This window comes from Scyliorhinus canicula, chromosome 3, assembly GCF_902713615.1.
Source record: "Scyliorhinus canicula chromosome 3, sScyCan1.1, whole genome shotgun sequence".
NCBI classification, from domain to species: domain Eukaryota; kingdom Metazoa; phylum Chordata; class Chondrichthyes; order Carcharhiniformes; family Scyliorhinidae; genus Scyliorhinus; species Scyliorhinus canicula.
Genome location: NC_052148.1, coordinates 17300556 through 17444734, shown reverse-complemented (window position 1 = coordinate 17444734; position 144179 = coordinate 17300556). Strand labels below are relative to the sequence as shown.

General features: G+C 47.2%; 2 protein-coding genes across 4 annotated transcripts; both read left to right on the top strand.

Annotated features, from left to right (window-relative positions):
- Positions 1–60704: 60704 nt before the first annotated feature.
- Positions 60705–76135, top strand: mrps26 (mitochondrial ribosomal protein S26). Its single transcript, XM_038793183.1, has 4 exons — positions 60705–60950; positions 63947–64093; positions 68772–68895; positions 75457–76135. Exons 1-4 carry the CDS (start codon positions 60748–60750, stop codon positions 75634–75636), a joined length of 654 nt encoding a protein of 217 aa, XP_038649111.1. The 5' UTR covers positions 60705–60747; the 3' UTR covers positions 75637–76135.
- A 7490-nt stretch (positions 76136–83625) lies between these two features.
- aup1 (AUP1 lipid droplet regulating VLDL assembly factor) lies at positions 83626–129996 on the top strand. 3 transcript variants are annotated; one of them, XM_038793180.1, is made up of 12 exons: positions 83626–83869; positions 93182–93319; positions 100960–101110; positions 102910–103097; positions 105126–105198; positions 107267–107340; positions 110106–110172; positions 115090–115195; positions 120855–121010; positions 127326–127504; positions 128715–128806; positions 129730–129996. In XM_038793180.1, the coding sequence occupies exons 1-12, from the start codon at positions 83829–83831 to the stop codon at positions 129791–129793; spliced, it is 1329 nt and encodes a 442-aa protein (XP_038649108.1). In that variant the 5' UTR covers positions 83626–83828; the 3' UTR covers positions 129794–129996. The 3 variants fall into 3 exon arrangements, with proteins under 3 accessions (XP_038649108.1, XP_038649109.1, XP_038649110.1); XM_038793182.1 differs by lacking the exon at positions 83626–83869 and adding an exon at positions 98486–98622; XM_038793181.1 differs by lacking the exon at positions 105126–105198 and having other exon boundaries at positions 107267–107335.
- The last annotated feature ends 14183 nt before the right edge of the window (positions 129997–144179 follow it).

The following is a 144179-nucleotide window of genomic DNA, read 5'->3' as shown; positions in this document are numbered from 1 at the left end:
TGCACATTCTCTCCGTGTCTGTGGGGGTTTCCTCCGGGTGCTCCGGTTTCCTCCCAACATGTCCCGAAAGACATGCTGTTAGGTGAATTGGACACGCTGAATTTTCCCTCAGTGTACCCGAAGTGCCGGAGTGTGGCGACTAGGGTATTTTCACAGTAACTTCATTACAGTATTAAAGTCAGCCGACTTGTAACAATAATGATAATAAAGATTATTATGAGAAAATTTTTCAGTCTGAGCCAGGACACCCAAGGGAATGGAGAGGGAGGAAAAGCTAATGCTTGGGGCTGTAACTTTTTTAAAAAGTTCTTTTCTGGGTGTGGGCATTGCTGGTGTAGCCAGCATTTGTTGTCCACCCCTAATTGAACTGAGCGGTTTGCTGGGCCAATGGGCAATTCAGACACAGCCACATTGCTGCAGTCACATGTAGGCCAGACCAGGTAAGGATGGCAGATCTCCTTCCCTGAAGGACCATCAGTGAACCAGATGGGTTTTTACAACAATGAATAACAGTTGACAAGCTTTAAATTGAATTTTAATTAATTAATTAATTGAATTTAAATTCCACTAACTGCCATGGGGGGATTTGAACCCATGTTTCCAGAATATGAACCCAGGCCTCTGGATTATGAGTCCAGTGTTATAACCACAATGCCACCAACACGTGGGCAGCACGGTAGCATTGTGGATAGCATAATTGCTTCACAGCTCCAGGGCCCCAGGTTCGATTCCGGCTTTGGTCACTGTCTGTGCGGAGTCTGCACATCCTCCCCGTGTGTGCGTGGGTTTCCACCGGGTGCTCCGGTTTCCTCCCACAGTCCAAAGATGTGCAGGTTAGGTGGATTGGCCATGCTAAATTGCCCTTAGTGTCCAAAATTGCCCTTAATGTTAGGTGGGGTTACTGGGTTATGGGGATAGGGTGGAGGTGTTGACCTTGGGTAGGGTGCTCTTTCCAAGAGCCGGTGTAGACTCGATGGGCCGAATGGCCTCCTTCTGCACTGTAAATCTATGTATGTAACACCCATCAAGTGTGGGCAAAGGGAAAAGCATTATGTCACTCTTAGTGCAACAGACTGCTACAAGTTGAACAACTTCATTCTAAAGTTGTCCAACATCAAACTGTATGGGCCAGAACCAGATTTTACTTCACCAACATTGAACATCCGCCAAAGCAGAGGTAACAGTTGCCAATTCTCTTCACCATCTTTCCTAATTGTTGACACGCCAGATGCAGTCGAACAGCAGCTCGTACCAGGGCCAGAATCCAATGCAATCAAAGACCCTTTAGATTCACCGGCAGTGCGAGTAATCTAAAGGATCAAAGTCTTCCCTCATCCGACTCCCATTCCGATTTCCAAGGGACAAAACTTCTTCCCATTCGCTCCCGTGGTACAAGCTTCAAAGGGACGATTCAGGACAGCAAGTTGTGGGGAGGATACAAAGAGTCTGCAAAGGGTAGGTTAAGTGAGTGGGCTACAAAAATTGGCAGATGCAGTATAATGTGGAAAAATGCAAACTCGTCCACTTGAGCAGGAAGGAGAGAAATGTCCAGGCAGGACATTATTTAAATGGGAAGAGAATGTTGCAGAACAGATGAGACCTGAATATCCTTGTGTATGAATCACAAAATGTTTGATTCAGCAAGTAATTCGAAGGCAAATGGGATGGTGCCCTTAATTGCAAGGGGGTTGAAGTATTAATTTAGGGAATTTGTGCTGCAACTATACAGAGACATGACATTGGTGAGACTGCACCTGGGATACTGTACACAGTTTTGGCCTCCTTATTTAGGAGGGATATACTTGCATTGGAAGCAGTTCAGAAAAAGTTCACTAGGCTAATTTCTGTGATAAAGGGGCTGTCTTAAGAGGAAAAGTTGTACTCATTAGGCCCGTATCCATTGGAGTTTGAAGAATGAGAGATATGAAATTCTGAGGGGCTCAACAGTGTAGATGCTGAGCACATGTTTCTTCTCGAGAGGAAATCAAGAATTAGGGGACACAGTTTGAAGATTCGGGGTCCCCCATTTAAGATGGAGACGAGGAGGAAATTCCTCTCTCAGAGGGGCATTAATCTTTGGAATACTCTACCCCAGTGAGCAGTGGAGGCTGGGTCACTGAACTTATTCAAAGGACAAATGAGACAGATTTTCTGATTAGCAAGGGGGTCAAGAGTTATGAGGGGTGTTACCACCCCTTTGGGGGCCAAGGACTGTGCCGTATACGATTCCCCCCATACATCGCTGAGTATGAACTCCCCCAGTAATTCAGGGCAGGGTTTCCACTTAAGGGGGAAACCACTCAGTATAAAAACCCTTCGGGGAGAGAAGTTGTAGTTTCACTGTTTGTGTGTACCGTAATAAACCATTTGTGCATTTCTACTCTACCGTGCATTCCTGTTGTCTCTCCCTTCGGCTTCTACACTGGCAACGAGGATGAAGTGAAACTGTCGACTCACTTCATCCAGGCTCACAGTTGCCTCCACTCCGAACGGTGAGATGCGTACATCGGGAAACAGTTCGATGCTGGTACCAATGACTAGAACCAGTATGTACAGCGGGTGCAGCATTTTTATCGGTCAAACGCAATCATCGGGGTTGAACAACAGGCCGTTATTCTGCTGGCTGGATTTGGGGTACCCACCTATGTGCTCATTAAGAGCCTCACACACCCGGACAGGCTGGAATCCGAGTCTTTTGCCGCATTGGCAGCCCTGGTCAAGGCATATCTTAACCCGCAGCTCCCAGTAATGGTCCGCCGGTTCCGTTTTCACACGGCCTCGCAGGACCAAGGCGAATTTTCCCTGTGGGCTTTTGAACCTCACCATCAAACTGGAATATGGGTCAGAACCCAGTGTGGGGCAAGTCACTCATTGTGATTTTCCCCAAGCAGCCAATTACTTCCCCTTAGTCAAAGGTGGTTAGGCCCCTCTGTCAAATAAAGGATGCTTGAAAGCAGCAGCAAGCTACCATGGCAGGTAAGCAAGAGAGGGGCGCTTCAAAATGGAGGTGTCCTCTCTCCAACCACTCGAAATTTCAATTACAAAGGACTCTCACAGCCAGGCGACTATTGTGGAGAGATTGGGGGTGGGAGTGAGGAGGATTGGGAGGTGGGGGCCCTCTCTACAAGATCTCCTGTAGCTTCTACTGTCTTCGGTCAGTCAGGCGGGCACTGGCGGGCACTGGCCTTCTGGTCTGCCACCAGGCGGCTACCCCAGTAGGCAGCTAAAATGGATCCCACTGCCATTTTAACACCCTGACACCCACGCCGTCCTGCCTCTGGGGGTGCAATAGAGTCAGGAAACCGGAGCATGCAGCCGGAGGAGCTCCTTTCAGTCCCTGCACCCCCCCCCCCCTCCCTCCACCTCCCAACCCAGCACTGATGGGGATTAAGAATAAAGCTCCAACATCATTGCATATGATCCCTCCCAGCCAAACATAATAATCTTTATTATTGCCACCAGTAGGCTTATATTAATACTGCAATGTAGTTACTGTGAAAATAATAATAACAATCGCTTATTGTCACAAGTCGGCTTCAATGAAGTTACTGTGAAAAGCCCCTGGTCGCCACATTCCGGCGTCGCCTGTTCGGGGAGGCCGGCACGGGAATTGAACCGTGCTGCTGCCGTTGTTCTGCATTACAAGCCAGCTATTTAGCCCACTTTCCTTCGGGGACTTGTGGGAGGAAACCTGAGCACCCGGCACGGTGGCACCGTGGTTGGCACTGTCACTTCATAACTCCAGGGTGCCAGGTTCGATTACCAGCTTGGATCACTGTCTGTGCAGAGTCTGCACGTCCTCTATCCTCTGAAGATGTGGTGCTGAGACCTGCTCAGCGTACTCCAGGTGTGGTCTAAACAGAACTTTGCACATATTGAAGCACAACCTCTACACACTCTGTACTCTAGTTCTTGAGATATAAAGGACAGCGTTCCATTAGCCTTTATGATTATTTCCTCTACCCGTTCAGAGCATGTTAATGATCTGTGTACTCCCAAGTGTCTTTGGGCCACCAATGTTTCGACATTGAAATCCATTTGTCACAGTTTTGCTCATTTGCTTCATCTATTAATAACCCGTTGCAATTTTACGCTTCCATCTGCACTGCTTACAATGTCGCCTACCTTTATGCCATCAGTAAATTTGGACGTGTAGGTTCTGCTCCATCATCTAAGTTGTTAATGAATACAGTGAATACTGAGGCACCTACGCAGATCCATGCGGGACCACTAGTCACATCTTGCCAATTAGAGTACATGGCAATTATCTATACTCTGGCTCGCCTGCTGTTCAGGCAATTTCCAAAGCAGGTCAATAATTTTACATTAATGGCTCGGTTGAAAGAAATATGTGTGTTGCAGCCAGATTTGCTGACGGTACAAAGCGAGCTGGCAACACAAATTGGGAGGAGAAAACAAAGAGTTTGCAAAAGCATATGGATAGGTTAACTGAGCTGATTGCCTGGCTGATGGAGCATAATGTAAGAAAATGTGGGGTAGGAAATATGGAAAAGCAAATGATTATCTAATTGGAGAAAATGCTGTGATACAGAGTAATTTGGGTGTCTTTGTAGAATCACAAAAATAAACAGTATGCCACTACAGCAGGTAATAAGGAAGGCAAATGAAATGTTGGCCTTAATTGCAAAGGGGAAAAGAATATAAAAGGAGGGACGTTTTGCTACAACTCTGCAGGGCATGGGTGCACACATACAATCTTTGCCTCCTTGTGTCAGGAGGTATAGACCTTTATTAGAGGCAATTCAGGGAATGTTCATTACGTTGATTCCTGGGATAAAAGGAATTTCCCATGAGGAAAGCTTTAGTAGGTGGAGCCTAGTGGTTAGCACTGCTGCTTCACAGCACCAGGGACCTGGGTTCGATTCCCGACTTGGGTCACTGTCTGTGCGCAGTCTGCGTGTTCTCCCCGTGTCTGCGTGGGTTTCCTCCGGGAGCTCCGGATTCCTCCCACAAGTCTCGAAAGACACTGTGTAGCCAAACAGGTGACTAGGGGATTTTCCCAGTAACCATTGCAGTGTTAATGTAAGCCCATTTGTGACACTAATAAAGATTATTATTTACTCATTGGAATTCAGAGATGGTAGAATTATCTATCCCTTGGTGTTATTGGCGCTCAGTCAATGAATATACCCAAGACTCAGGTAGAATTTTGAACTATAGGAGAATCAAGGGAAGAGAGTGGAGTTGAGGCCAAGGTCAGATCAGCGGTGATTTTATTAAATAGCAGAGTTAGTTCAAGGGGCCTGGGTGGCACACATGGTCGGCACCACCTCCTGCTCCTGCACATGGTTGGACTCCTCCAACTGCACCTGCAGGTGCTGGATGCTCGCTAACAACCCCTCGCGCAGTCGCTGGCTCTGTGGCTGCATCTCGACAATTGATGGGATCATTCATTCCAGCAACCCGAAACCCATCTGGGCAGCCGCTAGTTCCTGGGGTCGGCCCGCACTCCAACCATACACCCCTCGGGGGTTCCTACCTCCAACTGTTGTACCGCAGGACATGTGTGGTGCACATTGGCCAACTGAGGTGAGTGTCTCTGGGATGGTGGAGGGTGTTGCAGTCAGCTCTGACGGAATGTCGGTGTCTTCTCTGGACTCGAGCTCTGGGGTGTCACAGGACGAGGGCTCCTGTCCGTATCCTTGTCACTGCTGCTCGTCACTTGTGGCTCTGGTTGTGGCGGTAGATGCAAAGAATTCATTGCAGATGGTTGGGGGCTATAGTTCCTATCAATTAGTGTTTGGTAGAAATCCTAAAATTCCATCCATTTTGGATGACCAGCCTCCAGCTTGGGAAGGGACTAGAATCATAGAATTTGCAGTGCAGAAGGAGGCCATTCAGCCCATCAAGTCTGCACCGGCTCTTGGAAAGAGCACCCTACCCAAGCCCACACCTCCGTCCTATCCCCATAACCCAGTAACCCCAACCAACAATGAGGGAAATTTTGGACACTAAGGGCAATGGCCAATCCACCTAACCTGCACATCTTATGGATTGGGGAGGAAACTGGAGCACGCAGAGGATACCCATGTACACACGGGGAGATAATGCAGACTCCACACAGACAGTGACCCAACCCAGGAATCGAACCTGGGACCCTGGAGCTGTGAAGCAATTGTGCTAACCACTATGCTACCGTGCTGCCCAATTAGCTCTGCCTTTGATGAGCATTTACATAGTAGTAGAAAAGCCTTTTTGGGAGAAGACGTGTCTGAAAGAATTATCAGAGCTTTAAGGCCTAATGTATGGCCATCAAATACCGTTTTTCAGCACGGAGACATAGGAGACTATAAGAGAGACAATTTTAATGAGTGGAAAGGCGAGGGAAGATCATAGGCATAGATGGCAAAACAATTATTTTGCAACATGGCAATCAAACTGTTAGGGTACATTCATCAAGGATAATGGATGCAGACGACAAATTTTCAAATTTTGACAGAGCAGACAGACATGACGAGGAACGGGGTCATCTGGTACGCAAGTGTTACAGAACTATGAGGACCAGTTAACTGATATAAACAGAGTTTCTGTAGAGGAACACAACACTTGTTGTGAATGAATTAGAACAGGCCATTTTTCCAAAAGGACAACTGCCAAAAGTTGGTACAAAAGTGACATACTTGCCTGAAGGGTCTAGTCAATGGAAGGTGCAACTGTTATTATTAGAGCAGGGAAGGCCACTATAAAGTATAAACATTGGTTGAATGTACAACATTCATGGGAAGGAGTCAAGACAATCGATTGGGAACGCGAAGGTCAAAAATGGAGGGCACAGAAACGCAGTGCCAGTTCAGATAGTACATTGGACAGTGAACAGGTCTGCATGATGAGGTCGAGAACTATTCAAAGGACATCCCACAGCAGAAGGGAAAGATCAAGCAGTAGCAGTACAGAACAGGATACCAGGCGGGTTAGGGGACATAGTTTATCAAGGTCTCGGAACATGAGAACTGAGGAACTGAACGGTCGGTCTTCACAGTGGAATACACAAATAACATGCCAGTGACTGATATAAATGAGGCTATGACAGGTGAGGACCTTGAGAGGATTGTTATCACTAAGGAGGTAGTGATGGGAAAGCTAATGGGGCTAAAGGTAGACAAGTCTCCTGGCCCTGATGGAATGCATCCCAGAGTGCTAAAAGAGATGGCTAGGGAAATTGCAGATGCACTAGTGATGATTTACCAAAATTCACTAGACTCTGGGGTGGTCCCGGTGGATTGGAAATTAGCAAACGTGACACCACTGTTTTAAAAAGGAGGTAGGCAGAGAGCAGGAAATTATAGGCCAGTGAGCTTAACTTAACTAGGGAAGATGCTGGAATCTATCATCAAGGAAGAAATAGCTAGGCATCTGGATAGAAATTGTCCCATTGGGCAGACGCAGCATGGGTTCATAAAGGGAAGGTCGTGCCTAACTAATTTAGTGGAATTTTGTGAGGACATTACCAGTGCAGTAGATAACGGGGAGCCAGATTTCCAGAAAGCCTTTGACAAGGTGCCACACAAAAGGTTGCTGAATAAGATAAAGATGCATGGCATTAAGGGTAAAGTAGTATGGATAGAGGATTGGTTAATTAATAGAAAGCAAAGAGTGGGGATTAATGGGTGTTTCTCTGGTTGGCAATCAGTAGCTAGTGGTGTCCCTCAGGGATCTGTGTTGGGCCCACAATTGTTCACAATTTACATAGATGATTTGGAGTTGGGGACCAAGGGCAATGTGTCCAAGTTTGCAGATGACACTAAGATGAGTGGTAAAGCGAAAAGTGCAGAGGGATTTGGATAGGTTAAGTGAATGGGCTATGGTCTGGCAGATGGAATACAATGCTGACAAATGTGAGGTTATCCATTTTGGTAGGAATAACAGCAAACGGGATTATTATTTAAACGATAAAATATTAAAGCATGCTGCTGTGCTGAGAGACCTGGGTGTGCTAGTGCATGAGTCACAGAAAGTTGGTTTACTGGTGCAACAGGTGATTAAGAAGGCAAATGGAATTTTGTCCTTCATTGCTAAAGGGATGGAGTTTAAGACTAGGGAGGTTATGCTGCAATTGTATAAAGTGTTAGTGAGGCCACACCTGGAGTATTGTGTTCAGTTTTGGTCTCCTTACCTGAGAAAGGACGTACTGGCACTGGAGGGTGTGCAGAGGAGATTCACTAGGTTAATCCCAGAGCTGAAGGGGTTGGATTACAAGGAGAGGTTGAATAGACTGGGACTGTACTCGTTGGAATTTAGGATGAGGGGGGGATCTTATAGAAACATTAAAAATTATGAAGGGAATAGATAGGATAGATGCGGGCAGGTTGTTTCCACTGGCGGGTGAAAGCAAAACTAGCCTCAAAATAAGGGGAAGTAGATTTAGGACTGAGTTTAGGAGGAACTTCTTCACCCAAAGGGTTGTGAATCTATGGAATTCCTTGCCCAGTGAAGCAGTTGAGGCTCCTTCATTACATGTTTTTAAGGTAAAGATAGATAGTGAAGAATAAAGGGATTAAGGGTTATGGTGTTCGGGCCGGAGAGTGGAGCTGAGTCCACAAAAGATCAGCCATGATCTAATTGAATGGCGGAGCAGGCTCGAGGGGCCAGATGGCCTACTCCTGCTCCTAGTTCTTATGTTCTTATGTTCTTACGAGTAAGACTACGAATACTAATAGGAGTAGAAGCCCACATTCACATGAGATTTTGGTGGCTTCCAATAAATTAGATGAAAAAATTATCAAAGGTGTCAAACAGCAAGAACTGCATAGTTGGAGTGAATTTGGGGTATACACGGAAGTACTGGATAGGGGACATATTGCCAAACTGGCAGTGCCACCCAGTGTCAACGGTACAATGCCTGGGGCAACGCCTAATGTGAGCCCCATGGTGGGGGGCAGAGGGGGCAATAATGTGTCATGCAGGAAGAGCGTCAGCTGTTCTTCCCTGATATTGGGTTCAAAAGGTGGATGTGGACAGGCTTGGTGGAGCGGAATGCATTCTAGGATTGTCGGTGTATTAGTTATGGGCGAGGACAGCGAAAAACGCTGTTGCAAATTATCGATGGGGGGAGCCTCCACGACATCCTTGATGGAATGATGGAGGTTGGTGGCCATTTAGCTGCAGGGCTGATTGAGATGCCTTTTCAAGATGGCGCCCCAATCTTTTTGGGACCGGCTGCTGGCTCTACGATGCCCTGCCCTGCCGGAGTGACGGCGTAAACCACGCCCACTCATTTCTTTTGATCAAAGAGGCTCAGGATTTGGCAAGAATACTGGTCTGTGCAAATGGAGAGTAATACTTTGGTTTTCAGCGTGAGCCTGGCACTTTGCCAAATTCTGCTAAGACTCCACCTTTTTTGTGTTGTAAAATTCGATGACTATGAGCTGAGACAGGGGTAAAGTCGAGTGATGCCACAGAAGTGGAGACAGGTGGTCTTAGTGATTGTGGGAATATGTGGCCAGTTGCTCAGCTCAGAATCAAAGGTGATGCCAAGGTTGTGAACAGACTGGATTAATCTCTCATTGTTGCCAGGAAGTGGGATGGAGTCAATAGCTAGGGAATGGAGTTTGGAGTGGGGATCAAAAACAATGACTTCAATGTTCCCGATATTTAATTGGAGGAAATTTCTGCTCAGCCAGCACGAGATGTCGGACCACTACTCAGATAAATTAGCAACAATGGAGGAGACGAGAGAGAGGTGTCGGCGAGGTAGAGCTGGGTATCATCAGTGTACATGTGAGAAGTAACGCTGTGTCTTTGGATGATGTCACCGCAGGGCAGCATGTCGATGAGAAATAGCTTTGACAAAGTGTCATCTGGCCTCGAAACGTTTGCTCTTTTCTCTCCTTACAGATGCTGCCAGAGCTGCTGAGGTTTTCAACCAGTTTCTCTTTTGATGAGAAAAAGGAGGGTTCAATGAACGATTTCAAATGAGAACTAGCTGGGTTCATGAGAGATAAAGGAATATAAAGATCTATGGAATGACTGTGATGAGTTAAATGGAAGAGGAGACTCAGGTTGACTCTCGAGCTGCCCAGTTTGATCAAACATTCAGTTTCTGTGCTGTAGATTCTCTGTAAAATTCTCTACGTTTATCTTTTCAAACCAATCTGTCATTTTAAAGATCTCCATTAGGCCACCTCTCTACCAACTCTGTTCTCGAGAAAAGATCAGCAGCCTGTTCAATCTTTTTCGATAGGGAGAACCTCTCAATTCTGGTATCATCCCTGTAAACATAATTCATCCATTGGGATTCACACAAATCACCACTGGCATCTACAGAATGCTTCATTCCAAAGCATCATGAAAGTCAGAGGCATCGCGATCCCACACTTATTGTTGTTTCAGTCTTTAGATCAGACAAGCTTTATTCACGATGATGTTAACATGTAAAGCACGTACTGGACAGTACTTCCAATGACTGCACTAAACGACTGAGCTTTTGGAAGCTGTGCTTTGCTACGTCAGCAATGATTACATCATCTCTTTCGCTTACTCCAGCACAACTTTCATTACCACATCCTGTACTCAGTCTCCTCCTCTTTCATAAAATCATAGACCATAAAATTCAAAGGTTTGCCACCTTTGGCAAGCACGGTAGCATAGTGGTTAGCATAAATGCTTCACAGCTCCAGGGTCCCAGGTTCGATTCCTGGCTGGGTCACTGTCTGTGCGGAGTCTGCACGTCCTCCCCGTGTGTGCGTGGGTTTCCTCTGGGTGCTCCGGTTTCCTCCCACAGTCCAAAGATGTGCGGGTTAGGTGGATTGGCCATGCTAAATTGCCCGTAGTGTCCTAAAAAGTAAGGTTAAGGGGAGGGTTGTTGGGTTACGGGTATAGGGTGGATACGTGGGTTTGAGTAGGGTGATCATTGCTCGGCACAACATGAAGGGCCTGTTCTGTGCTGTACTGTTCTATGAACCTGTATGTTTGGCGATTTATATGCCCCACCTGGTTCAAAATAGCATCAGTGATGCACTCACATAATTCTGGTGCAAGTCACATCTAATCCCATTTTGAGTGCATGTTTTATATATCTCTGAGCAAAGCACTATTTTCTAAGTTTTCAACACATTTATTTACAAGAGTTTTAAAATATTTCTAAAATCACAAGATGTCTGCATCATTCATACGAAGCACGGCTCTAGCTTTTAGCAGCTTATGTGATATCTGTTTACTTTGCTTTGAGTCAACACAGACTTAACCAATAAGCACACTGAACATAGATCAGTGACCAGATTCACATAATCAAACATAGTGCAATTGAACTCTTGAACATTAACAGTTGGCTGAATATGTCATAAATATCCAGAGTAGTCACATCATGACATCAATCAACATGAATCGCTGATTTAACACCAATGGTGCCAGTTTTGGCCTCAATGCTCCAGTCAATGTTCTCTGAGCCTTAAACAGCTGAACCTGCATTCAGTCGCATTAAGTGCCCTCCTATCAGTGTTATTCAAAGGGATCATTAATCGCTTTCAGATTCGTTGCTGATTAACTGATTAGACTTCTCCTCAATCCCCTTCCAAATCGTGGTGACTGCACTGATTTCTCCCAGAATGCTCTGTGTTACCAGCTTTTTTGTGCTGTCATACCCTATGACTCTATGACTATGAGCTGAGACAGGGGTAAAGTCGAGTGATGCCACAGAAGTGGAGACAGGTGGTCTTAGTGATTGTGGGAATATGTGGCCAGTTGCTCAGCTCAGAATCAAAGGTGACGCCAAGGTTGTGAACAGACTGGATTAATCTCTCGTTGTTGCCAGGAAGTGGGATGGAGTCAATAGCTAGGGAATGGAGTTTGGAGTGGGGATCAAAAGCAATGGCTTCAATGTTCCCGATATTTAATTGGAGGAAATTTCTGCTCAGCCAGCACGAGATGTCGGACCAGTAATCTGATAAATTAGCAACAATGGAGGAGACGAGAGAGAGGTGTCGGAGAGGTAGAGCTGGGTATCGTCAGTGTACAGGTGAAAAGTAACGCTGTGTCTTTGGATGATGTCACCGCAGGGCAGCATGTCGATGAGAAATAGCTTTGACAAAGCGTCATCTGGCCTCGAAACGTTAGCTCTTTTCTCTCCTTACAGAGGCTGCCAGAGCTGCTGAGATTTTCAAGCAGTTTCTCTTTTGATGAGGGTTCAAGGATCGATTTCAAAAGAGAACTAGCTGGGTTCATGAGAGATAAAGGAATTGAAAGATCTATGGAATGACTATGAGTTAAATAGAAGAGGAGACTCAGGTTGACTCTAGAGCAGCCCACTTTGATCAAACAGTCGGTTTCTGTGCTGTAGATTCTCTGTAAAATTCTCTACGTTTATCTTTTCAAACCGATCTGTCATTTTAAAGACCTCCATTAGGCCACCACTCTGCCAACTCTGTTCTCGAGAAAAGATCAGCAGCAGCCTGTTCAATCTCTTTAGATAGGGAGAACCTCTCAATTCTGGTATCATCCTTGTAAACATAATTCATCCATTGGGATTCACACAAATCACCACTGGCATCTACAGATTGCTTCATTCCAAAGCATCATGAAAGTCAGAGGCATCACGATCCCACACTTATTGTTGTTTCAGTCTTTAGATCAGGTGACAAGCTTGATTCACGATGATGTTAACATGTAAAGCACGTACTGGACAGTACGACACTTCCAATGACTGCACTAAACGACTGAGCTTTTGGAAGCTGTACTTTGCTACATCAGCAATGATTACATCATCTCTCTCTCTTGCTCCAACACAACTTTCATTATCACATCCTGTACTCAGTCCCCCACCTCTTTCATAAAATCATAGGCCGCAAAATGCAACGGTTTACCACCCGTATAATTGGTGATTTGCATGCCCCGCCTGGTTCAAAATAGCGTCAGTGATGCACCCACATATTTCTGGTGAAGGTCACATCTAACCCCATTTTCAGTGCATGTTTTATATATCTCTGAGCAAAGCACTATTTTCTAAGTGTGCAACATGTTTATTTACAAGAGTTTTTAAATATTTCTACAATCACAAGATGTCTGCATCATGCTAAGCCTAGCTCTAGCTTTTAGCAGCTTTACTGATATCTGTTTATTTTGCTCTAAGTTGACACCCAGGCTTAACCAATAAGCACAGTGAACATAGATCAGTCACCAGACTCAGATAATCAATCACCGCGCAAGTGAACTATTGAACATTAGAAGCAGGTTGTTAACAGCTGTTTGGATATGTCATAAATATCCAGAGTAGTCAGATCATGACATAGAAGGAGGCCATTCAGCTCATCGAGTCTGCACTGGCTCCAGGAAGGAGCACCCTACCCAAGCCCACACCTCTACCCTATCCCCATAACCCAGTAACCTCACCCAACACTAAGGGAAAATTTGGACACTAAGGGCAATTTAGCATGGCCAATCCACGTAACCTGCACATCATTGGACTGTGGGAGTAAACCGGAGCATCCGGAGAAAACCGACGCACACACGGGGAGAACATGCAGACTCCACACAGATAGTGACCCAAGTCGGGAATCAAACCTGGGACCCTGGAGCTTTGAAGCAATTGTGCTAACCACTATGCCACTTTGCTGCCCAATGTGAATCACTGATTTGACACCAGCGAGCCAGTTTTGGCCTCAATGCTCCAATCAATGCTCTCTTAGCCTTAAACGGCTGGACATGCATTCAGTGGCATGATGTACCCTCCTATCAGTGTTATTTAAAGGGATCATTAATCCCATTCATATTCATTGCTGATTAACATAGACTGCTTGTGGCTGAATTGATAGAAGTATTTGAAGGTTTGTACTTTGAAGTTGGTGATGATTAAAGGGGCAGTGTGGCACATGATGAAGATCTTGGTTCGCACTTCAAGGGTTCTCCGAGCACCACTTCCTCCCAGGCATGGTTCTTTGTAGTTACCTTCCTGTAGCATCACAGGGAGAATGAGCAGAGGTGATACAGTGTTGGACAAGCTGCTCAAAGAGGGAGGCGGAATGAGATAGGGAGAAGCATCTTCAGCAGAGGACCATATCCATCCAGGGTTTTAAGGGAACAATGCTTCCAGCTCAGCTTCAGGGCAGTGTAGTGTGATATCTCTATTTCTCGAAAGAGATCCTCACAGAAATCTACCCTCTGTGTTGGACAGATCTACAACCTCAGAGCAGGGAGAGGTCGGCATTGCCAATGGTTGTGACTGTGATTATTTCCTTCAGCTTCTTTGTGCCATGCTCCTTCCGGACTGAAGCCTGTGGCATTTCTAACATCTTGCATTGTACGAGGTAGGCCACTGAGTCCATGTGCAAGGAGAGTTTAATAAATCTTATACTCTTTTCCCAGACAGAAGGATGCAGAGTGAGCACACAGCTTCCGCAGCTTCCCGTGGTGTCGGGTGCCATAGTCTCTGCACACATCGCTCTGCATAACCCAAGGGGACTCCACCCCCTCAATGTCTAGTCAGCCATACTCAGTGTATCCTGGAAGCAGTCATGATGCCTTCATTATGCAGCAAACCACTTTACCATCAATACCAGGACAAACCCGAGGGTGGCTACATTTAAGGACAGGATCTGTATGATCAACAATGGCCATCTCTATTTTGTAAAAATAAGAGGTTATTTATCAACACACACTTGTCCCCGAGCTTTGAACGCGATGTCTCAATCACCCGTCTCACCCGCACTATCACACAGGCAAAGATCATATGCAGACACAATTAATTATAGGAATGGAATTTCTAACTCAGTTTTGATATCGATGCTGGCCTGTTGCCTTCTTGTTTCAATTGATACTTAATTGGAGTGGGGGTGTTTTAGAAACAAAGGATCCTCATGAAGCTGCAAAGCCTCTTTAAGCCAGATAGCCAAGAGGTTGGTTTAGGTTGAGTTGGAAGCTGGGACAAGGGCAGCACTTTAGCTGCATTAGGAGGTTTCAGTTATGATGGTTCAGCTGTTTCAGGTGTTTCCTGGTACTTCAGATGTTTCTCACACATATAGATTTTCTTGTGTTGTATTAAACTGCTATCCTTGAAAGTTAGTTTCAGTCACATGACTGCAGGGTCAACATTTTTGGAGTCCAGACCACCATACAATAACAGTTGACAATGGTCACTCCAAACCTAATTTATCCAGAAAACCATCCAATCCATCCAAAAGTTAACAAATCACTCTTGTGCATTCCCTGAGTGGGTGCTGTGTGGGTGACTTTGCCTGTCCGTGAGCTCCTACAACGTGCTGCTAACTTTCTTTGTGGGAGACGGCAGGTGGTCTTGCAGGATGACCCGGAGCACCTCTGACCCTAGAAGACCCGGCTTCGGACTGGAACATCTTGGTGTGGATGGCAGCAGGCTGGGATGGATGTGTCGGAGAGGCGACAAAGAACAAAGAACAGTAAAGACAGGAACAGGCCCTTCGGCCCTCCAACGCTGCGCCAATCACGTCCTATCTTGACCAACCGCCTGTGTCCTTCCATACCCCGTCTGTTCATGTGTCTATCTAGATAAGTCTTAAACATATCTGCCTTAACCACCTCACTTGGCAGTGCATTCCAGGCCACCACACCCTCTATGTAAAAAAACTACCCCCGCACATCTCCACTGAACCTTCCCCCCTCACCTTGAACTTGTGCCCCTTTGTGTAATTGTCATTTCCGCCCTGGGAAAAAGCCTTCAATAGTTCACCCTATCTGTACCCCTCATAATTATATAAACTTTTATCAGGTCGCCCCTCAACCTCCATCTCTCGAGGGAGAACTAACCCAGTTTATTCAATTTCTCCTCATAGCTAATACCTGCCATACCAGGCAGCACCCTGGTAAACCTTTTCTGTACACATTCCAAGGCTCCATATCCTTCCGGTAGTGTGGTGACCAGAATTGGACACAGTATTCTAAATGTGGCCGAACCAACCTTTCATATAACTGTAACATAACTTGCAAACTTTTATACTCGATGCCTCGTCCAATGAAGGCAAGCATGCCATATGCTTTCTTTACCATCATTTCCACCTGTGCGACCACTTTGAAGGATCTGTGGACCTGCATGCCCAGATCTCTCTGTGTCTCTATGCTCCTGATGGCTCTGCCATTTATTTTATAGCTCCCACCTGAATTGGATCTACCAAAGTGCATCACCTCACATTTGTCCGGGTTAAATTCCATCTGCCATTTCTTCGCCCAATTTTGCAACCTATCAATATCCTGCTGTATTATCAATATCCATCTCAGATTGGTACTGTGTAATGAGAAGGGAATCATTACCAATCTGGCGGTGCGAGACCCCTTGGGGATGAGTGACCATAACATGATAGAATGTTTTATCAAGATGCAGAATGAAGTAGTTGATTCGGAGACTCGGGTGCTGGGAACTATGAAGATATGAGGCGTAAGGGTTATGGTGTTCTGGCCGGAAAGTGGAGCTGAGTCCACAAAAGATCAGCCATGATCTAATTGAATGGGGGAGCAGGCTCGAGGGGCCAGATGGCCTACTCCTGCTCCTAGTTCTTATGTTCTTATGTAAGTTGGCCTTGATAGATTGGGGAGAGTTACTTAAAGGGATGACAGTGGATAGGCAATAGCAAACGTTCAAGGAACTCATGGGGGAACTACAGCAACTGTTCATTCCTGTCTGGCACAAAAGCAAGATGGGCAAGAGGGTCATTCCATGGCTTACTAAGGAAATTAGAAGTAGTATCCGATCCAAGGAAGAAGCATACAGATTGGCCAAGAAAAATAATAGTTCTGAGGATTGGGAGCAGTTTAGAATTCAGCAAAGAAGGACAAAGGGATTTATTAAGAAGGGGAAAGTACAGTACGAAAGTAAGCTTGCAGGGAACATAAAGACTGACACGAAGATTTTCTGTAGATATCTGATGAGAGAGATTGGCAAAGTGAAATGTAGGCCCCCTACAGACAGAAACAGGGGAATGCATAATAAGCGACAAAGAAGTGGTTGAGCAATTGAAAACATACTTTTGTTCTGTCTTCACAAAAGAGGACACAAATCAGATACCAGAAATGTTGGAAAATGAAAGGTTTAATGTGAAGGAAGAACTGAGGGAGATTAATATTAGTAGAGAAATGGTGCTGGGAAAATTGATTGAGAATCTGCATCCCTGAGTGCTTAAGGAGGTGGCTCTGGAAATAGTGGACGCATTGGTGGTCATCTTCCGGGATTCAATCGACTCTGGAACAGTCCCTGCAGATTGGAGGGTAGCTAATGTCACTCCGATATTCAAAAAGGGAGGTAGAGAGAAAGCAGGGAATTATAGACCAGTAAGCCTAACATCGGGAGTGGGGAAAATTCTTGAATCCATTATCAAGGGCTTTATAGCGGAACATTTAGAAAGCAGTGGCAGGATCAGTCAGAGTCAGCATGGATTTCTGAAGGGCAAATCATGCTTGACAAATCTGTTGAAATTCTTTGAAGATGTAACCAGTACAGTTGACAAGGGGGAGCCAGTTGATGTGGTATGTTTGGACTTTCAGAAGGCGTTTGACAAAGTCCCGCAAAAGAGATTATTGTGCAAACTTAAAGCACATGGGATTGGGGGAAAGGTATTGAGGTGGCTAGATATTCCAGGTATTCCAGAGATTATCCCTTCTTTCGGTACATTTAAAGATGTTTCTAACGTAAGGATGTTTAGAGATCGTCCCCACATCAGTACATTTAAGATGGTCCACACATCAGTATTGTCAGTGATGGTTCCTACTCAGCAAATATAGAGTTCCTCATTTTCTGAAAATAGTTCAGAGATGGCCGGGGTCTCATAACGAACTCCCAGGCCAGGTACAGCGCAGGGTTAGATACAGAGTAAAGCTCCCTCTACACTGTCCCCATCAAACACTCCCAGGCCAGGTACAGCGCAGGGTTAGATACAGAGTAAAGCTCCCTCTACACTGTCCCCATCAAACACTCCCAGGACAGGTACAGCACAGGGTTAGCTACAGAGTAAATCTCCCTCTACACTGTCCCCATCAAACACTCCCAGGACTGGTACATCATGGGGTTAGATACAGAGTAAAGCTCCCTCTATACTGTTCAATCAAACACTCCCAGGACAGGTACAGCACGGGGTTAGATACAGAGTAAAGCTCCCTCTACACTGTCCCCATCAAACACTTCCAGGACAGGTACAGCACAGGGTTAGATGCAGAGTAAAGCTCCGTCTACACTGTCCCCATCAAACACTCCCAGGACAGGTACAGCATGGGGTTAGATACAGAGTAAAGCTCCCTCTACACTGTCCCCATCAAACACTCACAGGACAGGTACAGCATGGGGTTAGATACAGAGTAAAGCTCCCTTGACACTGTCCCATCAAACACTCCCAGGACAGGTACAGCACGGGGTTAGATACAGAGTAAAGCTCCCTTGACTCTGTCCCATCAAACACTCCCAGGACAGGTACAGCACAGGGTTAGATACAGAGTAAAGCTCCCTCTATACTGTTCAATCAAACACTCCCAGGACTCCCCTACTGGATCGTTCTAGTTCAAGGACAGGCAGGAGGCCAGCGGCGGCCGAGGCATTGAGGGGGTTTATGGACCAGATGGGAGGAGTGGATCCCTGGAGGTTCGTGAGGCCAAGGGCTCGGGCGTACTCCTTTTTCTCCTATGTTTATTCCCGCATTGATTTCTTTGTTTTGAGCAGGGGACTGGTCCCGAGGGTGGAGGAGGCCGAATATTCGGCTATCGCGATTTCGGACCATGCTCCTCATTGGGTGGATCTGGAGATGGGGGAGGGGCGGGACCAGCGCCCGCTTTGCCGTCTGGACGTGGGGTTGTTGGCTGATGAGGGGGTGTGTAGGAGGGTTCGGGGATGTATCGAGAGGTACCTCGAGGTCAATGATACTGGGGAGCTCCAGGTGGGGATGGTGTGGGAGGCTCTGAAGGCAGTGATTAGGTGGGAGCTGATCTCCATCCGAGCCCATGGGGAGAGGGGGGAGAGGAGGGTGAGGGAGAGACTGGTGGAGGAGCTGTTGAGTGTGGATAGGAGGTACGCGGAGGCCCCGGAGAAGGGATTGCTGGGGGAACGACGTAGCTTCAGGCCAAGTCTGATTTTTTGACCACCAGAAAGGCGGAGACACAGTGGAGGAAGGCGCAGGGAGCGGTCTATGAGTATGGAGAGAAGGCGAGCAGGATGCTGGCGCACCAGCTGCGTAAGCGGGACACGGCTAGAGAGATTGGTGGAGTGAAGGATAGAGATGGGAATGTGGTGCGGCAGGGGGCAGAGGTCAATGAGGTCTTTAGGGACTTCTATAGGGAACTGTACTGGCCGGAGCCACCGGCGGTGGGAGGGGGAATGGAGAATTTTTTGGACAGACTCCGATTTCCAAGGGTGCAGGAGGAGCAGGTGGAGGGACTGGGGGCGCCGATCGAGTTGGAGGAGCTGGTCAGTGGGATTGGCCACATGCAGTCGGGGAAGGTGCCGGGACCGGATGGGTTCCCGGTTGAATTTTATAAGAAATATGCGGACCTGCTGGGCCCCCTGTTGGTCAGGACCTTTAACGAGGCATGGGAGGGGGGTGTTCTGCCCCCGACGATGTCTCGGGCGCTAATCTCCCTGATCCTGAAGCGTGATAAGGGCCCCTTGCAGTGCGGTTCATACAGGCCGATTTCACTACTGAATGTAGACGCCAAGTTGCTGGCGAAGATCTTGGCCACTAGAATAGAGGACTGTGTGCTGGGGGTGATACATGAAGATCAGATGGGTTTTGTGAAGGGGAGGCAGCTGAGCACTAATGTGCGAAGGCTGCTAAATGTGATAATGATGCCGGCAGCAGAAGGAGAGGCGGAGATTGTGGTGGCATTGAATGCAGAGAAGGCCTTTGACAGGGTTGAGTGGGGGTACTTGTGGGAGGTGTTGGAGAGGTTCGGGATTGGGGTGGGGTTTATTAAATGGGTGAGGTTGCTGTACGAGGCCCCAATGGCGAGTGTAGCGACAAATGGGAGGAGGTCCGAGTACTTCAGGCTCCACCGTGGGTCGAGGCAGGGGTACCCCCTGTCCCCCATGCTTTTTGCGCTGGCAATAGAGCCTCTTGCCATGGCTCTCAGGGAGTCGAGGGGGTGGAGGGGTTTGGTGCGAGGTGGGGAGGAGCACCGAGTGTCGCTGTATGCGGACGACTTGCTGTTGTATGTAGCAGACCCAGTGGGGGGAATGCCGGAGGTGATGGAGATTCTTGCTGAGTTCGGGAGTTTCTCGGGATATAAATTGAACCTAGGCAAGAGTGAGCTGTTTGTCGTACACCCGGGAGATCAGGAGGAGGGGATTGATAGGCTCCCGCTAAAGAGAGCAGTGAGGAGCTTTAGGTACCTGGGGGTTCAGGTGGCTAGGAGCTGGGGGACTCTCCACAAGCTCAATTTTACTAGGTTGGTGGAGCAGATGGAGGAGGAATTTAAAAGGTGGGACATGCCGCCGTTGTCGTTGGCGGGTAGAGTACAGTCCGTTAAAATGACGGTGCTCCCGAGGTTTTTGTTTTTGTTTCAGTGCCTGGTTCAGTTCAGAAAACTGGTGAGGCAGAGAGAAAACAAAGAGTAGGGATTAATGGGTCCTTTTCAACTTGGCAGCCAGTAACTAGTGGGGTGCCTCAGGTATCAGGTTTCGGACAATGCTCGGCACAACATCGCGGGCCGAAGGGCCTGTTCTGTGCTGTATTAGACCATAAGACCATAAGACATAGGAGCGGAAGTAAGGCCATTCGGCCCATCGAGTCCACTCCACCATTCAATCATGGTTGATTTCAACTCCATTTACCCGCTCTCTCCCCATAGCCCTTAATTCCTCGAGAAATCAAGAATTTATCAATTTCTGTCTTAAAGACACTCAATGTCCCGGCCTCCACCGCCCTCTGTGGCAATGAATTCCACAGACCTACCACTCTCTGGCTGAAGAAATTTCTCCTCATCTCTGTTCTAAAGTGACTCCCTTTTATTCTAAGGCTGTGCCCCCGCGTCCTCGTCTCCCCTGCTAATGGAAACAACTTCCCTACATCCATCCTATCCAAGCCATTCATTATCTTGTAAGTTTCTATTAGATCTCCCCTCAACCTCCTAAACTCCAATGAATATAATCCCACGATCCTCAGACGTTCATCGTATGTTAGGCCTACCATTCCTGGGATCATCCGTGTGAATCTCCGCTGGACCCGCTCCAGTGCCAGTATGTCCTTCCTGAGGTGTGGGGCCCAAAATTGCTCACAGTATTCTAAATGGGGCCTAACTAGTGCTTTATAAAGCCTCAGAAGTACATCCCTGCTTTTATATTGTTCTATGTTCACTGCTACCCTTTGTCTTCTATGGCCAAGCCAGTTTTGAATCCATCTAGCTAGTTCACTCCTGACCCTGGGCGACCGGAGAATCGCCGCCATCGTGCCCACGAGGTCACCCGGTCGGGGGCCGCTGAAATAGGCCGCCATGGCGATTCTCCGCAGGCGACTGGCTGAACTCTCGCCGAGTTCCGCCGAACCCTGCTGGCGTGGTTCAAACCTGGTGCCACCCGGCGGGAGCCCGGACCCATGGCCGATGTGGATGTCGTTGTGGGGGCGGGGGGATCTGACTCCCGGTTAATCTCACTTTTCTAAAAAACTTCCAGCAGCTACTCCAGTTTCCTGAGGGCCACAAAGGATCCAGCACGAGTTGAAGGATAGAAAGAAATAACATTTATTTACAATAACATATATATATACAAACAACAGCAGCAGCAACTTCCCTTGCTGCTCACTCTCCTCTAGCTGGTTCCAAACTGGCCAGCTTTATTGATGCAGGGAATCTGCTAATGATTTCTCCGCCCCCCTCATTGGGGAAGTTCATACTCCCAAAGGATTGTAGGATTGCCATTAGTCCCCAGCCAGTGGTAAGCAAGCAGGTTATAACATCCCTCCCCCCAAAGTCCAAGGAATCCACCGAAGATTCTGGCGAAGGAGAGCGTCGGACTCGTTTTACCGCAGGCCGGACACCATTTGCACGAGGCGCTGGATAAGGCGGCGTGTAGCGAGATGGACAACTGCGCTTCCGTGATGAACGGCGTAACGATCGTACATCCACGGCCCGTGGGCCCAAGGACTCCCCCTCTGAGGCGTCCTGTGTCTCCATCTCGGAATCGGAGTCTGCTGCCTCGGACATCTCGGCATCTCTATCTCCACGCGGTTCTGCAATGACCTGCGCAGGCTTTGAGAGTGGCACCAGAGGAAGAGTGTGAGGAATATTTTCCACAGTGTTTGGTCTCTGTGGCTACTGAAATGAGCTCTGGGGGCGGGGAATCTTTGGAAGGGATAGTCTTCTGGACTGAACGTAGTCTACATGCTTGCGCTGGAGATGACCCTGGGCTTGCACCTGGTAAGAGATTGGGCCCGTTTGATGAAGGATTACGCCAGGGACCCACTGGGCACCACCAGCAAAATTCCGAATGAACACTGCGTCACCAGTTGCAAACTGCCGAATCGGCTGATGCCGAGAAAAACCATGCCCCTGCCGTTCTTGTTTGCGGTGTACATTTGTGCCAATGTCCGGGAAAACCATGCTAAGGCGGGTGCGAAGTCTGCGGCCCATTAGGAGTTCTGCGGGAGCTACCCCTGTCACCGCATGGGGGGTGGTCCTATATGAAAATAAAAAATAAGCCAGTTTTGTGTCCATCGACCCAGAAGACTGCTTCTTTAGGCTTCGTTTGAATGTCTGCACTGCGCGCTCCGCCAACCCATTTGAAGCCTGGTGGTATGGGGCGGTGCGGATATAGCGTATGCCGTTCCTCTTCATGAATCTCGCAAACTCCTCACTTATGAACGGAGTGCCGTTGTCCATGACCAGCACCTCGGGGAGGCCATGCGTAATGAAAGACAAAAACATCATCTTGATTGTTGCGCAGGACGTTGTGCCTACCATCTTATGCACCTCTAGCCATTTAGACTGGGCGTCGATTAATAGAAGGAACATGGATCCTTGAAAAGGGCCGACGAAATCCGCATGCAAGCACGCCCAAGGCTGCCCTGTCCATTCCCAGTGATATAGGGGCGCGGCCGGCTGAAGCTTCTGATGCTCTTGGCAAATGGAGCAGTTTTGGGCCACCTTCTCAATGTCGGTGTCGAGGCATGGCCACCAGACATAACTCCGGGCCAACATTTTCATTTTGGTCACGCCTGGTTGCCCATTGTGCAGCTCCTGTCGTTTTTCCGGGACAACCACACGTGTCCCCCACAAGAGGATGCCGTCTTCCACGCTGAATTTGGACAGCTTGGAGAAAAATGCCCGCAACTCGCCTGGGAGCTGTCTATGCTGCTCACCATACAGGACTATGTGCCGACCCTTTTACAGGACTGGATCTGTCTGGGTCCACTCATGAATCTGTGATGCCGTGACAGGCAAGGTGTCCATAAAATTTAGGGTTGCAACCACCTCATCAGTCGTGGGGGTCGACATGGGGCCGGTCGATAAAGGCAATCGGCTCAGTGCGTCGGCATTCGCTATCTGGGTTCCTGGTTTGTGCTCTAGAGAATACCCGTAGGCAGCGAGCAACAAAGCCCAGCGCTGGATCAATGCGTAAGCAATGGGCGGTATTGGCTTATCCTCTCGGAAAAGTCCCAGCAGAGGCTTATGATCAGTCACGATAGTGAAATGGCGGCCATACACGTACTGGTGGAAGCTTTTCACCGCAATGACCACGGCCAGGCCCTCCTTCTCGATCTGCGCATACTATTTTTCCACTGCAGTCAATGTGCGGGAGGCGAAAGCTATCGGCCGCTCAGCCCCGTCCTCCATCTTGTGGGATAGGACGGCCCCAATACCATACGGGGATGCATCACATGTGATGAGCAAAGGCTTTCCAGGATCACAGTGGGTTAGTAACCCAGACGACGACAATTGTTGTTTTACCCACCAGAAAGCGGTTTCTTGGGGCTGACCCCAAACCCAGGTGTGATTCTACTTCAACAGTAGGTGCAACGGGGCCAGCGTAGTTGCCAGATTGGGGAGGAACTTTCCGGAATAGTTTATGAAGCCGAGAAAAGAACAAAGATGTGAAGTGTCAGTCGGGACGGGGCCTGTTGAATTTGCGCACCTTCTCTGCGACGGGGTGCAAACCTTTGCGGTCCACCCGATAACCCAGGTAGACTACTTCCTTCGCCTGAAAGATGCACTTTGTGCGACGTAAACGGACCCCAGCCTCCGAAAAGCGTCGAAGGACAGCCTCCAAATTTTCCAAATGTTCCTGCTCCGACGTCCCTGTAATCAAAACGTCGTTTAACTAGACAGCGACACGTGGTAAACCTCTCAAAATACCCTCTATGACACGTTGAAAAATAGCGCAGGCAGAGGATACTCCAAAGAGCAACCATGTATATTCATACAGGCCCCGGTGTGTATTAATCATTACATATGGCCGGGAGGCAGGGTCCAGCTCCAACCGTAGGTAAGCGTGACTCATATCTAATTTTGTGAACGAGAGTCCGCCTGCAAGCTTCGCGTAGAGATCCTCTGTGCGAGGCATTGGGTATCGGTCGAGTCGGGAAGCCGTATGCACTGTAAGTTTATAGTCGCTGCACAAGCGAACTGTGGTATCTGGCTTCATTACAGGTACAATTGGTGCTGCCCAGTCAGCAAAACAGACGAGCCTGATGATACCCAAAGTTTCCAAACGAGTGAGCTCCTCTTCTACCTTCTCAAGCAAGGCGTAAGGCACCAGGCGCGCCCGGAAATAGCGCGGCGTGGCTCCTGGTTCGACTTGGATACGGGCTATGGCCCATTTTATTTTCCCCAAACCGGATGGAATACATCTGGGTCCTAGCACCTCAGTCGACCCTCCTGAAACTGTTTGGAGGATGTGCTGCCACTGCAGCCGCAAATGGCGCAACCATGTCCTGACCCAACAGGCTGGGCCCGTGGCCGCGCACCACGATAAGTGGGAAACGCACCTCCTTGCGTCCATAAACACCAAAAATCATCGTAGTTCCTGCAATGTCCAATGGTTTCCCCGTGTAGGTGGCCAACCTGCCCTGTCTGTCGGTTAATGTAAGGGTCTGTATACCCTGCTTGATGCGGTCGAATGTCCTCTGGGCGATCACGGAGACTGCTGCACCAGTGTCCAACTCCATCTCAAGCGGGTGACCATTAACCCGTACCGTCACCTTAATGGGGGCCACAAGGGGAGCTGCCACACAATGCAGCTGCAGGCAGTCATCCTCCGTCTCCACGTCCTCGGGAGTAGTCGCCGCAGGTTCATCCAAATGGAAGGTACGTCCCCTGGGCTGGTCCCAGTTTCTGTCGGAATGACGGCACCGTTGGCACCCCCGCGACGGGGTCGGCGCCCACAAGTCTGACACGGACATGGCTCCTCATCCATTGGTTCTGGAGAAGGCTCCCTTCGGGGAGGAATGTCTGATGGCCACTGGCGTCGATCCGGACGTCGACTCGTCCAAGGTACCGCAGGGGTGCGCGGGGATGCTTTCGGACGGAAGGGGTTGCGCCCGAAGACATGCACCTCCATTCCCTATAGCTTCTGCACTCCCCGTTCTGCACTCTCTCGGGACAATACTATTTGAATGGCCTGTTGAAAAGTCAATGTTGGCTCAACTAACAATTTCTCTGGGTGGCCGTATTGTTAATACCGCAAACCAAACGGTCACATAACATTTCTGACAAGGTCTCACCATAGTCTCAGTACTCCGCAATCCTGCGTAGCCTTGATACAAACTCGGCAAGGGATTCTCCTGGGGTCCTCTCAGCGGTATTAAACCGGTAACGCTGGACTATTGTGGACGGGGTTGGGTTAAAATGTTGCCCCACTAAGTTCACAAGTTCATCAAACGTTTTGGTGTCCGGCGCAGCTGGGTACGTAAGGCTCCTAATCACCCCAAACATATATGGGCCGCAGGTGGTGAGCAATATGACCACCTGGCGCTTGTTTTCGGTGATGTTATTTGCCGGAAATAGTAACGCATCCGTTGTGCGTACTGGTTCCAGCTTTCCAGCGCAGCATCAAAAACATCCAAACGTCCATACAGAGGAATGGTGTAATAGAAAACAACTTCCAACCTGTATCCAACAAAAGTCCAGGGTGGCTTCAGTAGCGTAGACAGCTATTCACTTTAACTCTCGTCGCCAGTTTTGTGAGGGCCACGTAGAATCCAGCACGAGTTGAAGGATAGAAAGAAATAACATTTATTTACAATAACATATATACACAACAGCAGCAACTTTCCTTGCTGCTCACTCTCCTCCAGCCGGTTCCAAACTGGCCAGCTTTATTTATGCAGGGAATCGGCTCATGATTTCTCCGCTCCCCTCACTGGGGAAGCTCATACTCTCAAAGGATTGTAGGATTGCCATTAGTCCCCAGCCAGTGGCAAGTAGGCAGGTTATAACATCCAGTCAATTGTGGGCAGCACGGTAGCACAGTGGTTATCACTATTGGTTCACAGCGCCAGGGTCCCAGGTTCGATGCCCGGCTTGGGTCACTGCCTGTGCGAAGTCGGCACGTTCTCCCTGTGTTTCCGTGTGTTTCCTCCGAGTGCACCGGTTTCCTCCAAAAAGTCCTGAAAGATGAAAGAATTGGACATTCTGAATTCTCCCTCTGTGTACCCGAACAGGAGCTGGAATGTGGCGACTAGGGGATTTTCACAATAACTTCATTACAGTGTGGGTGGGGGCCTACTTGTGACACCAATAAAGATTATATTATAAAATGCTTCAGACCTTTGAGAGCCAAAAGCAAGCTTTACGTAATGCAGGCCAGCTTGAACTCAAGGTAACCTCTCAGGAACATGCACCCCCTGCTCAGTTGTGCAGTCATTCAGCTGTGTGTTGATGGCTGGCTGCATGCTGTAATTATGTAAATAAGCAGGTGGCACAAAGTTTGACTGTCGCCTGCATCAGAGACAACCACACATGATGAACCCCAGAGCCAGAGGTTTATGCTCGCCTGAGGCAGGTTCTGGGGCAGAGAGGGCACGTCCATCGGAAGGCCGCTCCTCTCACTGATTGCAGACCTGCGACCCTCCCCCTCTTCCCCCCCTCCCCACCCACCTCACTCCGGCCACCCCCCGCAAGTGAGACTACCCCTCCCCCTTGTGATCCACCTGGGCACCCCCAATGCTCCTGTGATAGCTCGCGAGGTATCAACGAAGAAGCTTCTTAAATAACAAAGTGATTTACTGGAACAAACATTGAGGTTCAACTATGTAAAGCAAAAGCATTTGGAATACAGGTCTTTACTCCTTGATTCCCGGCTCCACAAGGGTTCCTCCTTTCCGCGTCCTGCGCTTTCTTCCCATTGTCCTGGATTGGCGCACTCCAGAACGACCCAGGTTGGTCACGTGGCAGCCCATGAAGTGGCCGTGGTCCCACACCTCCCCTCCCTGGGACACCTGGTACTGACCAGCACTGTGGTTCCCAGGGCTTTGTCCCAGACAAGTCACTGCAATGCTTCTTCCGGCCACTGCAGCGCTGTGCCTGGATGGATTGGAGAGCCAATCTGATTGGCCCACAGCTCTCCACGATGGGACTTCCTGCTGACAATCAATGGTCATCAGAGCGTGAAATGGTGGTGTGCCTGTGGGTGTCAGCAGGGATGTGTTCCTCGCTGACTCTCCGGGTGACAGGCGCCACACGCCCACCATCCTGAAACTTCAGACTCAGGTGTCTTTGCGAGTTCTTGAATTTTGTGACCACCAAATCTACAAATTTCTCACTTTCTAAGTTTCCTTTAGAAACTTACTCCTGCTCCCCTTTCACTCCAGACCATAATCTATTTGCTTTGTGTGAAAATTCTCCTCATTTCCCCTGTGGCTCTTTTGAAAATTACCTCAGTGTTGTGCCCTCTGGTTAACCTTTAACCTTCTCTGCTCCAAGGAGGTCAACTCCATCTTTCTTCAGCCTCCTCAACTAATTGAAGTTTCTTCATCTGCTCTCATTTAAGGAAATCTTCACTGCGCCTTCTCCAAGGCTTTGACATCATTTGCTCTGCTATATTTCACCCACCATTGGTGATTTTGTCATGTGAGTCTCCCTTTAAGAAAGGTACAAAGAACAAAGAAAATTACAGCACAGGAACAGGCCCTTCGGCCCTCCCAGCCTGCGCCGATCCAGACCATTGATCTAAACCTGTCGCCTATTTTCCAAGGATCTACTTCCCTCTGTTCCCCGCCCGTTCATATATCTGTCTAGATGCATCTTAAATGATGCTATCGTGCCCGCCTCTACCACCTCCGCTGGCAAAGCATTCCAGGCACCCACCACCCTCTGCGTAAAAAACTTTCCGCGCACATCTCCCTTAAACTTTCCCCCTCTCACCTTGAAATCGTGACCCCTTGTAATTGACACCCCCACTCTTGGGAAAATCTTGCTGCTATCCACCCTGTCCATACCTCTCATAATTTTGTAGACCTCAATCAGGGCCCCCCTCAACCTTCGTCTTTCCAACGAAAACAATCCTAATCTACTCAACCTTTCTTTATAGCTAGCACCCTCCATACCAGGCAACATCCTGGTGATCCTCCTCTGCACCCTCTCTAAAAGCATCCACATCCTTCTGGTAATGTGGTGAACAGAACTGCACGCAACTATACAACTGTAACATGACCTGCCAACTCTTGTACTCAATGAAGGCAAGCATGCTGTGTGCCTTCTTGGCCACTCTATCGACCTGCATTGCCACCTTCAGGGTACAATGGACCTGAACTCCCAGATCTCTCTGTACATCAATTTTCCCCAGGACTCTTCCATTGACCGTATAGTCCGCTCTTGAATTAAATCTTCCATTATGCATCATCTCGCATTTGCCTGGATTGACCTCCATCTGCCATTTCTCTGCCCAACTCTCCAATCTATCTATATTTTGCTGTATTCTCTGACAGTCCTCCTCGCTATCTGCAACTCCACCAATCTTAGTACCATCTGCAAACTTGCTAATCAGACCACCTATACCTTCCTCCAGATAATTTATGTATATCACAAACAACAGTGGTCCGAGCACGGATCCCTGTGGAACATCACTAGTCACCTTTCTCCATTTTGAGACACTCCCTTCCACCACTACTCTCTGTCTCCTGTTGCCCAGCCAGTTCTTTATCCATCTAGCTAGTACACCCTAAACCCCATACGACTTCACTTTTTCCATCAACCGCCTTATCAAACTTCACTTTATCAAACGCCTTACTGAAGTCCATGTATATGACATCTACAGCCCTTCCCTCATCAATTAACTTTGTCACTTCCTCAAAGAATTCTATTAGGTTTGTAAGACATGACCTTCCCTGCACAAAACCATGCTGCCTATCACTGATAAGTCTATTTTCTTCCAAATGTAAATAGATCCTATCCCTCAGTATCTTCTCCAACAGTTTGCCTACCACTGACGTCAAGCTTACAGGTCGAGGTAGTGGGTGGTATTCTCGCCGGGGCACCGCACGATCACACCATGCCGCCCCGACCCCTGCACGCGATTCTCCCACCCCCCGAAACCAGCGGCGTGCGAATCGCGCTGGGCCGCTCGGAGAATCGCCGCAAACGGCAGTGCCGATTCACCAGCCCGGATGGGCAGAGCGACCTCTCCGACATGACAGGGTCCCGCCGGCGCCGTTCGCCCCTGGTCTCTGCCGGCAGGAACTCTGCGGGTACGCTTGCAGGGCGGCCTGTGCCGGGGGGGGGGGGGGGGGGACGCCTTCACCGGCGGGGGCCTCCAAAGGGGTCTCGCCCGTGATCAGGTCCCACCGCTTGGCGGGCCGGCCTCTCACCCCCGGGCCTACATTCCGACGTGGTCAGCCCCTGAACACCCACACCATATTTCGTCGGGGCGCGGCCCAACTGCGACAACTACGCAGGCGCAGGATTGAGCTGCCCCAACTGCGCATGCGCAGGTTGGCGCGGTGCCCATTTGGCACCATATAAGGACGCTGGAGTGGCGTGAACCGCTCCAGCGCAGTGCTGGCCCCCTGTGAGGGCCAGAATAGGTCATGCCCGGGCCCTGTTCATGCCGTCGTGAAACGCGATGCCATTCACAACGGCGCGTGCACTTGGTCCATAGAGTGGAGAATCGCCCCCTTTGTTTTACCACATGGCTTGTAGCACGGCTGTAGTGATGTCATTTGTGGGTGGAGCTGGGCTGTAGCTGTCAGGTGAGAGGGGGTTTAGTGTTTTGGTTTCAGTTTCGGTTGATTCGTTTGGACTGCAGAAGAAGAAGTAGTTGATCATAGATCATAGAATTTACAGTGCAGAAGGAGGCCATTTGGCCCATCGAGTCTGCACTGGCCCTTGGAAAGAGCACACTACCCAAGCCCACACCCCCACACTATCCCCATAACCCAGTATCCCGACCCAACACTAAGTGCAATTTTGGACACTCAGGGCAATTTAGAATGGCCAATCCACCTAACCTGCACATCTTTGGACTGTGAGAAGAAACCGGAGCACCCGGAGAAAACCCACGCACACACGGGGAGAACGTGCAGACTCTGCACAGACAGCGACCTAAGCCGGGAATCGAACCTGGAACCCTGGAGCTGTGAAGCAATTGTGCTAACCACTATGCAACCGTGTTGGAAAGCACTGTGTTGAGATGCAGGACATTGTCCCTGTGTCATTTTCATTTTTTCTTTTTTTTTCCCTGTTTTATTTTAAAGCTGGTCCAGTGAACTGAAAGCACATTGGGTGTGGCAAATTGCCTTGGAAACCTTAAAGCTCGAGTTGCTTTCCGGAATAGTTTTTAATCTGCTGGTTGGAAACTGGGCCAGAATCTCAGGGAAAGGACCAGTCCCATTCAAGTGAGATTACAGTGAGATGAGCCACACCCTTGAAAGGGGTTTTGGTTTATTGGATTTTGTATTGAATTGGAACAGCTAAGGGGGATTCATTCAGAGTTACAGAACATAGAAAATACAGCACAGAACTTCAGAACTTCAGCCCACGATGTTGTGCCGTACTTTTGTCCTAGATTAAGAACAAATTAATCTACACCCCATCATTCTACCGTAATCCATGTACCTATCCAATAGCCGCTTGAAGGTCCCTAATGTTTCCAACTCAACTACTTCCACAGGCAGTGCATTCCATGCCCCCACTACTTTCTGTGTAAAGAACCTACCTCTGACATCCCCCCTATATCTTCCACCAGTCACCTTAAATTTATGTCCCCTTGTAACGGTTTGTTCTACCTGGGGAAAAAGTATCTGAATGTCTACTCTGTCCATTCCCCTAATCATCTTATAAACCTCTATCAAGTCTCCTCTCACCCTTCTCCATTCTAATGAGAAAAGGCCCAGCACCCTCAACCTTTCCACGTAAGACCTACTCTCCATTCCAGAAGGTGCCAACATCACTGGCCACTCCCAATCGCGAGGGCTGCTAGCTCACAAGGCTGTTTCGGAGGTTTGGCCGGGTGGCAACAGTTCCTTCCACGCTCCCCAAGACCGTTAAGAGCGACCCAGGGACTGACCAGCGGACATGGGAGGCCAGTTGCGGCGGAGAGGGCAAGGAAGAGTCCTGCGGGATTCAGCGGTACGTACCAGGGCAGTGGAGATACTCAGGACAGATAACAGCAACCTGGCAGAGGTAAAGGTCATATCCTTATTGACTCGCGACTCCTTCCTCATTTTGAGGTACGTGGCGGTGATGTAATTGGCCAGCGTCTCCGGGATCATGGGCTGCTTCCTTTTACACAGGGTAATGTACCGCCTCAAGTCTTTATTTATATACATGGATTACTGGAGTTGTTGTGTTGTTATCATGTTTGTAATTGATAACAAATTCTTGCCAAGTGTTTTAGATATTAGCTACATTCTTATAATAAACTGTGTTTTGATTAAAGTGCCTAGGAAATCCGATGAATCACACCTGAAGTGAAAGCTCTTATGCTCACCCTAGCCAAATTCAACATGAAGGTTATAGGTCAGGTGAGCTTCATAATACACCTTGGAGTTTCTAAGTCCTGGCCCATAACAACTTTATCACTAATGTACCTGAAATTTATTGAAAAATTAATGCAATCTAAAAGTCAGACATGTCTTGCTCCTTTCTGATGATCTAATTGCTTTCTTCATGCATTCAAGATTGATTTGAAGATCTGTCTTTCTGACTCACTGAGCCCTGTACACCAGCCTGAATATGAAGAACAGTGAAGCTACGAGGAGGAGGGACACAAGACTTGGAGGAAGCCATCCAGTCCCTCAAGCCTAGTCCACACCATTCCACAGGATCATGGCTGATCTGAATCCATCCACTCATCTTGGCTCCTTACCTTGGCTAGCAAAAATCTATTAATCAGGGGTTTCGCCTTGTTAATTGAGCTAACATCTACCACTTTTTGTGGGAAGGAGTTTTACACCTGGTCTATCCTATGTGTGAGGCGGTGTTCCCTAAATCCTCTCCAGAATGGCCAGGCTCTGTATGTAACGTTTTGCTGTCTTGTCTTGATTGTTGGCCTTACTAGTCACACCAACATCCCGAGGTGTGGGACTAACTGCATGTAAGAGCCTGAGGGGACTTGACAGGGTGGTTGCTGAGAGGATGTTTCCCCTTCTCAGCCCTCAAGTGGCCTACTCAGTGCTACTAATTGTTATGTGATGCGAGTAGATGTAAACTGTGGCTTTAATCGACTAGAACAGTGCCTGCCTGCGACTGCTCTGCTACTGAGAGCCGCCTACAGGGCTACTGCTTTTAAACATCCCCTCAGGGGGCGGAGCCAGGGGCGGAGCCCACAAGGGCACCAACATGATACAAGCCGTGTAATACAGTACAATGGTCCATAGGTGGAGCCCATATGGGCAACAGCATAGTACAATGTAATATAGTGGTGAACACCATAATACGTTCACCACATTATGTTCATGTGTAACCAATCGGTAAAATCCTCTGGCGGAATTCTCCATTTCAGAAACTAAGTGTTGACACCTGGACTGAATCGGGGATGTTCTACGACACCAAAGTTGCCGTTGTTCCCAGAGCAATTCAGCAACTGTTAATGGACTAGTACCAGCGCCACATGGAACACGACCGATTCCAATGAAAAATGGTGTCCGATTCGCCTGTCGGAATTGACACTCGGGAGGCTGACAAGCTGCAGCCTCATATAAGTACTCCACTCCCCACACACTCATTCCTGCCAACAAGTTTGCAGCACAGAGAGCGACACCGCGGTTTACCGATGCTGAACTCGAGACCCTACTTGCTGCATTGGAGGAGAGGCAGGCCACTTTGTACCCCGGGGTGAGGAGGCGGTTGCCACCTGCTACTGTGCATCGGGCCCAGGCGCAGGTGCGAGAGGCCGTGAGCGCAGTGGGCAACACCGCCAGGACCAGCCAGCAGTGCTGTAAAAAAACTGCACCGCCTACTCAGGGTGGCCAGGATGAGTAGGCAGCACTGTGCCCCTGTAACCCAGTCCTGACTCACACACCTGTAACCCCACCTCACCTGGAGGGTGACCGAAACCCCCACTGGCTGCCATGGCCGGATGCCCTAGCCATAAAGGCCACCAGCTACCAAACCACCGTCCAAGATTCTAACACGGTGCGTTTCGGTCTCCCCCCCGCCAGGAGAACCCGGCTCACAACCGTCAGGAGTGGGAACAAAATGGCGGGGGACCGTTGGACCTTCGGCTTCTCACCGCAGCTGATAAGCGGGCGCTGAACCTGGTCGGTGGGCCCGGGGAGAGGGCGGTCACCGAAGTGGAGGTCGGCATTGGGTGAACAAGTGAGACTCCACTGAGCTGCGGTTCCCCATGGCACGTGTGCCACCCCCACTCCCACACGCCCCCCCCCTCACTGACACCTCCACCGCCACGCGGTACTGCCCCTCCACCACCCCCACAACCCCCCAACACTGCCCCCTCCACCACCACCCCACACGACCCCTCCACACTGCCCCTCCACCACCACCACTCCCCCTCCACACTACCCCCTCCACCACCATTCCCACCACCCCCAGACAACTCCCAACACTGCCCCTCCACCACCCCCACAACCCCCCAACACTGCCCCCTCCACCACCACCCCACACGACCCTTCCACACTGCCCCTCCACCACCACCACTCCCCCTCCACACTACCCCCTCCACCACCATTCCCACCACCCCCAGACAACTCCCAACACTGCCCCTCCACCACCCCACACAACCCCCCAACACTGCCCCCTCCACCACCACCCCACACGACCCTTCCACACTGCCCCTCCACCACCACCACTCCCCCTCCACACTACCCCCTCCACCACCATTCCCACCACCCCCAGACAACTCCCAACACTGCCCCTCCACCACCCCACACAACCCCCCAACACTGCCCCCTCCACCACCACCCCACACAACCCCCCAACACTTTCCCCTCCACCACCACCCCCATACCTACCCCTCCACACTGCCCCTCCACCACCACCACCCCCCCTCCACACTACCCCCTCCACCACCAATCCCACCACCCCCAGACAACTCCCAACACTGCCCCTCCACACAACCCCCAACACTGCCCCCTCCACCATGCTCACATCCCGCCCTCCCTCCACGCCCCCCGCATTTGGGGCAGCACGGTAGCATGGTGGTTAGCATAAATGCTTCACAGCTCCAGGGTCCCAGGTTCGATTCCCGGCTGGGTCACTGTCTGTGTGGAGTCTGCACGTCCTCCCCGTGTGTGCGTGGGTTTCCTCCGGGTGCTCCGGTTTCCTCCCACAGTTCAAAGATGTGCGGGTTAGGTGGATTGGCCATGCTAAATTGCCCGTTGTGTCCTAAAAAGTAAGGTTAAGGGGGAGGGGTTGTTGGGTTACGGGTATAGGGTGGATACGTGGGTTTGAGTAGGGTGATCATTGCTCGGCACAACATCGAGGGCCGAAGGGCCTGTTCTGTGCTGTACTGTTCTATACCACCCCCTTCACCACTGCCAGTCATCCCAAACTGTGGTCCAATCATGTCTTGTGTCGTGCAGGATCTCCTGATGATGAGGTGCTCCCCCCCCCCCCCCCCCCCCCGGTATCCCCTGTCCACAACCCCAGCCCCAAGTAGAGAGCAACGAGGAAGAGGATACGGACAGCGTCTGGAGCCCTCGCTCCGCAGCCTGTGACCCCTGAGAGCGCCAGCCCAACAACATTGACTTTCCGTCACAGCCTGTGACTAATGGTGCGCCTCAGGGGTCGATGTTGGGACCACAATATACATTAACAATCTGGAAGGAGGAACTGAGGGCACTATTTGCAGATGATACAAAGATCTGTGGAGGGACAGGTAGTATTGAGGAAGCAGGAGGGCTGCAGAAGGACTTGGACAGGCTGGGAGAGTGGGCAAAAAAGGGGCAGATGGAATATAATGTGGAAAAGTCTGAAGTTATGCACTTTGGGAGGAAGAATTGAGGCATGGACTCTTTTATAAATGGGAAAAAGTTCAGGAAATCAGAAGCACAAAGTGACTGAGGAGTCCGAGGTCAACATTTTTTATTCAATCTTCATTGTCACAAGTAGGCTTACATTAACACTGCAGTGAAGTTACTTCGAAAATCCCCTCGTCGCCACATTCCAGCTCCCACAGAGAGAGAATTCAGAATGTCCAAATTACCTAACAGCACGTCTTTCGGGACGTGTGGGAGGAAACCGGAGCACCCGGAGGAAACACACGCAGACACAGGGATAAAGTGCAGACTCTACACAGACAGTGACCGAAGTGGAAGTCGGACCTGGGACCCTGGAGCTGTGAAGCTACAGTGCTAATCATTGTTCTCTTAAGGCTTACGTGCAGGTTCAGTCGGCAGTTAGGAAGGCAAATACAATGTTAGCATTCATGTCAACATGGCTAGAACATCGGAGCAGGAATGTATAAGGCTTTGGTCAGATTCTATTTGGAGTGTTGTGAGCAGTTTTGGGCCCCGTATCTAAGGAAGGAAGTGCTGGCCTTGGAAAGGGTCCAGAGGAGGTTCACAAGAATGATCCCTGGAATGAAGAGCTTGTCATATGGGGAATGATTGAGGACTCTGGATCTGTATTTGGAGTTTAGAAGAATGAGGGAGAATCTTATTGAAACTTACAGGATACTGCAAGGCCTGGATAGAGTGGACGTGGAGAGGATGTTTCCACTTGTAGGAAAAACTAGCACCAGAGGACACAATCTCAGATTAAAGGGACGATCCTCTAAAACAGAGATGAGGAGGAATTTCTTCAGCCAGAAGGTGGTGAATCTGTGGAACTCTTTGCCGCAGAAGGCTGTGGTGGCCAAATCACAGAGTGTCTTTAAGACAGAGTTAGATAGGTTCTTGATTAATAAGGGGATCAGGGGTTATGGGGAGAAGGCAGGAAAATGGGGCTGAGAGAAATGTCAGCCATGATTGAATGGCGGAGCAGACTCGATGGGCCAAATGGCCTAATTCTGCTCCTATGTCTCATGGTCTTATGATAGAGGTCTACAAAATTATGAGAGGCACAGACAGGATGGATAGTCAGAGGGGGCGAGATTCTCCACAAATGCAGAGAATTGTAAAGGCTGCCTTGGGACAGGCCGTGACCCACGGCAGACTTCACGGCCACTTCCGGGGCCAATTCTCCCCCCCGGGTGGGGCTAGGAGCGCGGCCCCGTACGTCATGGCGGCGTGGCCTTGACGACGGTGCATGGGCACCGATCGCGGGCCTATGTCCCCCTTGGAACGGCCGTGGTACTGCCGTGCCAATCGGGCCCCCAGATGCCCCAAACGGGCATCTGGCGCCCGTTTCACAATGGCAGCGAGCAGGTGTGTTTCCTGCTGTGTTGAAACGGGCGTGAAGGCCCGGCCGCACGGCCCATCAGCCTCGGAGAATTGCCGCTCGCCGTAAAAAACGGCGAGCGGCGATTCGTGGCGTGGGTCGGGCGTGGGGGGGGGGGAGAATAGCGGGAGGGCGTGAAAAATGTTGGGAGGCCCTCCTGCTATTCTCCCACCCGGCGTGGGGGGCGGAGAATCGCGCCCAGGGATTTTCCAAGGGTGGAAGTGTCAATTCCAAGGCGGCATAGGTTCAAGGTGAGAGGGGAAAGGTGAATTGGACATTCTGAATTTTCTCTACTTGTGATACTAATAAAGATCATTATTATTACTTTATCAACCTCTTTTACTATTTTATATACCTCAATCAGATCTTCTCTCATCCTTCTAAACTCCAGCAAGTATAAAACGTGAACTGTTCAATCTCTCCTCATAAGTTAACCCTTTCATCCCCGGAATCAATCTGGTGAACCTCCTCTGAACTGCCTCCAATGCCCCCACATCCTTCCTCAAATACGGAGACCGAAACTGGACACAAAAATCCAGATGTGGTCTCACCAACACCCTATACAATTGCAACAACACTTATCGACTTTTATACTCCAGTCCTTTTGCAATAAACGCTAACATTGCACGGTAGCATGGTGGTTAACATAAATGCTTCACAGCTCCAGGGTCCCAGGTTCGATTCCCGGCTGGGTCACTGTCTGTGCGGAGTCTGCCCGTCCTCCCCGTGTGTGCGTGGGTTTCCTCCGGGTGCTCCGGTTTCCTCCCACAGTCCAAAGATGTGCGGGTTAGGTGGATTGGCCATGCTAAATTGCCCGTAGTGTCCTAAAATGTAAGGTTAACGGGGGGTTGTTGGGTTACGGGTATAGGGTGGATACGTGGGTTTGAGTAGGGTGATCATTGCTCGGCACAACATCGAGGGCCGAAGGGCCTGTTCTGTGCTGTACTGTTCTATATCTATTGTAATTGCTTTTTTTATTCCACGCTGTACCTGCATCCCGTCTTTCTGCGATTCATGAACAAAGACACCCAGATATCTCTGCACAGATACATTTTGAATCTGCTTTCCATTTAGATAATAATTTACATTTTTATTTTTTCAGCCAAATGGATAATCTCACACTTACCCACATTAAACTCCATCTGCCAAATTGTGGCCCAATCTCCGAGCCTATCTATATCCGCCAGTAATATCTTTAACTCCTCTTCACCGCCTGCTTTCCCACCTAGTTTAGTATCATCAACAAATTTTGCTATGTTACACTCTGTCCCTTGTTACAGATCACAAACAATTGAGGTCCGAGGACTGACCCCTGCGGCACTCCGCTAGGTACAGTTTGACAAGCCAGAGAAGGACCCATTTATCCCAACCCTCTGTATTTTGTCAGTCAGCCAATCCTCAATCCAATCTAGTACTCGACAGGAGTGTCCACCCCCCCCGCAGTCAGCCCTGCCAGTGGCCAGTCCGGCAACCCACGGTCGCGCCTCTAAATGTTCAACGTCCTCTCTCTCCCTCATCCGCCATGACGCCTGTTTCCCTATTTTTACAACCACAAGTGAAACTCGCCGTCGGTAATTCCTCTCAGTGGAGGCGGAGCATCGCGGAAACCCCGGAGAATACCAGGGCAACCTCGCTAATGATATGCCAAAGGCGTTTACTGTACGTGCAGAGCAGAATGCATTAGCGCCGCTGTTGAAGCACCGGAGTATGGTATTCTGGTGTGTGCCCAGCGCCCGCCACGAATTTGGCTTCACGCCCGATTCTCCGCCCAATCGCAATTCACGATTCCGCCGTCGGCCACAGAGAATCCAGTCCCTCATTTTTATTTCTATTCTTTTGTGTGTGTCAATGGCCGGGCCAGCATTTATCACCCCTCCCCAACTGATAATCAAGTGACAAAACTGCTCTGTCACCTTGAGATGATGGCGGGGTGAACCACTTTCTAGAACCGCAGCAGCCCATGTGGTGTAGATACACCTGTTACAAAGGAAGTTCCTGGATTTTGATCCACTGACAGTGAAGGAAGAGCAACATAGTTCCATGTCAGGACAGTGAGTGGCTTGGAGGGGAACTTGCAGGGGTTGGTGTTCTCAGCTGGCTGTTGCCCTTGTCCGTGTAGGTGGTAAAGGTCATGAGTTTGGAAGGCGTTGTTGAAAGAGCCTTGGTGAGTTGGTGCAGTACATCTGATAGATGGTACACACTGTTGCCACTGTGTGTTGCTGGTGGAGGGAATGCATGTTTAAGGTATTGGAAGGGGTGCCAATCAAACGGGCTGTGGTGTCTCGGTTGGTGTTGAGCTTCTTGACTGTTGTTGGAGCTGCGCTCATCCAGGCAAGTGGAGAGGCAGAGAGAAGTGGCAACATGGTGGTATTAACACAGGGACAGGACTTTTAATTCAGAGACCCAAGGTAATGCTCTGGGACTGGGTTTGAATCTCACCAGGGCAGATGGTGGAATCTGAAAACAATAAAAACCTGGAATTAAAAGTCGAATTAATCCATTGCCGATAGTCGTAAAAACCTATCTAATTTTGTTTAAGGAAGGAAATCTGCTGCCCTCATCTGATCTGACCTACGTGTGACTGCACCCCCACAGCAGTCACTGTGGTTGACTCTTAAATGCCCTCTGAAATGGCCTCTCAAGCCATTCAGTTGTATCAAAGCAATAAAAAATAAATGAAAAGGAATGGCTCTGGATAGACCAGCCCAGGCAACGTAAAAAACAACGGCAAAGTCAACCCTGCAAAGTCCTCCTTGCTAACATCAGGGGGCTTGTGCCAAAGTTGGGAGAGGTGTCACACAGACTAGTCACGCAACAGCCTGACATAGTCATACTCTTAGAATCAGACCTTACAGATAATGACCTGGTCACCATTATCACTATTCCTGGATATGTTCTGTCCTACCGACAGGACAGACCCAGCAGAGGTGGTGGGAGGGAGTTGTCCCGAGAGTCCTCAACAGCGATTGTGAACCTCTTGGCATCCGGTCAAGAATGGGAAAGGAAATCTCCTGCTGATTACCATGCACAGCCCCAGCCCCGCCATCGCATGAACACAATTTGGAGGAATTTGATGGCAAGGGCATAAAATGTACTCTGGCTGAGGGATTTCAATGTCCACCATAAAGAGTGGCTTTGTGGCACCCTTACTGACAGAGCTGGCTGAGTCCAAAAGAAGATAGCTTCTAGACTGACGGAAGGTGGTGAGGGGACCAACAAGAGAGAACAACATACTTGCCCTCATCCTCGCCAAACTGCCTGCTACGTTTTCATCTGTCATTGACAGTATCGTTATGAATGACTAACGCACAGTCCTTCTCGAGACAAAATCCCATCTTCACATTAAGGATACTCTCCTTCATGTTGTGTGGCACTACCACCGTGTTAAATACGATAGATTGCAAACAGATCTTAGCAACTCAAGACTGGGCATCCATGAGATGCTGTGGGCAATCAGCAGCAGCAGAATTGTATTCAACCACAATCTGTAATCTCATGGCCCGGAATATCCCCCACTCTATCATTACCACCAAGGCAGGGATCAACCCTGGTTCAATGAAGAGTATAGGAGGGTATGCCTGGAACAACACCCGGCAAACCTGAAAATGAGGTCTCAACCTGGTAAAGCTGCAATGCAGGGCTACTAGTGTGTCCACAGTCTATACAGCAAGCAATAGAGAAATAAGAGATCCTGAAAAAATAGTGAGATCTAAGCTCTGCAGTCCTGCCACATCCACTTGTGAATGGTGGTGCACAGTTAAACAACTCACTGAGAGGAGGAGGCTCCACATATTTCCCATCCTCAATGATGGAGGAGCCCAGAACCATTCACATCAGGCAAGGCTTACGCATTTGCAACCATCTTCAGCCAAAAGCGTTGAGTGGATGGTCCATCCCAGCCTCCTCCTGATGTTCCCAGCATCACAGCTGCCAGTCTTCAGTCAATTCAATTCACTCCACGTGACTCAAGAAACGGGTAAAGGCACTGGATACTGCAACGGCTAAGGGCCCTGACAATATTCTGCCAATAGTACTGAAGGTTTGTGCTCCAGAACTTGCCACGTCCTGAGCCAAACTGTACCAGTACAGCTACAACACTGTTTATTCCTTATTGGCGCAAGAGTAGAAAGAGAAATGTGGTCAAACGATGGCAGACCAAGGGGTTAAGAAAGGGAAAATACAATTTGAAAGTAAACTAGCGGGGATCCTAAAAACTGATTGTGAAAGTTTCTATAGGTTTGTAAACTTAATTTTGTAACTAAATTTACACTTTGCTTCTGTCTTCACAAAGGAAGACATGAATAATGTACCGGAAGTTGTGTGAAACGCAAGTTTTAGTGAGGACCTGAAGGAAATTAGTAATAATAAATTAATGGTTTGGGGGAAATTAATGGGATTGAAGGCAGGAAAATCTCCAGGGCTTGATAATATTCATACCAAAGTACGTAAGGTAGTGGACCGAGAAATAGTAGATCCATTGGTGGTCGTTTTCCAAAATTCTTTGGGCTCTGGAATGATTCCTATAGATTGGAGGGTAGCTAATATTTCTTTTTTTAAATTTAGAGTACCCAATTCATTTTTTCCAATTAAGGGGCAATTTAACGAGGCCAATCCACCTGGCCTGCACATCTTTGGGTTGTGGGGCTGAAACCCACGCAAACACGGGGAGAATGTGCAAACTCCACACGGACAGTGACCCAGAGCCAGGATCAAACCTGGGACCTCAACGCCGTGAGGCTGCAGGGCTAACCCACTGCGCGACCGTGCTGCCTGAGGGTAGCTCATATAACCCCGTTATTCAGAAAAGGGGGGTAGACATGTGGTGATATGATTTGCATACCTGTCTGCCATTGGGGCAGAACACCGGCTTACCATTGGCCCTGGTCGGTCATGTGCCTCTCGACCGATTGGTCGAGAGGCTGAGTTAACCGCGCCTCCTTGCCGAGGTATAAATAGTCAAACGTCCGGCGGTCGTCCATTTTATTGTAGACGACCGCAGGGCTAAGTTCTAGTTTATTAAAGCCTAACTTTTGTAAAGCAACTCGTCTCTCGTACAATTGATGGCACATCAAGACATAAAACAGGAAACTATAGACCAGCCTAACATCGGTAGTCGAGAAGTTGCTGTATTCCATTATCAAGGATTTCATAGCACAGCATTTGGAAAGCAGCGGTGTAATCAGACAAAGTCAGCATGGATTTACAAAAGGAAAACCGTGCTTGACAAATCAGTTTTGAGGAATAATGTTCTTGCGATGGAGGGAGTGCAGCGAATGTTTACCAGGCTGATTCCTGGGATGGCGGGACTGTCATATGAGGAGAGACTAAGTTAGACTAAGAGACTAAGATGAATAAGGTTATATTCATTCGAGTTTAGAAGCGTGAGAGGGGATCTCATAGAAACTTAGAAAATTCTAACAGGATTAGACAGGGTAGATTCAGTAAGAATGTTCCTGATGGTGGGGGAGTCCAGACTAGGGATCATAGTTTGAGGATAAGAGGTAAACCTTTTAGGACTGAGGTGAGGAGAGATTTCTTTACCCAGAGAGTGGTGAATCTGTGGAATTCGCTGCCACAGAAAATAGTTGAGGCCAAAACATTGTGCAATTTCAAGAAGGAATTAGTGATTGCTCTTGGGGCTAAAGGGATCAAGGGATATGGGGGGAAGGTGGGATCAGGGTATTGAACTTGATGATCAGCCATGGTCATAATGAATGGCGGAGCAGGATGGAAGGGCTAAATGACCTTCTCCTGCTTCTATTTGCTAAGTTTCTATGTTTGCAATGTGACTAGTCTGTGTGATAGCTCTCCCAATTTTGGCACAAGCCCACAGATGCCAGGAAGGAGGGTTTTGAATGGTTGACAGGGCTGGGTTGTGGTTTCTGATGCTTGCTGGCACTAGCTCAGCAATATCCTTCTCACTGATGCTCAGCTAGGGTTCTGCCAGGGCCGCTCAGCTTCTGGCCTCATTACAGCCTTGGTTCGATCATGGATAAAAGAGCTGAATGCCAGAGTGGAGGTGAGAGTGACTGCCCTTGTCATGAAGGCAGCATTTGATCGAGTATGGAATCAAAATGTTCGAGCAAAACTTGAGTCAGGGGGAAAATTCTCTGCTGGCTGGAGTCATACCTGGCATAAAGGAAGATGGTTGTGGTTGTTGGAGGTCAGTCATCTCAGCTCCAGGACATGATTGCAGGAGTTCCTCAGGGTGTGTCCAGGGCCCAACCATCTTCAGCTGCTTCATCAACGACCTGCCTTCCATAATAAGGTCAGAATGACGGCACAATGTTCAGCACCATTTGCAACTCCTCAGACACTGAAACAGTCCATGTCCAAATGCAGCAGGATCTAGACAACATCCAGACCTGGCTGACAAGTGGCAAGTTACATTCGCACCATACAAGTGCCGGGTAATGTCCATCTCCAAAAAGAGAAAATCTAGACATCTTCCCTTGACATTCAATGGTATTACCATCGCTGAATCCCCCACAATCAACATCCTGGGGATTACCATTAACCAGAATCTGAACTGGACGACCCATAGAAATACCGTGGTACAAGAGCAATTCAGAGCTCGAAATCCTACACCAGGTAACTCACCTCCTAACTCCCCAAAGTGTGTCCAACACCTACAAGGCACAAGTCAGGAGTGTGATGGAATATTCTCCACTTGCCTGGATGAGTGCAGCTCCAACAACACTCAAGAAACTCAACACCATCCATGGTAAAGCTGGCTGCTTGATTAGCACACCTTCCACAAACTTTTGCTCCCTTCATCTCCGATACACATTAGCAGCCATGTGTATCACCAGCAAGACACACTGCGGGAACCCAGCAAGCTTCCTCTCTGCAGAGATCCCAGTCTCTGATTTACTCTTGTAGCCACAATTATGTGGCTGGTCCTGTTACGCCTCTGGACAATGGGAAACATTTTTTAAATACTTCAATCAGATTGCCCCTCTACCTTCTAAACTCAAGGAAATACAAGCCAAATTTGGTCAACCTCCACTCTCTAATTAACCTTTTAAGTCCTGGTGAATATGTGTTGTATCTCCCCAAATGACATCCCCTTCCTGAGATAGATAACCTTTGGGAGGTTAAAATGGGGAAATTTATACAGTGAATGGTAGAACCCACAAGAGTATTGAAAGTCAGAGATCTAGGTGTACAGGTCACTAAAAGGGGCAACACAGATGGAGAAGGTAGTCAAGAAGGCATACGACATGCTTGCCTTCATTGGCCGGGGCATTGAGTATAAAATTGGCAAGTCATTTTGCAGCTTTACAGAACCTTAGTTAGGCCACACTTGGAGTATATTGTTCAATTCAGGTTGCCACACTACCAGAAGGATGTGGAGGCTTTAGAGAGGGTGAAGAAGAGATTTACCAGGATGTTGCCTGGGATGGAGGGCATTAGCTATAAGGAGCGGTTGAATAAACTCGGTTTGTTCTCACTGGAACAACGAAGGTTGAGGGGCGACCTGATAGATGTCTACAAAATTATGAGGGGCATAGACAGAGTGGATAGTCAGAAGCTTTTCCCCAGGATAGAGGGGTCAATTACTAGGGGGCATAAGTTTAAGGTGCGAGGGGCAAGGTTTAGAGGAGATGTACGAGGCAAGTTTTTTACACAGAGGCTAGTGGGTGCCTGGAACTCGCTGCCGGAAGAGGTGGTGGAAGCAGGGACGATAGTGACATTTAAGGGGCATCTGGACAAATACATGAATAGGATGGGAATAGAGGGATAAGGACCTAGAAAGTGTAGAAGGTTTTAGTTTAGACGGGCAGCATGGTCGGCACGGGCTTGGAGGGCCGAAGGGCCTGTTCCTGTGCTGTACTTTTCTTTGTTCTTTGTTCTTTGAAATAGGGAAGTACCATATTTCTCCATTGTCTCTAAATCAGATGAATCACATGACGGTAGAATCAAAGGAACAAGCATGTCGACAGCATCAAACGGCCCAACCTTTCTTCTGAAGTGGTCCTCTGATGGTTGCCTGAGTGAGATAGTGACGTGTGAGTCAGGAACAGGTCAATGCTGACTCCACAGTGGAGTCTGCACTTCAAAACCCCGGTGGAGCTTACAGACTGATGGCTTAAAGCACAGCCCTGCAGGGTGCAGGATCAAACTCCTGAGGGGCAGTGCTCGCAATCACTGAAAAGGTCACCGGATAGAAGTATTCCTAATGTCCCAGCAGACCCGTGTCACAGAGCCCCGTCTCAAATTATAGTCCATAACTTAGCTATAGCTGAATAAACTTCAGTCTTTATCCTATAGAGGCTCTAATTCTGGCCTGTGGTGGAGGAGGGTCCCTGCAAACTATTCTCCTTCTCCTCCGCCCCTCCCCCCACTACTCTCCCAACCTCCTCCATTGACCCCTCCTGTTCTCCTGCCAATTGATAGGATTATGACTCATTGTGTTGGATTCTCCGCTCCCCGACGCTGAAATCGTGTTCGGCGACGGGGTGGAGAATCCAGTTTTGACGCCAATATTGGGAGCTGTGCCAGTTTTTGTATTCACCGGCCCCTGAAAAACGGCATGCTCTGGGAGTACGCCACGCTGATTATCCATTGCCTGAGGCCTGTCCCACGATGCTCTGTCCCCGACCAGCCGTGTTCCCGACGGAGTGGGTTACGGATTCAGTCCGCCGCCGTTACAGTCGGGGGAGGGCTGATCCGTGGGCAGGGGCAGCTTCTTTCGGGGCTGGAGGCACTGTGGGCGGGCGGTCCGGGGGAGGGTGCGCGCGGCCGAAGGGGGCACTACTTTTGCAGTCTGGGTCTGCCATGAAGCACGGCGAGGCATGCGCGGGCAAAGAACTGGAAATGCTGAAGGCCGTATCGGCAGCTGCGATCTCTACGCTGCCTCTCTGCCAGCCGCCCTGGAGCAGGGAATCAGTGGCCATTTTGCACCGGTTTTCCTGGCATAAAAGACCACCGTTTTCACGCCGGCATGGGGACTTTAAAATGGAGAAACCAGCCCATGATGTCCCACTTAGGTGATGGGACAGGAAGTCACATATTTTCCAATGCCAGAAAGATGGACATCATTGTAAGTAGTGTTGGAACATAGGTACAGGAGAAGGCCATTATGCCCATCGAGCCCGCTCTGCCTTTCAATGAGATTAGCTCATGGCTGATCATCTACGTCAATGTCACTTTTCCAGATTACCTCCACGTCCCTTGATGACATTGGTCTCCAGAAGTAAATCTATTTCTATCTTGAACATATTCAATGTCTGAGCTTCCCTCAGCCCTCTGGGGAACAGAGGTCACAACCCTCTGAGTAAAGAAATTTCTCCTCATCTCAATCTTAAATGGCTGACCCCTGGTTTTCGACTCACCAGTCTGGGGAAACATCTTGGGCGGGATTCTCCCATCCCACGGCCGAGTGTCCACGCCGTCGTAAACGCCGTTGCATTTCACGACGGCGTGAATGGGCCACTGTCAGGACTAATTCTGGCCCCTATAGGGGGCCAACACGGCGCTGCAGTGGTCCGCGCCGCTCCAGCTGCCGATCACGGAGCAAACTGTGCGCCACGGGATCCGCGCATGCGCAGTGGTGCCAGCGCCAACGTGCGCATTCACAGTGGCCTTCTTCTACGTCCGGCCCCGACGCAACATGGCGCAGGGCTACAGGGGCCGGCGCGTAGGAAAGGAGACCCCCAGCCAGAGAGGCCGGCCACATCGGAGTGCCGCCCGTGGATCGGTCGGCCCCGACCGCGGGCCAGGCCACCGTGGTTGCACCTCCCGGGGCCAGATCCCCCTGCGACCCCCAGGAACCCCGGAGTCCGCCCGCGCCGCCAGGTCCCGCCGATAAGGGACCTACTCTGATTTACGCAGGCAGGACTGGCAAAGAACGGGCGGGTCTTCGGCCCATCGCGGGCTGGAGAATTCGGTCAGCCCCGGGGCCCATTAGAGTTGCGCTGGACCCCGCCATTCTCCATGGGGCAATTTTTCGGGGGGCGGGAGAATTAGGAGGACGGCGGGGGCGGGATTCATGCCGATCCCCGGCGACTCTCCCACCCGGCGGGGAGTCAGAGAATCCCGCCCAATACCTTCCTTGGAATTCACGGAATCTGGGTCAAATCCACAGGATGGTTTTATGACACACCAAAACGGTCTTATGAAAATCCTCAGTCTGCTATTTAAGGTGCAGTGTTGTCACGTATAATGTGAGGAGATTCAATGCTCTGCTCAAACTAATATTAGAAAGTCGCAAACTGATTAAGTTAAGGGTTTCGGAGGAATCTCTTCACACCCAGTGCAGTGAGAATATGAAAGTCTGTGCTTCAGGGAGCTGTTGGAGCAGATGGGACATATTTAAAGGGAGACTTGATGCACGCACGACAGAATAGGAAGAGGAACAGCAGCCTATTTCTGTGCTGTTCGCACAATGCATTTCCTCTCTTCACCCACATGAGTTGCTGTGTGTTAAGAGTGCTGGCACGGTACCTACCTCCACATCACTTGCCATCCTGACTTGGCACCATTTCTTCACTGCCACTGGGTCAAATTCCTGGAACCTCCATCCCCACCAGCACCACGTGGACCGCAGCAATTCAAGATGGCGGCTCACTACCAGTTCCTCAACGGTGAAGAGCGATGATCATGTAGCGGTAATGTCACTAAATTAGGCAATAGCAGATGGCAATATTGCTACACTTATATCCACAGAGGCCTATGGGGCCATGAGTTCAAATCCCACTCGGGTAGCCAGTAGGATTTAAAATCAATTGACGAATCTGCCATTGTGAGGCCAGTCTCCGTATCGGTGACCATGAAGCTCTTACTGGATTGCCTTGGATGAATTCAAGTTTAGGTAGAAGGTGCGAGGCTAGTAAGGAATGCATTGGGATAGTTAAGTCTAGTGGCAACAAAGGCAGGACCATTTACACCCAGCTGGGAGAGTAAAGCAGAACTCCGCTTCAATACCTTAACCAAAAGATGGCACTTGTGATGGGGCAGCATTCCCTCAGTACTGCCCTGGAGAATATGCTTCTAAAGTGAGACTTGAACCTGTGACTTTCTTATGTAGAGGCAAGGCTTCAAACCACTGAGGCAAGGCAGGCAGCTTTTACCAAAGGTGGGGCCTTCAGAGAGCAGTTAGGAACAGAGACGCAAGCTGAGGCTTTCCTTTATAAGGCTGTTTTGACAACATTTATACTTAATGCAGATGACAAAACTGACTTGTGTCGGACAGAGGTGATTTAGTGCATCTGCTGCCCCCCTCTGGCAATGGGTCCAATTACAGCATCACATAATTGCTACTGCGCAGAGGGAGGCCATTCAGCCCATCGTGTCTGCAATGGCTGTCCGAATGAGCCATTTACTTTGCCATTCTCCCACTTTCTCCCCCGGAACCTCGCACGATGGACCTTTTCAAACAGCAGTCCAATTCCCTTCTGAATGCCTCGATTAGATGCAAGAAGGCCCAGAGGTCTGGACCATTGTCAATGTATTCATCACGAGGACTCTAATTGCAGATCTCATTCGCACTGTTCTTGAGATTCAACAGCTGCAAATACATAATTTCAACTCAGAAAAATCAGCCGTCACTCAGCGGGCATTCTCACCTGCGCGTCGGAAGGCCCGTGGATTTGAATCTCACCGCAGAAATAGGAGCACCAGATCTAGGCCAGCTCTCCATAGCAGAATGAAAAGTGTGCTGCACTGACGGAGGGGCAGTTCTGAGGAGAGGCTACACTATAGGAGTGGAGGACTCCCTCAGCGATATTTTGGATGGCAAAAGGTTTTGTGATCCTAATCAAAGAGCTCTGTGGTTAATATTCATCCTTCAACAAAGATCAACTTCAGCAATTATCTGGTCACAATCACATTGCAGTGTGTTGGAGCTTGCTGTGCACAATTCGGTTTCTGCGTTATCTATATATATATATATAGATATATATCACAACAGTGGCTACACTTGCGAATTACCTGCAAAGCGTTTGCGAGATTGCGAAACATGCCAAATAAATGCAGATAGAACATAGACCAGTACAGCACAGTACTGGCCCTTCGGCCCACAATGTTGTGCCAACCATTTATCCTAATCTAAGATCAACCTAATCTACACCCCTTCAATTTACTGCTGTCCATGTGCCTGTCCAAGAGTCACTTAAATGTACCTAATGACTCCACCACCTCCGCTGGCAGTGCATTCCACATACCCACCACTCTCTGTGTAAAGAACCTACCTCTGACATCTCCCCTATACCTTCCTCCAATCACCTTAAAATTATGTAACCTCGTGACAGCTATTTCCACCCTGGGGAAAAGTCTCTGGCTATCCACTCTATCCATGCCTCTCATCACCTTGTACACCTCTGTCAAGTAACCTCTCTTCCTTCTTCGCTCCAGTGATAAAGGCCCCAGCTCCCTCAACCTTTCTTCATAGGATATGCCCTCCAGTCCAGGCAGCATCCTGGTAAATCTCCTCTGCACCCTCTCCAAAACATCCATATCCTTCCTATAATGAGGCGACCAGAACTGGGCATAATATTCCAAGTGTGGTCTAACCAGGGTTTTATAAAGCTACAACAAAACCTCGCGGCTCTTAAACTCAATCCCCCTGTTAATGAAAGCCAACACACCATACGCCTTCTTAACAACCCTATCAACCTCGGTGGCAACTTTGAGGGATCTATGTATGTGGACCCCAAGATCCCTCTGTTCCTCCACACTTCCAAGAATCCTGCCTTTAACCCTGTATTCAGCATTCAAATTCGACCTTCCAAAATGAATCACTTCACATTTTTCTAGGTTGAACTCCATCTGCCACTTCTCAGCCCAGCTCTGCATCCTGTCAATGTCCTGTTGTAACCTGCAACAGCCCTCAACACTATCTACAGCTCCATCAACCTTCATGTCATTGGCAAACTTACTAACCCACCCTTCCACTTCCTCGTCCAAGTCATTTATAAAAACCACAAAGAGCAGAGGTCCCAGAACAGATCCCTGTGGGACACCACTGGTCACCGACCTCCATCCACTACCACTCGCTGTCTTCTTTCGGCCAGCCAATTCTGTACCCAGACAGCCAAATTTTCCTGTACCCCATGCCCCCTAACTTTCTGAATGAGCCTAGCATGAGGAACCTTATCAAATACCTTACTGAAATCCATATACACCATGTCCACTGCCCGACCTTCATCAATCTGTCTCATCACATCCTCAAAGAATTCAATGAGGCTTGTGAGGCATGACCTGCCCCTCACAAAGCCATGCTGACTATCTTTAATCAAACTATATTTTTCAAAATAATCATCAATCCAATCTCTCAGAATCCTTTCCAATATTTTGCTTACCACAGACATAAGACGGATGGGTCTGTAATTCCCAGGGATTTCCCTATTCCCTTTCTTGAACCGGGGAACAACAGTCGCCTCCCTCCGATCATCCGGTACTACCCCATGGAGAGTGAGGACGCAAAGATCATCGCCAACGGTGCAGCAATCTCCTCCCTCACTTCCCGTAGTAACCTTGGGTTTATCCCATCTGGCCCAGGGAACCTATCTATCCTGATGCTTTTCAAAATTTCCTGCACATCCTCCTTCTTAATATCAATCTGTTTGAATCCATTAAGCTAACTCACGCTGTTCTCATGAGCAACAAGGTCCCTCTCTCTAGTGAATACTGAAGCGAAATATTAATTGAGGGCCTCCCCTATCTCCTCAGACTCGAGGCACAATTTCCCTCCACTATCCCTGATCGGCCCTACTCTCACTCTGATCATCCTTATTTCTCACATCAGTGCTTTGGGGTTTTCCCTAATCCTTCCCACCAGGACTTTTTCATGCCCCCTTCTATCTCTCCTAAGTCCATTTTTGGGTTCTTTCCTGGTTACCCTATAACCCTCTAGAGCCGTGCCAGATCCTTGCTTCCTCAACCTTCTGTAAGCTTCCTTTCACTAGAAGCCCCATTCTCTTGTCATCCAAGACTCCTTCACCTGACCATTCCTTCCTTTTATCATGAGGCCAACTCCCCCCTGCATAAACTTACAGGATACAGAGAGGCCTGGATAGAGTAGACATGGATAAGATGTTTCCACTAGTAGGAGAGACTAGAACCCAAGGGCACAGCCTCAGACCGAAGGGACTGAGATGAGGAGGGATTTTTTTCAGCCAGAGGGTTGTGAATCTGTGGAACTCTTTGCCGCAAAAGGCTGTGGAGGCCAAATCACTGAGTGTCTTTAAGCCAGAGATAGATAGGTTCTTGATTAATAAGGAGATCAGGGGTTACGGGAAGAACGCAGGAGAATGGGGATGAGAAACATAACAGCCATGGTTGAATGGCAGAACAGACTCGATGGGCCTAATGGCCGAATTCTGTTCCTATATCTTACGGTCTTATGGTCTACGATAGCACCAGAAACAGCTCATGCTGAAAATCTACAAGACAAACCATTCCTAAATATCGAACAATGCAACGCAGAAGGAGGCCATTTGGCCTTTCATACCTGTGTTAACCCTTGGAAAGACCTATTCATTTAGTCCCCTGCTCCCTTCACAGGGCCCTACATTTTTCCCTTTTTGCTATGTAGCCAATTCCTTCTGCAGTTGAATCTGCATCCGTACTGGGTTCCAGATCAGACCACTCACCGTATAAAAAATACATAAATTCTCCACACCTTCAATCTCTCTATTTTGCCCTCTTACCTTCAATTTATGACCTCGGGTTTCCGCCCCTATACAGTTTCTTCTTATTTACTCTATACCCTTAAAATGATTTTGAACGCCTCCAGTAAATGTCCACTTAGCCTTCTCTGCTCGGTGGAGTTTCTCCAGTCTCTGCACATAACTGAAGCCCCTCATCCCTGGTGTCCGAGGAAATCTCCCCTGCAGCCTTTCCAAAGGCCTTGACATTCTTCTGAAAATGGAGTGTCCAAAGTTGGGCGCAGTACTCCAACAGGACTCGTGTTGTATAAAGGTTTACCATAACCTCCTTGGTTTTCTATCATATTCCTTTATTAAGAAAGGTTGTAATCCCCTACCCATTTAGCAGAGTTGGCTGGACTGTTGGTTGGTGATGCAGAGTAAAGTCAACAGCGCTCGTTCAATTCCTATACCGGCTGAGGTTATTCTCAACCTTGCCCCTCGCCTAAGGTGTGGTGACCCTCAGGTTAAATTACCACCTCTCCCCCCCCCCCTTTCTGCTCAAAGGGGAAAGCAGCCTTTACTTTAATCCCATATCCTTTTCAAACAGCCATTCTAACCTGTCCCGCCCGCCCTCATCAATTTGAATGCATACATCTGTTATGGGCCAGGGTTTAGAGAATCCCAAAGTATATCATGGAGTTCACCTGACCCACAACTTTCAATAGGTTGCGGTATGGGGAGCACACGGCCCACTCTACAGGTGTGGTACAGCAGAAACGGAAAAGTATTTTTTAAAGCAAAACTCAAAACTATGAACTCAAGTTAACCTTTTTAAAACATACAGTGAACATTTTAGCAACCATTAATTCAAATACAACCCCCAAAGAATACAACACTAAGTAATTCTTAAGCTGTCCTTTTAACATCCAGAAGACTTAAAAAAAAACCTTTCAGCAGAAGCACATCAGGTTAAAGTCACTACTGAGAGCAGTTATTAGATTTAAATCACCAAAGGATCGATTTACAGTCTTTAAGATTACTGATAGAGACTCTAATACCCCTTCTGGCTGTGACTGCAGCTCTCCAGCTCTGAAAACGAAACTGAAACACACCCTGCAGCAAACAGCCTAAAACGAAAGTAAAAAGCTGACAGACAGCCCAGCTCCACCCACTCTCTGACATCACTGCAGTAATTAACACCCATTTGTTAAAGGTACTCTCACTACAGATACTTACATACACACCCATTTATAAACACCCATTTCGTAAAGGTACTCTCACATGACACATCCCGGGGTCTATTCCTGTCTCTTTACTCTTTAAAATGATGCTTCTCGGTTTGCTTTGACTCCCGTGTTCTTCCTGCCAAAATAAAACAATTCACAGCTGCTTTGTGTTCAATTTTATCAGTTTTGTGCCTCCCCCATTTCGTCAGTCTGTCGATGTCTCCCCTCCCCCCTCCACACAGCTGAAAGTCTGTTGCCATGCTCCACAGTGGTTAAGGTCTGTTGCCACGCTTCACGGTGGTTACTATAATTATGAGATTTTTGCCACAATCTGTAGACCATTTCCAGGCCATCAATATTTATTAAAAAGAGCCGTGACCCTAATCCTGATCCCTGGAGCATTGCTGCAGAGACATCTCTCCCCTCTTAAAGACAACCATTCATCACTTTTCTCTGCTTTCTGTCCCTTAGCTAATTTTGGCATTGTCCCTTTAATCCCGGGGGAATTTCCATGCATTCTCGCTGCTATTGACTATTACATTTATACTGCAGTCAGTGGTCCCAATTATAGAATTCAATTACGGATGCAAAATCACAATTCAAGAACATCAAGCTAGTTTTAGTAACATAACAGGAAGTGTGCTAATTATTGACTGTCTTATAATGAGGGTGGGATATGAGTCAGAGCGTGTTGGAACTGAGAGCCTGATCGTGTTATCAATTATAACCTGCTCCCTGGCACACACCACACCTTTCAGTTCACAAAGACCCTTTCCCTGTCCTTTCTGGCCCTCTCCCCCCATCTTGCATGGTGGCTGCGCCCAATGTCCTACCCTGCACTAAGTCCCATTCAAGTGCCCACCTATCTACATTTGTTCACGGGCCCCCAGCACCTCAAGATTAAAATTACCAAGTTTCTTTTCCACCGCCTGCTCCTCCCCCAACAACCCCTCTCCCCCCACAAATCTCTGCAACGTTCTCCAGCCCAAAAACCCTCATTAACTTTGCAATCTTTCAATTCTGTTCGCTCATCCACCTCCTACTAATTCTACCCACCATTAACAGCCATGCATTCAGTTGCCGGGGCAGAGGACATCCCTGCCTTAGAGGGAATGATGGAGGTTCACTAAACTGGTTATCCCTTGGAGCTGAGACAAATGAGAGGCGGTCTCATTGAAACAGGGGGAAAAAGTTATTAAGGGGCTTTAAAGTGTAGATGCTGAGGAGGTTTACTTGTTTGTTGTTACATGTACTGAGGTAAAGTGAAAAGTATTTTTCTGCGAGCAGCTCAAACAGATCACTTAGTACATGAAAAGAAAATAAAGTAAAAAGAAAATACATAAAAGGGCAACACAAGGTACACAATTTTAATACAAAGACACCGGCATCGGATGAAGCAAACAGGAGCGGAGTATTGATCAGGTCAGTCAATAAGAGGGTCATTTAAGAGTCTGGTAACAGTGGGGAGGAAGCTGTTTTCAGTTTGTTTGTGGATGTTCTCAGACTTTTGTATCTCCTGCCCGATGGGAGAAGTTGGAAGAGTGAGTAAGCCGGGTGGGAGGGGTGTTTGATTATGCTGCCCGCTTTCCCCAGGCAGCGGGAGGTGTAGATGGAGTCAATGGATGGGAGGCAGGTTTGTGTGATGGACTTGGCTGTGTTCAAAACTCTCTGAAGTTTCTTGCGCCCTTGGGTCGAGCAGTTGCCATACTGATGGACTATCAATTACAACGCAACGAGAGTAGAGTGTAACCGAGGCTTTATTACACAGAGATGTATGGCCTCCTACAGCAGCTGGCAAAATGGCTGCTGTTCAGAGAGCCCACAAATTTATACTCCGCCTACTGAGCGGAGTCAGCAGCAGGGATCTACCCCTGTACCTGTAGTACAGGGGCATTACCGTAATACCAGTACATACAATATCATACAACAGTGGTGACTACCACACATACCAGGCTGTGATGCAGCCAGATAGGATGCTTTCTATGGTGCATCTGTAAAAGCTGGTAAGAGTTAATGTGGACATGCCGAATTTCCTTAGTTTCCTGAGGAAGTATAGGCGCTGTTCTGCTTTCTTGGCGGTCGCATCGACGTGGGGTGGACCAGGACAGATTTTTGGTGATGTGCACCCCTAGGAATTTGAACCTGCTAACCATCTCCACCTCGGCCCCGTTGATGCTGACAGGGGTGTGTACAGTACTTTGCTTCCTGAAGTCAATGACCAGGGGCGGGATTCTCCGACCACCCCGCCGGGTCGGAGAATTGCCGAGGAGCCCGCGATATTCTCCGGCCTCCCCAAAAATCCCGCTGACGTGAATCACGGCACGCGCCTCACAGAGTGGCTCGGACCGGCACGATGCAATGGGCCCCGGGGCACCCTAATTCTCCGGGCCGGATGGGCCAAAGTCGAACCACCTATTTACCGGAGGCAACCAGTCGTGCTGGTTGGCGCTGCCCAGCCCGGAGGTAGGGGTCGGCGTGGAGGAGCCGCCGGAGAGGGGATGGCACGGCCGCATTGGTGGAGGGGGGTAATGTTCAGGACAGACGGGCTGGACATGGACGGGAGGCTGCCCACCGTTACCGGCTGGGCCAGCGGGCATGGGACAGGCTGATAGCCGCCCGGTTCACGGACTGAGGGGGCATGGGAATCGCCGAGTATGGGCACAGACTGCACACTACGGCACCAGCCCACCACCCTCACCCCACCCACCCAACACCAATCACCCTCACCCCACCCGCATCCACACCACCCCTCCATTGCACATCCACCTGCGGCACAACGGGCCGTGCTCACACGGTCGCCGGTGGAAGCGTGTCTATTGCAGGCCATGGAGGATGATGACAACCCGCTCTGCGATGAGCTATGGTCTCTACATCGTTGGACAATGTCTGACCCATGGCCACAGTACCACCCTCCACCCGGACCGTCCCTGCATGCGGCCGTGACACTGCAGCGCACGGTCCCGTCGTCTGCCCGGGGGGATGGCGAGGGCAACCCAGCGGGGGCGGGGTATACTCACCTGGGGCCGACATTCTATCACCCCTCACACACACACACTGGCACTCACCTCACACCACACCCCCGCACACATCGGGCAGAGCACAGAGGCAGCTTCTGTCGGTGTGAAAGTGATTTTAATAATAAACAGTTCATACACGTGCCCTAGCCCCTATGACTGATCTGTGCCCTGCACCTGTGCCAACTTACTCAGTGTCTAATTGTTTGGCCTTACGGGCCCTATGACTACGTCTAGGTGGTTCCCTAGACGGTACAGCAGAACTGGAGGTGGACTCCTGTGATTCCTGCCCTGTGATTGGGGAGCCCTTTGGCCGCCGTTTCCTGGGGCGGCCCGCCCTGGATGGGCCTGGCTGCTGCCCAGGCAACTGGGATGGGAGCTGCCAGCCTGTCCTACCCGTTGCCCACCAGATGCACCTGGGACCGAAGGGAGGGGGGGGGGGGGATGTCCGAGGTGCCGCGGTGTTCCGGGACCACCACTGCAGGGGGACCCGGAACGGGCCCCAGCACCTCCTTCTCCCTTGGGGTACCCAATGGCCCCCATGGGTCGGGGATGCAAACAGACCGAGCATTCGACGCCCCCACCGACACCTGGCGCTGCCAGTCCTGGAGGCCCACCCTGGTATCAACAAGGGTCTGCAAGTTTGCAGTCATAGAGCTCAGGGAGTTGACCATCCCTGTCTGTGTTTGGGCGATGCCGGCCAGCACCTGGGCAATGGTGCCGATGACCTCAGCAATGGCCTGCAGAGACCGGCCCATGGCCTACAGAGACTGGGCCATGACCTGCTGAGACTGGGCCATGGCCTGCTGAGACTGGGCCATGGTCTGCTGAGACTGGGCCATGGCCTGCTGAGACTGGGCCATGGCCTGCTGAGGCTGGGCCATGGCCTGCTGAGGATGAGCCATTGCCTGCAGAGACTGGGCCATGGCCTGCTGAGACTGGGCCATGGCCTGCTGAGGCTGGGCCATGGCCTGCTGAGACTGGGCCATGGCCTGCTGAGGCTGAGCCATGGCCTGCTGAGACTGGGCCATGGCCTGCTGAGGCTGGGCCATTGCCTGCTGAGACTGGGCCACGGCCTGCTGAGACTGGGCCATGGCCTGCTGAGACTGGCCTATGGCCTGCTGAGACTGGGCCATGGCCTGTTGAGGCTGGGCCATGGCCTGCTGAGACTGGGCCATGGCCTGCTGAGACTGGGCCATGGCCTGCTGAGACTGGGCCATGGCCTGCTGAGACTGGGCCATGGCCTGCTGAGACTGGGCCATGGCCTGCTGAGACTGGGCCATGGCCTGCTGAGACTGGGCTATGGCCTGCTGAGACTGGGCCATGGCCTGCTGAGACTGGGCCATGGTCTGCTGAGACTGGGCCATGGCCTGCTGAGACTTGGCTATGGCCTGCTGAGACTGGGCTATGGTGTTGAGCGCCTCTGCAATCTGCTGCTGGCTGTGGCTCATGGCGCCTGCATGGAAAGCCCAGGCCTTGTATACTGCTCCCCATGCCTGACACCCACGCACCCATTGCCTCCACTGCAGACGTCACCCGTGTTTTGGCCTGGGTGGCAGGCATGACCAACACCACTCCCTGTCCCTGGACAAGGGTGGATTTCTCCACCTGCGTCTGCAGCTGCCGCAAGCCAGCCATCACCCCCCTCGATCAGCCCTGGGTCCGTGACTGCATCGGGTCTATGGGTGGGTGTGGTAACTCCAGGAACCCGGGACCCGTCTGGGCGACAGATGGTTGCGGGGGCCGAGCTGCCCTCTGACTGCCCGGCCCCTTGGCTGCTCCTGCTGCCACCTGCTGTACTGGGACTGCTGTGTTGTGCGCATCAGTGAGTGTACCAGAAGCCTCATCACTAAAGTGACCAACCGAGGTGAGTGTCTCTGCGAGGGTGGAGGGTGTAGGAGACAGCAGTGGCGTTGTGGCGTGCGCATCATCCGACCCTAAGTCCGGGGTCCCCTGCAATGGTGATTCCTGTCCATCCGTCCCCTGTGTGTGTATGTCGTGTGCGTCAGTGTCCTGGGCGTCAGTGTCCTGGGTGTCGGTGCCTTGGGTGTAGGTGTCCTGGGTGTCGGTGTCCTGGGTGTCGGTGTCCTGGGTGTCGATGTCCTGGGTGTCGGTGTCCTGGGTGTCGGTGCATTGGGTGTCGGTGTCCTGGGTGTCAGTGTCCTGGGTGTCGGTGTCCTGGGTGTCGGTGCATTGGGTGTCGGTGTCCTGGGTGTCGGTGTCCTGGGTGTCGGTGTCCTAGGTGTCGGTGCATTGGGTGTCGGTGTCCTGGGTGTCGGTGTCCTGGGTGTCGGTGCATTGGGTGTCGGTGTCCTGGGTGTCAGTGTCCTGGGTGTCGGTGTCCTGGGTGTCAGTGTCTTGGGTGTCGGTGTCCTGGGTGGGTATATCCTGGGTATCAGTGTCCTGGGTGGGTATATCCTGGGTATCAGTGTCCTGGGTGGGTGTATTCTGGGTCGGTGTCCTGGGTGGGTGTGTCCTGTATGTGGGTCTCCTGGGTGCTTGTGTCCCGTGCGTCAGTGTCCTGGGTCAACTGCGACATGGGCCCGTAGCTGTGGCTGCCCTCCTCGTCGCTGGGTGTGACCCGCCGGCGCCGCCGCCGGCGTGGGCCCCCCTGGCACTCTGGGTCTGTCCCTATCTCGACGGCGCCCGGGCACGTCCTGGGGGCGTCATATGCCTGATGGGCCGGATCTGTCCCTGTCTCGTTGCCGCCCTGACACGTCCTGCGGGTGGTTGGCATCCATGGGGACGGGTGGTTCGACGTTTGGTCCAGCAATAAAGCATGCATGGTTAGACACGCAGACAGGGATGGGGGAATGTGGGGATATGGGGGATAATATGGGGAAAGGGGGGATATGGGGAAAGGGGGGATATGGGGAAGGGGGGATATGGGGAATGGGGGGATATGGGGAAGGGGGAATATGGGGAAAGGGGGGATATGGGGGAAGGGGGATATGGGGGAAGGGGAATGTGGGGGATGGGGTGGGGGAAAGGGGGATATGGGGAAATATGGGGGAAGGGGGGGTGGAGGAAAGAGGGGATATGGGGGAGGGGAATGTGGGGGATGGGGGCAAGGGGGATATGGGGAAATATGGGGGAAGGGGGGGTGGAGGAAAGCGGGATATGGGGGAGGGGAATGGGGACAGGCGGTGGGGGGTCTCACTTGGTGGTGCGACCCCGACCTCTGCAACCTGCCGGTCCTCGGGTCTGCCTGCAAGGTCCAGGGCCCTCTCTTCATGAATGGTGAGTGGTCGCAATTCGGGTGGACCCCCTCCGGTCCTCTCACGCTCCCGGTTGTTGTGAGCACGCTTCTCCTGTGGGGGGCGGGAGGGTGGCAGGGATAAAGGGCAACAGTGTTAGGCAGACATATACATGCGGACCAGTGGTTGTGTGTATATTGACAGAGGTTCACAACCCATCCTGCCACTGCAGCCTGTATGGGTGGGTGCAGCCATGTCGGTTTTACCTCGGGCTGTGCCGCCCTTCAGGGGTGGCGGGGTACTCACCCATGCTGCCCTGACAAGGTCATAGACCTTGTGGCACTGGACGCCTGTCCTTGCTGTTACAGCCACGGCGCTGACAGCCGCTGCCACCTCCCTCCACAGGCGCCGGCTGTGGCATGGTGCGACCCTGCGGCCATGTCCGGGGTACAAGGCCTCCCTCCTCTGCTCCACTACGTCCAGGAGCACCTCGATGTCGCGCTCCTGCAACCTCGGAGCTACGCGGCAGTCAGCCATTTTGCCGGGTATCTGAGGGGGTGGTCATCTTTTGTGCTGCGATGCCGCACGTGGCCTTGCCGGGTGACGCCGTCAAAAATGGCATCACGCCGCTGCTAGCCCATTCCCGGCCGGAGAATTCGCAACATTCCGGGTGGCCCGACGCCGGAGTGTTTCGCACCGTTTTTGGCGTCGGGCCATCGTGCCGATTCCCGGAGAATCCCGCCCCAGCTCTTTAGTTTTCCTGACATTGAGGGAGAGATTGTTGTTGCTGCACCACTCCACTAGGTTCTCAATCTCCCTCCTGTACCCTGACTCGTTGTTATTCGATATCCGGCCCACTATGGTCGTATTGTCAGCAAACTTGTAGATGGAGTTCTACAAGTTCCCCTTCGCCCTCATTGCTCTATCTAACTGCTTCTTGAAACCATACAATGTTTTGGACTCAACTACTTCCTGTAGTAACAAATTCCACAGGCTCACCACTCTCTGGGAGAAGATATTTCTCCTCATCTCTGTCCTAAATGGCCTACCCCGTATCCTCAGACTGTGACCCTTGGTTCTGGACACACCCAACATCAGAACATCCTTCCTACATCTACACTGTCCAGTCCTGTTAGGATTTTATAGGTTTCTCTGAGACCGCCCCTCATTCTTCTGAACTCCATCAAATACACTCCTAACCAATTCAATCTCTCCATGTACGTCAGTCCTGCCATCCCAGGAATCGGTCTGGTAAACATGGAAACATAGAAAACATTTCCACATTCCATCATCGCTGAGTAATGCTGCATTTGTGTCAGGTGTTACTTCGTGAGAGGCACCCTTGTCTCAGAAACCCCAAAGAAACTTCATCAGCTCAAAAAAAACCTAACCCACAGACTTGAGCATAAAATGAAGGATGATATTCCCAGAGCAGTACTGGGAGAGTGCTGCACTGTCAAAGATGCTGTCTTTCAGATGACTTGCTAAATCAATGGTCCTCACTGTCCCATCAGGCAGATGGAAAAGCTCCGTCCACAAATTCAACTAGGAGTAGGGGAGTTCTCTCCAATTTCCAGACCATTATTTATTCCTCACTACACATCACCAGAAACATTATCTGGTCATTACCACATTATTGTTTGTGGGAGCTTGCTGTGTATATATTGGCTGCTATGTTTCCTACATTACAAGAGTGATTATAAGTAAAAATGTATTCCATTGACTGTGAAGTACTTTCAGACCACCTGACGTAGTGAAAAGCGCTTTATAAATGCAGGTCTTCCTTTTGATGGTTTACACTATAAACGTATACAGCTTTAAATCAACAATAATTGAATCAAAGTGCTGCTTTTAAAATAACATCTGCTACCATCCTCAGACAACGAAAGTCACACCCCCACGTTGCTCTGCAGTTGGAAGTCAGGGTGAAATTTGGCTTCCCCGGTGAGGAGGAGGGGGATACCACTTTAAGACCTTTAACCGGCGGAAGTATTTGTGGTTTCCGGTAAAATGGCGGCGCCCATGTGAAAGGCTGATTGCCGCTGGGTTCAGGATGTGGGCTCAGTGCCGGCCGCTTGTCCTCCTCCGGCCCAGGCCCGGCCTCTGGATCCCCGCCCGGGGCCGCAAGTCCCGCACCGACCCGCCGGCCAAGTCCAAGGCCGATCGGCTGCGGGTCCCCACCCCGGTCGACCCCGCGGAGCTGCTGGTGGTGAAGGAGCGGTACCAGCAGCAGGTGGCCATCATCGGGGCCCTCAGGTCAGCACCGGGGGGAGGGCGCGGTAAACATCCCCAAATAATAGAGAGAAGCTTCAATAAGTGGTCTTCTGATTTGGGACGGGAACAGGGAGTGACTTCAGCTGGGGCAGGCATGAGGACCCAGAGGACAGGAGTGCCCGTCTCTGCGATTGTCCAACAGCTTTGAGGTTCTCTCAGTTTGTTTGGATGAGAGTGGAGGCTGCAGGGTGACTGACCGTGGCACTGGGGTACAGGATAAGAATGCAGTGCTCATTTGAGGCAGTGTAGTGAGGGGGATTGACACTGTTCTGCAGCAAGGAGCCAGAGTCCAGATGGTGACCTGCCAGGCTTTCGGACATCTGTTCAGGGCTGGATGGGAATTTGCAGTGGGAGGGGGAGAATCCAGTGGTTGTGGCCCTTGTAGGTACCAATGACAAAGGTAAAAAGAGGAAAGAGATTCCACACAGAGTGTTTGAGGAGCTCGGCAGTAAATTAAGCAAGATAACTTCCAAGCTACTATGTTCGGGTTATTATTCGAACTGCCCAGGTTCCGCAGGGTTTAGTGCTAGAACCTTTGCTGTTCGTAGTATAGATAAACGATTTGGAGGAAAATATAACTGGTCTGATTAGTAAGTTTGCAGACGACACAAAGGTTGGTGGAATTGCGGATAGCGATGAGGCCTGTCAGAGGATACAGCAGGATTTAGATCATTTGGAGACTTAGGCGGAGAGATGGCAGATGGAGTTTAATCCAGTCAAATGTGAGGTAATGCATTTTGGAAGGTCTAATGCAGGTAGGGAATATACAGTGAATGGTAGAACCCTCAAGAGTATTGAAAGTCTGAGCGATCTAGGTTTACAGGTCCACAGGTCACTGACAGGGGCAACACAAGTGGAGAAGGTAGTTAAGAAGGCATACGGCATGCTTGCCTTCATTGGCCGGGGCATTGGGTATAAAAATTGGCAAGTCATGTTGCAGCTGTATTGAACCTTTGTTAGGCCACACTTGGAGTATAGTGTTAATTCTGGTTGCCACACTACCAGAAGGATGTGGAGTCTTTAGAGAGGGTGCAGAAGAGATTTACCAAGATGTTGCCTGGTATGGAGGGCATTAGCTATGATGAGAAGTTGAATACACTCGGTTTATTCTCACTGGAATTACGGAGGTTGAGGGCTGACCTGATAGAAGTCTACAAAATTATGAGGGGCATAGACAGAGTGGATAGTCAGAGACTTTTTCCCAGGGTAGAAGGGTCAATTACTAGGGGGCATAGGTTTAAGGGGCAAGGTTTAGAGGAGATGTACGAGGCAAGTTTTTTTACACAGAGGGTAGTGGGTGCCTGGAACTCGCTGCCAGAGGAGGTGTTGGAAGCAGGGACAATAGTGACGTTTAAGGGGCATCTTGACAAATACATGAATAGGATGGGAATAGAGGGATACGAATCCCGGAAGTGTAGAAGATTTTAGTTTAGACGGGCAGCATGGTTGGAACAGACTTGGAGGGCTGAAGGGTCTGTTCCTGTGCTGTACTTTTCTTTGTTCAAATTGGCAGAGTGGGCACATAACATTAGAGAGATGAATACGTAGCTCATAAGACTGGTGTGTGAGAAATGGGGTTTTGGTTCATAGGCCACTAGAATCAGTACTGTGGAAAGTAGGCGCTGCACAGTTGGAATGACCTATGTCTGAACTGTGCTGGGACCAGTGTTCTTGCAAACCGCATAACTAGGCAAATAGAGAGGCCTGTAAACTAAATAGAGGGGGGATGGTTCTGGAGAGGATATATGTCGGCTTGCAAAGCAAAAGGATATAACCGCAGTAAAAGTCAGTTATTTAGATAACGATACCTAGGGCAGCAAGGTAGCACAGTGGTTAACACTGTGGCTTCACAGCGCCAGGGTCCCAGGTTCGATTCCCGGCTGGGTCACTGTCAGTGCGGAGTCTGCACTTTCTCGCTGTGTGTGCGTGGGTTTCCTCTGGGTGCTCCGCGTTTCTTCCCACTAGTCCCGAAAGACGTGCTGTGAGGTAATTTGGACATTCTGAATAAGCGCTGGCAGGTGGCGACTAGGAGCTTTTCACAGACAATACAAAAGATTATTACTATTACCCAGAGTGTCATGGGAAGGGACAGAGTGTACAGACATAAAAAAACACAGCAAATAGGGTCAAAGGGGGAAAAACTGGTAAAAAGGCAAAATCGATAGCTCTTAAATGCACGTGGCATAAAATAAATGAATTAATGGCACAGATTTAGATTAATGGCCTTTGTAGTAATAATAATCTTTATTGTCACAAGTAGGCTTACATTAACACTGCAATGAAGTTACTGTGAAAAATCACCACCAGTCAGCTCTCTCTCAAAAGGGGAAAGCAGCCTATGGTCCTCAGGGACTATTCATTCCCTCACTAAGAGTGTCAGTTTAGATTTTCCACTCGGGTCTCTGGAGTGGGATTATGATTTCCCCTAACCATCATTCTGACTCCGAGGTGAGGGTGCTACCAACTGCACCACGGGTTGGCACAGTTCTTTCATCATGTCAGGCAATAGGAAACTTGCCATTTGGATTCCTTAGTAGTGGCTTCAGCCCCTGCAACATGGTGGCGGGTTTTGATTTTGAGAGTGGCACAGTGGTTAGCACTATTGCCTCACAGCTCCAGGGTTCCGAGTTCAGTTCCAGCCTCGGGTGACTGTCTGTGTGGAATTTGTGATTCTTCCCGTATCTGTGTCGGTTTCCTCCGGGTGCTCCAGTTTCCTCCCACAGTCCAAAGATGAGCAGGTTAGGTGGATTGGTCATGTTAAATTGCTCCTTAGTGCTCAGGGAATTGTAGGTTAAGTTACAAGGATAGGGTGGGTAGATGGGAGAGCGGAGCTGGGAAGAGTTATTTTGAAGGGTCGGTGCAGACTCGATGGGTTGAATGGCCTCCTGCACTGTAGGGATGCTATGATAATTAGGCCAATTGAAAGGTGAGGTGAGCGAAATCTGATTTTTTTTTCTCTTCCACCGCTGAAATTGAAGGGCCGAATTTAAGGAGGAAATGTTACGGAAGCGTTATGAAGAGGAGGTGGGCTCGCTAGCAGCAGAGCGAGCAAAGGTAGAAGCTGAAGAACATCAGAAATTGATGGCTTTCAATAATCTGGAGAATGAAAGACTTCGAAAAATCCGGTGAGTCGCACCTTCTTTAAAGCCCAGGCCCGAGCATCTTTCTCTATTTATTTCCCTTATTTCTCTCCTTGTGCCTCTTCTTAATTTATCTTGTGTATGACACCAGTCTCCTCTTCTCAATCCAATTTCTATTAAACTACTGATCACTCAACTTCCCCTCCTATGCCCCAAAGTAGCTGAAAAAATGGTTCTCGCTCTTAAGATGTCACCCCTCACTTCCTGTTATTGTCACCATACTTCTCAAAAAAAATCCTTGACTCCTCTGACTTTGCATATCACTGTTGTAACAAACTCAGTTGATATGGGTGAGGTTTAGCACAGTGGGCTAAATAGCTGGCTTGCAATGCAGAACAAGGCCAGCAGCGCTGGTTCAATTCCCGTAACCCCCCCCCCCCCCGAACAGGCACTGGAACGTGACGACTAGGGGCTTTTCACAGTAACTTTATTGAAGCCTACTTGTGACAATAAGCGGTTATTATTATTATAACTGGGCGGGAACATCCCAGAATGGAACCCAGGCTCAAAAGACCATAACCGTTACTTGTTGTTTAATAAAACTTGGAGGAACAGTGTCACAATTTTAAGAACGAGAAAAACATGAAACGTTGGATAATGATACTATACACCACATGGGTTTTGGATTAACACAGATTACAAAGTACACCGTCATCTATAATGGTCTCATTAACACATTCATTAACATACAAGATGACTGTGGTCAAATATACGCACTCGGTTCTGAAATTAAGTTAGTGTCTGTCCCCCCAGATGATGATCACATGAGAGTTTTCAAATTCCACTCCCAGAAACACACCTTAAATTCTTCTCTCACAGGTATGCTTTTCCTTAGCGGTTTGCATTCTGAACTCCAGTCCAGGTTTTACAAATGACTGATAACCCAAGCTTCTGCTCCACTTTTAACAGTGAATCCAGTCCAGAATTTTACACCACCCCCTTTTCGATTCCTTTGTCTTAACTGCTTTTACACAAACTCCGAGATCCAGCCACTACCCTGTTTCCTGTCTGCTAACCGATTCTTAATCCATGCTAATATATTTCCCCCAATCCCTTGTGCTTTAATATTGTACACAAACCTCTTGTGTGTCACAAGCTTACTGAAAATGCAAATACACCACATCCACTGGTTCACCCTCATCTATTGTACTAGTTACATCCTCAAAAAAACTCCAGTAGATTTGTCAAATACTAGGGGCTGGTTTAGCTCACTTGGCTAAATCGCTGGCTTTTAAAGCAGACCAAGCAGGCCAGCAGCACGGTTCGATTCCCGTACCAGCCTCCCCGAACAGGCGCCGGAATGTGGCGACTAGGGGCTTTTCACAGTAACTTCATTGAAGCCTGCTCGTGACAATAAGCGATTTTCATTTCATTACCCTCTCATAAATCCATGTTGACTTTGTCAAACCTGATGAGATTTTCGAAGTGTCCTGTTATCACAGCCTTTGTAATAGGCTCGCATTTTCTGCTACTGATATTATGCTAACTGATCTGTAATTCTCTGTTTTCCCCCTCTCTCCAAATGTAATAGCGGGGTTACATTTGTCACCTTCCAATCTGCCGATACTGTTCCAGAATCTACAGAATTTTGGAAGATGACAACCAACGCATCCGCTATTTCCATGGCCACCTCCTTTAGTACCCGGGATGTAGGTGTAGATTCATGGGGACCTGCAGGCTTTCAGTCCCATTAATTTCTCCGGCATCTTTTTTCAGTAATACTAATTTATGTCTTTTGATTCCTCCTTCTCACTAGACCTTTGGTTCCAGAACATTTCTGGGAAATTATTTGTCTTTTGTGAAAACAACTAAAGTAGTTGTTTAATTGCTTTGTCATTTCCTTGTTCTCTATTATAAATTCTCCCATTTCAGACTGTAAGGGACCTACATTTGTCTTCACTGATAATTTTTTAATACACATAGAAGCTTTTACAGTCCACTTTTATGTTACTTGTAAACTTACCCTCGTACTCTGTTGTTCCCCTCTTAATCAATCTCTTGGTCATCGTTTGCTGAATTCTGAACTGCTCTCAATCCTCAGTTTTGCTACTTTCTCTCGGAATTTCATATGACTCCCCTTTGGATCTAATACTAACCTTAATTTATTTTGTAAGCCATAGTTGGGTCAATTTTATTGATGTGTATTCGCACCAGAAAGGAATGTATAACTGTTTCAATACATGCCTTAATTCTGTAAATATCAGACATTGTCTGACCCCCCATCATGCCTTTTAATGAAGTTCCACAATCTTATCTTGGCCATCTCACATTTCATATACTTGTAACTTCCTTTGTTCAGATTTAGGACCCTAGTTTCAGATCGGACTTCTTCACTTTCCGTCCTGATGAAGATTTCTGCCATGTTATGATCACTGTTCCCTAAAGGACCCCGCACAACAAGATTGTTAATTAGCCCCTTTCTCATTTAGGTATGTTCCCCTTGTTGGTTCCTCGACACACTGGCCTAAAAAAACTCATCCTGTTCACACTGTAGGAATTCATCTGCCCAGCATTGTTGCTAATTTGATTTTCCCAATCCATATGTAGATTAAAGCCACCCATGATTACTATAACACCCTTGTTACATGTTTCTCTAATGTTTTTACTGTCATCCCTTAGCTTACCACAATTGTTTGGAAGCCTATAGACAACTCCCACTAATGCTTTCCACCCCTTATTGCTTCTTGGCTCCACCCAGACAGATTCTACGTCTCAGTTTTCTAAGCCAACATCCTTTCTCATTATTATACTGATTTCATCCTTAATTATCACACTACCCAACCTATTTTGCCTGACCTCCCTAAATATTAAATACCCTTCGATATTCATTTACCAGCCTTGGTCACCGTCCAGCCATATCTCCCTAATCACAAACATATTGTATCCGTATATACCAATTTGTGCTGTTAATTCGGCTACCTTATTGTGAATGCTCCATGCAGTTAGATACGGTGACTGTCTTTTTAACATTCTTACATTGTTTTGTACCATGACCCAATGACTGATAACCCTTATTTCTTCTGCATTCCACTTTTGTTTCTCGGTCTTTTATTTCTGTCTTTGTTTACTCCTCTTGTGTCTCCTCGCTCCGGTTCCAATCCCCCCCCTTTAACTTTCGTTTAAATTAAGCTCTCGCCCTTGAGAGGATATTGGTCCCGGTCCTGCTGGGGTGCAACCCGCCCAGGCTGTCCAGGCCGCCCAGGTCTCGCCTTCCCCAGAATCAGCCACAGTGCCTCTGGAATCTAAATGCCTCCCTCCTACACCAACTCTGCAGCACGCATTCATCTGCTCTATTCTCCTATTACTGCCCTCGCTGACGCGCATCATTGGGAGTAATTCATACTTTTTGGGCTCCAGCGTTTTAATTAATTTGCTGGCTCCCTATATTCGGCTTTCAGAACCTCATCCCACTTCTTATCTCCATCATTGGTACTGATGTGGAGCACCACCTCTGACTGTTCGCCCTCGTACCAGCCTCCCCGGACAGACGCCGGAATGTGGCGACTAGGGGCTTTTCACAGTGACTTCATTGAAGCCTACTCGTGACAATAAGCGATTTTCATTTCATTTCATTTCATTTCATTTCTCCCTTCAGAATGTCCTGCAACCGTTCAGTGATATCCCTGACCCAGGAAGGCAACATACCATTCTGGTGTCACGTTTGTAGCTGCAGAAACATCTATCTGTTTCCTTGACAATACAGTGGCATGTCGATATTGCTCCCCTCTTCAACTCCACCCACCCGCAGCTGAAACACTCTTGCTGCATTCCTCTGAGGAATTACCTCCCTCAACAGTATCCAAAATGGAAAACCTGTTAGAGAGAGAGGGAGATGGACCTAGGGGAACCCTTCACTACCATCTCGGTGCTTTTGCTCTGTCTGGCGGTCACCCATTCCTTTTCTGCCTGTGCACTGCGGTGTGACCACCTCATTGTTCATGCTATCCACAAAGATCTCACCCTTGCGGATACCCCACAGTGATTCCAGTGACAACTCCAGCACCAAAACACGCATTTCACGTAACTGCAGCTGGAGACACTTCCTGCACACGTGGTCACACTGGACCTCCCACATTGCGCAAGAGCAGCATTCCACATGGCTGAGCTTCCATGACTTGCCCTTAAATTACTCCCTTCACTTTTACTCCCTCTAGTTTAGGGTAGATTAAGGACAGTAGAAACACTCACCGGGTCAGAGCATCCATCAGCCCAATTTTAAAGCTAGCCTAAAACTCATCATCTTCCAACCCAAAAGGCCAGCTTTTAGTTTATTGTGAAATTAGAGACTAGACTTAGATAGAAATTAACCCTGAATTTAAATGTTAAATATCCTTAGTCACCAAACTCCATGGCACGCCACTGCAGTTCAAAGGCGCAGTCCAGTGCAGCCAAACTCAGAACTTCTTGGTGACTGTCTGTCCTCTAGTCTTGATGTTTCCCACAGTATTTACTCTTCTCAAAAATCGTTCATGATTTTAAAAATCTCAAGCAGGTTACCCCTTGAAGAATAAGGGCTGGTTGTATGAAATCTAATGGCTGCATTTCAAAAGTACTTAAATGGCTGGTAAACATCCCCCATATACAAATGCAAAGACTGAAGAAGGGGCGACTCAGCATCTAAGCTCATTTTAATTAGTGACTTTCTGTTTGGGTTGCGTGACAGGGAGGAGCGACTCCGGCAAGAGGCAGTAGAGGAGCAGGAGCAGAAACTCAAGGCAGCCATCCACAGAGAAAAGAAACGGGAGGAGTTCCTCAAGGAGAAGGAGCTGGAGGTGCTGCAGCTACAGGTATGCATTGAGAGTGGGCGGGAGAGATATTTTGCTCTTTTATTTTCAGACCTCCTATCCGTTTCGGAAAATTGTGTTCATCCTCTCTTCCATCTGAGGGGAATGGAGAGCGGAAAGCTTTCTACCACTGCCAGACAACACCTGCGTCGAACACTCCCAGGACAGGCACAGCATGGAGTTAGATACAGAGTACAGGTCCCACTACACTGTCCCCATCAAACACTCCCAGGACAGGTACAGCACGGGGTTAGATACAGGGTAAAGCTCCCTCCACACTGTGCCCATCAAATACTCCCAGGGCAGGTACTGTACGGGGTGAGATGCAGAGTAAAGCTCTCTCCACACTGTCCCCATCAAACACTCCCAGGGCAGGTACTGCACGGTGTTAGATACAGGGTAAAGCTCCCTCTTCTACACTGTCCCCATCAAACACTCCCAGGACAGGTACAGCACGGGGTTAGATACAGAGTAAAGCTCCCTCCACACTGTCCCCATCAAACGCTCCCAGGGCAGGTACTGCACGGGGTGAGATGCAGAGTAAAGCTCCCTCCACAATGTCCCCATCAAACACTCCCAGGGCAGGTACTGCACGGGGTTAGATACAGGGTAAAGCTCCCTCCACACTGTCCCCATCAAACACTCCCAGGACAGGTACAGCACGGGGTTAGATACAGAGTAAAGCTCCCTCCACACTGTCCCCAACAAACGCTCCCAGGGCAGGTACTGCACGGGGTGAGATGCAGAGTAAAGCTCCCTCCACAATGTCCCCATCAAACACTTCCAGGTAGGTACTGCACGGGGCGAAATACAGGGTAAAGCTCCCTCTACACTGTCCCCATCAAACACTCCCAGGACAGGTACAGCACAGGGTGAGAAATAGGGTAAAGCTCCCTCTACACTGACCCATCAAACACTCAAGTCAGGTGTAGCATGGATTACATGTAGCCTTGGGATTCATTCATCCTACTTTACAGGTAGCCTCAAACGCACCTTTTGCCACATCAGAATCTTCCAGTGTCTATTTGACAACGACATGCAAGATTGTCTAAACATGACTCTGTTCCCCATTCTGATGCACAGTAACTATTGCTTATCAGAATTTGCACTGACATTATCCAGCTAGGGTGAATCCCAGGGAGGGAGGGAAAATATTTTTAATACTCTCTTGGGTTGGATTTGCAGTCTGATTCCAGAGCTAAAAGAACAGTGTGCTCACACTGTAATACTCTCCTTCACGGCAGATTGTTGTCAGAAAGAATGGATTTCTCATTTACCATTGAAAGTGTTTGTTTTGATTAATCATTCATGGTGTGTGTGTGTGTGTTTATGATACAATCAATAAGCATTAATGAGGTTTCAGAATTTCACCCACCAGTGCTTCTCCAAACAGAGCTGCTTTGCCAATTAGCCCAGGATGGAAGAAGCTCCCTACAGCTCTTGGCCCTGTTTGCTGCCCTACTTTGCTGTACTATCATCATAACAATCTTGTTATAACAGCATTGCACCTTCAACATAAGAAAGCATCCCAAGCCATTTCATAGGAACATAATGAAAAAAATAATAACACTGCTCTAAAAACAGAGACCTTGAGGGAATGTCTTGGTCAATGAGGTAGATTTGAAAGATAGCCTTAAAGGAGGCAGGAGAGATGGAGGAAGAGAGTTTTGGGGAAGGAATTCCAGAGTTTGGGTTCCAGAGAGCTGATGGCATGGCTACCAATAGTGGGCCAAAGGGGGTGGAGGAAGCACAAGATACCAGAGTTGGAGGAGTCTATGGGGGAATATCATGAATCCAGTGGAGCCACTACAGATAGTGCTGTTCCCTGTTCATCCATCCCCCTCAAATGTAGTGGAGGTGAAAGCTGTGGAAAACATCAACTAGGAGGAGGGTTATAGCCACAGGAACTCTTGACACTGACAAATAAACATGCACTCTGCTGTAGCTTGCATTTTGCATATTCATCGCAGACAGAACCACTCAAAGAATCATAGAAAGGTTACAGTACAGAAGGAGACCTTTCAGCCCATCTTGTCCATGCCAACCCTAGGACACCCAGGTACCCTTTCTAATCCCACCTTCTTGCACCCGGTCCATAGCCCTGTAGTTTACAGCACTTAAGGTGCAGATCCAGGTACGTTTTAAGAGAGTTTAGGGTTTCTCCCTCCACCACTAACTCGGGCAGTGAATTCCTACTCCCACTACCCTCTGCGTAAAAACATTCTTCCTCATGTCCCCTCTGCACCTTCTGCCACTTATCTTGAATCTATGTCCCCTGGTTCTAGAATTATCCACCAAGGGAAACAATTTTATCCTGCCCACCCTATCTCTTCCCCTCATAATTTTGTACACCTCAATTAATTCACCCCTCAGCCTTCTTTGTTCCAAGGAAAATAACCCCAACCTATCCAATCTCTCTTCGTAGTTACACTTTTCCAGCAACATTCTTGTAAACCTCCTCTGCATTCTCTCCAGGGCAATAACGTCCTTCCTGTAATGTGGTGACCAGAACTGCACATAATACTCCAGTTGTGGCGTCCCCAGTGTTTTATACAATTCTAACATTATATCCTTACTTTTACATTCAGTATCTCTGCCAATGAAGGAGAGCATTCCATGTGCTTTCTTAACAACCTTATCTACTTGAACTGCTGCCTTTAGGGATCTGTGCACTTGTACATCATGATCTCTCACCTCATCTACTCCTCTGAGTACATTCCCATTTATTGTGTACTCCTTATAACTGTTCAACCTCGTGTTGCACCTTTAAAATCTCTGGTTCACTCGACCAGTTTACTTACTCAAAGTTTTACTCTTTATTTACGAGATGAACAAAGGACAAAACAGGTTTACAGTTGAACGCAATTTTATTCACAATTCTATTGGTCTGGAAAATCTGACTCAGACTCACACCTGAGCTTTGGGTTTTACCCATACTTCGTAAAGGAGGCCGTCAGGCTTCGATCACTCGATGTTGATGTCTTCTCTGGGTTCGAAACCCTTTCTTCTTGCGATGGTTGTGCCTGGGCAACTCCCAGGTTCTCGCTCAAGATCTGTTCGATGCTGCTTTCTTATACTGGGAAGCTTGGATTGAGTAATTTATATATATATATATATATATATATGCCCACCACTGGCCATTGTCCTAGCCAAACCCACTGGTTAATGGGAAATAAAATATACACCTGTTTATTGATGATGGTTCAATCAAGACCCACTGTCCTCTGAAACTCCCCTTGCCTGACCAGCCGTCAGCTCATTAACGAGTCTGATGGCTTCTTTGGTCTGTCCTTCGTCCTGCTGCAAAGTTGATCACCTGTGTCTGGAAGTTTGTTACATATTCAGAGACTTGGAGTGGGTAATCAAAGTCCATTTCACAACAACAGGTTTACGCTTTGACTTGAGTGCTTTTTGCAGATGGCCAATGTCGATTCCGGCCAGGGTTTCATGAGACAGTTTCTGTTCCTGCCCCTTGTGTATCTCCTCGGCCTGTTTTCAGTATCACACTCTACATGATTTAAATGCGTGACCTCACAGTTCTCTGTGTTAAATACCATCTGCCACTTTATCGCCCACTCCACCAATCTATCTACATCGTTTTGAAGGTTATAATAATAATCTTTAATAATTTTTATTATTGTCACAAATCTGCTTACATTAACTCTGCAATGAAGAGTTAGGGTTAGGGTTTGGGCAGCACGATAGCATTGTGGTTAGCACAATTGCTTACAGCTCCAGGGTCCCAGGTTCGATTCCCGGCTTGGGTCACTGTCTGTGAGGAGTCTGCACGTCTCCATGTGTGTGCATGGGTTTCTTCCGGGTGCTCCGGTTTCCTCCCACAGTCCAAAGATGTGCAGGTCAGGTGGATTCGCCATGCTAAATTTCCCTGAGTGTCCAAAATTGCCCTTAGTGTTGGATGGGGTTACTGGGTTATGGGGATAGGGTGGAGGTGTGGACCTTGGGTAGGGTGCTCTTTCCAAGAGCCGGTGCAGACTCAATGACCGAATGGCCTCCTTCTGCACTGTAAATTCTATGATTCTAGGTTACTGTGAAAAGTCCCTAGTCGCCACACTACGGGTACATGGAGGGAGAATTCAGAATTCTGAATACCGAACAAGCACGTCTTTCGGGACTTGTGGGTGGAAGCCGGAGCACCCGGAGGAAACCCACGTCGACACGGGGAGAACGTGCAGACTCCGCACGGACAGTGACCCAAGCCGGCAGTTCAAGTACACAATATCAGGGCTGAAATAAAGTTTAGAAAGGAGTCAGGGACTGAATTTTGTGTTTGAATGTGCTACCTCGACACACTTTGCATAGGTTTCCCATCGTAGTTTTTTTTTACAGGTCAGCAGGGAGCACATTAGAAGCGCCAACCCACATGCCCTCCCTTTTCTTGGCATCCACCCTCCCCAGCATTACTGAGCCTTTCCCAGTGCACGAATCAGGCTTAGCTGCTTGTTGATGGGTCAGCCAGCGTCAAATGGCATTCCAGTGTGTTTTGCGCCCTCTTCTGGTCCTGCAGAGTGCATGCTCCAAACAGACAGAAAATTCAGGCCATGGTGTTTCCCTGTGTCTAGTGCCCTTGTTCACCTAGGCGCTGGAGGTTGCAGATTTGAAAGATGCTGCTGAAGAAGCCTTAATGTGTTGCTGCAATGCATCTGCAAACTTCATTGTTTGTGAAGTGCTGAGGAATGTTCTATGCTCATGAAAGAGGCCTCACAAAGATAGGATGTCACTCTTGTTTTAATCAGCATGAACTCTTAGCTCAATTATGACTTTGTAATGCACGGTAGGTTTATGAGAGTTAAGGACGAGGGGGAAATTAGGTGAGATTAAGGGTAATAGTGATGGAAAATTTAAATGGATATTGTTATTTTGTTCCCTTGTGTGATCCCTTCCAGTCCGTAATAGGCATGTTTGCAAGCAAGATGTGTTTATTTCCTTACCCTCAGAGTATTTTCTCCTCATTTAAAATAAATTCTAGCAGCAGGTTTTTTAGGTAATTTTTAAAAATAAATTTATTATCACGCCCTTGCCTCAGATGTTTAAATCATAGCACCCCAATCACACGTCTCACTCACACCGTCGCACATGTAAAGATTAGCAATGGAAGAAGTTCAAGCCATAAAAATGGAATGGAAATCTGTCTCTGTCAGTGCAGGCCTGATGTCGTCTTAGTTGAGTTGGTACATCAGTTCAGGCGACGGTCTTTTAGAAGCAAAAGATTCTCATGAAACTGCAAAGTCTCTTGTAGATGAATAGCCAGGAGATTGGTTCTCAGGTGAACTAGAACAAGTACAGTACTTTAGCCATTTCAGATGTTTCCAGTGTTTCAGATGTTTCTCTGCTGGATCTCTCCAGTCCCAGGAAAGTTAGTTTCAGTCACGTGACTGCAGGGTGAACACTCCTGCGATCCAGATCATGATGCAATGACACTTGACAGTGGTCAATCATTCTGATCTCTGCCCCAACTTGTGCTTGAGTTCTCCTTTGTTCAATTTGATACTCTGTGACCAACAGTCCAGAGACCCAATATTCCTCAATCCTCACACAATGAGATATTTAAACTTCATGGTTCACTGTGAACTACCCTCACTCTTGTACATGTTTAACTAAATATTGGCTGCATTTTAAATGCCCATAGTCACATGTTAAATTTGGGGAGCTGGTGATGTAGTGATATTTTCGCAGGACTAGTAATCCAGAGACCCAGGGTAATGTTCATAGCATAAAATAGAATTTACAGTGCAGCAGGAGGCCATTCTGCCCATCGAGTCTGCATCGGTCCTTGGAAAGAGCATCCTACCTAAGCCCACACCACCACCCCATCCCTGTAACTCAGCAACTCCACCTAAACTTTTTGGACACTAAGGGGCAATTCAGCATGGCCAATCCACCTAACCTGCACATCTTTGGACTGTGGGAGGAAACTGGAGCACCCGGAGGAAACCCACGCAGACACAGGGAGAACATGCAGACTCTGCAGAGACAGTGACCCAAGCCGGGAATCGAACCTGGGACCCTGGAGCTGTGCTAACCACTGTGCTACCATGCCGCCCGTTCTTGGAACCTGGGATCGAAACCCACCACGGCAGATGATGGAATATGAATTCACTAAAAATCTGGAAAATCCAGCAATGTGGTTGTCTCTGAAATGGCCCAGCAAGCCACTCCGTTCCAATACAATGAGGGATGCCCACATTCCGTGAATGGCCACTTTCACAAAGTATGATCTTAATATCCAACATCCTCCTACTTGTACTGACAATTGAAATAGGGTGTCGATTCAGTGGATCTCTGGGAAAGAAGTGGCTGAGAGACATGGGGAGCTGGTGAGGGAAGAGTGGGGTTTGGGGAAGGTAAAAAATAATGCCGCATTATTTCAAAGAAATAATTCGGCCAACATTTATCCTCCAATTGATTTCACTAAAAGCACAGGCAATTTGGTTCTTTGGAACATCCTGGGGTTGTGAAAGGTGCTATATAAATGCACGTTTGGGTGTTGATCTGCTTGAGAGGGATGTCTTTGTTCATTCTCTCTCAATTTCTTTTAATTTACAGGAGGCAGTGAAGAATTTCATCACGCTGGAGAATTTGGATGAACGAATAGAGGAAGCTCTCAAAAATCCGAAGAATTACAACTTTGCCATCGATAAGGAGGGCAGGTTCATGAGGAGGACCGTGAAGCAGTCAGCTGTTCGGAACCCGCCGGGTACCGCCATGCCCTCTCCTCCCGAGTGAGGGCTCATTGACCCAAGGGGCTGGGACGGGGAGTTGGCACAAGCCTTTGGGCAGGAATCCAACCATCAACGGGTTGACCTGCGCACACCTCTTTGTAGTTTAGTTTGTCTTGGCTGTGGTAGGAGAACTCTCATCGCAGCAAGAGTGGACAGTTTCAGAAAAACAGGGGCGTTAATTTGCGATGAGACATCGGAGAGAGTACAGACGGTAAACCCCGCGTTTGTCCAAAGAGTAGGGCGCAGTGTCCTAAATGGAATTCGTCCATTGTGTACTGCTTCATAACTGCTGTTTTCAGGGTGTATATCACTGAATTTCTTCACAGTGCAAAGTCAGTCAATTCACTGTTAACTCCGAGTGATGTGCTCTGCACCTTACAATATAATAAAGGGTGAAGTAGGAATAAGTAGACTTTAATAAGACTGGAGTTAAATTGCATCGATAAATACAACACAATCAGGTCAGGTTTCACATTGTGTCAATAAATATTATAGCTGTGTTACATTCTATTATCTATAATAAGGAAAGAGCGCATAAAAAGCCTTGTATAAATAAATATGAAGGCCAGGCTGAATTGTGCTACAAATAGAAGGGTCTCCATTCAGTATGTCATTCCAGTGGGAGGTGGTGGCATTGTGATAATGTTACTTAGCTAACACATGGCATGAATCGATAAAGGAGTTAAGTGTGGGTGGGATATTGGCTCACAGGGCTAAATCACTGGCTTTTAAAGCAGACCAAGCAGGCCAGCAGCACGGTTCAATTCCCGTACCAGCCTCCCCGGACAGGCGCCGGAATGTGGCGACTAGGGGCTTTTCACAGTAACTTCATTGAAGCCTACTCGTGACAATAAGCGATTTTCATTTTCATCTGTCAGATTCATTCAAGTCTTCAAGAATGAAACAGATCGATTGTTGTTGACTCATAGAGTCATTGAAAATGGGTGACAGATGTACCAACATATGTATCAGGAGCAAGAGTAGGCCACTCGGCCCCTTGAGCCTGCGCTGCCATCCAATAAGGTAATGGCTGATCGGATTGCAATTTCAACCCCACATTCCTGCGTGTTCCCAATAACCTTCCCACCCCAGCCGTTTGTTAATCAAGATTCTATCCACCTCTGCCTTAAAAACATTCAAGGACTCTGCTTCCACTGCCTTTGAGGAAGAGAGTTCCAAACTCTCACCACCCTCTGGGGGGAAAAAAACTTCTCCACATCTCCATCTTAAATGGGTGACCCCATATTTTTAAACAATGACCCTTAATTCTAGATTCTCCCACAAGGCCACATCCACCCAATTAGGATCTTAAAGGTTCGATCAAGTCGCCTCTTACTCTTCTAAACTCCAGTGGATTAAAATCTAATCTCTTCAAATATTCCTCATTGTTGGTATTAGTCTAGTAAACCTCTGTACTGCTTCCAATGCATTTACATCTTTCCTTAAATACTGATCTACAATATGCCAGATGTGGTCTCAACAATGCCCAGTACAACTGAAGCATAACCTCCTTACATTTGTAATCAGTTCCCCATACAATAAACAATAACATTCTATTAGCTTTCCCAATTACTTTCTCTACCTGTATAATAGCCTTTTGTGATTCACGCACTAGGTCACTGCCCTCTTGAGCTCAGCTGTCTCAACATTTAGATAACTAACCTTCTTTTAATTCTTCCTGGACAATTTCACATTTGCCCACTCACTTAATCTATCTGTGTCCATCATTATGTCCTCTTTACAATTTACTTTCCTACTTTGTGTCGACAGCAAATTTACCACCTTCAGTCCCTTCATCCAAGTCATTGATATAAATTGTAAAATGTTGAGGCCCCAGAACTGATCCCTGCAGCACACCACTCGTCGCATCCTGCCAGCTTGAAAAGACCATTTATGCCAACTCTCGAGTGTAACACTGCCATGGTGCTGCGCTGTTCCTGATGCAGCACTCTGTCAGTGCAGACCTGTTCCTGAACTCCACCTCCATGCCGAGCTAGTCTTTATCGATATTACCCTGCTGCTGGACTCGCCTGTGTCAACGTCTCAGATCAGCACTGTGTCTGGTGGTGGAGGTTACAGGTGTTTCCTTGCACCCCCCAGTGCCATACAGCAGTTTTTTTCTGGACATCACGGAATGCGGGACATGGAAGCTAGACCCCGGCAAGCTGTATGAAGAGTTCACAAACGGGGGGGGGGGGGTCAAAGGGATAGTATATTGTATACTGGGAGAGGATGCACAAAGACTCCAGATGAGGTGGCAGGGCTCCAAGTGGGGCATGGGCGCCTTGCAGGTTGTGAGCTCACGGGGACGGTGGTTGAATCGAGCAACAAACCTCTTGAGTATGCTAGCCTTTTCCCTCTGGGTTGCTGACATCCTGGTGAAGACAGGTTGGCTGGAGAGAGTGATATGAATGTGTTGGACTGTTTTTTAAATGTAGCGCCTGGACCTTTGAAACTGTCAACTGAGGGTGGGCAATCGAATAAAAGCCAGCCCGCCAAGTGGCTAGAAGGGGAACATGCTGTGCATAACTAATGAGGTTCCAAGTGCAGAATCTGCCTCAGGATCCGGTCACTCTGGTCAGTGGGAAAGGCACCCACGGAGCCATCCGCCACTGCCCGATGCTTAAATTCAGCCGTGTTCTGTGATTTCTAAAGGTTTGTCATAACTTCCTTGCCTTTTCATTTCATTTCATTTCGGATACATCCGACGTGGTCCTTATGACTCATCAACTTTAATTACAGATAGACTTTCTAATAGCCTCTATGCATCAATATTTAGCTCTTCCAGGAATTAGATTTGGCAGTGTATTCTTCCTTGGTAAAGGCAGATGCAAATAATTCATTTTATACCGCAGTGCTGCCATGCGTACATTGCCTTTGTGGTCCCTTGTTGACCCCACCACTCCTCTTGCTACCTTATTTATGTGCCCATAGAAGACTTTTTGATCCGCTATGTTAGCTGCCAGTCTCGTATACATTCTCTTTGCCTTTCTTTACATTTTCATTTCTCCTCTGAACTTCCTACATTCAGTCTGATTCTCACTTATGTTATCAACCAGACATCAGTCAAGTGCACCCTTTTTCTGCTTCATCTTGCTCTCTGTTTCATCATTAGGGTAGCTGGGGCTTTGGTTGGCCTTCTTTCCCCTCAAGGCAATGTACCTCAACAGTACCCAAAGGAAGCAGTGTACCATTACAATTTTGCCTGCAAACTATTGATGATTTACAGATTTATTTATCCCCCCCCTCCCATTGGCCTTCCTCCAATGACAATTTTGTTACTTTTAGATTGATTTTTGTTCTTTTCCATAGCTAGTCTAAACTTTATGATGCTATGATCACTGTTTCTTAAATGTCCCCCTTCTCATTTTTGATCCACTTCACCTCCTGGAACCTGATCAGGCAACGTTCATTGTTGGATCTAAAAAATACTGATCTCCTGAACACGCTTCAAACACTCATCACCTTCAGCTCTTTACATTATTATTATAATTCATATCAGGATAATTAACTCTCCTATTATATCTACGCCACAAATTTTGCACCTCTGTAATTTCCCAGCAAAAGCGTTTCTCTATCATTCTCACTATTTGGTGTCCTGGTTTGTCAAGGTACTTTTAGTGTCCTTTTTAAACTTTAGCCCAATAGATTCTTTCATGGACATCCTCTCTCACCAATATCTTGCATGGGATAAATATTGGCCAGACCACGAAGGAGAGCCTTTGCTATTTTAATTTGAGTACCATCCAAAATAAGGGCCTAAGATTAGCGTCCCATCTAAAAGATAGTGCAGCACGCCAGCAACGGAACAGTCAGCCTGGAGGATGCGTTCGACTCTCTGGGGCGCTACTTGTACCACAACCTCAAGACTCTGAGATGAGCGTGTTGCTAACTGAGCTAAGATGTGGTGATGATTGAGGAAAGTAAGCCAGGCTCCTGGGGAGAACACCCCCCTACACCTTTAAGCCACTTGAACGAACTGAAGCAGAGCCTTGGTTTAACATCTCCCCAAAAAGACATACATTTCATCAGAGAGTAATCAGTAAAAGAGAGCCAACTGTGTCAATCTCTCCCAATCAGTACACAGGGTCTCCATCGTCAAGTCCTCAGCTGTCCATCCTCGCAACAGCGCGTGGAAACTGGGTCCTCTGTGGCCACAACCAAAAGCTTCAGAGGTGATCGGAGATTTGGCCTCCAGACTTGCGGTGGAGAAGCCCATTATCACGTGCACATGCCCAGGCAGTCATAGAATGAAATCTGGAAATATTTATTCCATCGGGCCTGAGGTTCCGTGGTGTGGTTATTGGAGTCAGATTGCCGCTCTGCTTCTCCTTATTCAAATTGTATTTCGATCCTAGCTCACCCGACCTTCCGACTCAGGCCGGGTAAGATCCGGACAGTTCAGCGTATCCCCCAGCCCTAACGCCAAGGGCAGTTCAGTTACATAGATACATAGAAGATAGTAGCAGGAGGCCTTTTGGCCATTCATCACGATCATGGCTGATCATCCAACTCAATAGCCTAATCCTGCTTTCTCTCCATAGCCTTTGATCCCATTCTCCCCAAGTGCTATATCCAGCCACCTCTTGAATATATTCAAACTTTTAGCATCAACTACTTCCTGTGGTAATGAATTCCACAGGCTCACCACTCTTTGTGTGAAGAAGTGTCTCCTTATCTCTTGTCCGAAATGGTAACCCTGAATCCTCAGACTGTGACCCCTGGTTCTGGACACACCTATCATTGGTAACCTCTTCCCTGCATCTACCCTGTCTGTAGATGGATGTAAGGAGGCCACGCCCCCTTTTTCATGGCACTAGCTTCCGTAAACTAAGTAATTAAAGAACCAGCCAGGTTTAGACATCCTTGACAAGCCAGGAAGAAGTTAAATTTATAAGTGGGTAGAATTTAGGAGAGGGGCTAGGTTTCTTTTGGATGGGGGGGGGATCAGGTCAGGTTGTGCCTTATGTGGGGAGGTGCATTGGGTCAGGTCAGGAGAGGCTTCGGGTTCGGTGTCAGGTCGAACTTGGGGAGAGGTGGGGTCTCATGGAGGTTGGGTTGGGTCTTCGGGGGTGGGGGGGTATCAGGTCATATATGGCCTTGAGGAATGGGCTGGGTGATGGTGGCAGTGAAAGTTAGGGGGGAGATGGGGGACAGTCCTGACTAGGATGGGTAGGGAAGGAGGGGTGTTGTGGGAGGGGGGGGGGGGGGGGGAGTAGGGCAATCCCAAGGAGGGGAATCCTGTGGGTAGATAGACAAAGGATGTTTCATCTGGCTGGAGCAGGTGGTCTGGAGCCAGGGTACATAGTCTTGATAGGAGGTAAGCCAATTAGGATAGAGATAAGGAGGAATTTGTTCAGTCAGAGGGTGGTGAATCTTTGGAATTCTCTAACCCAGGGGCCTGTGGATGCTCAGCACTTGGGCACGTTCAAGACAAAAATCGCTAGATTTCTGGATACGAAAGACATCAAGAGATAATGGGCAGGAAGGCCAGCCAAGATTTAGTTGAATGGTGGGGCAAGCTTGAGGGGCTGAATGGCCTACCTCTATTTCCTATGTTCCCACAAAAAGTGTAGAGCTGTGACCTTAGACAAGGTACTATCAGCAACTATGCTGCAAACTTTACTTAACCAACCCTGAAGGAGATTAATCAGCTAAAAAAATGTTTCACATTTTCCAAAATTCCCTAGATTTAGAAAGGTTCAATTAGATTGGAAAATAGTGAATGTAACTCCTTTATTCAAAAAGGGAGACAGAAAGCAGGAAACTACAAGCCAGTTAATGTAATATCTTTTATTGGGAAATTTTTGGAAGTTATTATTAAAGCTGTTGGTAAGGCTCTTGGAAAAAATCAATCATTATCAGAGGCCCCTCCCACCCAGGCATTGCCCTTTCAGACCCTTCCATCAGGCAGAAGTCTGAAGACCCGCACATCCAGAAATAGGAACAGTTTCTTCCCTACATCTACAAGACTCCTCAACAACTCCCCTCGGACTGATATGTTCCCTGTAAGAACACTATTCACGATGCCCAATGCTGCTCTAGCTCATGTATTTGCTTTGTTTGGTCCCTTGTTCCGCACTGTAACTAATCACTGTTTGCTGATGTACCATTTGCCAATAGAACATAGAACATACAGTGGAGAAGGAGGCCATTCAGCCCTTCGAGTCTGCACCGACCCACCTAAGCCCTCACTTCTACCCCATCCCTGTAACCCAATAACCCCTCCTAACCTTTTTGGTCACTAAGGGCAATTTATCATGGGCAATCCACCTAACCTGCAGGTCTTTGGACTGTGGGAGGAAACCGGAGCACCCGGCGGAAACCCACGCAGACACGGGGAGAACATGCAGACTCCGCACAGACAGTGACCCAGCGGGGAATCGAACCTGGGACTCTGGTGCTGTGAAGCTACCGTGCTGCAAATGTTCTTTGTTGATTATTCTTTTTGTCTACTGTGTACGTTCACTCGGCTGCAGAAAAATACTTCTCACTGTACTTCGGTACATGTGACAATAAATCAAATTTTTAAAAATCAATCAAGATAATCAGGCAGATTCAACATGGTTTTGTGAAAGGAAAATCATGTTTAACTAATTTACTGGAGTTCTTTGAAGAAGTAACATGCTGTGGATAAAGGGAAACCTTTGAATGGTCTGTACTTGGACCTCCAGAAAACATTTGATGTGGTGCCACTTAAAGGTTATTGCAGAAAATAAAAGCTCATGGTGTAGGGGTTAATATGTGGCATGGATAAAAGATTGGCTTGCTGACAGGAAAAAAAGTAGTAGGCATAAATGGGTCATATTCTGGTTGGCAAGTTGTAATGAGCGATGTAACACAGTGATCAGTGGTTATCGGGGGTAGGCTGCATGCAGACTTGCGGTTATAATCAGGTCAACCATGATCTTATCAAGCAAGAACATCCTCCAATAAGGAGACCAAAATTGCACAAAATATTCCAGATATGGTCTCACCAAAGCCCTATATAATTGCATCAAGACATCCCTGCTCCTGCACTCGAATCTTCTCACTCTGAAGGCCAACATGCCATTTGCTTTCTTTACAGCCTGCTGTACCTGCATGCTTACCTTCAGCGACTGGTGTAGAAGGAAATTCAGGTCTCATTGCGCATGCCCCTCTCTCATTCTATGGCCATTCAAATAATAATCTACATTCCTACCTTGCCTGTTTTTGATAACCTTGCATTTATCCACATTATACTGCATCTGCCATTCATTTGCCCACTCAATGTATTCAGGCACAAACAGTAGCATAGTGGTTAGCATTGTTGCTTCACAGCGCCAGGGATCCGGGTTCGATTCCCGGCTTGGGTCACTGTGCGGAGTCTGTACGTTCTCCCCGTGGCAGCTTTGGTTTCCTCAGGGTGCTCCCGTTTCCTCCCACAGTCCAAAGATGTGCATGTTAGGTGGATTGGTCAGGTTAAATTGCCCTGTAGTGTCCAAAAGTTAGGTGGGGTTGCTGGTTTACGGAGATAGGGGGAGGCTTGGGCTTAGGTAGGGGGCTCTTTCAGGGGCAGGTATAGACTCGATGGGCTGAGTGGCCTCCTTCTGCACTGCAAATTCTATGAAATCACATGGAAAGATCTGCATCCTCCTCACAGCTCATCCTCCCACCCAACTTTGTGTCAGCTCAATTCCAGCCTTAAATAAATATCCCAGGGGACATTCAGGATTTCTACTTCGCTCTGTCCTTAGGCTGCACATGTCTGTTTATGGACGTCAGATTTTCCTTTAACGATCAAAAGAAAAAGTTTTGTGAGGTGACAAAAATAGTTTGTGGAGCGCGTGCGCACTGAGTGAACTTGCAGTGAGGAGTGACGTGGACGAGTGAACAATGCGCGTGCGCACTGAAGCCAGGCTGCTCTGCAGGCTGGGCTTTGTAGTTCCATCTTGTTATCGTCCCATGGCCTACAGGGAAGACTGGACTACATCTCCCGGGGGGCAGTGCGCGGGGGCGCGCCTGCGTGCTGCTGCCCCAATGCCGATACGCCACGGTCAGTTCGCCAACATGGCGGCACTGGGGTGAAGGGAAGCGGGAAAACGGATGGTGGCGGAGAGCGGGGTTTGCGGCCTGAGAGCAGCTAGAGAGAGAGAGATACACATAGATATTTAACACAGACACAGACAGAGACAAGCGAGCGAGAGGAGAAGGAGAAGCGCCGGGGCCTGAGCCATGGAGAGGCCCAGGGTGGAGCAGCTGGTGGAGTTCAGAAGGTAAAAGAGAAAGAGGATGAAACTGGCCCATAAACTACCCATACGGACCCTTAAACTGTCCACACTGACCCTTAAACTGTCCACACTGACTCTTAAACTGTCCACACTGACCCTTAAACTGCCCATACTGATCCTTAAACTGTCCACGCTGACCCTTAAACTGCCCATACTGTCCACACTGAAAACTGTCCACACTGACCCTTAAACTGTCCACGCTGACCCATAAACTGCCCATGCTGACCCATAAACTGCCCATACTGTCCACACTGAAAACTGTCCACGCTGACCCTTAAACTGTCCACGCTGACCCTTCAACTGTCCACGCTGACCCTTCAACTGTCCACGCTGACCCTTAAATTGTTCACGCCGACCCTTAAGATGTCCGTGCCGACCATTAAACTGTCTACGTCGACCCTTAAACTCTACACACTGACCCTTCAACTGTCCATGCTGACCCTTAAACTGTTCACGCCGACCCTTAAACTGTCTACGTTGACCCTTAAACTCTACACACTGACCCTTCAACTGTCCACGCTGACCCTTCAACTGTCCACGCTGACCCTTAAACTGTTCACGCCGACCCTTAAGATGTCCGTGCCGACCATTAAACTGTCTACGTCGACCCTTAAACTCTACACACTGACCCTTCAACTGTCCATGCTGACCCTTAAACTGTTCACGCCGACCCTTAAACTGTCTACGTTGACCCTTAAACTCTACACACTGACCCTTCAACTGTCCACGTTGACCCTTAAACTGTTCATGCCGACCCTTAAACTGTCCATACTGACCCTTCAACTGTCCGCGCCGACCCTTAAGCTGTCCGCACCGACCCTTAAGCTGTCCGCACCGACCCTTAAGCTGTCCGCACCGACCCTTAAGGTGTCCGCGCCGACCCTTAAGCTGTCCGCACCGACCCTTAAGCTGCCCGCGCCGACCCTTAAGCTGCCCGCGCCGACCCTTAAGGTGTCCGCGCCGACCCTTAAGCTGTCCGCGCCGACCCTTAAACTGTCCGCGCCGACCCTTAAACTGTCCGCGCCGACCCTTGCGCTGCCCGCGCCGACCCTTGCGCTGCCCGCGCCGACCCTTGCGCTGCCCGCGCCGACCCTTGCGCTGCCCGCGCCGACCCTTGCGCTGCCCGCGCCGACCCTTGCGCTGCCCGCGCCGACCCTTGCGCTGCCCGCGCCGACCCTTGCGCTGCCCGCGCCGACCCTTGCGCTGCCCGCGCCGACCCTTGCGCTGCCCGCGCCGACCCTTGCGCTGCCCGCGCCGACCCTTGCGCTGCCCGCGCCGACCCTTGCGCTGCCCGCGCCGACCCTTGCGATGCGCTTGCCGACCCTTGAATCGCCCAAACTGACCCTTTTTTAATCCATTTTATAATGGGATGTGGGCTTCGCTGGCTAGGTCAACGTTTGTTGAAAAATATTAAGGTCGTCTTGAAAAATATTACGGTCGCCTTGAAAAATATTCAGGTAGATAAGTCCCCAGGGTCTGATGGGATCTACCCCAGAATACAGAAGGAGGCTAGAGAGGAAATTGCTGAGGCCTTGACAAAAATCTTTGGATCCTCACTGTCTTCAAGTGAAGTCCCGGAGGACTGGAGAATAGCCAATGTTGTCCCTTTGTTTAAGAAGGGTAGCAAGGATAATCCAGGAACTACAGGCCGGTGAGCCTTATGTCAGTGGTAGGGAAATTACTGGAGAGAATTCTTCAAGACAGGATCTACTCCCATTTGGAAGCAAATGATCGTATTAGGGAGAGGCAGCACGGTTTTGTGAAGGGAGGTCGTGTCTCACTAACTTGATAGAGTTTTTCGAAGAGGTCGCACACATGATTGATGCAGGAAGGGCAGTGGATGTTGTCTGTATGGACTTCAGTAAGGCCTTTGACAAGGTCCCTCATGGTAGACTGGTACAAAATGTGAAGTCACATGGGATCAGGAGTGAGCTGGCAAGGTGGATACAGAACTGCCTAGGTCATAGAAGGCAGAGAGTAGCAATGGAAGGGTGCTTTTCTAATTGGAGGGCAGTGACTAGTGGTGTTCCGCAGGGATCAGTGCTGGGACCTTTGCTGTTCATAGTATATATAAATGATTTGGAGGAAAATCTAACTGGTCTGATTAGTAAGTTTGCAGACGACACAAAGGTTGGTCGGATAGCGATGAGGATTGTCGGAGGATACAGCAGGATTTAGATCATTTGGAGACTTGGGCAGAGAGATGGCAGATGGAATTTAATCCGGACAAATGTGAGGTAATGCATTTTGGAAGGTCTAATACAGGTAGGGAATATACAGTGAATGGTAGAACCCTCAAGAGTATTGAAAGTCAGAGAGATCTAGGTGTACAGGTCCACAGGTCGCTGAAAGGGACAACACAGGTGGAGAATGTAGTCAAGAAGGCATACGGCATGCTTGCCTTCATTGGCTGGGACATTGAGTATAAAAATTGGCAAGTCATGTTGCAGCTGTATAGAACCTTAGTTAGGCCACACTTGGAGTATAGTGTTCAATTAAGGTCGCCACACTACCAGGAGGATGCGGAGGCATTAGAGAGGGTGCAGAAGAGATTTACCAGGATGTTGCCTGGTATGGAGGGCATTAGCTATGAGGAACGGTTGAATAAACTCGGTTTATTCTCACTGGAACGACGGAGGTTGAGGGGCGACCTGATAGAGGTCTACAAAATTATGAGGGGCATAGACAGAGTGGATAGTCCGAGGCTTTTCCCCAGGGTAGAGTGGTCAATTACTAGGGGACATAGTTTTAAGGTATGAGGGGCAAGGTTTAGAGTAGATGTTCGAGGCAAGTTTTTTTACACAGAGGGTAGTGGGTGCCTGGAACTCGCTGTCGGAGGAGGTGTTGGAAGCAGCGACGATAGTGACATTTAAGGGGCATCTTGACAAATACATGAATAGGATGGGAATAGAGGGACAGGAACCCAAGAAGTGTAGAAGATTGTAGTTTAGTCGGGCAGCATGGTCGGCACGGGCTTGGAGGGCCGAAGGGCCTGTTCCTGTGCATTACTTTTCTTTGTTCTTTGTTGTCCATCACAACTTGCCCTTGAGAAGGTGGCAGTGAGCTCCCTTCTTGAACCGCTGCAGTCCATGTGGTGTAGGTATACCCACTGTGCTCTTGGGGAGGGAGTTCAGGATTTGAACCTAGGGACAGTGAAGGAACGGTGATAAGTCAGAATGGTGAGTAGGTTGGAGGGGAACATCCAGGTGTTGGTGTTCCCATGTATCTGCTGCTCCTGTCCTTCTAGATGGTAGTGGTTGTGGGTTTGGAAGATGCTGCCTAAGGATCCTTGGTAGTTTCCTGCAGTGCATCTTGTAAATGGTACACATGGTTGCTACTGTGCATCAGTGGTGGAGGGAGTGAATGTTTGTGGAAGGGGGAGCAATCAAGCACGCTGTTTTGTACTGAATGGTATTGAGTTTTTTGAATGTTGGAGCTGCACTCATCCAGGCAAGTGGAGAGTATTACATTACACTCCTGACTTGTGTCATGTAGATGGTGGACCGGCTTTAGGGAGTCAGGAGGTGAGTTCCACAGGATTCCTAACCACTGACCTGCTCTTGTAGCCACAGTATTTATATGTCTAGTTCAGTTCAGTCTCTGGTCAATGTCGATAGTTGATGATTCACTTATGGTAATGTCGCTGAATGTCATTGGGCGATGGTTTGATTCTCTCTTGGAGATGGCCGTTGCCTGGCACTTGTGCGGCATAAATATAACTTGCCACTTGTCAGCCCAAGCCTGGATATTGTCCGGGTCTTGCTGCGTTTGCATGTGGACTGCTTCAGTGTCTGAGGAGTTGAAAATGATGCTGAGCATTGCGCAATCATCAGTGAAATTCCCACATCTGACCTTGTGTTGGAAGGAAGGTCATTGATGAAGCAGCTGAAGGTGGTGGGCCTCGGACACTACCCTGAGGTTCTCCTGTAGTGTTGTCCTGGGACAGAGATGACTAACCTCCAACAATCGCAACCATTTTCCTTTGTGCTAGATATGACTCTTAACCAGTGGAGAGGTTCCCCCTTCATTCTCATTGACTCCAATTTGCGAGGGCTCCTTGGCGCCATACTCGGTCTAATACTGCCATGATGTCAAGGGCAGTCACTCTCATCTCACCTCTGGAGTTCAGATTTTTTGTCCATGTTTGAATCATTTCATGCCTGTAATGTGAATCATAAAATCCCTAAAGTGCAGAAGGAGGCCATCTGGCCCATCAAGACTGCACGACCCTCTGAAAGGACACCCTATTCGGCCCACACCCCTGCCCTATCCCCGTAACCCCACCTAACCTACACATCTTTGGACCCTAACAGGTAATATTATCATGGCCAATTCACCTAACCTGCACATCTTTGGACTGGACTGTTGGAGGAAATCCGAGCACGCAGAGGAAACCCACTCGGACACGGAGAGAATGTACAAACTCCACACAGTCACCCAAGGCCTGAATTGAATTTGGGACACAGGCGCTGTGAGGCAGGGCCTGAGTGACCCTGGCGGAACCTAAGCTGTCAGTGAGCAAGTTATTGCTCAGTAAGTGCCTCTTGATAGTGCTGTTAATGACCCCTTCCATCAATTTACTGATGTTTGAGAATAGACTGATAGGGTGGTAATTGGCGAGGTTGATTTGTCTTGCATTTTGTGTGCAGGACATACCTAGGCAACTTTCCACATTGCCGGTTAGATGCCAGTGTTGCAGCTGTACTGGAATAGCTTGGCTAGGGGTGTGGTGAGTTATGGAGCACAAGTCTTCAGTAATATTGCCGGAATATTGTCAGGATCTATAGCTATTGCAATATCCAGTGCCTTCAGCCGTTATTTGATATGACATAGATACATAGATCTCTGTGATATGTATCTATGTATCTATGTTCAATGTATCCAGTGCCTTCAGCCGTTATTTGATATCACGTGGAGTGAATTGAATTGGCTGAAGACTGACATCTGTGATGCTGGGGACCTCCGGATGAGACTGAGATGGATCATCCACTCAGCACGTCTGACTGAAGATTGTTGCAAAAGCTTCGGTCTTGTCTTTTGCACAGATGTGCTGGGCTCTTCCATCATTAAGAATGAGGATATTAGTGGAGCCTCCTCCTCTTCCAGTGAGTTGTTTAATTACCCACCACCATTCAGAACAGGATGTGGCAGGACTGCAGAGTTTAGATCTGATCTGTTGGTTGTGGGGTCGCCTAGCCCTGTCTAGTACTTGGTACTTATGTTGTTTGACATGCAAGTAGTCTTATATTGTCGCTTCAGCAGGTTGACATCTCATGACATCCTGCATTCTACATCTGTGGCAGACAGTTAGGTGAGGATGAGGTCTAGTATGTTTTTCACTCATGTTGGCTCCTTCACCACATGTAAGAGAATCCCTCAGTCTGCCCACACTGACCTCTCCCTCAGTCTGCCCACACTGACCCCCTCTCAGACTGCCTGCACTGACCCCACCCTCAGTCTGCCCACACTGACCCCACCCTCAGACTACCCACACTGACCCCCCCCCTCAGTCTGCCCACACTGACCCCACCCTCAGACTGCCCACACTGACCTCCCCTCAGACTGCCCACACTGACCCCTCCCTCAGTCTGCCCACACTGACCCCCTCTCAGACTGCCCGATCTGACCCCCCTCTGACCCCCCTCAGACTGCCTGCACTGACCCCCCCCTCATTCTGCCCACACTGACCCCCTTTCAGACTGCCCGATCTGACCCCCCCCCTCAGACTGCCTGCACTGACCCCACCCTCAGTCTGCCCACACTGACCCCACCCTCAGACTGCCCACACTGACCTCCCCTCAGACTCCCACACTGACCTCCCATCAGACTGCCCACACTGACCTCCCCTCAGACTGCCCACACTGACCCCCACCCCCCCCCCCCGCAGTCTGCCCACACTGACCCCCTCCCTCAGTCTGCCCACACTGACCCCCTCTCAGTCTGCCCACACTGACCCCCCCCTCAGACTGCCCACACTGACCCCCCCCTCAGACTGCCCACACTGACCCCCTCTCAGACTGCCCACACTGACCCCCTCTCAGACTGCCCGATCTGACCCCCCCTCAGACTGCCTGCACTGACCCCCCCCTCAGTCTGCCCACACTGACCGCCCCTCAAACTGCCCGATCTGCCCCCCCCAGACTGCCCGCACTGCCCCCCTCAGTCTGCCCACACTGACCCCCCCCCCCTCAGTCTGCCCACACTGACCCCCACCCTCAGTCTGCCTACACTGACCCCCCTCCCCTCAGATTGCGCGCACTGACTCCCACCTCAGACTGCCTGCACTGACACCCCCCTCAGTCTGCCCACACTGACCGCCCCTCAGACTGCCCGATCTGACCCCCCTCAGACTGACTGCACTGACCCCACCCTCAGTCTGCCCACACTGACCCCCACCCTCAGTCTGCCCACACTGACCTCCCCTCAGACTGCTCGCACTGACTCCCACCTCAGACTGCCTGCACTGACCCCGACCCTTAGTCTGCCCACACTGACCACCCCCCTCAGATTGCCCGCACGGACCCCTCCCTCACTGCCCACACTGACCCCCCCCCGACTGCTCGATCTGACCCCCCCTCAGTCTGCCCGATCTGCCCCCCCTCAGACTGTTGCACTGACCCTTCCCAAGACTGTTGCACTGACCCCCCCCCTCAGACTGCCTGCAATGACCCCCCCCCCTCAGACTGCCTGCACTGACCCCCGCCCTCAGACTGCCCGCACTGACCACGCCCCTCAGGCAGCCCCCTCCAACCCCCTGGGGCTGCCCGTGCCGTCCCCTCTGGCCAGCCGCGCCAACCCCCTCTGGGTGCTCGCTCTTATTGAAATCATGCAGCATTGACATTAATGGCCTGGAAGAGCTGGTTGCCACCTGTTCAGAATGGTGACAACCTGTCCATCAAGATGCATTACCCAGTATCACAATGATGAGGTAGAGCAGTGGTAAAGAAGGAAAGAAAAGAAAGCAAATCCTGCTCTCTGGATGCCACTCTTTCATGTGCCGTCCTGCCCCATGTGCCCAAAGATTTGTGGGTCGACAATCGCCCTGTTGAATCCCTTGGCGACCCATGACAGAAACTCATGGCACTGAGCAGGCCTCATCCTCGAATTGAGGGACAGCCGACAACAGTGTTGGAAACTGGGGGGCTGCAGTCACTAATTGTATTTGATTTTTGTTAGAATTGATAAGAAAGAAACTTGATCGAGTTAGGTTTTGTTACAGATTTACGATAATGGGTAAAAGATGGAAATGATGCGGGATGTTTATTTTCCAGAATCCGTAGCTTAAAGAATGGTGCATGCAGTTTCAGGCATAATTTTCAAACGATACATCGAAAAATATGAAATGAAATGAAAATCGCTTGTTGTCACGAGTAGGCTTCAATGAAGTTACTGTGAAAAGCCCCTAGTCGCCACATTCCGGCACCTGTTCGGGGAGGCTGGTATGGTATGAGCTAGCCTGCCTTGGTCTGCTTTCAAAGCCAGCGATTTAGCCCAGTGAGCTAAACCAGCCCCAATGAAAGGGGAAAGGGAAAAGAATTGCAAGACCTCAGGGAATGTTCGGGTCCAATGGACGGTTCATCCCAGTGTCCTGACAAATGCCTCAAGCATCATCACAAAAACTGGTCATATCACTGCTGTCCGTGAGATCTTACTGTGAGCAAATTGGCTGCACCTTTCCTCCATTACAAGAGTGGCTACAGTTCAAAAGTTCTCCATTGGCTATGCTAAGGCCATAAAAGCTGCAATATTAATGTAGCATATATGGGGACAGTGGCAAAGTGTCAATGTTACTGGACTAGTAACCTCGAGATGAGAGTTCAGATTTCACCACCACAAACGCAGCAATTCAATTAATCAATCTGGAATAAAACGCTAAACTCATTAATAATAATCATGTTGTAAAAACCCATTGGGTTTACAATTGTCCTTCAGGGGAGGAAATCTGCCAAACCCTGTGACTTCAGACACACAGCAATGTGACTGTCTCTTAACTGCCCTCTGAAAAGGCTGAGCAAACCACTCTGTTGTCGGTGTGCCAGCACCACCTGCAGCAAGGGCAGTTAGCGATGGGCAATAAATGCTGACCTCACCAGTGATGCCCACAGTCCAATATGGACTTTGTCTCTACGCTTGAACGCACTATCAGTGCTCCAGAACTCACTGGCTTTGGACTGTTCTGCCCCTTTCCCGATTTTCAAATGTTCAGCCTTGGTGCTTTTTATAATTTCTGAAAATGGGATAACATTGTAAGGCAACAACAGCACGTTTATTTGCCGCTGCTCCTTTATTGCAATGGAGCACTCTCCGCTTGAGTCCTCTTAACAACCCTCAAGAAGCTCAACACGATTCAGGTCAAATCAACCGGCTTGATTGGTACCCCATCCGTCACCTTATACTCGCCTACCACTGCTGACAATCGTGTGGCATTCAGAATGTGCAATGCAGCAACTCGTCCACGCTTCTTTGACAGCACCTCCAAAACCCACAATCCCAGAAGAACGAGGGCAACATTTGTATGGGAATATCATCACCTCCAAATGACACCGATCAGTTTGTAAACATTCTGGGGGTCTCGCCTGGCCGAATGGTGGCCTTGGTGTCAAGTTATTTGCCTCACACTAGCTTTCTGTGCTTCTGGGATGTCTTTTATCCCCATACACCCACACAGCAAAATGCGTGCTTTCACACTGCCAAGTGTTTTTGACCTTGCCTACTGACCATTTGACTTCCCTTTACACCTGGGTCAATAAAACATTTAGTCATTGACTGCCTTAATCACAATTTTCCCAACTTGTCAGCTCCTTGCCTAGAGTGTAATCATAACAGGAATGAAAATAGGAGAAATGCAACAGTAACATTTAAAATAAATGCACGAGTCACAGCATTTAAGTTAGTTAATTAGCAACGAAACCCGAAGTAGGAATTTTGCAGGAGTCACACACTAAGTACTGGCGATTGAACTTCCCCAAGTGTCTAGCTTCCAATGCCCCCTTACCAGTAACTCTCCCACCTACCATGAACTTTTTCAACATAAAAACAGAAAAGCTTAGCAGGTCTGGCAGCATGTGTGGAGAGAGGGACAGAATTAATGTTTGAAGTCTGCTTTGCTCTTCAGAAAAGGAGTGTACTGCATCAAAACATTAACTCTTTCCCTCTCCACAGATGCTGCCAGACCTCAGCTTTTCTGTTTTTATTTCAGATTTTCAGCATCCGCAGCATTTTGCTTTATTTTACCCATTCTTTTATTTATTTTTTTTGCCGAAGGCTCTTAACCATCTGTTCCTTCTCAATTTGCAGGTTACCTACAGATGGTTTTATCCGGGCCCTGCTTGTGCTTTACACTCCCTTCGGCATCTGTTTGATGCTTCTCAGGATATTTATTGGTCTTCATGTGTTTTTAGTCAGCAGCGCTCTCCCAGATGGTCTTTTGCGAAGGTATGGCTCTTTTTTTATAACCTCAGTCGTCCTTAATTAAGGTTTAAAAGTAAATTGCGGAGCACACGTGTATTTTTTTACTTTTTAACAGGTAGTTGCTTAGTGATGATTCTCTAGTATTGGGCAAGGTAATAAAGGAGAAAAAGAAAGATGCCTGAATGAAAAGGCAGAAATGGTCGACGATAGTGACGTTGAAAGGGTGCCTTGACAAATACATGAATAGGATGGGAATAAAAGGATACGAACCCCGAAAGTGTAAAAGGTTTTAAGTTCGACGGGCAACATGGTAGGCGCAGGCTTGTGGGGGGGAGGGGGGGGGGGGGGGGGGGGCAGCAAAGGGCGTATTCCTGTGCTGTATTTTTCTTTATTTGATAAAGTGGAGAGACAATGTAGAATACACAGTTCACAAACAAGCTGTCAGTCCAGCCCAGTCTACTTCATATAACCTTTTTGGTGTAACCTCTTCTTTTCTCCAAAATGTACTTAATCTGGCTTTCCTGAAAATGTATCTATGAGTTTGGGAAGAGAGGTTGCAGTTCAGCTTCAGATATCTTACCTGCTGCCTTGCATGTCGCATGCATCTTGTGATCTATTTGAGTCGGACCTGTGCCAAGGTGTGGAAAGGCAGCTTTCTAGACTTTAAAAGCATGAGAGGTGATCTCATTGAGATGTATAAAATTCTTAGACTTGATGCAAATATTAAGAGACTGTTTCCTCCTAGCTCCTTATAATAATCTTTATTGTCACAAGTAGGCTTATATTAACACTGCAATGAAGTTACTGTGAAAAGCCCCTAATCGCCACGTTCCAGCACGTGTTCGGGTACATAGAGGGAGAATTCAGAATGTCCAAATTACCGAACAGCACGTCTTTCGGGACTTGTGGGAGGAAACCGGAGCACCCGGAGAAAACCCACGCAGACACGGGGAGAATGTGCAGATTCTGTACGGACAGTTACCCAAGCTGGGAATCGAACCTGGGACCCTAGCGCTGTGCTAACCACTGTGCTACCGTGCCGCCCTCATGTTTCAATGAGATCACCTCTCTTCCTTCTAAATTCCAATGAGTACAATCACAACCTGTTTAACCTTTGCTCATAATATAATCTCTCCATGTCCGGGATCATTGTTGTGAATATTCTCTAAAGGCCTCCAATAAAATAAAATCTTTACTTAAATAAGGGGGCCAGAACCGCTCATGGTACTGCAGATGTGTCTCACCAGTACCTTGTACAGTTGCAGCAAGACTTCCCCACTCTTGTACTCCAATCCCCTTGAAATAAGGGCCCACATTCCATTAACCTTCCTGGTTACCTGCTGCACCTTTGTGAGTTTCATGCACAAGTACCCCCAAGTCCTTTTGTGTTGCAGCTTTCTGCAATTTTTCTCTAATTAAATAATGCTGTTCTTTTGTTTGCTTTTCCAAAATGAACAACTTCACATTTTCCGACATTATACTTAATTTGCCAATTTTCTGCCCACTTAACCTTTCAATGTCTCTTTGCAAATTGTTTCTATCCCTCTCGCAACTTGCCTTTCCAACTATTTTAATAATATAAGCTTATTGCCACAAGTAGGCTTCAATGAAGTTACTGTGACAAGCCCCTAGTTGCCACATTCCGGCGCCTGTTCAGGGGGGACGGTATGGGAATTGAACCTGCGCTGCTGGCCTTGTGACCACTGTGCTAAACCAGCCTCTCTGCAAATTTGGCTACAGTACATTGGCTTCCTTCCTCCTTAATGAGCAGAACAGTGGTTAGCACTGTTGCTTCACAGCGCCAGGGTCCCATGTTTGATTCCCGGCTTGGGTCACTGTGTTTGGAGCCTGCACATTCTCCCCGTGTCTGCATGCTTTTCCTCCGGGTGCTCCGGTTTCCTCCCACAAATCCTGAAAGACGCGCTGTTATGTAATTTGGACATTCTGAATTCTCCCTCAGTGTACCTGAACAGGCGCAGGTGTGTGGTGGCTAGGGGATTTTCATAGTAACTTCATTGCAGTGTTAATGTAAGCCTGCTTGTGACAATAAAGATCATTATTATTAATATATATTGTAAACAGTTACAGGTCGCCCCTAATCCCCACTCGTTTCCTGCCCTTTAGCCAATTCGCTATCCGTGCCCATATACTACCTCTAAAACCATGGGCTCTTATCTTATGACTTAACCTTTTGTGAGGTACCTTGTCGAATGCTTTCTGGAAGTCCAGATACAACACATCAACTGGTTCCCCTGTATCCACTCTGGTTAAGACTTCCTCAAAAAGTTCTTAATAAAGTCAGACATGATTTCCCTTTCATGAAGCCATGCTGGCTCTGCTTGATTAGATTATGATTTTCCAAATGTGCTGATATTACTTCTTTAATAATTGATTCCAACAATAGATGATAGGCTAATTGGCCGATAATTACCCGCTTTTTGCCTCCCTCCCTTTTTGAATAGCGGTGTTATATTGGCAGTTATCCAAGGATTTTTGGAAAATTACAACCAATGCTTCCACTGTCTCTGTAGCTACTTCTTTTAGAATCCTAGGATACAAGCCATCAGGACCAGGGTACCTATCTGCCTTTAGCCCCATTAGTTTGTCTAACACTGCTTCTCTAGTGATGGGGATGGTATTTAATTCCTCTCCTGTATTCTTTAGTATTAATGGGATGTTCGAAGTATCTTCCACTCTAAAGACTGATGCAAAATATCATTTTCTAAGGAGCCTATGTACACTTTGACCTCTCTTTTCATTTTTATATGTTTAAAGAAGCTCATCAGTTTTTACATTCCTCGTTCGTTTGCCCTCATAGATTATTTTCTCTTTCTTTGTTACCTTTTTCCTTTGACATTTGCCTCCTTACAGGAGAACAGGAGCAGGGATGTCTTGCTGCAATTATATAGGACCTTGGTGAGACCACACCTGGAATGTTGTGTGCAGTTTTGATCTCTTTTTCTGAGAAAGGATGTTCTTGCTACAGAGGGAGTGCAGCGAAAGGTTACCAGACTGATCCTGGCATGGCGTATGAGGAGAGATTGAGTCGATTAGGATTATATTCGCTGGAGTTTAGAAGACTGAGAGGGGGGGTACCTCATAGAAACCTATAAGATTCTAACAGGACTAGACAGGGGAGATGCAGGAGGATGTTCCTGATGGTGCATGAGTCCAGAACCAGGGGTCACAGTCTAAGGATACGAGATAGACCATTTAGGACTGAGATGAGAAATTTCATCATCCAGAGAGTGGGGAGCCTGTGAAATTCCCTACCACAGAAAGCAGTTCATGTCAAACCATTGCATGTTTTCAAGAAGGAGTTAGATATAGCTCTTGGGGCTAAAGGATATGGGGGGAATACGAGAACAGGTTACTGAGTTGGGTGATGATCCATGATCCTATTGACTGGTGGAGCTGGCTCGAAGGGCCGAATGGCCTTCTCCTATTTTCTATTTCGTGCATTCAAGACTGAAGGGATACAGTTTTAATCACAAAGGAAATCTAGGAGTATGGGATAGGGTGGAAATCTGGAGTTGATGGAGGAGTTCAGCCATGATCTTATTGAATGGTGGAGCAAGCTCGATGGTCATGCATGGGTGTACCCAAGCTATTGGCTAAACACCATCGCCAAGACTGTGATGGAGGAAGCAAGAAGCTCACCACCAACTCGAGGGTCAATTCGGGTGGGCATTCAGAATGCCTGCCTTGTGCCAACAGATCCCAGGCAATCCAATGGACTCTGACTTCACACCACAATGTGTCGCAAATATTGTAAGCTCGAGGCATTGCAAGCCTTTGCCTTTGAGGATTCAAACTCTGCTTTGCACTCTTATGTTTAATTATGCATGTAGCCGTCTTTCTGATGATTCTGCCCTCTCGGCTGGTTGGAAAGGAGACCCTGGCACTATTTGAAGAAGTCTGGAGAAAATCCTCCCCGGTGTCCTGACTGATGTTCCCTCTAAGCAGCGCAGCAACCCGCAAGTTCTCTCTAGGGCCAAGCACAAGTCGGCATCTTTAAGTTACCGCAAGTGTGCGGCTTCACAAAAAACTGAAAGGGCTGTCCCTCGAAAGGATAGCTTGTGCACAACAAATATAATTGAAACTTTGACCTTTATGATGAAAGCAGATCACTTTGATCATTATCACATTTCAACTTTACACACTCTAATGTCTAGTTTACTTTCAGTTTACAAAGAGGATGGAAGTTGAGTCCGTGAAATTAGAAAAGGGGAGAATATTTGTTGAAATAAAACAATGTTAAGATTTGTTTAAAATTATCCAACTCTAGTCGCTACTTGCGGTGTGGTACTGATGCGGTGTTGCACTGACAGACGGTCTCAACTTTATATGAGATTCTAAACGGAGATCCTGTCTGCCCCTTCGGTTGAATGTGAAAAATCCCAAGGCATTATTTCCAAGAAGGGTGAGACTTTGTTCCTGATATCCTGGCCAATATTTACCCCTCAACCAACATCACTAAAAATCAATTACTCTAGTCGTTATTGTATTGCTGTTTGTGGGAGCTTGCTGTCAGCAGCTGAGATACCATGTTTGCTTAAATTACAACGGTTGTCCTCCCTTCAAAATTGTGAGGTCACGAAAGGCACCATAGAAATGCAAGTTCTTTGTTTAACACACCGAGACCTGCCATAAGTATCGGTTGTGTTGTTCCTCCAACAGCTATTGTATAAGATAGACACAAGATAGTGGAGTCAGGAAACGCTGGAAATGTGCAATATCTAAAAGGGTTAGAAAATTGTCAGTATTTTAAGTGTCAGAACTGTTCCTCTCTATCATTAATCTCTCTTTTGCCCCACGATCGGGCTTGCTACATATCTGCGCATTAGTCTCCATTTTTCTTTCCCCGGGCATTCCGTCTGCATTTTTTCCATCTTTTTGCCTGCACCTGTCTGATGATAGAAAACCAAACTAGATATGGCAAAGTAAATGGCAAATACTGGAAATCCGAAAGAAAAGTTACGAGTTAAAGCTATAGGATTGCTCAGGGTTTGCGAGGGGCATTTGGCCCATTGTCTGCCAACTCACTGCCCCAACGGGCGGTGCCCAACTTGCCCCTCTTTCAACTCCTGCGCAGCACTGTCCTCATCTCGTGAAGGATGCGGCGGCTTAATGTTTTGGGCATGGAGAAATGGTGACCTCCTGAAACGTTGACCTGTCTTTTGTCTTCAGGTGCCGATGGGTCTGACTTGTATTTTCCGCTTTTTCTGCTCTTGGTTCATAAATTTGCACCATAAGAGGCATGAACGCTTCCAGGCATAGTTCACGTGAAGACTGATGACAGCTTTGAGTCTACCAGATGTGTGCTGGTATGTATTTTTAAAGCATGTTAGAGAAGCTGTAGTCAAATCCTTTTTATATATCGTAACATTCACATCCTTCGGACATCCCAATGCGCTTTACAGCCAGTGAATTACTTTGAAGTGTAGCCACTTTTTGAGTGTCAGCATGTGCGGCAGCCAATTTACACACATTCCCCAAAGACAAAAAGAAAAAAAACTTCATTTGTGCACACCCTTCTTGACATTAGGGTACCCTAAAACAGTCAATTAGCATACAGCAAGCTCCCATAAATAGTAATGAGATAAACAATGATGTAGGTGTTGATTGGGGGACAGATTTTGGGCAGAACACCAGGAGAACTTAAAACAAAAACAGAAAACACTGGAAGATCTCAGCAGGTCAGACAGCATCTGTGGACTGATAAAGGGTATTCCAGACTCAAAACGTTAGCTCTGTCCTCTCTCCACAGATGACGTCAGACCTGCTGGGATGTTCCAGCATTTTGTTTCAGATTCCAGCATCTGCAGTATTTTGCCTTTGACCAGGAGAACTATCCCGCTTTGCAAAATGGCGCCATGAAATCCTTTATGTCGGTTTACTGTCTCATCTGAAAAATCTCCCTCAATACTGTGTGACCTCTTGACTCTTGAGGTGGTGAGTGCTAACCCCTCGGTCATGGCTGATGGACTTCTTATTGGTTATCTGCCAAAATGGGATGTACCGCAATTTAGACAGGCAGACATCAGCACCAAAGAAACTCTAGAAACATTATACTGAGATGGGAGCTTTAATCATGGTCAGGTTGGTTGTTTGCAGTAGCCACTCCCGAACAGCGAAAACAGCAGGGACAACAGCTGACCTGGCAGCATCTGTTGAGAGAGAAAAACAGAGTTAATGTTTCGAGTCCAATGTTTCGAGACTCTTCTTCGGATAAAAGCAAGCTGATTAGGGCAGGTCATGTAAAGGGCAAACAATGTCCAACTGTATTCTGGATGGCAAACAAGAGGCGAGTCTGGTATATCTCATTGTGCAAGTGACCATTCTCTTCAATCACTCTTTGACGTCCAGTGCACACACGATGGGCTGGATGGCCTCTTTCTGCATCGTAATGTTTCTGTGGTCTTAAGTCAGGGTTCTGCTGGACGAAAACCTCAAAGCTGTGGCGTAGCTGGTTAATTCACACCAGAGCTCCAAACTTTGGAGAGCGAGAAATAAGGTAGGGTTTTTCACTGATTAGACATAGTTGTCTGTTAAGTAAATCACCACACAAAGTATTTCTCAATCTTATCAATACTGTGTACGAGGTGTTTTCAACTAAATTTAGTGCCCGTGTCTAAAATGGTATCTCAGTAATCCCACCTTACAATCAGAATGCAATATTCATTGGTCATTGTTTGGAACTAAGTTTCTTCTCACCTGGTCCTAGATAATTGTGCAAACCTGGTTTGAACTGGCACTGTGTTTGTGGCAGTGGGAAACATACCACAACTACACTGGTTAAACCCCAGCAGTAGCCGCAATCGTGCAATTATAGGGCTTGGATCTTGCTCACTTTTGACTAGGTGTGCTGAACTTGGTAAGTGAGCTGTGTGTGTGTGCATTGCATAATATCCTTGTGTTTATAAATGGTGTATTTGTTTGAGTCACTGAACGTAACGTCGAAGCCTCAACTGTCCCAAGAAATGTTTCTTTCCCCAGTGTTGATTACTGGTGCTATTCTGTTAAAATCTAACCTGACACTGAATCATGAAGATTTGCAGCATTTCAAAAAGGGGAAAATGTCTATTAATATTATCGGGTGAGGTGAGTTGGTTCATTTGCTTTGATAGTTGCTTCTCTAGTCGCTACTCCCAGTGCAGTACTGAGGGAATGCAGCACTGTTGACAGTGTAGTCTTTCAGATGAGACATCAAACCTGTCTGTGCTCTGAGGTAAAAGAACCCATGGCATTATTTCTGGAAGAGTAGGGCTGTTCAGCCTGATGTCCTGGCCTCAACAAACAACCTAAAAATTATCGGTCTAGGTGGGAGCTTGCTGTGCACAAATTGGTTGCCAGTTTTTCCTACATTACAGCAGGGACTAACTTTGAAACACTATTTTGTTGCTTGGAAAGCACTTGGGATACTGTAATTTTTTGAAAGGTGCTTTATAAATGTCAGTTCTTAGCTGAGTTCTCACTCAGCCTGGTGCTCAGTAGAGGAAAGGACAAGCCGTGGAGAGGCTGGTCGACCTCTGAATGGCAAAGGCTGAGTAGTTTGTCTACTCGGGTCCGGTTTTGGGAGGCAGGGTCGCTCACCAGAATTATTTTTGCTTCAAATTCTAAATTACATTTATTACGTTTGCCTTGTCTGTATCACGCTGCAGGGTTATCGTACGGGCAATGTGTGCAATTCTGGGTATGTTTGTCACACAACGTGACTCCAGGCATCAAGATAAAAATGTCAAAACCTACATCTCTAACCACATCACCCAGTTTGACCACAACGTATTGAATTTCCTCACACCCTGTCACACGGTAAGCTCAAATATTATTAATCAATCTGTACTGTATGTGTGTTATAGCGGCATGTGCTTGTGCATCTCCTTGTTAATGCTGGCTATTTTGATCAACCAATAAGCTCAGGCGTCACAGTGGTTAGCACTGCTGCCTCACAGCAACAGTAACCCGAGTTCAATTCCGGCCTTGGGTGACTGTGGAGTTTGCACTTTCTCCCCGTGTCTGTGTGGGTTTCCTCCGGGTTCTCTGGTTTCCTCCCACAGTCCAAAGGTGTGCTGATTAAGTGGATTGTCATAATAAAGTTGCTTTTTAGTGTCCAAAGATATTCAGGTTAGGTGGAGTTACGGAGATAGAGCGAGGGAATGGGCCTGGGTGGGGTTCTCATTCAGAGGGTCGATGCAGACTCGATGGGCCAAATGGACTCCTCCTGCACTGTAGAGATTCTATGGCCTTGCTGGTTTGTGTCTTGTTTTGCTCGTCTCCAAGTCATGAACAGTAATCTTCTGTTGCAGACATTGCTAATTGAAGACATTGAGCCCCGAAGAAATACCTGGTCTTCTCACCATAGCCCTCTCTCCAGACATGACTCATTTTTTTATCCTACCAGTTTCACTTACCTTATTACCATTCCACCTTTAGTATTGCCATTTAAGTGGAAAAGATTGCCCCTCCCCAGCATCCATTCTGAATCATGGCTTCCTTGGTGTTTTAATTTTCATACCCTGGAATTTGAAGCCTCCCAGTTGAGTTCATTGACTTTGCTAATTAATTTCCTGTGTGACCATAGGACAATTTAGCCAATGGCAAATTTTACTCAGGGAATGATGTGATCGACCAGATTGTGGCTTTTGGTTTCCTATTGGAATAACGTATTTCTGAAGATAAAAATAGAACAAAAGTAATCCCCTTGAATTCGATCCCTTGAACCTGCTGCACCACTCATTAGGATCATGGCTAATCTTCTAGCTCAGTTATTCCTTCCAGCACTATCCCCATATCCCTTGATTCTTTAGTATCCAAACATCTGTCGCTCCCTGACATGTGTATACTCAACCACTGATTATCCACAGTTCTCTCGTGCAGCAAATTGCAATGGTAAACTACTTTCTGAATGAAGACATTTCTCTTCACCCCGGTCTTCAGTGGTCAACCCTACCCTATCATGACACTGTGCCCCTCATTCTGGACTCTCCAAAGGGGAAACAGCCTCTTGGCATGTACCCTATCAAGCCCCTTCAGAAATATGCTTCAGTGAGATCGCCTCTCATTCTTGTAATTTCTGAGGAATTTAGGCTTAGGTTTAGTCTACTCAATCTCTCTTTGTCGGAAAAACCCTTCATCCTGGGAATCAGCCAGTCATTGCACTTCCTGTAAGGGCAAGTATATCATTCCTCAGCGACCAAGAGCAAAACAGTGCTATTGCTTTGTAGTGCATGGGTTGGAGCTGACGCAGTCCTTCCCATTGCTGTGTTCACAGGACACAATGGGTTCAGAGAGCTTATCCAGTGAGCAGCTGATCCACATGGATCAGACAATATGCATTTTTGATTGCTGGTCTGCACAAAATGGCCACTTGGAAGTCACTCCAGTGACTTCAAGAGCAAAGGAAAATGAACAGAGCGGTGCTTTGAAATATAGTACGGGTCAACCAGCGTTTGGAGGAGGGTTGGTTAATACTTCAGTTTACGACCCTTCACTCGGCACCTCGAGCATTAACCAATTAGGTACTTCCTAATCAGCTGCTTTGATTTTGTAGTGGGTGTAAGAAAACCTTTGCTTAATAGTTGTTGTGAATTAAGTTAGCTGTTTGTGTTTAGCCCTTGCTAGAGGGACATTCTGGCTTTGTGAGCTGGGCCCGTGGGTTCCTGGAGCTGGGATGGATGGACAACCGGACACGTTTGGCTGAGGCGCTCAGACAGTACAGTTCCCTTGAGGGAGCACGCGGTTTGCTGCTGTTTCCAGAGGACGAGACAACCAGTGGGAAGGTTGGGCTTCTGAAATTCAGGTACAGTTCATAATTCTTAACAATTGGGATGCAGGGACTTGGGAGTGTGGATTCAGTTAGATAAGTAGAGATGATTTTCATTTATTATAGAACCTTTCACAATCTCAGGGCATTTCACTGCAAGTAAAGGCCTTTTTTGAAGTGTAATTACTATTCTAAGTGAACGCGACATCCAATTTGCATGCAGAAACTTTCCAGGAATTCCCTTTCCAACAGTCCTGGATGTGCCTATATCACATGGACCTTCTCAAGGATAATTCAGGATGGGCAATAAATGCTGGCCTAGCAAAATGCACCCATGTCCCTCGAACAAATAATAAAAAAAGAAATCTTGCACAAAGAGCAAGTTGTTATTGAGTTTTACAAAATTATTACATTTTGGGACTAGATCTTCATGTTTAAGGTAACGTGAAGGAGATCATGTGATCTGTTCTGAAGTCTACCTGACAGTAACCCTGGGTGGTTTGATTGTCAAGAGATCTTAGGGTGCAAGGCATTTATAATTGGAGACAATAACAGCAGTCTGCATCTTAACAATGGGGACTGTGTGCATCCAAAGCCCCATAAGTGTTCTCAGGAACGAAGAATCACATTAGATTGCTTCTGGGAACATTAAACAAAAGTAAAATAGCTTGATCTGAGGGGTATTCTGTTCTGTGGCTTTTGACTGCAAAGAAAGCATTTAGTTAGTAGTGTTTTTGGACATTTGTTACAGTAAATCTCTTTAAAACTTTAAATTCCAATGTGTAATTTTTCAGCTACTAATTGGAAGTTCAGTTATCAGTCCTTGCAGGGATCGTAACAACGTATTAATGACCATGTCATCTGTTATATGTATTGGGGTGTACATTGACCAGGGCTCTGCCGAGAATGTACTTGACAATCTTCAAATAGTGCCATGGGACTTTTGACACCCACAATGGAGAATAGCCCATTTCATCTGAAAGTGGCACCTCCTGACAGTGCAGCACTCCCTCAGTACTGCAATGAGTGTCAGCTAACTTATATACTCCAGTTACTGGTGGCACAGTGGTTAGTACTGCTGCCGCACCACGCCAGGGATTCGAGTTCAATTCCGGCATTGGGTGACTATGTGGAGTTTGCATATTCTCCCCGTGTCTTTGTGGGATTCCTCCGGGTGCCCCGGTTTCCTCCCACAGTCCAAAGATGTGCAGTTAGGTGGATTGTACATGCTAAATTGCCCCTTAGATTTATGGTCACATGCACCAAGGTACAGTGAAAAGTATTGTTCTGCGTACCATCCAGGCAGATTGTTCCATGTGTGAAAAAAACATAGGTCATACGATAAATGCACAAAGTAAATACATAGACATTGGGTGACACATATATAAGCTCTATAGAGCTAACAACAGTAAAGACTTGTAGAGAGATCAGTTCAAAACAATACAAGGGTCATTCGGGATCTGATAACAGCGGGGAAGAAGCTGTTTTTGACCCTGAAGAGGTTGGCAGAGAGAATAACCCGGTTGGGAGGGGTCTTTGATTATGCTGCCCGCTTTCCCAAGTCAGCAGGAGATGTAGACAGAGTCGATGGATGGGAGGTGGTTTCACGTGATGGACTGGACTGTGTTCACGACTCTGTAGTTTCTTATGCCCTTGCTCTTGCACACCAGGCTGTGATGCAGCCAGATAGGATGCTTTCTATGGTGCATCTAAAAATTGGTAGTAGTCAGGGATGTGCAGGTTAGGTTACTGGGATTGGGTGGGGTGTGTGGGCCTGGGTAGAGTGCTTTTTCAGAAGGTTGGTGCAGACATGATGGGCCGAATGACCTCCTCCTGCACTGTAGGCATTCTATGCTGTTGGGAGACTTGAACTTGATTTTTGAGGGTTCTACCCACTGAGCCACGACTGATTACTTAGAACGCATTTCTGCTATTGTTAGAGTGGACAGGAAGGGGAATGAAATTCCAGTAAACAAACGTTTGCTTTTCATTATATTGGTCTCTAAAGTACATTGAGTGTGGCTGTGTGAGTGATTTGTCTGTTTGTTTTTATTCCTGTTCTAGCTCCTGGCCCTTTACTATAGATAGCATTGTTCAGCCCCTGGTACTAACGGTAAAGAGACCCTTTGTATCTGTGGTAAGTTATACTTATCTATCTGTGTTGATAGAGAGGTTTTCCTTTCACGCCCCTCTGCCGCAAACTCTCGCCGTTCCCCACGTCTACCTCCTTGCCTTCCCTCATCTCTCAGTCTGTACAGAATGAAAAATGTAGAGTTGTGTAAATACGCATCTGAAGGACAGGCGCTTCCACCTTTTGGCTTGATTGTACTAGTTTCTGAATGGGATGTGGAAGTTGCTGGCAAGGCCAGCATTTATTCTTTATTGCTCTTGCATGATTGGCTTGCTAGGCCATTTTAGAGGGCAGGGACTGTGCAACACAGGTTCAAAGCCCAGTCTGTTTTTGCCTCACTGAATTTGAACAAGGGGCCGCTGGCGATTGGAAAGTTATCCTACATGGCTGTCGGGTAAGGAAGGGTTCACAATCTAAAATGCTGCCGGCCTTCGCTGTGTTGGCTTGTTTGAGGGACTGAAGTGTTGGGAAACAATCGCGGCACAAATCATTGCCTTTTAGGGGAGCAGCTGATTATTCCGAACACCGCCTCCTGTTCTGACAACCAAATATGGAAAGTCTGCTCTCTGTTCCCTGGAATGTTGTATGTGCTCAACCAGCTGCCTTCTGCCATGTTGAGCAAATGCTATCTCGCTTAACAGTAAGAATCATGCTGCTCTGAAACTGCACCGGGGGATAAGCAAGGCAGATGAGAGAGGATGAAAAAAGGTGACATACTATTCATGGTTTATCTATTTTAATCTGTCATGGAAGGACAGACCTGATGGAAAAGAGTTGCTGCTTCCCAAGACAAGCAGGTCCCTAGAGCCCAGCTAAGCACTTTTTCCTGTGTATTGTACAATTTCTAAAACATCCTATTTGTTTAAAGCATGGATGAAATTACATCACAGAAAATTCTTACTCATCTTTCACTAAGTTCCCATTAAGGGAGTATGTTTTGATGAAAGTGGGATTATTCACTTGCTTGTCAGGCAGGTACATGCACAGATATATACGCACACATATACATTCATGTGCATCTGCCCGTTCGAAAGGACAATTGGGAAGGCAGCGTGTTCTTCACAGAAACATTGAAAACTTGCAACACAGAAAGAAATTTAATCTGTGCCAGTCAAATAAAGAGCTGTTCAGCCTAATCCCACTTTGCAGCCCTTTCTCCATAGCCCAGTCCGTTACTGCACTTATAAGTGCATATCCTTGCGTGTTAATGCCAGTTAGCCTGGAGTAATCTCTCCCTGTGGCAGAATCGCAGGGAAAAGTGTCAGTGGGAGAGCAGAATAGCATTGCAACTGAGATGAGATGTTGGGGCCTGAGATCAGGTAAAATGGGGGTGTGCTTGACTACAAGTCTCTCCTTCTCTTGGGGTGCAATAGCAAGCCTTGTGTTGAAGCTCCCGCCAGGAAATGGCCTCTTGAAACCTAACAGGTTTTCCAGATAACAACGATCGATTAAAGTTCAGAATTGGCAAAAACTTGTGGCCTTCATATCTAGGGGTCTAGAATGCAAGAGAGAAGAGGTCATGCTTCCGCTATACAAAGGTACAAAGGGATATGGAGCAAAGATTGGTCTATAGCGTTAGGTTGCAGATCAGCCATGGCCTTATTAAACGATGGTACAGACACTAGGCTTAAATGGCCTCTTGAGAGAAATCTGAAACATTCAGCCATCATGGCTGTGCCAATGATCAGTCCAATAAAGCACACTCCTCACCATCTCTTTGTGATGTCTGATTGGATTTTGATTAATTCCAGTGCCAAATTTATTTGTCGTTTCCCATTATTCCAAACAATTGCCATTTTTGTGTTGGCACCTTCAGAAGTGATGGGGGGCTGCAAGCAAGCAAAGAACCAAACCGGGCAGCCTAGAAATAGGCATTTTATGTGGATGATGTTTCAGTGATCTCATGAACAAAGGGTGGGGATTGCTTTCTTCTTATTCATGAGAGCAAGGTGGATTTGAGATGCATGGTCATGTCCCTCTTGCCACGCTCCATCTCAGTTCATGCTTTCCTGCCTTTGTGTGGTAGGAAAAAGGATTCTTACTTGTGAAAGTTATACTATTGTTTCTCCCCTAGAATGTCGCCGAATCCTCTTGGGTTACCGAGCTGCTGTGGATGTTTTTTATTCCCTTCACCGTTTACCAAGTAAGGTAGTAACTGTCGCTAACTATCACTGGGGGTACAGTCGGTAATGTTGGGTGAACCTGCTCGTGTTTGGCTGATTCCTTTTGTAAGATAAGTCTGCCCCCTCCACCCCGTCTCGTATTGGATGCACGCATGCAGCGTCCCATGTTAATGTTGCACACAAGACTATTGGACTCCTTGGGGCCTCGTTGGCTTCGGGATCCTCAGCTGATTACCTAGTTTTTATGATCTGTCCGTGAGTTTTGACAGAGCGGCCTCTTCCTGTGTCCTAACTTTGGTGTAATCAGTCAGCACATAAATAGAAGGATGCCATTTTGGTCATCTAACTCCCTCCAACCGTGTATGACCTCAACTCTATCAGCACCACTATTTTTGCAACTTCACCCCGCTATCCAACAGATCCTAGTCCTACTCCAGTATAAAAATGCTATTTACCCCTAAGCAACTCCCTTCTCTAGGTTTGGGCAGGGTCACGGATGCAGTGGAAAGATGTTGGTCTTGTCCACTAGATCTTGGGTAAAACTGGAGGTTTGCTAACAAATATCAATCGGTAACTCCTCCAGTGAATCTGGTCCATCTAACATTCACACGCAGAGCTAAATTATGTTCAAACCGTTGGCTAGAGAAAAGGGAGTTTGAAATTTTACCTCCCCATTTAATGTTGCAAGCAAATATTCTTTTTGTCTTTAAAAACAAATTGTCCTTAAAAAAATGTAAGTTTGCTATTACTCAACTGGGGTGACCTGGTGGTTTTGATGCTGAGCTGGTAAGCCAGAGGTTCCAAGTTTAAATCCCACAGTGGCATGTTGTGAAACCGACTTGGGGGATGAGGGTGAACTTGCTGCACCATTCATTCAGAACATTGGAAAAGATGTAGTCCATTCAGCTCCTCCAGTCTGTTTTACCAACTCGATGAGATCATGGCTGATCTGCGCATCAACTCCCAATTCCCTCCCATAATGTGTTGCCTTGTGCAAGAAAATGACCATGAAAGCTGCCAGGTTATTGTAAACCCCACCCGTCCCTCCCAACCTGTTCAGTAGTGCCCTTCAGAAAAAGGAACTAGCTCACTCCTACCAAAACTCCAGTCCCACATGCTGCGGTTGACTCTTTTTGGTCTCAACTAGAGCAAGAAATAATACTGCCCTGTCAGAAAGGATTGTCCAAATTATCGAGTGTCAGCTTGACTCAGTAGTAGCACTCGTACCTCCAATCACGGTTATGGGTTCCAGCCCCATGCCAGGACTTGAGCCTGTCGATGCTGCACCCGACACTGGAGTGACAGTGATATACGGCAACATCTTCCCCTTCAAGTGGGTGCAAAAGAGCAAGGCATTCTGGAATCCTGGTCAATGCTCTCCCTCAAACAAACACCCAAAAGCAGATTAACTCGTCGATTGCCTCATTGCTGTTTGTGGGACCTACAAAAGTGCTTAATTGGCTGTAACATCCTGAGGAGTATTCAAATGCAAGTTTTTCCTTTTCCTATTACAGAACTAGTCATCTTGAGTCTCACCTCCACGTCACTCAGTTCTGAGCTTAGGAACTGCAGAAAGTTAAGATGCAAATTTGAAGGATTTTGTTGCTTCTCTGAAGATGAAAAAACGACTGCCTGTAATTTTCTCATTGACATTCTCCTCTTTCCCTTTAACTAAGCCTGGGGTAGCAGATCACCGATGTCAAAAGTCCTTTTGTGTTTCTGCCAATTGGCAATTGATAACTTGAAACTGCCCTTTTCAGTCTGTTGGCAGCTTGCGAGAGAAGTGCAATACCTATCTCTGCTCCATGCTATCCCTGTCATACCTTATTTATTCTGCTGCAAACATCTAACTGATTTTGCCTTAAAAGGTGCAGTGGTCTCTGCGTCAACCAACCCCGGTGACAAAGCATTCAATGCTGTACGCCTGTAAAGAAATTTATCCTAACATTCCTCTTCACTCTCTGGCAATTTCCCCTATCCACAAACTTCATCATTTAAAAATCTCTATTAAGTCTTCTCTGATCCATTAAAAGTATCTTCACTAGTGCCTTCCAACTTTAATTTTCCATCTTGGCATCCTTCAGGTGAAGCTGCACTATATGGCTTACAATAAGTGGCTTAATATCTTTTCTGTAGTTGAGCATCTAAAATACCAGTGCTCAATTCTAATCATGGTCTAATGAATGTTTGATACAGATTTATCATTTATTCTTTGCTCTTGCACTCTTAGATCCAGCATGTTTTGGACCTTTCCTTTATTGCCCTATCTCTCACTTTGGCATGGTAGAACAGTGGTTACAGTGTTGGTCTTGACAGCATTGAGGTCATGAATTCAATTTCAAGATAGCAAGTTGATGAATTTAATTCAATGTACTTTACATTTACCCACATTAAACTGCACTTGTCTGCCTATCGTATCAGTGTTCAGAAGTCACACTTCAACAGTGAGTGTTAGCAGGTTATTTCAGCCATGAGTAGGTAGATAGTGCTTGGAAGTAGGAACCTTGCCTACTTTTGCCCTCTACCAAGACTATAAATGCTATCTTGCTGAGATCATCTAAGGGTTGTTGTCAGTCAAAACTGCTGTTGATCGATCTCACCTAGGCAACACACAAGCTGTCATCAATTTAATCTTGCTTCACAGAACTGTCCAAAGTTACGTTTGGGAATAAGTAGCCTTGTAGGAATACCAGCTATCAATTTATTTTGGGTCAGGAAGCAAGATTGTCTGAATGCAATAGTAGCTGGCTGTGCCTATCCTTATATGCCTGTGTTTTCTGGTTCTTGTAGGTGGCTATCCAGCATGTCCCAAATGGATGACGAACCAGAGGAAGAATTTGCAGCCAGAGTCCAGGAGGTAAGTTGTTTGATAATCAGGACATGCTCCTGGGGCATTAACTCTGAAATATGGACGGCATGATGGCGCAGTGAACCCGGGTTTGATCCCGCCCCCAGGTCACTGTCCGTGTGGAGGTTGTACATTCTCTGCGTGGGTCTCACTCCCACAACCCAAAGATGTGCAGAGTAGGTGGATTGGCCAATCTCATAAGATTTGAAAGGCTCGTTTCACCTATGTGAGAACGTTCATTATTGTTTCAAAGCAGTCGTCTTAAGACCAGATATAGAGCAGTGCATGCAGTCCTGTGGCTTGGGTGCAAATAACTTTGCAGGAATTGCAAGCACTGTGTATTCAGGCCTGTTTTGTGGCACTACGCCTTGAAAGGTAGCTGAAGTTTCTTTTGAGCTTTGCCTCGTGTTGTTTCTCAGATGTTTTCTAACATCATTTAAATTAATTCTGACTTTAACCATAATTATTAAAGCTTTATTCAAAGTGGTGATTTAAATTAATAAGGCCATATAAAACACAAAGCACGGGGTTCATTTCTCCAGAGTGGGGAAGCAATTTGATAAATGGGAGAAGTTCAATGTTAAATCTTGATCAATGGTCTCTATTTTATAAAATGAATTGAGAGGTTTCTGGAGAAGGTGCATAACGATTTACTAGAACAAACTTAGTATCAGGAAAGGTTGAACAAGCAGGGGCTGCTTTCTCTAGAAAAAGAGAAGACTAAGGGTTGACCTGGTAGATGTCTTTAAGTTATGAAGGGTTAGATCAGATACCGGAACTCAGATTCACTAATAAATCCAATCGCAAATTCAGGATACATTTCTTGACTGAGAGTAGTTAGAATATGAAGCTGGCTACCACATGGAGTAGATGATGCATTTTAAGGACACCTAAATAAATACATGAGGGAGAATGTTATGGAAGGATATATGGCAAAGTGTTGAGATTAAGTAGGGAAATGGAGGCCCGTGTGGAGCATACATCTTTTGGGCCGAATGGCCTGCTTCTGATCTGTAAACCCTTTGTGATGCATCATATTCCATATTAAGAAATAATTGAAGAAAATGTGAAAGAATCTCTACTCTTAGCTGGTTGACTGAGGTTGTTTAGAAAACCTCTCTGAAAGTGGATGAGCTGGTTGTGGGCGCTCTAAAGGTGAAGACTGATGTATTCATGTTGCTATAAAGATTGTACATGCAGTTATAAGAACTTGGACTTATGAGCAGCAATAGGCCTGCTCCACATTTCAATAAGATATGGCCGATCTGGTTGTGAAATCAACTTCACCTACCTGTTTGGCCCCCAAAGATACAAAGAAGACAGGAGCAGGAAGAGGCCTTTTGGCCCTTCATCACGATCATGGCTGATCATCCAACTCAGTAGCCTAATCCTGCTTTCTCCCCATAGCCTTTGATCCCATTCTCCCCAAGTGCTCAATCTCGCCGCCTCTTGAATATATTCAATGTTTTCGCATAACTCTCCTTTGACTATCAAAAATCTGACCAACTCTGCCTTGAATAAATTCAATGACCCCACCCTCCACTGTTCCCTGGAGAAGAGTCCCACATATTAGTGGCCCTCAGGGGAAAAAAACATTCTCCTTATCTCCATTTTAAAAGAGAGATCTCTGTAGTGTTCTATGTTCTATGTTCTTATTCTCAAACTGTGTCCCTTAGTTCCAGTCTCTCCCACAAGTGGGAACATCCTCCTGGACTTTCTCCATTTAAGTAACATACTTTTATACTTTTCCTATCAAAATGGTGAAGTTCACATCTTTCTGCATTACACTCCCATCAGTCACATTTTCTGTGTACTCATTTAACCTATCTTTATCCCTTTGCAGACTCTTTACCTCCTCTTGACAACTTGCTTTCCAACTTATCTTGGTGCCATTGCACATTCGGCTACCATACATTGTTCCTTCATCCAAATCATTGATGTAAATTATAAATAATTGTGTCCCCAGCACTGATCCCTGTGGCACTCCACTAGTTACAGCTTGACAACCCAAAAATATCTATTTATCCGTACTCTGTTTCCTGTTAACAATCCTTTATTCATGCTAAGGTCTTACCCCTCGTCCCAAGTACACCACATCTACAAGTTCCCCATTACCCACCTTGCTTGCTGCTTCCTCAGAAAGCTATTTAAACACAGTTTCCCTTTCACAAAGCTATGTTAATTCTGCCTGATCATGGGGAAAAAATAAATAAAAATCGCTTATTGTCACGAGTAGGCTTCAAATGAAGTTACTGTGAAAAGCACCTAGTCGCCACATTCCGCACCTGTCCGGGGAGGCTGGTACGGGAATTGAACCGTGCTGCTGGCCTGCTTGGTCTGCTTTCAAAGCCAGCGATTTAGCCCTGTGCTAAACAGCCCCTTATAGGGTTCTGATTTTCTAAGTATCCTGTTATAACATCCACAATAATGTGTTCTAGCACTTTCCCAATGATAGATGTTTGGCTAACTGGCTTGTAGTTTCCTGCCTTCTAGCTCCTTCCTTTCTTGAATGAAGGTGTTACAATGTCTACTTTCGATCCTCTGGGAACCTTCCAAAATTGAAGGATTTTTTGAGATTATAACCAATGCATCTAATATATCTGCATCTATTATCTTTGCAGCCACTTTTAGGACTCTAGTATATGGCCATCTGCTCCTGGGCACTTGGCAACCTTTGGACCCAATAATTTGCCCAACATATTTTCCCTAGTGATGGTGATTGTTTTAAATTCCTCCCCCCTTTTCATCTCTTGATTTTGAAGTATCTGTGGGAAGCTTTCCTTTTGGACCAAGTAAGGGCAGAAGGCTTCTTTTTAAGTTAGGGTATCATGATTGGCATAGACTTGGAGGACCGAAGGGCCTGTTCCTGTGCTGTACTTTTCTTTGTTCTTCCACAGTGACGACAGACACAATACCTGTATTAGCGCCTCTGCCATTTACTTGTTTTCCATTATAAGAGTCAAAGCTGTCAAGCACGATTGGGAATTTTGCAGATGACACAAAGATTGGCCGAGTAGTGGACAGAGTAGAAAATAGCTACAATCTCCAGAATTATATAATAATAATCTTTATTGTCACGAGTAGGCGAACATTAACACTGCAATGAAGTTACTGTGCAAATCCCCTAGTCGCCACATTCCGGCATCTTTTCGGGTACATAGAGTGAGAATTCAGAATATCCATAGATGGGTTGGTGAAGTGGGCAGTAAAGTGACAGATGGAATTTAACACAGAGAAGTGTGAGGTCATGCATTTCGGAAGGTCAAACAGTTACAGGGAGTACACAATAAATGGGAATGTACTCAGGAGTAGATGAAGTGAGAGATCATGACGTACAAGTGCACAGATCCCTAAAGGCAGCAGTTCAAGTAGACAAGATTGTAAAGAAAGCATATGGAATGCTCTCCTTCGTTGGCAGACATATTGAATATAAAAGTAAACATATAATGATGGAATTGTATAGTACACTGGTGAGGCCACAACTGGAGTATTGTGTGCAGTTCTGGTCACCACTTTACAAGAAGGACACTGTTGCTCTGGAGGGAGTTCAGAGGAGGTTTATAAGAATGTTGCCAGGGCTAGAGGTGTGGCTATGAGGAGAGATTGGATAAGTTGAGGTTATTTTCCTTGGCACAAAGAAGGCTGAGGGGTGCCTTAATTGACGTGTACAAAATTATGAAGGGAAGAGCTAGTGAGCAGAATAAAATTATTTCTCTTGGAGAATTCTATAACCATAGATTCAAGATACGAGACAAGAGGTGTAGACGGGACATGAGAAAGAATGTTTTCACGCAGAGGGTAGTGGGAGTCTGGAATTCACTGCTCAGGTTGGTGGTGGAGGTAGAGACCCTAAACTCTTTTAAAAAGGATCTGGATCTGCACCTTAACTGCTCTAAGCTATAGGGCTATGGACCGGACACAAGAAGGTGGGATGAGAAAGGGCACCTGGTGGTCCTTGGGCTGGCATGGACAAGATGGGTCGAATGGCCTCCTCCTGTGCTGCAACTTTTCAATAGTTCCAAGTCTATCACTTCCTGCCAGTCTTCTCACCATCTCCTCTTTTAGGTCCATTTAACCCTTCATACCTGTCCCACCATTCAATGAGAACATGGCTGATCCGTGGCCTAACTCCATTTACATACCTTTGTCCCCTATCCCATCATATCCTTGGAGGTGTCTAACTCTTGCCGGGAATTGGCTACTCTCTGGTACCTTGCATGAATTTCCAGTCTTCGTTAATGAATATTGGAAGTTTTTTTGACTGGAGGACATGCACGTGCAAGGCCGATCCTGTTATGGCTGAACATCTGCAGCCTTTTGATTGACTATTTTTGAGCCTTTCCTTGCTGCAGGTGAATCCCAGCATCTCAAATGATGCCATGGCTTGAAGTTAACTCATTCCTCACAGACTGAAGATTAAACGTCAGGCTTTCCGGTTTCTTTAACAATGCTAGCTCCTCCTTAACTCTATAATCTTCTCCACTCTACAGTTAGCCCTCCTAGTTCCTCCAATTCTTGACTTTTTGCTCATTCTTCACTTACTGTAATTGGCAAAAGAACTGGAGGCGACATGAGTGATGAAAATAATTTATAGTAAGTTGTTGTGATCTGGAATACAGTGCCTGAACAAGCAGTGGAAGCAGTTTCAGTGGTAACTTTAAATAAAGAATTGGATAAATGCTTGAAGAGGAAAAGAAGTATAGGACTGTGTGGAACAAACAAGGGGGTAAGGCTAATTGGATTGCTCAACACAAGCATTGCAGGCGAAACAACTTCTTTTTGTGTTGTATCAGTCTGTGATTCTATAAATGCAGGCGTGCATTGTCTCGTGTCCGTTTCCTCTTGTTTTGTTCTCTGGATGCAGAGTTGCTTCAATAACAGCATCACTCAGCTCATCATTGCCTTTTTGTCTCCAAATCTTGTTAGCATTTAGCTATGGAACTTGGTGTTGTATCGACTCAGCATACCAAGTCTGACAAAGTGGAATACCTCAAAAGAATGAAGCACATGGCACCGCAAGCGGCCAGCTCAGGTCAGGATTGCATTCTGGCTGCTTGTATTAGTACTCTGTGGCTGTTTTCATGCTGTGGGGAGAAGCTTTTTGTACATAACAAACAGAAGTCAAGTTGTAACAAAATTGCAAAGTCTTCCATTCAACACCCGAGATGTAAACCTGCAGCATTCAAAGTACAATTTGCAAAACACAAGAAAAGAAAATTAATCGGATGTGTAGGAACATAGGAAGAGGAAGAGACCTTTTAGCCTCTTGAGACTGTTCCACAATTAAATGAGATCATGGCTAATCAGTGATCTAACTCCATACACCTTTTGCCCTAGATTTAACATCAAACATTGACCTAGCATCATCATTCCTTTACGGAAGAGCTCCACCTTCAGTATCAACAGAACGGTTAATGAACAGAACTCTAACCTGGCTGTACCTGTTGACCCCTGGTAGAAGCAGTCTCGATGGGTCACATGGTCTACTGTTCCTATTCCTTCTTCTGACTCCAGTTGTAGTTAATGCTTTCTTGACCATCATTTTATCCAATATTGAGCAACTATTCAAATCTGCACTCGACCACATCCCTCAAACCCTTTAGGGCAGCATGATAGCACAATGGTTAGTACAGTAGCACAGCTCCAGGGTCCCAGGTTCGATTCCCAGTTTGGGACACCGTCTGTGCGGAATCTGCACGTTCTCCCCGTATCTGCGTGGGTTTCCACCGGGTGCTCCGATTTCCTCCCACAGTCCAAAGCTGTGCAGGTTAGGTGGATTGGCCATGCTAAATTGCCCTTAGTGTCCAAAAAGGTTAGGTGGGGTTACTAGGTTATGGGGTAGAGGGGTGGGCTTAAGTAGGGTGCTTTTTCCGAGGGCTGGTGCAGACTCGATGGACCGAATGGCCGCCTTCTACTGTACATTCTATGATAAACACACTGTCCCCGTCAAGTATCCAACCATATTCCAAGGTCTGTGCACCTTGTCACCTCCCGTAACTTTGTTGTCTTTCCAAGACCATGGAAAAGTACCTAACCTGGGATGCATCCTGACTGGCAGAGACTGTGGCCCTAGTGCATTATTCCTCCTTGATCACCCAGTCTTCATCTACAGGGGCTGATCCAGTTGTCCAGCTTAGTGGGACTGCCTTTGTTTGCTTCCATTCTTATTAACCTGATCATAACCTTGGCATCCTGGTGAATGGCTGTTCTTGGTTGACTAATAATCCTCTTATTTGCATAAGTGCTGCCATTGATGCTTTTATACCTTTCTGTGACATAATGCTGTCAGACCGCTCGATTTGCATCCAGTTTTGGATGATTTGCAAGTTCCTGTAACTGAAAACTGAAGCCAGTACTGTGGCTCTGGAGTCACATGTAGGTAAGAACAGCAGAGTTTCTGCCTCAAAGGACAGTAATGAACCAGATGGGCTTTTACAACAGTCGACAATGACTTTTCATTAATTCCAGATTTTTATTGAATTCAAATTTCACCGTGTACCGTGGAGGGATTCCAACTCGGGTCCCTAGAGCATTATTCTGGGTCTCTGGAATACTAGTCCAGTGACAATTGTTAGACGTATTCAATGCTGTGGGATGAAGAGGCAAAAGTTCTGCTCCTTTTTCATCAAACCACTTTTATTTGTTCCAACTGACTCTGCACAGAACTCTGCACATCACTTGATCCAGAGGCCACTTGAAGCCCCTTTACATATCAGTGTCAATCATTGAACACTTAACATAAATGAGACAACTAATTGCAATGTCTCTTAACCCATTACTTAACAACAATACCACGAGGCTGCCGTCTCCCCTCTCCAGCCACTTTTCCAGAATATTTGCAGCCTCTGCACTCTGTCCAGCCATGAGATGAGGTTCTAACCCCATATCCTGTCATCAGTAAAGGCTGACTGCTACACACCTCCCGCGATAATCCCTGTCTCCGCCACATCAGCTGCTGAGAATTTGAATTGTACATTTTTCTTGCCTTCAGGCTCATTTTCTTCCATTCCTCTCTCGCGAGATTCCCTATTCTCCACCCTCCATGAGTCACACAGTAAATCTACTGGAGGTCCGAAGGGCCTGGTCCTATGCTGTATTGTACTGCCCAGATCTTATTCTGAGCTGTCACAGTCACCCACCACCAGTCCTCTAACACTTCCAATTTTAAATTCTCATCCTCGTGTCCTACAGCCTCCTTCCCTTTGACACTGGGGCTACAGTAACGGTGGTAATGCCACTGGACTATAATCCAAGGGAATGAGTTCAAATTCCACTACGGCAACTGGGACAATTCAGATGAATTAATCTGGAATAAAAGTCGTAATGGTGACCATGGAACTACTGTTGTAAAAACCCACGTGGTTCACTCGCCCTTTAGAAAGGAAATCTGCCATAATTACCCAGTTTAATATGACGGCAGACCCACATTAATATGGTTCACACTCAAGTGCCCTGTGAAATGTCCTCGCAAGCTGTATAGGAATGCACAATACATGTTGGCCTTGCCAGTGATGCCCATAAAGCTTCAATGAATAAAAAAAAACTTGCAGCATTCATCCACCAACCATATGCCAAATAGAAAAGGTAACTTCAGCTGCAGGATCCCATTGATCACAAGTGCATTTGGGGATAGGCAACAAATGCTGGCCTAACCAGTGAAGCCCCCACCCCATAAAAATTAATCTTTAAAATACTCTTGAGAGCCCTCTCTACAAAACCACTCCTTCCACCAGTTTTTTGGTGGGGATTCCTCGGACTGAGGTCCTTGTTCCCGAATGGAGCTCCTGCCTTGGGCTAGGTTAAAGGCAACACAAAGGTGGCATTAGCAGTAGCTTGATGTTGTTATGGGAGGGGTGTTTTCAGAACCCCAAAATGTATCATGGAGTTCAACCAACCCCCACCTTTAATGGATTGTTGCTTTTGAAGCACACGGCTTGTTCCCCAGGTGTAGTATTACAATTATGGACATGTGGTTTTTAAAACAAAACCATGTTTATTCCATGAACTCAAATTAACCTTTTAAATAAACATTGGATCTCTTAACACCCCTTACTTCAAAGATAACCCTGAAAATAATACAACACTACTCAATCCTGCAAACTGATCCTTCACACATCCAAAAGACTTAACAAATCCTTCAAACAGAAGCACATTAGATTGATATTCAATACTGAGACCTTTTTACAATTCAGATTTCACCAAAGGATTAAGAGATAGTCCTTCATGGCAGAGATCACCAGCAATGCGGCTCACAGCCACACCCAAGCTTTCTTCAAACTGAAACTAAAACTCCCAAAACTAACCTCAAAATGGCCGAACTGAGCTCAGCTCCACCCACTCTCTGACATCACTTTTCTTAAAGGTACATTGCTTAAACATCCATTTCTTAAAGGTACTCACATGATTCCTCCACCCCAAAAAAAGAAATAAACCATCAACATCAAGATGGTTTCATTTTTAACCTTGCACCATCAATTAAGAAATGCACACAGTAAAAATACTTTTCATTTCTTTTCCACCCTCCTGGATTTCTTTTTTAATCTGAGGTACACTCTCTTTACTGTCTCCCATCAGATCACCTTTACCACTTGAGTATTTCTCATGTCCCCAGTTTCTATCCCTCACCGGCTGAAACTGATGTCGGAAACCAATCTTTGATTTATGAACTAATTCATGATCATCTGCCATTTGAAATGAAAATCGCTTATTGTCACGAGTAGGCTTCAATGAAGTTACTGTGAAAAGCCCCTAGTCGCCACATTCCGGCGCCTGTCCGGGGAGGCTGGTACGGGAATCGAACCGTGCTGCTGGCCTGCTTGGTCTGCTTTATAAGCCAGCGATTTAGCCTTGTGAGCTAAACCAGCCCATTCCTGCTGCTAATCTCGCAGTTTTAACCCTCTGTTCTTCCACATGCGTTCTCACTACATCAGGAATTAAATTTTTAAACTCCTTCAAAAGTATAATTTCTCTGAGAGCTTCAAATGTTTGGTCTATTTTCAAAGCCCTTATCCGCCTATCAAAATGACTCTGTTTGATCCTTTCAAACTCTATGTATGTTTGACCACATTCTTTCCTTAAATTTCTAAACCCTTGTCTGTAAGCTTCAGGCACTAGCTCGTATGCATTTAAGATGGATTTCTTCACCTCCTCATACGTTCCAGATACCTCCTCCGGTAGTGATGCAAACACTTCACAAGCTCTACCTACCAGCTTTGTTTGAATCAGTAACACCCATATGTCATGTGGCCATTTCATTTGTTTAGCTACCTTCTCAAATGAAATGAAAAAGGCTTCCACTTCCTTGTCAAACTGTGGCAATGCTTGGACATATTTAAATAGATCCCCGCCATGCCTCTGACTTTGATGCTCTTTCTCACTATCCTCATCACTATCATCCAACTGTATGTTTCCCTTTACATCTGCCAATTTTAACTGACTGTCTTGTTTCATGGCCATTTTCTGAAGTTCAAACTCTCTCTCTTTATCTTTTTCCCTGACCTGTATCTCGCTATCTCTTTCTTTTTGTTCTACTCGGGCTATTCTTTCTTTTCTCCTTTCTTCTCTCTCCTTTTCTTTTTCCTCTCTCTCTTTCATATTCAGGCCGCTTTAATTCTTTCTAATTGTTCCATTTGTTTAATTTGCAACTGCATTTTTGCTATTTCCAATGAGTCAAACTGTATCTAAGGCAACATTAAATGCTTAGCCACCACCATAATTACCTCATCCTTTCGCATTTTGTCAGGTAATATTAACAGCAATGTTTTTGCCAAATCTAACAGTCTGCTTTTAGTCTCTGTCCGTAAGGTACTGCGTGTGACAGTCTCCACCCCCAAAAACTTCTGAGCCTCTGAAAGAGCCATTGTCGACAATACACTTAAAACTAAAATACCACTCTGGAAAAGCAACAATCCTTCACTGTCTTTAAGTTCACAAAAGCCAATGCAATAGATAGACTTTCATCCCGGACGAGCCCGCAATTGTTATGGGAGAGGTGTTTTCAGAACCCCAAAATGTATCATGGAGTTCAACCAACCCCCACCTTTAATGGATTGTTGCTTTTGAAGCACGCGGCTTGTTCCCCAGGTGTAGTATTACAATTATGGACATGTGGTTTTTAAAACAAAACCATGTTTATTCCATGAACTCAAATTAACCTTTTAAATAAACATTGGATCTCTTAACACCCCTTACTTCAAAGATAACCCTGAAAATAATACAACACTACTCAATCCTGCAAACTGATCCTTTACACATCCAAAAGACTTAACAAATCCTTCAAACAGAAGCACATTAGATTGATATTCAATACTGAGACCTTTTTACAATTCCGATTTCACCAAAGGATTAAGAGATAGTCCTTCATGGCAGAGATCACCAGCAATGCGGCTCACAGCCACACCCAAGCTTTCTTCAAACTGAAACTAAAACTCCCAAAACTAACCTCAAAATGGCCGAACTGAGCTCAGCTCCACCCACTCTCTGACATCACTTTTCTTAAAGGTACATTGCTTAAACATCCATTTCTTAAAGGTACTCTCACATGACAATGAAAATAATTTTAGATTTTTCCACACGGAAAATCCTAAGAGGCTAGACGTATGGGTGCTGAGAAAGGCGGTGTGTGAGGTGACTTGGGGCAGTGGGGGGTGAGAACTAAAGTTGGCAGCGCTCTGATCATTTTGTTTCAACAGCCAACAGCCAGCCTTCTGGAAATCGAGCTCGGACCTTCCTCCCGGGCCTCAGCATCAGCAGTTTGTCTGCAGAGGATGTTCGGATCTCTGGAATGGCAAAGCAAGTCAAAGAGGTGCTGCCTCACGTTCCACTCAATGCCATTCAGATGGACCTAGGTAGGACGCCAGTTTTTTTTTCCCCTTAAATTGTTTTCCATTTTTCTCATCCCCATGTTAATTTTCCCATCTTTTACGTACACTTAATAGCGGGGAGCTTGCACTCATAATAATCTTTATTTTTTTTTTTTAAATTTAGATTACCCAATTATTTTTTCTATTAAGGGGCAATTTAGCGTGGCCAATCCACCTACTCTGCACATTTTTTTGGGTTGTGGGGGCGAAACCCACGCAGACACGGGGAGAATGTGCAAACTCCACACGGACAGTGACCCAGAGCCGGGATCGAACCTGGGACCTCAGCGCCGTGAGGCAGTTGTGCTAACCACTAGGCCACCGTGCTGCCCATAATAATCTTTATTAATGTCACACGTAGGCTTCCATCAACACTGCAATGAAGTTACTGTGAAAAGCCCCTAGTCGCCACATTCTGGCACCTGTTCGGGTACACTGAGGGAGAATTCAGAATGCCCAATTCACCTAACAAGCACATTTTTCGGGACTTGTGGGAGGAAACTGGAGCACCCGGAGGAAACCCACACGGACACAGGGAGAACGTGCAGACTCCGCACAGACAGTGACCCAAGCTGGGAATCGAACCCGGGACCCTGGCGCTGTGAAGCAACAGTGCTAACCACTGTGCTACCGTGCAGCTGATTATTGCTATTATTGTTTAAGACCACTAACATTTCATTGGTGATTTGTTGTCTTTCCACTCAATTTACCTCTCCCTTACCTGGCCCCTACTCAGGTTGTGTGTGACCATCAACAACTGTTGGTCTGGTACCTCACCCACATGATAGTTTTTCATGTTCATTCTTCAAATTGGCAGCCAGAAAGTTTAATATCAATTAAACGGCATTTGGAATGAAAAGCTGGCATCGGTAATGGTGACCATGAAACTACCAGATTGCTGTTAAGAACCCTTCTGGTTCTATAATGCTCTCGAGGCAAGAAGATCTGCTGTGCTTACCCCGTCTGGCTTGTATGTGACTCCAGACCTAAAGCAATGGAGTTGACTCTGAACTACCCTCCTAAATGGTACAGCAGAGCAAGCAGTTTTATTCAAGGCAAAATCTCCTTCGCAAAAGCAACCGGGGATTGGCAATAATGGTGGCCCAGCAATGTCATCATCCTGTGAATGAGTTTTTAAAAATGGTGCTGTACACATGCATTTTTTTATTTTACTGACCAGAAATCATTCATTTTGTTTGTTTGCTGTTTTAGTGTATTGAGGCCAGTGGTGGCCCCAATCAGTAACTGTTTCAAAAATGACCTGACACACAAGGCTCTTACAGTTTATTATGCAGTGTGCCCACCTCTCAAACATCAGCAGGGCTTGTTACTGACTCTCTGACAGTAATAGTTTTTCTTAAGGATGAAGTTTTTAATCGTCAGCTATGTCCTAGCAAACAGCACTCTCACTTCTGAGTCAGATTATAGGTTCAAACCAACTGCAGAGACTGGGCGCGTGACCAGGCTGACATTCCAGTGCAGTACTCGGGGAGTGCCATCTTAAATGAGACCTTACACCGGGAGAGATCATGTCTGCCTATTCAGGTCAAACAGCACGGTAGCACAAGTGGATAGCGCTGTGGCTTCACAGCGCCAGCGTCCCAGGTTCGATTCCCTGCTGGCTGTCTGTCTGTGGAGTCTGCACGTTCTCCCCGTGTCTGCGTGGGTTTCCTCCGGGTGCTCCGGTTTCCTCCCACAGTCCAAAGACGTGCAGGTTAGGTGGTTTGGCCATGATAAATTGCCCTTCGTGACCAAAAAGGTTAGATGGGGTTATTGGGTTACGTGGATAGGGTGGAAGTGAGGGTTTAAGTGGGTCGGTGCAGACTCGATGGGCCGAATGACCTCCTTCTGCACTGTATGTTCTATGTTCTATCCCAGGATACTGTTTCAAAGAAGAGCACTGGAGTTCTCCCTTGTGTCTCAGCCAATGTTTAGCCCTCAACCAACGTGAAAAAAAAGAACAGATATCTGTCATCGTCACATTGCTGTTTGTGGCCCTTTCTGTGCGCAGATGAGCTGTTGCGTTTCATACATTGCAATAAATGCTTCATCACTGTCAAACACTTTGGCATGGCCAGAGGTTGGGAACGGCATATTATAAGTTCAAGGCTTTCTTTAATGTATTGTGATCCTTCTCGTGTCTGGACGTGCTGTAATGTTTGAGCCATTGCTTTAAAATGTGGATGATCCACTTGAAAATGCACATATTTCTCATTGCCCTGTTTCTGCCATTGGAGGGCACTGTAACCTTTACAAAGCTGCCAATGTGTAGTGTGAAAATCAACAGAAAGGAGCGACTCCTTCTTTATGCCTCAGAAGTTGCACAGGGGCTTTGCTCACTGCAAGTGCTCTTCAGATCTGCTTCTCTGGCTGCAATATTTGAAGTGGTCGCAGGGAACAGAGACCTGAGAGATTTTGTGCGCAAATGTTTGAAGATGGTAGGAGAGATTAACAAAGCAGTCACTGCGCTGAGGACCCAGGTTCGAATCACGGCCCTGCGTCACTCTCCGCATGGAGTTTGCACATTCTCCCTGTGTCTGCGTGGGTTTCACCCCCACAACCCAAAGATGTGCAGGTTAGGTGGATTGGCCACACTAAATTGCCTCTTAATTGGAAAAAAATTAATTGGGTCCTCTAAATTTATTTTTAAGAAGCAGTCACTAAAGCATACGGGATCCTGGGCTTTGTAAGTAGAGGCATAGGGTAAATATCCGAGGAGTTTATGGTAAACTTGCATAAAGCACTTGTTCAGGGCCCGTTAGAGTATCACATCCAATTTTTGGACCATTCGTTTTAGGACGGGGTGAAGACTTTTGAGCGTGCAGAATAGATTTGCTAGAATGGTTCCAAAGATTGAGGGATTATAACTAACAAAAGTAATTTATATTCATACAGCTCCTTTCACATAATAATAAAAGCAATTTACTGTGGATGCTGGACTCTGAAACCAAAGAGAAAATGCTGGAAAATCTCAGCAGGTCTGGCAGCATCTGTAGGGAGAGAAAAGAGCTAACGTTTCAAGTCCAGGTGACCCTTTGTCAAAGCGAAAGACAGAGAAAGTGGGAAATATTTATACTGTGGAGTGAGAATCATCTATTATTCTCACACTCCACAGTGTAAATATTTCCTACTTTCTCTGTCTTTAGCTTTGACAAAGGGTCACCTGGACTCGAAACGTTAGCTCTTTTCCCTCCCTACAGATGCTGCCAGACCTGCTGAGATTTTCCAGCATTTTCTCTTTTGTTTCACAGAGTAATGTATTCCAAGGTGTTTAAGGCAATGCTATTTTAAAAAAGAAACAAAGCCACATGGAAAGCAGTAAGTTTTAAGAAGGTGAGTGTTTTAGGGACGAAATTCCAGAGCTTGGGTCCTTGACAGCAGATTGTATGGCAACCAATAAGGATGTTAAGCGGCAGAATTGGAAGGACACACAGATCGACGCTGAGATTACAGAGATGGGGATAAAAATGTTAAAATCGAAACTTAACTGAACCAGAGCCCAATGTCAATTTTGCCAAGGGCAATTAGGGTTGGGAAATAAATGCTGGCCTAGCCAGTGACGCCCATACCTCGTGAATTAAAAAATAAAAAGAACAGGGTGGGGATGGCGATGGATGAACAGGACTTGGTGTGGGTCAGGTAACAGGCAGCAGAATTTTAGATGAACTCAGGTGGGTGATGGGAGTCCGCACAGGAGTCCATTAAAATATGATCATTGCATAAAGTCCGAAGGTGAAAGAAGACTGATGTCATCAAAGTAGTTCTTCACTGACGGGTGTCAGTTTGTATCTTCAAAGCCTGAGTGAAAGTCTGGTGGGTTAGATTACTCACTCTTTACAGAACTCGGCCCTCTTTGTTCTCTTGTTTTAAGTTGGATGAAGGTTGTATAGATTAAAATTCTACATATATAAAACAAAAAAGAGTGGCTAAGGTAAATATTGGTCCTTTAGAGGATGAGAAGGGACTTTTAATAATGGGAGATGAAGAAATGGCTGAGGAACTGTTCAGGTTTTTTTGGGTCGGTCTTCAGCGGTAGACACAAATAACATGCCAGCGACTGATAGAAATGAGGCTATGACAGGTGAGGACCTTGAGAGGATTGTTATCACTAAGGAGCTAGTGATGGGCAAGCTAATAGGGCTAAAGGTAGACAAGTCTCCTGGCCCTGATGGAATGCATCCCAGAGTGCTAAAAGAGATGGCTAGGGAAATTGCAAATGCACTAGTGATGATTTACCAAAATTCACTAGACTCTGGGTGGTCCCGGTGGATTGGAAATTAGCAAACGTGACACCATTGTTTAAAAAAGGAGGTAGGCAGAGAGCGGGTAATTATAGACCAGTGAGCTTAACTTCAGTAGTAGGGAAGATGCTGGAATCTATCATCAAGGAAGAAATAGCGAGGCATCTGGATAGGAATTGTCCCATTGGGCAGATGCAGCATGGGTTCATAAAGGGCAGGTCATGCCTAACTAATTTAGTGGCATTTTTTGAAGACATTACCAGCGCAGTAGATAACGGGGAGCCAATGGATGTGGTATATCTGGATTTCCAGAAAGCCTTTGACAAGGTGCCACACAAAAGGTTGCTGCATAAGATAAAGATGCATGGCATTAAGGCTAAAATAGTAGCATGGGTAGAGGATTGGTTAATTAATAGAAAGCAAAGAGTGGGGATTAATGGGTGTTTCTCTGGTTGGCAATCAGTAGCTAGTGGTGTCCCTCAGGGATCAGTGTTGGGCCCACAATTGTTCACAATTTACAGAGATGATTTGGAGTTGGGGACCACGGGCAATGTGTCCAAGTTTGCAGATGACACTAAGATGAGTGGTAAAGCGAAAAGTGCAGAGGATGCTGGAAGTCTGCAGAGGGATTTGGATAGGTTAAGTGAATGGGCTAGGATCTGGCAGATGGAATACAATGTTGACAAATGTGAGGTTATCCATTTTGGTAGGAATAACAGCAAATGGGATTATTATTTAAATGATAAAATATTAAAGCATGCTGCTGTGCAGAGAGACCTGGGTGTGCTGATGCATGAGTCGCAAAAAATTGGTTTACAGTTGATTAAGAAGGCGAATGGAACTTTGTCCTTTATTGCTAGAGGGATGGAGTTTAAGACTAGGGAGGTTATGCTGCAATTGTATAAGGTGTTAGTGAGGCCACACCTGGAGTATTGTGTTCAGTTTTGGTCTCCTTACTTGAGAAAGGACGTACTGGGACTGGAGGGTGTGCAGAGGAGATTCACTAGGTTAATCCCAGAGCTGAAGGGGTTGGATTACGAGGAGAGGTTGAGTAGACTGGGACTGTACTCGTTGGAATTTAGAAGGATGAGGGGCGATCTTATAGAAACATATAAAATTATGAAGGGAATTGATAGGATCGATGATGTTTCCACTGGCGGGAGAAAGCAGAACTAGAGGGCATAGCCTCAAAATAAGGGGAAGTAGATTTAGGACTGAGTTGAGGAGGAACTTCTTCACCCAAACGGTTGTGACTCTATGGAATTCCTTGCTCAGTGAAGCAGTAGAGGCTCCTTCATTAAATGTTTTTAAGATAAAGATAGATAGTTTTTTGAAGAATAAAAGGATTAAGGGTTATGATGTTCGGGCCGGAAAGTGGATCTGAGTCCACAAAAGATCAGCCATGATCTCATTGAATGGCGGAGCAGGCTCGAGGGGCCAGATGGCCTACTCCTCCTAGTTCTTATGTTCTTAAATGAAGGGTGAGGGTGAGCAATCCTTCTCCAGTTTATAACCTGGATGAATGAAGATAAATGCTTACTTTAAAGAGCATTCCATGTTTTAGCTAACATTTCAGTACACAACTGAGGGAGTACTGCGCTGTTGAATGTGTCTTTAAACCGTGGCCCCCAATTGGCCTCTTGGGTGGTTATAAAAAATCCCATTGAATTTATTTTGAAGGTGAGCAGAATGTGTTTTTTCATGGTGTCCATGCTGGTATAGACTAAAATAAATCTCTTTATATGGTTAATCTTACTATTTGTGGGAGCTTGCTGTGCTCAAATTGTTGCAGTTTCTCCATTACAACATTAACTGCACTTTAGAAATACTTCAAAGACTGTAAAGTGCTTTGGCATGACCTGAGGTGTTATATAAATGCAAGTTCATTATATTTCTGTCTTGGTAAATTGGGAATTGTATCAGTGTATTCTTTACAAGCTAACTCTTGATCTGGTGCTGTTTTTTATGTAGCTTTTTGAGTGTTGGCTGGGCGTTGAGCCACCAGTCTACATGGTCCAAAGCTTGTCCATTGACCTTGCTTTCCTCTTCACTTGCTCAGTAATAACAAAATGTGTTGACACGACCATCACAAACCTGCTGGAAGGGAGAGTGCAATTCACCCCAGAAGAAGTGTCGGTCAGTCCCTCCAGCATATCTTTGTCAAGTAAGCCTCATCTGGCCTCCAGCAAATTGGTCACCTCGCTGAAGAAGGCACCAAAGGATGCACCTAATGCCAAGGTAAACATCAGTGCTACATCTATCCACTTTAAACTAGCAGCCTCCTGATTGCACCCCACCCTCGTGTCTTAGTCAGTATTCAAGTAAGCTTGCTGGAGTGGTCTGGCAGGAAGGCCCTTTAAATGATGTCTTTGAATAACTCGTACCTTTGATTGGATCCTCTATTATATAAATGCCGCTTGTCAGGAGCATGTATAAGTATAAAAGCAAGGGATTGAAAGCTTGCATTTCTCTTTCTTGGGCTCATCTATCCAAGACCTGTGTATGATCCTTTTCGTGGGATCCCTCCATCATTTTGTTAGTCTATGATCAGCTTTTAAGAAATCCAGAATCCCATTCTTCCCCATGCATCCACTGAAATCCAAAGCAGCTCCAATCCAAGCTGAGCTTTCAGTCATCTGTTTTAATATCATCTTATGAATCAAATTCCATTTACCACTTTTCCACCTACTGAACCAAACTATTGATATCATTCTGGAGTCGACAGCCATCCTCTTCACTATCAACTACACGGCCAATTTTTGTGTCATCTGAAAATTCCCCTGTCATGCCTCCCACATTTAAGTCTAAATCATTCATATATACAGCAAAACGCAAGGATCCCAACACTGAGTCCTGCAGAGCACCACTGGCCACCGTTTTCCATTCTCAAAAACATCCATCCACCTCCTTTGCCTCCTGTCACAGCCAATTTTGGATCTAACTCTCCACCTTTCCCTCTATCCCATGGGATCGCATTTTTCTGACCAGTGTGCCATGTGGGATCTCGTCAGATGCCTTACTCAAATCCATGTGGACAAACTGCACTGCATCAATCCTCCCTGCTACTTACTCAAAACAATTGATTAAGTTAGGAAGACATAATCTTCCCCTAAAAAAAACATGCTTTCCAATCAATGCTGTTCTAAGTGACAGTTTAACCAGGCTCTCAGAATGGATTCCAATAATTTTCCCCTCTTATTGGATGACAGAACAAGCTTGACATATATGATTTACTCCTGCTTCTATTTCTTGGGCAAGTTGGTTGTATTTTAAGCTGCAACTGGTGCTGTGCAATGGCTGAATTTGGAAAAGAGCAGCATAGACTTTTCGAGCAAGAAAATCTCTTGTGGTAGCTGGAGTTCAATCCACAACCATCAGGGCCATGTATCTATGAGAGGCAGAATGGTCATTCTGGTTTTAATGGTATATTTATGTCCTCTTTTCAAAGCCTGTTTCCAAAACAAGATTTGAGAAATCACCAGTTGACAGACACCTGTCCCTACAGGAAAGGAAAGATGCCCTATATGCCTATGCAAGGAGGTCAGTACCAATTTATAAAGTACAATCGCTTTTGCTCGCTTAATCACACTTTTCTCGCTATTTGAGGTGGCTCGTGGAATGGGTAGGCCTTCTCAAATGGTAACATTCAAAGTCCAACTGAATCGTACTCCTGCCTCATGGCGCCGAGGACCCGGGTTCGATCCCGGCCCCGAGTCACTGTCCACGTGGAGTTTGCACGTCCTCCCAGTGTCTGCGTGGGTCTTATGCCCACAACCCAAAGACGCTGAATTGCCCTTATTGGAAAAAAAAGAATTGGGTACTCAAAAATGGTCCAACTGAATCTGCAGCAAGCAAAGTAATGCATGTACTTGCACAAACTTTATTTATGACACACTTGTCTTAAAAAGCCAATGTCCGTCTCTCTCCTCTGCCCCAGTATCTTGGGCATTAGAGAGCGTGTTTAATTGCTTTACACTTCACACCACAGCCATTCTGCTGGTCTCTGGAAGATCTGTAGTCTGCTTCTGTATTGTCCCCTCCTGGCACCTGGAGCCAGGTTTCAGCTGGTTTGTTCTGTGCGCCCCAGTCTGGGGTAAGGTAACGGAACCTTAACAGGGTGTTAGCTACTGGTTGCACAGCAGAATCTGCCAGGAATAGTCTCAGTACATTGCGTACATGGTACTTTTGCCATTGACCAGCTACGGGAAGGAACAAAGTCTGGCATTAGTTGCTGGACATAGAATACCGGTTGTGGAAGTGATGCAGAGTCGCGTGCACATAACATACAGTTTGAATTGCCCGACAACTGACATCCTGTGAACAAATAAATACATTTTAAAACCCCTAGAGATGAGGAATGTTAGCTAACCTTCCAGGCTGACACTGTGAATTGCAACTGTTTGTCCCAAGTCCCTGCGTTGTTCTTGTGTAATCTCTGACCACCTTCTCCCTTCCCAAAGCAGACGATACATAGAGAAGCATGAATTACAGCCACAGACTGAAGAGAGCCAGACCGAACAGCCTTGAGTTCTACCGCAGGACCTGACACTTGAGACATCACCCGGCATTTTCGTTCGTGGCTCTGTGTAAATGGCACCTGAACAATTATATTTTTCTTTCGTTTTTTTTGTTTGAAACATGTTCTACAATAATATGGGTCTGATTTTTAAGATGTTTTATGGGCAAACTTTACAAATAAAATAACCAAGGGGTTGGGGGGGGGGCGCGGGGTGGGGGGAGGGGGGTGGAGAGTGCAGAGTGGTCTGCATGGCAATCATGCATGTTCATATATTGGATATTTCTAATATTCTGCAAAGAGATTGTGTCCCTTTTTTTGGAAGTCTTTATAAAGATGTTACAACTGATTTCTTTCCTCCCTTCACTGTGATGTGTTTAATGAAAGGCTTATTTTTTTTTTTTTGTTGCATGCTTCTAGTCTTTTTGCAATCATACAGCGGATGTAAAACAGAGAGGGCAGCGAAGAGGTGTTTAGTCAAAGCTGAAGTATGGCCACAAGCCAATTCATGAGCCTGCAGATTCTCAACAGTCTTGCTCTGCTTGTTGCTGCTCTCTCAGTCAAATTGGCATGGAGTCACTGTCCTGCTGCAGTCTCCCTACCGAGGGGCACATTGTAAACTAGAACGCCAAGGTCCTTTGGTTCATGACATCTTCATACCTGGCCTTGGTTGTGTGGATTGGAACAGCAGTAACTCGTGAAAAAATGAATATGAAAATCGATTATTGTCACAAGTAGGCTTCAAATGAAATTACTGTGAAAAGCCCCTAGTGGCCACATTCCGGCGCCTGTTCGGGGAGGCTGGTACGGGAATTGAACCGTGCTACTGGCCTGCCTTGGTCTGCTTTAAAAGCCAGTAATTTATCCCTGTGCTAAACCAGCCCCTATATCGTGTATCTATATAGCACTTGGAACCCAATGAAATATTCCAAGGTGCTTCATATGAACGTACCAATTGGGAGCAGGAGTAAGCCATTCGGCCCCTCAAGACTTTTCCGTCATTCAGTAAGAACAGCCATGATCTCATTGAATGGGGGAGCAGACTCGATAAGCCGAATGACCTACCTCTGCTCCTACACGTTATGGTCTTCTGATCATGACTGACCCAATTTAAGGCCTCAACTCCACTTTGCTCCCCACCCGACCTTTTGGCAACATTGTCACTCGAGAATCTATCAAATTCAGCCTTGAAAATGTTCATTGACCGTGCCTCCATCGCTCTCTGGGAAAGGAAATTCCACAGACCTGAGACACTCTTTAAAAAAAATTCTCAACTTGTTCATTCGTGTTCTTAAACTGTGTCCCCAGTTCTTGTCTCTCCCAGAAGGGCAAACACCCTTTCAGCGTCTAGCCTGTCAGGCCCCACCAGGATCTTGTATGTTTCAATAAGATTGCCCCTCATTCTGAACCTGAAATGAACACAGGCCCAACCTTTCCTCATTGGATCAAACCCTCATCCCAGGAATCAGACTCAGGAATATTATAAAGCAAAACTTGACTGCAGCCACACAGTCAGATGGCAAAAACCTCGATGAAGGAAGTAGATTTTTTTTAGGAGTGTCTGTAGGAAGGAAAGTGAGATGGATGGTCATTGGGCCTAAGCAGGTGAAAGCACATCCTCTCCAGTGGTGAAGCGGTTAAAGGTGGGGCTGTTCAAGAGATCAGAATTGGAGGCCCGCAGGAAGGCTGAAGGAGATTACAGAGATAAGGAGAGTTGAAGCTTTGGAGGGATTTGAAAACAAAGGTGAGGATTTTTAAATCGAGGTATTGTTTCATCACGACGTACTGGGTGACAGGGACCTGCTGAGAGTTTGAATAGGCACAGTATCGCTTTGGATGATATCAGATTTACAGAAGAAGTAACAAATTGCTTTCCATTCTTTGGCTCAGCCTGGCAAAAAGGATTAACATAGAACAGTACAGGCCCTTCAGCCCACGATGTTGTGCCGACCATTTATCCTAATCTAAGATCAACCTAACCTACAACCCTTCAATTTACTGCTGTCCATGTGCCTGTCTAAGAGTTGCTTTAATGTCCCTAATAACTCTGACTCCACCACCTCTGCTGGCAGTGCATTCCACACACCCACCACTCTCTGTGTAAAGAACCTACCTCTGGCATCTCCCCTGTACCTTCCTCCAATCACCTTAAAATTATGTTACCTCGTGACAGCTATTTCCACCCTGGGGAAAAGTCTCTGGCTATCCACTCTATCCATGCCTCTCATCACCTTGTACACCTCTATCAAGTCACCTCTTTGCCTTCTTCGCTCCAGTGAGAAAAGCCCTAGCTCCTTTAACCTTTCCTGGCAATTTTGGACACTAAGGGCAATTTATCATGGCCAATCCACCTGACCTGCACATCTTTGGACTGTGGGAGGAAACCGGAGCACCCGGAGGAAACCCACACACACACGGGGAGGATGTGCAGATTCCACACAGACAGTGGCCCAAGCCGGAATCGAACCTGGGACCCTGGAGCTGTGAAGCGATTGTGCTATCCACAATGCTACCGTGCCCTTAGTGTTGGGTGGGGATAGGGTGTAGGTGTTAACCTTGGGTAGGGTGCTCTTTCCAGGAGCCGGTGCATACTCGATGGGCCGAATGGCCTCCTGTACTGTAAATTCTATGATAAGACGTGGTGTCCAGTCCAGGCAGCGTCCTGGGAAATCTCTGTACCCTCTCCAAAGGATCCACATCCTATCTATAATGAGACGACCAGAACTGGACACAATATTCCAAGTGTGGTCTAACTAGAGTTTTATAAAGCTGCAGCAAAACCTCGTTGCTCTTAAACTCAATCCCCCTGTTAATGAAAGCCAACTCACCATACGCCTTCTTAACAACACTATCAACCTGGGCGGCAACTTTGAGGGATCTATGTACGTGGACCCCAAACTCCGTCTGTTCCTCCACACGTCCAAGAATCCTTTAACCCTGTATTCAGCATTCAAATTAGACCTTCCAAAATGAATCACTTCACATTTATCAAGGTTGAACTCCATCTGCCACTTCTCAGCCCAGCTCTGCATTCTGTCAATGTCCTGCTGAAATGAAATGAAAATCGCTTATTGTCACGAGTAAGCTTCAATTAAGTTACTGTGAAAAGCCCCGAGTCGCCACATTCCAGCGCCTGTCCGGGGAGGCTGGTACGGGAATTGAACCATGCTGCTGGCCTGCTTGGTCTGCTTTAAAAGCCAATGATTTAGCCCAGTGAGCTAAACCAGCCCCTGTAACCTGCAACAACACTATCTACAACTCCCCCAACCTTCGTGTCATCGGCAAACTTACTAACCCACCCTTCCACTTCCTCATCTAAGTCATTTATAAAAACCACGAAGAGCAGAGGTTCCAGAACAGATCTCGTGGGACACCACTGGTCACCGACCTCCAGGCTGAATACTTTCCATCCACTACCACTCGCTGTCTTATTTCGGCCAGTCAATTCTGTATCCAGACAGCCAAATTTCCCTCATCTCATGCCCCCTAACTTTCTCAATGAGCCTACCATGAGGAACCTTATCAAATGCCTTACTGAAATCCATATACACCACATCCACTGCCCGACCTTCATCAATGTGTCTTGTCACATCCTCAAAGAATTCAATGAGGCTTGTGAGGCGTGACCTGTCCCTCAAAGCCATGCTGACTATCTTTAATCAAACTATGTTTTTCTAAATAATCATAAATCCTATCTCTCAGAATCCTTTCCAATATTTTGCTCACCACAGACGTAAGACTAGTCTGTAATTCCTAGAGATTTCCCTATTCCCTTTCCTGAACAGGGGAACAACATTCGCCTCCCTCCAATCATCCGGTACTACTCCAGTGGTGAGTGAGGACACAAAGATCATCGCCAACGCGCAGCAATCCACTCCCTCGCTTCCCGTAGTAACCTTGGATATATCCCGTCTGGCCTTGGGGACTTATCTATCCTGATGCTTTTCAAAAGTTCCAGCACATCCTCCTTAATATCAACGTGTTCACACTGCATACGTGCAGTGCGGTCAGCCTAATTTGAAGGCGTACCTGCAAAAGAGACCCGAGGAGTTCAAGTGCAAGCAAGCATCCAGCAGAGGGCAGCAGAGCGGAGCTACTGATTGGCTGTTCCGAGGAGATTTGCATACGTGCAGTGCGGTCAGCCTAATTTGAAGGTGTACCTGCGAAAGAGACCCGAGGAGTTCGAGTGCAAGCAAGCATCCAGCAGAGGGCAGCAGAGCGGAGCTACTGATTAGCTGTTCCGGGGAGATTTGCATACGTGCAGTGCGGTCAGCCTAATTTGAAGGTGTACCTGCAAAAGAGACCCGAGGAGTTCGAGTGCAAGCAAGCGGGCAGCAGAGCGGAGCTACTGATTGGCTGTTCCGGGGAGATTTGCATACGTGCAGTGCGGTCAGCCTAATTTGAAGGTGGTTTGTGAAGGGGCTGTTGTCAAGTGACAATTATTTGATACTATATTTGTAATCAGTTAAGGTAAAGGGTAAAAATGGCAGGAGATCCCAGACCCGTGTTATGCTCCTTGTGCACAATGTGGGAGTTCAGGGACGCGGCCGATGCCCCTGACTTCTTCATGTGCGGGAAGTGTGTTAAGCTGCAGCTCCTGTTAGACCGCATGACGGCTCTGGAGCTGTGGATGGACTCACTTTGGAGCATCCGCGATGCTGAGGAGGTCGTGGATAGCACGTTCAGTGAGTTGGTCACACCGCAGATTAGGATTGGTGACGGAGACAGGGAATGGGTGACTAAAAGGCAGAGAAAGAGCAGGAAGGCAGTGCAGGTGTCTCCTGCGGTCATCTCCCTCCGAAACAGGTATACCGTTTTGGATACTGTTGGGGGAGATGTCTCACCAGGGGAAGGCAGTAGTAGCCAGGCTCATGGCACCGTGGCTAGCTCTGCTGCACAGAAGGGCGGGAAAAGACTGGCAGGGCTATAGTCATAGGGGATTCAATTGTAAGGGGAGCAGACAGGCGTTTCTGTGGTTGAAAACGAGACTCCCAAATGGTATATTGCCTCCCGGGTGCTCGGGTCAGGGATGTCTCCGATCGGCTGCCGACATACTGAAGGGGGAGGGTGAACAGCCAGTTGTCGTGGTGCATGTAGGCACCAACGATATAGGTAAAAAAAGGGATGAGGTCTTACAATCAGAATTTAGGGAGTTAGGAGATAAGTTTAAAAAGTAGGACCTCAAAGGTAGTAATCTCAGGATTGCTACCAGTGCCACGGGACAGTCAGAGTAGAAATTGAAGAATAGTCAGAATGAATACGTGGCTTGAGAGATGGTGCAGGAAGGAGGGGTTCAGATTTTTGGGATATTGGAACCGGTTCCGGGGGCGGTGGGACCATTACAAACCGGATGGTCTACACCTGGGCAGGACTGGAACCAATGTCCTAGGGGGTGCTTTTGCTAACACTGTTGGGGAGGTTTTAAACTAATGTGGCAGGGGGATGGGAACCAGATTAGGAAGTTAGAGGTCAGTAAAGAAGCAGCAACTAAAGCCAGTAAGGTACGAGACAATAAACTCAATGTGACTAAGGGGAAGAGTAGACAGGGAAGAGATGATGACGCAAAGGTGGTATGAGGTGCATTTGTTTTAATGCGAGAAGTGTAGCAGGTAAGGCAGATGAACTTAGGGCTTGGATCAGTACCTGGGAATATGATGTTATTGGTATTACTGAGACTTGGTTGAGGGAAGGGCAGGACTGGCAACTGAATATCCCAGGGTATAGATGCTTCAGGAGGGATAGAGAGGGAGGTAGAAGGGGTGGAGGAGTTGCATTACTCGTCAGAGATGATATCACAGCTGTGATTAAGGAGGGATTCGAGCACTGAGGCAATATGGGTGGAGCTGAGAAATAGGAAGGGTGCAGTAACATTGTTGGGACTTTACTACAGGCCTCCCAAAAGCGAGCATGAAGTAGAGGTACAAATATGCAGACAGATTATAGAAAAATGTAGGAGCAATAGGGTAGTTGTGATGGGAGATTTTAACTTCCCCAACATTGAATGGGATTCGTGTAGTGTTGGAGGCATAGATGGAGCAGAGTTTGTAAGGAGCATCCAGGAGAGTTTTTTAGAGCAGCATGTAAATAGTTCAACTCGGGAAGGGGCCATACTGGACCTGGTATTGGGGAATGATCCCGGCCAGGTGGTTGATGTTTCATCGGTGATTACTTTGGGAGGGTTTGGTATGTTTCGGCGTGGCCAGTTTGGCGTGGCCAGTTTGGCGTAGCCGATTCGACGGAGGAATTTCTCGGCGGAGGGACGTTTCGGCGTCAAATTAGTTATAGTCGCAAAATGTTTGTGCAGCCCATTTCTTGTATCTTTTCCTTCCAGCAGCCTCAGATATCGTGTTTGTGCCCCAAACCAGGTCTCTTAAAGAAAGGCACCAACATTAAACTCTTAAAGAAAGCCGGTGTTACTGAAAGTATTGAAGCAGCTGCCCAGTGATCTACACTGCTGTCTGACTTAACACATTGTGTAAAGTCACAATATCTTCAGTAACACCGGCTGTATAAAGTCAGACCCGGTTTGGTGCTCCGCGGGGGAGCTTATGGACCCCAACTGTCAGTTGTGTCAATTTCAGCGGCCGGCTCACTTTGATCCGGAGAGGGAAGCTGCTCTCTCACTGAAGCAATCAGCGGCCGCTGAAATTGACACTGCCGGCTGCTCTCTCCCTCCAATCAGAAACATTAAAACTTAAAAGTTGGATTGGAGGGAGAGAGCAGCCGGCAGTGTCAATTTCAGCGGCCGCTGATTGCTTCAGTGAGAGAGCAGCTTCCCTCTCCGGCCGCTGAAATTGACACTGTTTTAATTAGATCCACGATGGGGGTTTTAAATTATTTTTAAATCTATGCTAGCGCTTCCCATTGAGAGTCTACGGGGGTCTGACCTCTCCCCCCGCCCCCAGTAGACTCTCAATGGGAAGCGCTAGCATAGATTTTTAAATAGATTTCCGTCCCTCCGCCGAAAAACTCCTCCGCCGAATCGGCCACGCCGAAACGTCCCATTCCAATCGGCTACGCCGAACTGGCCCCGCCGAATCGGCCACGCCGAACTGGCCACGCCGAAACGTCCCATCCCCACTTTGGGAATAGCGATCACAATTCCGTAAGTTTTAGAATACTCATTGACAAGGACATGAGGTGTCCGAAAGGAAGAGTGCTAAATTGGGGAAAGGCAGAGTGTAACAAAATTCGGCAGGAGCTAGGGAATGTGGATTGGGAGCAGCTGTTTAAGGGTAAATCCACATTTGAAATGTGGAAGTCTTTTAAGGAAAGGTTGATTAGAGTGCAGGACAGACATGTTCCTGTGAAAATGAAAGATAGAAATGGCAAGATTAGGGAACCATGGATGACGGGTGAAATTGTGAGACTAGCTAAGATGAAAAAAGAAGCATACATAGGATCGAGGCAACTCAAAACTGATGAAGATTTGGAGGAATATCGGGAAAGTAGGACGAATCTCAAACGCGCAATAAAGAGGGCTAAAAGGGGTCATGAAATATCTTTGGCTAACAGGGTTAAGGAAAATCCCAAAGCATTTTATTCGTATGTAAGGAGCAAGAGAGTAACTAGAGAAAGGATTGGCCCACTTAAAGACAAAAGAGGAAATTTATGCGTGGACTCAGAGGAAATGGGTGAGATTCTTAATGAGTACTTTGCATCGGTATTCACAAAGGAGAGGGACAAGACGGATGTTGAGGCTAGGGATGGATGTTTAAATACTCTCGGTCAAGTTGTCATACGGAAGGGGGAAGTTTTGGGTATTCTAAAAGACATTAAGGTGGACAAGTCCCCAGGACCGGATGGGATCTATCCCAGGTTACTGAGGGAAGCGAGGGTCGAAATAGCTGGGGCCTTAACAGATATCTTTGCAGCATCCTTGAGCACGGGTGAGGTCCCGGAGGACTGGAGAATTGCTAATGCTGTCCCTTTGTTTAAGAAGGGTAGCAGGGATAATCCAGGGAATTATAGACCTGTGAGCTTGACGTCAGTGGTAGGCAAACTGTTGGAGAAGATACTGAGGGACAGGATCTATTAACATCTGGAAGAAAATAGACTTATCAGTGATAGGCAGCATGGTTTTGTGCAGGGAAGGTCATGTCTTACAAACCTAATAGAATTCTTTGAGGAAGTGACAAAGTTAATTGATGAGGGAAGGGCTGTAGATATTGTATACATGGACTTTAGTAAGGCGTTTGATAAGGTTTCCCATGGCAGGTTGATGGAAAAAGTGAAGTCGTATGGGGTTCAGGGTGTACTAGCTAGATGGATAAAGAACTGGCTGGGCAACAGGAGACAGAGAGTAGTGGTGGAAGAGAGTGTCTCAAAATGGAAAAGGGTGACTAGTGGTGTTCCACAGGGATCCGTACTCGGACCACTGTTGTTTGTGATCTACATAAATGACCTGGAGGAAGGTATAGGTGGTCTGAATAGCAAGTTTGCAGATGATACTAAGATTGGTGGAGTTGCAGATAGCGAGGAAGACTGTCAGAGAATACAACAAAATATAGATAGATTGGAGAGTTGGGCAGAGAAATGGCAGATGGAGTTCAATCCAGGCAAATGCGAGGTGATGCATTTTGGAAGATCAAATTCAAGAGCGGACTATATGGTCAATGGAAGGGTCTTGGGGAAAATTGATGTGCAGAGAGATCTGGGAGTTCAGGTCCATTGTACCCTGAAGGTGGCAACGCAGGTCGATAGAGTGGTCAAGAAGGCATACAGCATGCTTGCCTTCATCGGACGGGGTATTGAGTACAAGAGCTGGCAGGTCATGGTACAGTTGTATAGGACTTTGGTTCGGTCACATTTGGTATACTGCGTGCAGTTCTGGTCGCCACATTACCAGAAGGATGTGGATGCCTTAGAGAGGGTGCAGAGGAGGTTCACCAGGATGTTGCCTGGTATGGAAGGTGCTAGCTATGAAGAAAGGTTGAGTAGATTAGAATTGTTTTCGTTGGAAAGACGGAGGTTGAGGGGGGACCTGATTGAGGTCTACAAAAGTATGAGAGGTATGGACAGGATGGATAGCAACAAGCTTTTCCCAAGAGTGGGGGTGTCAGTTACAAGGGGTCACGATTTCAAAGTGAAAGGGGGAAAGTTTAAGGGAGATGTGCGTGGAAAGTTTTTTACGCAGAGGGTGGTGGGTGCCTGGAACGCTTTACCAGCGGAGGTGGTAGAGGCAGGCACGATAGCATCATTTAAGAAGCATCTAGACAGGTATATGAATGGGCGGGAACAGAGGGAAGTAGACCTTGGAAAATAGGAGACAGGTTTAGATAAAGGATCTGGATCGGCGCAGGCTGGGAGGGCCGAAGGGCCTGTTCCTGTGCTGTAATTTTCTTTGTTCTTTGTTCTTTGTACTTGTGACAATAAGCGGTTATTATTATTATTATAACTGGGTGGGAACATCCCAGAATGGAACCCAGGCTCAAAAGACCACAACTTTTACTTGTTTAATAAAACTTGGAGGAACAGTGTCACAATTTTAAGAATGAGAAAAACATGAAACGTTGGATAATGATACTATACACCACATGGGTTTTGGATTAACACAGATTACAAAGTGCACCGTCATCTATAATGGTCTCATTAACACATTCATTAACATACAAGATGACTGTGGTCAAATATACACACTCGGTTCTTAAATTAAGTTAGTGTCTGTCCCCCCAGATGATGATCACATGAGAGTTTTCAAATTCCACTCCCAGAAACACACCTTAAATTCTTCTCTCACAAGTATGCTTTTCCTTAGCGGTTTGCATTCTGAACTCCAGTCCAGGTTTTACAAATGACTGATAACCCAAGCTTCTGCTCCACTTTTAACAGTGAATCCAGTCCAGAATTTTACACCACCCCCTTTTCGATTCCTTTGTCTTAACTGCTTTTACACAAACTCCGAGATCCGACCACTACTCTGTTTCCTGTCTGCTAACCGATTCTTAATCCATGCTAACATGCCAACTCCCTGCTGCTAGCTCCATGAGTGTGTATCAGTTTTTGAACAAGAAATTCTGGCAAGGATTGTTCCTTAAATTTGATTCTGGCCCCCACTACTGAGTCAGATACGTGACATAATCTTTATTAGTGTCACAAGTAGGCTTACATTACACTGCAATGAAGTTACTGTGAAAATCCCCTAGTCGCCACACTCCAGCGCCTGTTCGGGTACACAGAGGGAGAATTCAGAATGTCCAATTCACCTAACAAGCACGTCTTTCAGGACTTGGAGGAAACTGGAGTACCCGGTGGAAACCCAGGCAGACACGGGAGAGCGTGCAGACTGCGCACAGACAGTGATCCAAGTTGAAAATCGAACCTGGGTTCCTCGTGTTAACCACTGTGCTACCGTGCAGCCCTTGTGCTATTGCCCAAACCTCAAATTATGTTCATGTGTGACAGGTCCTTTTGCCATAAAATTAGAATTGATTGAAGAACAGGTGAATGATTTGTTGGGTCAAGGAAGGCGTGAACTTGATTTTGGGCAAACAGAGTGGTCTTACAATATTACAATCGTAGTAATAATCCTCAACTCCATTCACTCGCCTTGTCCCCATAACCCTTGATTCCCTTACTGATTAAAAATCTCAACCTTGAACATACTCAACGAGCCAGCCTCCACAGCTCTAGGGAGTAAAGAATTCCACAGATCTACTACCCTCTGGGAGAAGAAATTTCTTGTTGTGTCTTCAGCTGAAAAAAAAAGCCACCCAGCCTAACCCCATTTGGGCAGAGTTCATAACCCTGCAGGTTGCAGCACTTCAGATGCAATACAGGCATCTTTCAAATGAGACAAACGTTTTTGCCTCTGCTAGCCTTTCAGGCAGTGTTCACCAGACCCCTACCAATATAAGAATGTCGCCAAAGAGCTCTCCCCTTTGACAACTGACTGATTTCACCACACCTCAGGCAAGGAGCATGGTTGAGAAGACGGGAATTTCATGACTAACCTCAGCCGGTACGGGAATTGAACCCGTGCCGCTCTGCATCTTGAACCTGCCAACTGAACTAACCAGACCCACCTTCTTGAGTGAAAACATTTTTCCTCACCTTCTGTCTAAATCAGTGGCCATCTGGTCACTGACCTATCTACCATTATCTTTGCTTGACTCTTCACCTAGCAAAGGGGATGTTGCACAGGCCCCTTGCTTGAATAAGGTTCTGTGTACAACAATTATGAGCTGATCGTGGACGTGAAAGCCCCTGTTATACCATTAAGGATACTCAGTGTTAAACACAATAAAGTTTTCCAACGTTAGGAAAGAGCAGGGGCACATAGAGCGAACAAGAGTACAGAAAGAGTAGGATCATGGAGAGAGCAGAGGCACAGAAAGGGAGCAAGAGGTGGTGCAGTGGTTAGCACTGGGACTGTTGCGCTGAGGACCCGGGTTCAAATCCCGGCCCTGGGTAACTAACCATGTGGAGTTTGCACATTCTCCCCGTGTCTGCATGGGTTTCACCCCCACAACCCAAAGATGTGCCAGGTAGGTGGTTTGGCCATGCTACATTGCCCCTTAATTGGAAGAAAAAATAATTGGGTACTCTAAATTTATAAAAAGAACAAAAAAGGCAGCAAGAACACAGAAAGTGGGAGCATGGAGAGAGCAGGATCACAGAGCAGAAGTACAGAGAGGGAGAGCAGTATCATAGCGAGGATAGGAGCAGGAGCACTGAGAGAGAGCAGTAGCAGGGAGAGAGGAGATGGAGAAAGAATGCTCCTGCTCTCAAATGAAAGACAAATCAGTAGGACATATTTCAAAACCTTGTACCAAAAAATGCACGCATATTCAGAATAAGGTCAGTGTTCTGATGACCCAAATAGAAACAAATGGGTATGATTTGGTGGGGATTACTGAAGAATGGTTGCAGTAGGACCAGGACTGGGAGTTGAACGTCCAAGGGTACTCAGTATTCTGAAAGTATAGACAAGAGGTGGAGTTGCTTTATTGGTTAAAGATGCTATCAAGGCTGTATTAAGAAATTATGTTGACACTAAGGGCCAAAATATTGAATCGATCTGGGTGGAAATAAAAAAACAAGGGAAAAAACTTGTTGGTCGGGGTAATTTACAGAACCTCGAGCAATACTTCCAAACTAGGACATAGTATAAACCAAGAAATAATAAGGGCTTGTGGGAAGGGCACAACAGTTACCATGGGTGACTCTAAAATGCATATTGACTGGATTAATCAAATTGGCATGGGAGCCTCAAGGGAGATTTCATAGAGTGTCTGAGGGATTGTTGCTTAGAGCCAACCAGGGAGCAGGCTATTTTAGGTTTATGTAACGAAGAAGAGTTGATTAATAGTTTTGTCGTTAAGGATCCTCTTAGAAGGAGTGATCGCAGCATGCTAGTATTTAAAATATCAAAATACCAGAGTTTTAGCATTGGGCAGAGGTAATTATACAGGCCTGAGGAAAGAATTGACCCAAGTCGACTGGACACAGATAATTGAGGGTAGGATAGTTGAGTACCAATGGTGGATGTACACGGAGATATTAAATATCTCCCAATTAAAGTGTGTTCCTGAGAGAAAGAGGAATTGTAAAAGGGAGAAAAACATTTCATGGCTAAACAAGGAAGTCAAGGAGGACATAATGGCAAAGGCTGGGGCATAACATATGGCAAAATCCAGTGGTAAACTGAAGGATTGGGAGAACTTTAAGCTTCAGCAAAAGGTTACTAAAAATAAAATCAAAAGAGCTAAGATAGACTATGAAAGGAAACTAGCAGAAAACATAAATACTGATACCAAAACTTTCTGTGAGTATATAAAGAGGAAGAGAATAGTAAATATTGGCCCTTTAGGGGACGATACTGGTGAGGTAATAATGGGGAACACAGATGGTGGAGCCACTGAACCAATATTTTGCCTCTGTCTTCACAGTAGAAGATAATTTAAAATTTTCAAAAACCACAGTTAATGCAGAGGAACTTGGTGCCACAACCATCACTAGGGAGACGGTATTGAATAAACTAATGGGATTAAAGGCAGATAAGTCTCTGGGGCCTGTTGGACTGCACCCTAAGGTATTAAGGGAGGTAGCAGCAGAGAGAGTGGATACATTGGTTATGATATTTCAGAATTCCCTGGATTCCACAAGGGTCCAGTGGATTGCAAACATGCTAATCTGATGCCCCTATTTAAAAGGGAGGCAAAAATAGGAAACTATAGACTGGTTAGCTTGACCTCTGGTGGGAAAATTGCTGGAATCAATCATTAAGGAGGAGATTACTGAACATTTGGAAAGAGAAAGCTCAATCCATCAATGTCAGCAAGGCTTTAGGAAGGGTACGTCCTACTTGGCAAACTTGCTTGAGTTTTTTGACGATGTAACCAGCAAGGTGGATAATGGGGAACCTGTGGATACGGTATATCTAGACTTCAGGAGGGCGTTTGACAAGGTGCCGCATCAAAGATTGATCCAGAAGGTGAGTTTGCATGGAACTGGGGGTAGAGTATTAGATTGGAATGAGGATTGGCTGACTGACAGAAAACAGAATATTGGGATAAATGGGTCCTTCTTTGGCTGGCGAACTGTAACTAGTGGGGTGCCACAGAGATCAGTCCTCAGACCTCAATCTGTTCACAATCTATATAAATGATCTGCAAGCAGGGACAGAGTGTAACATAGTAAAATTTGTGGATGATACTAAAATAGGTGGGAAAGCAGAAAGTGAAGAGGAGATGGGCGGGACGGTAGCACTGTTGCTTCACAGCGCCAGGTTCGATTCCCGGCTTGGATCACTGTCTGTGCGGAGTCTGCATATTTTTCCCGCGACTGCGTGGGTTTCTTCCGGGTGCTCTGGTTTCCTCCCACAAGTCCTGAAAGACGTGCTGTTAGGTAATTTGGACATTCTGAATTCTCCCTCTGTGTACCCGAACAGGCGCCGGAATGTGGTGACTGGGGGCCTTTCACAGTAACTTCATTGCAGTTTTAATGTAAGCCTACTTGTGACAAAGATTAAAGATAAATATTTTACAGATGCATATAGATAGGCTACGAGATTGGGCCAAAATCTGGCAGATGGCCCAATTTTGGCTGAAAAAAAGTGAAAGACAAATTATTATTTAAATGGAAAGCAGATTCAAAATGTATCTGGGCAGAGGGATCTGGGTGTCTTTGTTCATGAATCACAGAAAGTCGGGATGGAGGTACAGCATGTAATAAAAAAGGCAATTAGAATGTTAGCGTTTATTGCAAAAGGACTGGAGTATAAAAGTAGAGGTGTTGCAATTGTATAGTGTGTTAGTGAGACCACACCTGGAGTTTGTGTCCAGTTTTGGTCTCCTTATTTGAGGAAGGATGCGGTGGCATTGGAGGCAGTTCAGAGGAGGTTCACCAGATTGATTCCAGGGATGATGTATCAGGAGAGATTTTTTTTTCAAATTT

What these genes read in the sequence shown, in the direction of transcription:
- mrps26 (XM_038793183.1), top strand. Translation starts at nt 60,748, where the DNA reads ATGTGGGCTCAGTGCCGGCCGCTTGTCCTCCTCCGGCCCAGGCCCGGC. An exon ending in GCCATCATCGGGGCCCTCAG is followed by an intron (nt 60,951 to 63,946) that starts GTCAGCACCGGG and finishes CTGAAATTGAAG; the next exon opens with GGCCGAATTTAAGGAGGAAA. An exon ending in GAAAGACTTCGAAAAATCCG is followed by an intron (nt 64,094 to 68,771) that starts GTGAGTCGCACC and finishes GTTGCGTGACAG; the next exon opens with GGAGGAGCGACTCCGGCAAG.
- aup1 (XM_038793180.1), top strand. Translation starts at nt 83,829, where the DNA reads ATGGAGAGGCCCAGGGTGGAGCAGCTGGTGGAGTTCAGAAG. An exon ending in TTCACCGTTTACCAAGTAAG is followed by an intron (nt 107,341 to 110,105) that starts GTAGTAACTGTC and finishes TGGTTCTTGTAG; the next exon opens with GTGGCTATCCAGCATGTCCC. An exon ending in TTGCAGCCAGAGTCCAGGAG is followed by an intron (nt 110,173 to 115,089) that starts GTAAGTTGTTTG and finishes AAATCTTGTTAG; the next exon opens with CATTTAGCTATGGAACTTGG.